A 144,179-nucleotide genomic window follows, 5' to 3' on the forward strand; every position below is an offset into this window, starting at 1 on the left:
AGCTTCGTGGCTTAGAAATTATTTTTATGCGTATATCGTATTCTACACTGAACATTTTCGCACATGAAGCCGTCGCTCAAGTAGTTGCATGGATATTCAGGATACTTGTTGGAGAACGCGAACTGTTTTTAAGGCTGGGTTAACTTGCTTGAGACGAGAAATGTCCGAGGTTGCTTAAAGCCACATTGACCGTCTTAATATCAACTCTTAGTGTGTGAATGCTAAGGCGATTATATTGTTTCATGTATGACTGCAGAGCCAGTGGGCGAGCCAGTAGATCTTGGTGCTTCGTGCAGTCAGCCACCTTATCCGAGCGAAGTTACTCTAGCGCGCAATGGTGGGTATGCCACAATGATTCGGTGGCAACATTATTTCTTTTTTTTCTTTTACAAAATATGTATACTGAAAGAAACCATGATGTAATTTTTGTAATCTGATTTTCGTGGCATCAGTTGGGTATCTATAGTCGGTTGCTGCTGAAAAACGAAGGGCGACGAAAAGGAAGGTGGGAGAGGAAGAAGTCAAGAAGCACACGCAGCACTGACGAGGGGAGGGGTTCTTCCTCCTCGCCAGCGTTGCCTCTGCTTCCTCCTGTCCCACGTTCCTATCCCTCGCCCTTCGTCTTTGAGTTGTCGCCAAATATAGCCATCATACAGATAAATATTTGTTGTCTTTGTCACCACAGAATTAATGAACATCCCAGTAAACCATGAAGTGCAATGCACCACTCAAGGTCCATCAGCTCACGATAGTTAGTATTGTGTGGCATACCGGTCGTAACATTTGTGTCAAGATATAGAAGTGATCACAAATTTTGCTTAAGGCAGGCCAGGTTGCAGCACACAGGAACAGAATGAACTGGCAATGCCAGTAGTTTCTCTACCTGGACGTTCAAGAGGTTAATGGGCACTAACATTTGGGAAAACACTTTTCTGATGATTACTGATTACAATCTTTTTCACTGCAGATAGCCTTTCCTCTATCAATTATGAAGGCTCCCCTGTAACTATGCAGAAGCCTGCGGAGGTGTTGTTTCCGTACCATGGTTGTGCACATCTGAGGATGTGCACAACCATGGTACGGAAACACAAAGTTGAATCCATCTATTTAGGAAGACACTTCTATTTGAATAAAGGGAAAATAAATGTTGAGAGAATCGGCCCCTTCAAATAGCTAACAATTTTTAAAATTGGCCCTTATTTCAAAAGCAGTTAATTCTTAGCATTTTATACATCTTGTCTCTTACACCACTGCATTACTTATTTGGTCTCTGCAGTCATACTTGCCTGACCAAAAAGAACACACTTTTCTTTCGGCACCATTTCCTGTTGCAGCACCGAATTGGGAAAGACTGCATGGTACTGAGTTATGGGCTTGTAAATTGTGTGAAGTGATATATGTGTGTTTTATGAGAACAATTACTATCTGTGTTCACAGGGCCACAACAAGCACGCCCTCCAATCGTTGCTGCTGGTAACAAGAGCCAGCTTCCCAGACATCCAACAAGAAGCAAGGTTGGCAAACACGTCTTTACTGCATGCAGATTCACCACTAGACATTTCTATGCTTTCTCACGCCGCATGAAAGATGTGCACATGAACAAGGTCACATTGGTGTGCACAACATGTTGCAAGCGGTTTCCATGCATAACATACTACAAACGTCATATTGGTAGTGTTTGTTCAACATCTGAAGAAAATGAAATGTGTAGTTTTACAGCCACACCTGAAAAGCAAATCAATTCTGCTGACACTGATGGACGAGTATCCAATGCTACAACTCTGTGTGTTGAGAACAGCTGTTTGAATGAACCTTTCGATTTTGAAACTGTGGATTCGGGCAGCTATATGGAAGCTGTAGAAACCCTGCCAAGTCCAGATTTGCTCACTAAACTGTCATGTTTGGCTAGGCATCTCGAATCGCAGCACCGCTGTTCAAAAACTGCCATTGATGTGCTTGTGAATGGAGTGGCAGACATTTTGGCGACTGCCGGGTGTGCCATTGATGTTTCTACAGTCGAGAATCACAAGGCAAGGAAGGCTCCCTACCGTTATCAAGGGATTTATGTTTCTCCACAAGAAGTAATGCTTCCATCTGAGGGGAAGACCTACTGTGTGCCTTTAAAAAGCCTTCTTGAAAATTTGTTGCAACATCCAAGTTTTGCGATCTGCTTTCAATCTGAGCTTCAAACATCAGTCAGCGACCTGCTGAAGGATTTTAGCGATGGAACCCGATTTCAAAAACACCTCATTGCAAGTTTTCATGACAGAAATCTTATTGTTATGCTGTTGTACTGTGATGACATTGAGTTGGCCAATCCGCTCTGTATGAAGAGAGGGTCAAAAGGCAAGCTTACAATATTTTATGTGTCATTTGTGAACATTGAGCCATCGGAGAGATCTAAGTAAGCAACATTCTTTACTGGCAGTTGGAAAATCAAAAGATCTAAAGTCAGCAGAAGCAAAGAGCATGCTCCTTGAAGATTTTATTTCCACTGTAAATGGTCTAGAAAAGGGGTGTAAGCTAAGAACCATATGTGGTGAAAAAAACATTTTTTGGGCTATTGCTTGCCTACTGTGGCGATTCCTTGGCGTGTAGGAGGATTTAAGGAATCGTTCAGCAAGAATGTTCGCTTAGCATGCAGACCATGCACCGTTCCAACTGCAGAATTTCACAACTTTCATTTTGAGGTAAAGTGTCCACTGCTCACACAGGTCCAATATGAAGGGCAATTGTTGCAACTTGAAAATGCAGAGTCAAAGAAAATGTTGGTGGAGTTGTCAGCACAGTTTGGAATTAATTTGAGGTATTTTCTTGGACAAATGAGTCACTTTTCAGTGTTGACAGACCTTCTGTATGATCCTATGAATATCTTGCTAGAGGGAGTTGTCACCCTTGAGTTGTCACTCTTTAGCAATTTTATGGTCAAGGAAACATCATGGCTTACTTTAAGTCAGCTCAACAGGACCCTCTCTGAGTTCTCTTTTCACAGACATGTAAGCAAGAGTGACTACCCGCGATCTTTTGAGTCAGACTTCAGCTTTCCCTGTTCGGCGAGCTCTAGCTTTGTACTCTTGCTGCATTTTCTTTTTATGATGCATGATTTCATACCGGAGAGTCCCTTGCAAGAGCCTCATTGCGAGTGTATTTTGCTCCTGTGTATCATTAGCCAGCTACTCCTCTCGCCTGTAATATCCCCTGATGCACTTGGGGATGTGGAGCTCTTGATAGCGCGACACAATAAGCTTTTTGTAGAGCTTTAAGGGTCAGAAGCATTTAGACCAAAACTTCACATGTTGTTGCACATGACTGCACAGATACGGCGCTTAGGTCCTTCGCATCATCACTGGACGATGAGATTTGAGAGCAAAAATTCCCTTCCTAAATCAAAGAAATTCTGGAATTTCAAAAACATTCCTTTTTCAGTAGCTGACTACTTTCAGATGAAAATGTCTACCCGAAGGAAAAATCCATCAATGTAACCCTGTTTGGCAGTCAATGTTTTCTAGTGGACCGCTGACTGTGCCTGACTGTGCGTCAAGCATGTCTGATTGGCCAACAAGTTACTCTGACCTACAGTCAAACTCCAGTCAGACTCCGCTTGTCGGCTTTCTGATGGTTTCCTGGTGGCAGTCGGCCGCCGCGAAATGCCATCAGGATGTCTTGGTGGCGATTCTGACTGTACATCGATTGTCTCTGACTGTACGTCAAAAAGCTTTGACGTGCAGACAGACGTACAGTCAAAGGACGTAAAGTTCGTTCGGATACCACTATTTCGTCAAATCTATGAATACAAAAAGTAATCTATGCACGAGAAAACGATCTCGGGGCGTGAGCCCATAAAACCGCTGACGTTAGAGATATGACACGCAACGGACCGACAACCTTGATCAGAAGCCCGCCGAAGCGCCGAACACGACACTTCGCCGACTTCGCTTCGCCCATAGAGACTTCGCTGAGCTTTCATGAACGATCGCTCTCGACTCGTTTTGTTTGCCCGCTTGCTTTAACCTTTCGATTCTGCCCGGGCTCTACAATGTCTTATGTTTTAGTAGAATTTCTACTCGACAAAACCCAGCCTGTTGTGAGTTCCGACGATGTAAGGGACTTTAGCGGTGTAGTTGAAGATGACAAGGTGTATAGGTCTACTGGGCCGGTGACGCGCGAACAAAAGGATCGCTCTACGACGCGAAAGTACTCTACATGGCAGGTGAGTAGAACTGAAGTACGGCGAGTGATGTACGAGTGCTTTGCATAACACGCTGACGACTTAACTGCATTTGTAGCCGAAGTATCTCGTATAAATCGAATAGTCAAAACGAGTTTCCAAAGCGGAGGCATAGCATAGTTGTTAAGAAGCCCGATTTGTATGCATGTTGTCGCGGGTTCGATGCGCGGTGGTCCAGCTTTTTCTTTTTTTCTTCTTCTTTTTTTTTGAACATTTTGTTTTATTGAGGCATTTGGCGATATTTATGAGTGCGTATAGCTTTACTTTTATATAAATGCCGCCCTTGTTGATGAAATTCCCTTGGCAGTGGCGGTCAGACGTCATCTGATGGACCATCAGATGACGTCTGATGGTCCATCACGTTCCACCAAGGCTGCTGACTGGCAGTCAGTGTCCCAAATTACGTACCTTGATGGAATTTTCAATAGGGTAGCGACCTTTGGGAAGGGCCAGGGCGCCCCAAGCTCAGTGGTGCATACCACAAGGGCCCTTCTGAAGTTGGCGAGCCCTTCAACTTGACACCTGCTTTTTTGCCATGTGGGTTAGATCCCAATGATGTTGGCTAAGTTGCTGTCTCTGTACCATTTGCCTATGTTTTTGGCGTAAAGATTTGGATTTCTGATGTGATTGTGTCCTCAAAAAATGATGAATCAATGTTTGGTGAGGTACACAAAATTGTGTTTTGGGGAAGCCAGCTTTGTTTTATTGTACATGTACTTGTTAAAGTGACATACACGATACACATGACCGCCTTTGTTCTCTTGAGGACACCACGGAATGTGTTCAACCCATACTCCAAGAAAAAACTGTTTTTCAGAAGCAACAGAAAAGGCTGTGCCGCCAGCTTCGAGCTGAAGTCACTCTGTTCCTGGAGTAAGTTGCACTATTTTGTTCCTCAGTTGGATATGTAACACCTACATATCCACTTGTCCTTCACCTTGGTGTGCACGCTTAGCGCTTTGGAATCCTCATTCCATTAATGCACCTAAAAAGTGACTACTTATGTGCCAAATATTTCCAGTGAAAATGACATAACCAGCACCAACACGGCTGAGTGCCGTTGGATGTACAATGCACTGGGAGAAGCACTTTCAAAGAAGTACGCACGACTTTTATGGGACAGTCCAAAACCAGGAATTCGTCTTCAGCACAGAAGCCACGTTTACGCAAGTCAGCTTTCTCATAAATATTAAGAGAAATGAAAAAGCGGTTATCATTTAGCTTGCTGTGAAGCCACCCTAGTGAATATTTTTAGTTCAAGTGCATGTTATATGGTGTTCCATTCTATGAAACACCAGATAACGTGGTTGACTGTAGCAACAGGGGCTTAATTTTTATTTTTCAGAGTGTGTTCATGCGAAGATTGTCCGTCCCAAGAAAGGTTCGAAGTCACAGAGCAAAGAAAATGGCAGAGCCTGTTCCAGCCCTTGCATCCATTCTGGTTATTACAAAGGATAATGCTGCCTTGGAGCTTCAGGTTTGTTGCAGCATGTTGCTTTCTTTCCAAATAAGCTGGGGAGAATAGTTTAGAGGCATTTGTGTTTGTAGCGTCTATTTTGGGCTTTGAGTTTTTGAGCTCAATATTCAATGTGTTGCTGTGCTATGATCATATTGCAGGCCTTGGGTTCAGCCAACCTAACTGGTGTGACACACAACATGGAAAGGATCAGGGTCCTTCTCCAATTAACCCTTCCGGACCGCCGCAATATTCACATGGATCCTTTGCCTGAGTATTTCTTGATGGAAGAAATCGTAAGTCAGCAGTTGTTATTCAGTTATGGGGAGCATGACAATATATTTTTAGGCTTTAACAAAAATTGTCCTTAAAGGTCTTTACTCTTTGCTAATGATTAAAATCTTTGCTCTTTACTAATAAGAGAAAGTGTACTCGTGAACAATCCATCCAGCAACTTTTGTTCGTGAATTCTATGTGTATAACGTTGAGGCATTTTTTTTTAATTTATCAGGGATCTGTCAACCATGTCGAAATCTTGTTAATTCCTATTAACAAGATTTTAACATACATCATATCATACAAGCATGTACAAACTTGTATACTTTGTCTAAAGTACAATAATATCCTAGTAATATGCACTGCTTCGATCTGATTTAAATAAATATTTTTTATAGCTGTGCATGGAAGCAGAAGTTCGATTTTAATCGCAAGCTGTGGTCCTGGAGAAAAGGCTGGCCGATGCTGCCAGGGTGTTTTCCGAAAGCCAAGGAAACGAATCCACACTATTGGACATTATGAACTACTTGCAGCGCAACATAGGGCACAAACTAATAAATGAGGTATGTGTGCAAGCACCTTTCAACACTTTATATCAGTTTTCTGTACACGGTGTACATTGACAACTTTGCCTAACAGGGCAGGTTTAATTAGGTAACATTGTCTCTCGCTACTTTCGTTGCAAAGAATGTGGCCCCAGAGATGCGTGCCATGGGCCATAAGTGCCAATTCAATAAGTATGTACTAAGAAAAAACATAACCAAGATCACGCTCGGTGATGGTGTAAATTGTGTCTTGTATATCAATTTGCCTGAGGATCTTTAAACAAAACAATTTGCCCGGAAAAATTATGTTACTTGAAGAATCGATGACACTGCTGCTTTTATAAAGAAGCAAGAATGTGCGAGTGTTCCTATAAGGTTACTGTACTTAATTAAGTCACGCATCCCGTTGCCTGAGCAGGCATTGCAAATCAAATTTAAGGTAGAGTGAAATGAACGACAGTATTTTACTTACTCCCCGAACTGTATACTACAGCTCCTTTATTAGTATGCATATATCAATTACGATTTTGTACTTCTCCGGTCTATATTTCTTTAATTCTTCCGCCATTGTTGTGCGGTTCCTTCAATGTTAGCGCAGGTCTCCCTCGATTACAGGTGTCTTATGACTAATTTTTTTATGACAAAATAGAAAGCGCGCCAAAAACGAGGACGAAAAAGAGGGGACAAATACGACAGAGAAGCGCTTACTCGTAACTGGAAGTTTTATTAGAACTTGAGAAAGCACAAAGATCATTCCCTCCCCCCCCCCCCCCTGCACATGAGCTATTTTTTTTCTCTCAGCAATAATATTCCTTGCACGCTTTTTCTAGGCGCCGCTGCTAGAAGGAGAGCTACAAGTCACTGCACCCCACATTTACACTAACTTTGAAGGGACCTGCATTTTTGCTGGCAGCGAAGCTGAGGTTGTTCGACTTTCAACTGGTAGTCTGGAGCGCGCCCTAATTCTGTGTCTTCTCACGTATTACATCAAGAACCTGGAATACCCGTATGCGTTTTCACAAATGCTCTTGCTCGTTCAAAAGCTGACTGTGCCGGGCGAACCTGTGCCCAAGGGGGTCATGGGAAGGCGTTTGAAGTGCCTATTGGCACTGTTAGAAAAGGATGTTGCTGGAGGAAAGGAAAGCTGAATGATATAGTTTGTTTCCCTCCATAATTAATTGCCAATTATCATATGCGAGAATTTTTTTTAATGCAGCAGTTTTGCTTGCTTTTTCTATTTTTTATGGTAAAGATATAAATTTTCTTTATCCCCATTACAAGTAAGGCATTTATTTGTTGTAAGCTGCTTTTACCAAGAAATATTTTCCCCATTCATCTTTTTGTGCAGTGTGATTCATAATTTTGCCGGAAAGGCCCAGAAAGCTGTAAAGTACGAGTTTGATAGGTAATGTTTGTTGCAGATGCTATCATAGTTTGAATATCTCCTCCATTACCGATTTTCATCAATCAGCTTAGAGAAAAAAATATTACATTTTCTATGACGCTGCAAACTGGTTAAAGCTTGACACACTTCTTAGAGAAATGTGTTTTTTAGACAAAGTTGACTCATATTTTAGAGGCTGTGCAATTATAAGTGTTTTTTAGCGGATGGGCTCTTAAGCATGCTTAAAACAACAGTCAATTTAATTCGAGGAAGCTTTGTCAAGATAGTATATTTCTCAAAAGCACTGTGTCATGAAGGTTTCAGCATATCTTTATTGGTGGGTCTTGGAATATATATTTTTGTAACCTTTCAGTTTGTTGCACCGTTTAAAGGTTACAACTAATGGCAAACAGTAAAATCATACAATGTAACCTCTAAAACATCTGAAGCATGTATACTTATACTAAAGGTTACGGCGCTATAGGTTACAATGTGCCTTATAAAATAAAGGTATACTAAAATTTGAAGACGTGCACCTATAATAAGGGTTACCGAGCTTAGAGTGTATATAATTCCCAAATTATAAATAAAGCTGGTCTCGATCTTCTGCTCGCCAGTGTCAAATGTGCGCCTAGAGTAACAATCCAAAAATAACCTAATGTACGAAAGGTACATAACAGTTGAATAGAACATGCCACTTGAATCAATCGAGAATTTAAAATAAATCACGCACAAAAAGAGCTTGTAAAGGAAAGAGAATTACTGGCAAATACACTCATAGGGCGTTGATATAACTGGCCCTCAACTCCCATCCAGCAAATCAAATCTTTGCAAATGATGACTAATCAACGTCCCCTCGGCATTCGGCTTTGAACATACTGGGAGACTTCACTGCAGTACGCATCTCCCTCTAACAAGGGAGCCATATTTTAACAGAAAAAAATTAAATAGAAAACGATACTTTTACAAATATCTGCTATGTGAAACTAGATCGCAACTCTTAATATGGAGGAGGGGAGGGTGCGGAGAAAAGGGTATGTCCATTCTCATCCTCCGTACCCTCCCTTCCTTTTTCCCCTCCTCCTCCTTCCCTACTCCGTACCTTCCCCTCGTCTCCCTGCCCCCTTCCCATCCTCCTCAACTCCTCCTTATGGTTTACGCCTCCTATCGCCTCCTCCTCCTTCTGCCCGCCACCTCCCCTCCTCCTCCTCTTCACTCCTCCTCCTCCTTCCCTCCTCTTTCTCGCTTCCTCCTACCGCTGAATTTCTTCATGCGTGATATGACACAAAGTCATGTGACATAGTTTTCCCCGCTAAATTTAGAGGGGAAAATGATGTCACATGACTTTTTTGTCACGTCACCCATTAAAAATTTAGTTTGTGCGCTAGATTTAGTGGGATAATTAACGTCACGTTACCTCAACACATATTGAATTTCCCGCTAAATATAGCGAGGCGGTTACGCCGACAGCGACGCGCGAAACACGGAAATGGGCGCCTAAGAGCTGCTGTCTAAAATAATTTCGAACACAAAAATAACCAATGAAAACGTCTCTCACTGTCTATAAGAAAAAAAAGCACTTATGAATAGCGCAGTAGAACGTCTTTCGTGCCGATCGCTGCAGATTGCTCATTGGACTTGTCGGAGATTGAGGAGTTTCAGCGACGGTGTCACCGCCCTGGCGGCCGGTCGCCGAAAGAGAACGAGGGGGATAGGTTCGCTGGGCTCTGGCTTTGTGTAAATGCGTTGGCCGCAAACATGGGCTTATAAACTTCCCCAGCAAGAATATTACGCAGCTCTAGTGTTCCGGTACGAGCAACAGAAATGACACGATCTGCTACGACTAGCTACGACTAGCTACGACCACCCGCCGCAGCGATGCAGGCGTCGAAGGAGCGCAACCTGTGTACTACGCAGTCAGTCGCCGTCGCTCGACGCAGGTCGTTTAGCATTCAGGGCTTTCCGCCCCGGGTTCTTCGCTTGTACTTGGAACCGAGTATTATTTCCTGTACTTGTGTATGTGCTCTGTGGCTGGATATGGACCTCATAGAGCAGTTCTTCAGACTCAACAGCGACTCAAAGTTGACGGCGGAGGGGCTTGCAGCAACGCTTTCGGTTGGTGCACGGGTGCGACGACTACACGGATAAATTTTAAGATTGCTGCTAGCAAGGTGGGCCATAGACGCTTCATGTTGACACGATTTTGAGTGTAAGTACTCCGTGCAAAGGTGAATCTATCGCGTTTCTAATCCACCTTTGCTTTTGTTGTTGTTTTTCGCACGCACGACCGACTGCTAAGCAAATGCTTCTGTACCGATCACGGAGTGAATGTCTGCGGCCTTACATTGCGGAACGCCCAATAAAAAGTCATATTCGTTCAGCGAGAAAACTTCCTTTTCGAGTGACTTTCTTTGAGTGATAATTTCTCGCGTACTTAAGTGCTGTAATCAACACGATCGATTAAGTTTGCTTCCCTAGTTAGGACATTTTTGTGCCACATGCGGCACTAATGCTTCGCACGATGTATGCCACTTGTGGTATTGTGAATTGGTTTACTTCCAAAGCTAACAGTGTGACAGGTGGGACCATCCAATTTGCTAAAAATGTGATACGAAAATTTCGTTGCCTAACTAGCGTTTTACGTTTAAGATTGATAAGAAACATGCTCATGTGATGATGCATGTCTACAGCATAAGCTTTGCAGATCCAGAATGGACGTGCTATAGGCTACAGCCTCAAGATTATTAATGGACCAAATTGGTGATTACACGGCAATAAATATTGTGGTGGAAAAATGATTATTGACTCGGTGAGTTTTCATCGTGACCATTGGTGTGCTGCTGGCAAATTAGGTAATGGCACACCTTTTCTCTGCCCACCTGGCTTCAAGGGACATCGCATCTAGATGTGCTAAAGTATCTTTATTTCAAAGTTCAGTGGACCCCTCTGCATCATTACAGGAAGGCAGTCCTGAGCCACAACAAACAGTAGTGACTATATAATGCATAATAACAGGCACCAGTGTCCAGGCGTATAGTCCGCAAAAGCCAATTTGAGCCTAAAAATGTTTTTGTTTTATTTAGATAGTCAGCATTTGGTGTATAATCCGCAGGGTCCAATTTCCGCGCCCAGTGCACAGTCCGCCAAGCTGGTGCGTTGAGACTTCGTGCTTTTTTTTTACTGGGTGGCATTTTCTTCAGAAGTTCTTCGGCGAACGGCCCATATCCATCCACTGAGTTCACACAAGCACAGAAAATAATACTCGATACCAAGTACAAACGAACCACCTGGGCGGAAAGCCGTGAATGCCAACGAGCAGCGTCGGGTGACGGCCACTGACTGTGTTGCGCCACTTCGACGCCTGCATCGCTGCGGTGGGTGGTCGTAGCTAGTCGTAGCGAGATGATCTTCACTTCACGCAAGAAATCTTCCCATATCATAGTCAAGATATGTGTGCAAGTGTTCGACGACGTGGGTTCTCTCACGTTGGTGCAGTTGTCATCAAGAAAGGTACATATTACCCAAGCAGCACATAAACGCGAAGAAAACGTCGAAAGAACGTCGAAGACGTCTGTAACGTGACGTCGCAAAACGTCGAAGGTCCGGACGTTACCTTCCTTCGACGTCGATGAAACCTTTAATTGTCCGCGAGAAAAGGTGCACAGAAGGTCGAGGGGACGTTCCAAATGACGTCTGTAGCACGTCACATGCACGTCTCAGTGGGCCGTTGCGTCCTCCCTCGACGTTTCTGATACGTGTGTTTACGACATCCGGACTACCAACGACGTTCACAGAACGTCAAGAAACCTTTCCAAATTACGTTCCCTAGCCGTCGTGGGAAAACGTTGTGTCCCCTCCCCTTTAGTATTATTGCGAAGCCAAGTTGCTATCATGCAAGTACGAAGGAATTAACTAAAACACAGGTTTGGTACGAACTGTTTATTTGAGCATGTTCAGACACGAGATGCAATACGCCTCCAAAAGACGCCCCTGGATGTGCCACCCTCAAAGATATAAAAGAACAAACAAATTCACGTAAGTAAATGAACAAGAGACGATGTCACGCAGCGCGGAATGTTCCACCGCTTACCTTGTTCTGCTTCTGATTAATGCGCTGACGCGCGTGCATTAACCGCCCCATTGCGCGTAGCTGGTACTCTCGCTGCGTGCACAGGAATGGTTTCAGAAGGGGGATCCCGTCCGCTGGGCGTTCTTGATTGGGATCGTCGGAGGCGTCTGAAGGGTCTTGATCGGAGACTGGACTTGACGCGCCGTTATGTGCACTGCCACTTGTTTTCTGGGTAGCGTCATTCATATCCTCACAGGCACCTTGATCCGAGCAGTAGTACGATTCAACGTGGGAAGCGTTATGGCCTTGAAAAAGGTCCTTGAGGCGTGACTGAATACGGCGGCGTTTTTGGCGATCACCGACTTCTTCATAGGGGCGTCTTGAACGACTCATCCGATCGCAGCGCCTATACTGTATGCAGACTCGAAAAAGTAAAAAAAAATCACGGCGACATAGCAGCCTGCCTCGTAGACCCGTAGTCGTGACGGCCGGTGCTAGTGACTGGCTTTCGGAAAAAGCTGGACCGGGTCCCAGAGCTGTTCTCTCTGGGCCAATTCGAAGAACAGAACATTCAGTGAAATATTTTGGGAACGACTGAGAAAATACGTGCAGCCGGAACTTAGGCTTGTCAATTGTTCGTCGTCGCTATCTTCCCCCACATTTCTCACTCGCCCTCTTCTTTCCGAGTTTCCCGACGCATCGCATGGGGCTCTATGGAGATGCCACTGCCATCTCCTCTGCCTACCTTTCCCCCTCTCTCTCGCGCCGTGCCGGCTGTTTTTTTTTTTCTTTCATTTTTTTGGCACGTAAGTGCGGACTGGGCTTGAACGCTCTTTGGACTATCATCTGGGCCTTCAAGGGTCGGCATCATGAATGTCAATTTCCACAAACCGTTGACAGTATCTACCGGACTTCGTCATTGTTGAGCATTTTTTTTTTGATTCAACTTTAAAAATTAGCGAGTGTGCAGTGAAGTTGTGCTCTGATATAGTGTGTGCTGGCATGCGATTTTCGTTTGGGTACGTCACCATGTGGTACCGAAAGCCAGATCTGTACTGACAGTCACGTGACAAGACTTTGCGCCCCGATCTACCGAAAGCGCTAAGGCGCTGGAAGTTGGTGTTATGGTGAGATGTTGATGCGAATTTTTTTGGTTGTGCGCAGGTGAGCATGGGTTACAAAATAGGAAGAGAAATTGACAAACCTTAAAACAATCTCGGGTGGTCGCGGAGCAGTATGAATACTCCTAGGAAAGGATGCAGGCCTGAAATCACCTCTGAGAGGGGATAGTGTAGCGGCGCCCCTGAGGCGCGTGTCAGGGCCCAGGACCCATGGATGACGACAACGCGCATGCAAAATGCAAGAATGGTACAATTCGATTCGTTCTAGATGCCATGAGCCTTCGCAAATTAAACTCGTAACAATATTTTAAACAAACCAAAATTATAACAAGCACGTCTAAAAGGAATGATATTCCCAACATGCTTTCATATTATTTTTTTTTCTTTCGTGTACATTGAGTTTTGTAAATGCCCTCTTTAGCGTCATCGATGTGCAATTAATAGCATTTTGAAATACGCAAATTACTGTATAAATAATTAAACTTTTCAAAACACTCAAAAATTAAGTTTTGTTTGCGGCTCTTGAGCTCTGTCACCTTGACCACAGTGAGTCTGCGGCTGGAGATTGAGCTGGAAAATCTAAAAACGTCGAACAAAACGTGAGTGTTCGACGTTGCTAAAACGTCTTGTCTTGACGTCATGGCGACGATGACGACGTTAAAGTTGAAACGTGACGTCGCCAGCACGGCAAGGACAGGACAATAATGGTACGTCATTTATGAACTCCAGTTCAACGCCAAAGAAACGTGAGCGTTGGACGTTGTGAGAACGTCGTGCATCGACGTCGTGGGAACGTTGACGACGTTTGAGTCAAACTACAACGTCGTCAGAACGTCACTGATTGGACTCTAATGGAACGTTATATAAGGACGTCACCAACATCGAAAAAAACGTGATCGAAGTCATTCGGGACGTTACGGACGTCCGGGACTTTTCCTCGACGTTTCCACGATGTTTTGTTCTGCCTGGGTAACAATGTTGCGAGTTTGAGGCTGAAACTATGACGTATACTTATCTAAACGTAAATTTATCGGTCTGCGGCTACAAACATTTTTCTTGACGTTGCTTAGATGATGTGACCGTTCAGGCCTCGCATTAAATGGTGTTGAGAACTCTTCGGTTGTGCATGAAAACCTATTTTTGCCCAAATAAAAGACATTTTCAAAAGAACACGTGTCTTGTGCTGATAAATATCTTTCAATTTACAATGAAGAGGCAAACAGAAAATCAACTGTGTACATCTACCACTTAGCATAAGCACCTTTTGGCATTAATTCTTGAGCACACTCAAATATCAGATTAGGTTACTCTTGTTTTAGAAGTTTTGCCCTGTTCTGTAAAAGGAAACAGTTAAAAAAATTTTACCTTCGTTCTCCTTCTCGCATTTAATACAGACTTGTTTGTCAGCAGATCACACACAGCAGATATCAACGTGGCAAATACAACTCGAATGACCGATAAGACTATTGGTATTACAATAAAGGTTTCCGCAAGAGCCAAAGCGAGGCTTGTAGGAGTGCACAAGCACATCGGAATGAGATTGACGCTTCCAGGGCTTGTTCACATTACACGTAAAAACAGGACGATTGCCGACCAGCTGTTCGCAATATAACACCAAGGACACCGATGTTTTGATACAAAGAACGCAAGTTAAATACCTCAGTCGTCCCTTGCATGCTGTAGTTGTCATACTTTCCATCCAACCGCTTTTTAGCACAATTAACTAGAACAACCGAAGAGTTGGCAACACCTTTTAATGCGAGGCCTGAATGGTTATATCATCTAAGCAACGTCAACGAAAATGTTTGTAGCCGCTGACCGATAAGTTTAGCTTTAGAAGAAGTACGCGTCATAGTTTTAACGCGCGAACATTGTTGATATGTACCTTTCTTTGGACCCGCGTACATTCGGTTCAACTTGATGACAGCTGCACAAGCGTGAGAGCTCACGTCGAACACTTGCACACTTACCTTGACTATGGCAAGATTTCTTGCCTTGGATTGGCTTGAACACTTCATCTGTAGCATCACGGTAGGTCTTGGTTGAAACGATGATCGTCTCGCACACGGCAACAAACAGAGAGCGACACGCTTTGTTTTATTTATATCCTACCGCTCTACGGGCGTCGCAGATCTATCATCTCTTGTCCGCCATGTTGGATCGATCGGAGCGCCGCCTATATTCGCTGAAACTACTCAATTCCTGGTACAGAGGTCGACATGGTTCCAACTCATCGGATAACTAGAAAACGTACATTAACGTAGCAAGGGGCACCTGTCTCCGATGGTCAAGTGGTCCTCTCCTAGTTACTCACATGGACGAGAATTCGGTGCGTCGTATTTTCGATATCAATTTATGCCGCAACACAGAAAGGCCACAGGTGTGAAGGCGCTGCAGCCAGAGTATCCGTGGTACTGGCAACCGGCATGTTGAAGGTCGCACTTGGCATTACCCTAAATGCCCTACTGGCAATCGGAGCTCTTGATCCTGTTCTCTCTGGCTCCAGTAGGATTACGGTAGATTACGGAGATAGTGAGCCGCTCTGCCTGATAAAAGCAATCCGCTAAGCAATGAGATGCACTCAAACAAAAACACTTGCACCATGGTGTCCTAAGATGCTCATCTGGAACTTGCTATTGTTTTCCTTGGAAGAAAGGAGCTCTTTTTGAAAAACTGCATGAATTGCAAAGCACATCTTCGCGGCTGCACGACCGTCCCCACGGTCTCCCTACATTGTCATATGGCCTTTATTCGCGCGACCCCTTTCTTTGTGTGTGTGCGACACTAGGGCTTGACTCCGTCGCCCCGAATCTGAGAGTCTAGTGGAAGCTACGGTGTTCGGTGAACCAACCGTGCGTATATCTTTAACCACCTGATCACGCTCTCTCTTGTAACCGCGCGCAGACAGCGGGACAGGTAATGAAAAGCAGGTAATAAAAAGGAGAGTGGACACGGGAGCAGCGCGACGGCCGCAATGGCTTACAAACCTTGTTTCTTCGTACCTCAGGTCCTACTACCACTCCTGGCTTACTGCGCGTCCCGGTATAATGGTTTCGCCTTCGACTTCATCACCATGGATTCGCTGCCGCAAGTTCCAGTCGGCGATTTCCGCCGACATGATGACGTAAAGCAGGCCACCTGGATCTACGATTCGCCTCGCTTCATCAAAGAAAACCCATCGACATCGACGACGCCCGCAGCGCCAGATGTAAAAGGCTGGCAGTTCAGTGAATTCTCTAGTGAGCACGGGAGCAGCGCGACGGCCGCAATGGCTTACAAACCTTGTTTCTTCGTACCTCAGGTCCTACTACCACTCCTGGCTTACTGCGCGTCCCGGTATAATGGTTTCGCCTTCGACTTCATCACCATGGATTCGCTGCCGCCAGTTCCAGTCGGCGATTTCCGCCGACATGATGACGTAAAGCAGGCCACCTGGATCTACGATTCGCCTCGCGTCATCAAAGAAAACCCATCGACATCGACGACGCCCGCAGCGCCAGATGTAAAAGGCTGGCAGTTCAGTGAATTCTCCAGTCGGCACGGGAGCAGCGCGACGGCCGCAATGGCTTACAAACCTTGTTTCTTCGTACCTCAGGTGGGTATCCACATTCCTTTGAACCTAAAAAACAAAAACAAACGTTTGCTATTGCTGTTCCCTAGCCCACGGGTGTTTCTTAGTGTGATATTGGAGTACTTGACAAATTGTCTTCTTTTATTGATGTCGGGTGACGTAGAGTCCAATCCCGGCCCTTTCACACGAACCACGTCGTCACAGTCCACCAAAGGAAAAACTAGCCAGCCCATGGTTAGTATGACAGAAGATAATACTGAGGGAGCGGTTGCACTGACCCAGGCAGAGCAAAACATAGAAATTTTGCGCATGTTGCGCGATCTTCAAAAGCAATCAGCTGAAATAGCAACAGGTAATCAGGAATTAAAACAAAGCATCACTGAAATTAGAAACGGTCAACAAAACATTGAATCTACGCTTACAAATATAGGCGGTAGATTAACAGCTGTCGAAGAGAAGCTAGAGGTGCTAGATAGTGTTGAAGTTGATTTGCGGAATACTTCCAACACGGTAGAAGGTCTTCAAAGAGAAAACCAATTATTGCAGACTCGTATTAATGAACTAGAGCACAGGTCACGGCGTGACAATTTGATTTTCTACGGAATTTCAGATATTCAGGAAACGTGGCCACAAACAGAAGAAAAGGTATCAAACTTGTTGTCCAACTGGCTTGGTATTCAGCTAGCCTCGATTGATATCGAACGCGCTCACCGTTTAGGAAAATTTTCCGGCTCAAGGTGCCGCCCCGTAATAATAAAATTTTCTAGTTTTAAAACTAAAGAAAAGGTACTTCAGGCCAAAGCTAAACTGAAAGAACACGACGTGAGTGTAACTGAGGATTTTTCACCCGCGACGCGCGAAGTACGGAGGAAACTGACCGAATTTGCCAAAACGATGCCTAACAGTCCCTCCTTCCAGCTGAAATACAACAAACTGTCCGTTAATGGAAAATTATACACGTACGACCCTGTCTCCGATAAAATTTGTGAGTCAAGAATTCCGATTTCACAATCAGCTACTACCGATACACCAACAACTGTGCCCTCGGGACAACACGCTGCGTCATCCAGGCAACGTGATACGTCAGACACGTAGGGGTTACCGAGGGGCTGTGGTTATCGTGCATCTTTATCACAAGTCTCTATTTTATTTACTAATATCAGAAGCGTTGTCAAAAACCGCACCGAAATTTCTTCTGCTATTGATTCTTGCTCTGCCGATATTGTCGTGTTAACAGAGACATGGCTTAACAGTAACTATCGTGAAAATGAAATATTCGATTTGTCCAATCAATTTCATTTCTACAGACGAGATAGGGAAACGAGGCAAGGTGGTGGTGTACTAATAGCGATTAAAAAGAAATTTGAGTCATTCGCACTTCATATTGCGTCATGCTTAGAGATTATATGGGCGTCTGTAAAACTAGCTCATTGTAGAATGGTTGTCGGGGTTTGCTATCGCCCCCCGAATGATTCCTCTACCTTTGTTACTGAGCTCTATGATACCATAAACATCGTTATCACACGGTACCCAACATCCCCTGTATTCTTGCTGGGTGATTTTAATTATCCAGGAATCAAATGGTCAACGTCCCCCCCTTCACTAAATTCGTCCTCGTCTGTTTGCCAGGAGTTTATCGAGTTATGTTCATACTTTCACTTTACACAGATTATTTCCGAACCAACCAGAGTTACACCGACAAGTGCGAACCTGTTAGATATGGTATTAACTACTTGTCCCGAGTTATGCTCAGAAGTAACATACATGCCGAAAATAAGTGATCACTCTCTACTAAATATTTCTGTGACTATTCCTGTAAAAAGTTTTCTAATAGAACTAAAGTGATACGTAATTATCCTAATGCTGACTTTAACCAAATCAATGATGAACTGTTTTTATTTCTACAAGCGTTTATAAACGGGTTCGAAGCACGCTCAGTTGAATATAATTGGAAGCTTCTAAAAACGAAGATGACAGAGCTTGCTAACCGTTTTATTCCAGTTCGTGTAATCTGTTATAATCCGCAAGCACATTGGTATAATTCATTTATCAGGCGCCTTTCCAATCGAAAAAAACGCATGTATAGAAGAGCAAAAACGTCTAGTGACCAACATCGATGGTCTCTATATCGTACCTCGGCTGATGAATATAATTCTGCAGTCAAATCGGCGAAGGAAAATTTTCTAACCAACACATTACCAAATATGTTGCTGAACAATCCAAGAAAATTTTGGAATGTAGTGAACCCGGCTGATAGTTCGCGAATTGTACTAACGAATTTGGACGATGAACCAATTGATGACAAACAGTGTTCAGATACGCTTAACAACGTGTTTTCCAGCGCTTTTTCGTGTGTTTTTTCTGACGTTTTGCCTTCATTTAGTAACCCTGAGTATTTACCCATGTATCCTGTGCATATTGAGACTGATGGTGTTGCCAAAATAATTGACTCTCTCAAACTTTTTTCCTCCTCTGGTGTTGACTGTATTACTCCCATGTTCCTAAAAAACACGAAAGCCTATACCCCTGTCGCCCTCGCAAAAATTTTTCAGCAATCCCTCAATTCTGGCGAGCTCCCGCAGGACTGGAAAATAGGGAGGGTGGTTCCCGTACACAAATCTGGCGACAAGCACTCACCCTACAACTACAGACCCATATCAATCACTAGCGTTCCTTGCAAAATTCTAGAACACATACATTTCTCCCATATCGCGAACTATCTGGAATCGAATTCTTTTTTTCACCGCGCACAGCACGGCTTTCGCAAATCTTTTTCGTGCGAGACACAACTGGCTTTATTCACCCATAAGTTGCAATCTATACTCGACAACCGATCATCCGCCGACTGTATATATCTGGATTTCGCGAAAGCATTTGATAAGGTATCTCACCAGCTCCTGCTACTAAAACTAAAAAAATAGGTGTTGATATTAACATACTAAAATGGCTTGAATGCTTTCTCACACATCGTCAGCAATTTGTAACCGCGAATGAAGTCAGCTCTCTCCTTCACCCTATAATATCTGGCGTACCCCAAGGTACTGTACTTGGGCCATTACCTTTCCTTGTCTATATTAACGATCTACCAAACTGTGTATCATCTTCGATTCATCTATTCGCAGATGATTGTGTTCTTTACCGGGAAATAACCTCTATCAATGACGTGCATGCACTTCAATCTGATATTGACGCTATCACTTCTTGGTGCAAAACGTGGCATATGACACTAAATGTTTACAAGTGCAAATTCATGCGAATCTCTCGTTGTTCCGCTAACTTACCTTCATATCACCTTGATAGTAGTCTACTCGAAATTGTCGAATCATACAAGTATTTAGGCGTCCATATTACTTCTAATCTTAGCTGGCAAATTCACATCGACTCCATTACTAACAAAGCTAACCGTATGCTTGGTTACCTAAAACGCAACTTTTACTCGGCCCCTACTTCTATTAAATTACTGTTCTACTAAACAATTGTGCGCTCACAACTAGAATATGCTTCAGCGATATGGGATCCTGGCATCGAAACTCTCGTTAATCAGTTGGAAATGATTCAAAATAACTCGGTTCGATTTATATATTCTAACTACCAACGAGCTGCTAGCGTATCCTCCATGAAATCTAACCTAGGTCTTTCTTCCCTAGCGTCACGACGCAAAAACGCACGACTTTGTTTGTTCCATAAAATTTTCCACCACACCACTTTACGCGGTGAACTGTTAACATCACCTTCATACATGTCGTCACGGATGGATCACCCACATAAAGTAGGAGTCATTTCATGCAACACTAATTCCTTTTTTTATTCCTTCATCCCACGTACGTCTAGTGACTGGAACCACCTTCCCTCTCTGATAGCCACTATTACTAATTATGATTTGTTTCAATCTGCCTTAAAAAATATATCTGATTGATTATTTAACTGTATTAGTAGAAGACGTTGTGTTTGCCGGTTTCAGGCTAGTGGACTATATAGTATCAAAGTGTATTAATCATTTGTAACCATTGTTTTTTTTATTTTCTTTCGTGTATGCTTTCCCAATTATTATTCCATTTTACTTATTGTATTTGCTGTACCACTCCCCTCTATAATGCTTCATGCCTTGAGGGTGTTTATAAATAAATAAATAAAATAAATAAATAAATAAATAAATGGACTGGTCCGGGGGATGCGTAGCGCCCCCGGCACTGTCAGTTTTGGAATTAACTAAGTGAATTGTTTTCAAGGACGCCGAGTCCTCCTTGCTCACAAAGAAGATATTACCACGCTCGGCCGCTGAACGAGCGTGTACGTAGTTGAATGGTTACCGTGCGGAGGATCTGGATTGGATTCCAGCGATTACTGTCGCACGGAGGATCTGGGTTCGATTCCAGAGAGCGGAATGCTTGTTTATTCATTTTTTCTACTTGGAGTTTTCACCAATTAGAGAACTTTCTTGTCTGTTCGTGTCACGAATGCTCTACGCGGTGAACCTTCTAGACCGAATGTTAAAGAAACCCACGTGGCTACAAAAGGTGCTCCGCGTGGCAAGCCGGAGTCACTCTCGCCCCAGCGTTCGATTCTGCTGTTTCGCCGGCCTTGACGCCCGGAACGCTTCTTTGTTATCTTTGGTCTTTTGTATTCTGTTTTCTTCTATCTTCTGGGCACACCGTTGCTCAATTAATGTTTAGTTTCTTCAGTTATCATTGTCTCATCAATGGTCATTTTTGACAATATTTGGAGATATTGGGCGGGGGGATAACGGATGGGGTAATCTGTCATGACCTTCGCTCGCCCTCTCTGAGGAAAACATAGGGTTCTTGCATCAGGAAACTGCCCGAGGGACATTCGTAAACATTGCCGTTCCAAGGCCGTCGGCGCACCCCTCCCTGTACTCTTCCCTCTCTGAATTTTTTTTTTTTATCGTTTGTCTCTGCGTGTTGTTTATTGAGTGGTGGCACCATCTGGAGGATAGATCGCAAACCTAGAAGGCCATGCCACATCGCGGCAACAATGCGAAGCACGCAGCCAACGCTCAAGACGAGCCTGCGAACATGTCACGTCGTCTTTACGTTGCCTTTTTATCTTTTATTATAAGGTTATAATTTCATCTACCGGCCAGCATCTAACATCTGCCGACGAAGAGCGAATTGCGTAGAGACTGCCGCACCCTACGGCCCTACATCGGAATCTACGGGCAAGGCACAATGCTTGTGAACATCGTCCTTTATTCCGGTACCCTCCTTGTACCCTCCACGAGATATGGAAACCTTGGTACTGAAAGTAATTTGACCCTGTGTATGCGGAGAAGTAAAACGCCTACGTGGCAAGAATGAACTTCTGGCTCCAGACAAACGATATCACCGACCCAACCATGAAACGTCCAGTCTTTCTAAGCGTTTTTGGAGCTGTTATCTTTGACTTAGTGCAGTCACTACTCGCGCCTCCAACTCCTGAAACAAAGACCTTCAGCCAGATACTCGCCACGTTCAAGGAATATTTCGCCCCACAACCGTCGGAGATCGTATGCCGGAATTCCTTCCATCGGCGGAATCAGCGTTCGATAGGTCGGTGGCATTGTTCATTGCGGAATTGTGGAACTATGGCAGTTTTTACAAAACTGCAAAGTTTTAAATATCGAGGAATTACTCCGAGGTTTCAGGAACGAAGACCGTCAAAATCGACTGTTTGCGAAGAAAAACCTCACTTTCAAGATCGCCCAGGAAAAAGCACTGGCAGCTGAGTTGGCTGCTCGAAGCACGAGCGTTGTGAGGGCAGCAGAACGAGATGGGGGCAACCCACGTCAAAGCCGTACGTCAGGGCAAGAGGAAGGAAAAACACGCCCTGGCAACCGAGAAATGAACAGCACAGCGGAAAAAAAAACAAAGCCTTGCAACGGATGCGGTAGAGCTAAAGCAAGGGAGTTTTGTCGATCTAAAGATTCTCAGAGTGACTTCGGCAGAAAAATCGGCCACATCGACAGTGTGTGTCGCATGAAACAACGACTGCAGTCTGGCACAAGTGCAGAACGCACCACGAGTAACAAGAGGATTTAGAACTACTGAGAAAGTTGTGAGTTCGGACACAAAACCTGATGGTGTGTGCCAAACAAACCATCTGGCCCCGCCACAGACATAGGGGATATGTAAGCACAAGAATCTCGGTAATCATTGAGGGCCCGCCATGACATGAATGTTCGCTCGGGGTCAGAGTTCTTGACCTTTTAGGAACAAATATATGAGGAGCTCATGAAGGAATATGATGTACAGGGTAAGCCATTTGAATCGAAACTCAAAGATTTCCATGGCGATACGGTGCATATTGAACTGGGTTTAAGGCCAGGTAGTGTCAATTATCCAGCTTAATCTAGCGGAGAAATTGAATTTGTTTATAGGTAACGCGTCACAAAGTCATGAGACGCCAGTTTCGCCGTCAAAATTAGCGGGACAACTGAATTGGTGTTAAAATCTCGTGCCGTCAATTTTTTAACTATATTTAGCGAAAAAAAAATATAACGTCATGTGATGACAGAGGCCGTGGCTTCACGAGATGCAACTTCACGAAATCCGGAGCAGCTAGCCAAAAACGTATCACGTTGAAACACACACCAAGCGTATGATTACGGGCCTCCCACCGTATTCACCTCGACCTCTCTGGGCTAGCCTCGAAGAAAACCATTAAAAATCGCTTATATATCTATGTATATACAGGGATGGGCAAAATACATGCAAATATGTATCGAAATACAAATACAAAATACTTCGTCAAAAATGTATTTAATTACAAATCTAATTACATTTGAAAAAGAAAGCATTTAGGTACAAGATACAAATACAACCAAATGTATTTGGTCTCCTCCAGATACATTCCTCAAAATTTGCGTCGGCGACTTTAGGGCACCTGCAACGGGTTTCTAGGTATCTCATTTTAATTTTGCATTGCACACTCGGGAGTTAGTGTGCGAGGCTCTAGTAACGTAATAGAGATATAATAAAAAAAAATGTAATCAGCTTGCACGTAATAGGTGAAAAAAGTACAGAGCTTCAAGCAGTCTTTTTTTTTGTCGATTACATTTTGGTATAGACCAACAAAGAACCGAGACGACCAAGACACGCAGCACTAGCTAGAGAGGCTTTTATTGTTGCAGCTTGCACCAGTTACGAAAATCTGGACGACCCGCGCATTGAGAATATTCCAGTTAAAAATATGAATGGAAATCAGGCTGGAAAGCATCACAAGTTGTCACAGGCACTTATTTAGCCAGTCTGGCTGTGAACGTCGATTTTGCACTACTCTTGCCCTGGAATGGCACGGTAATCACAAAGTCATTAAACGCTTGGGCTTGATTGAGAGACACTGCATTCGGTGCAGAACGTAGTTTTCTTCCTGCACTGGGCAGTGACAATAAATTTGAGGTATGTATTTTCGCCCACAAAATTGTCTTTAATTACAAATGTATTTAAAATACTCACGTTTTAGTATTTAAATGCACTCGTCAAATACATTACCCAATTTTTAATTAAATAGAAACGCAAAATACACAAAGTACTTGAAATACGTATTTTAAATACTGCCCCATCCCTGCATAGATATATATATATATATATATATATATATTTTTTTTTTTCTTCTCAGTTTTATACCCACGCCTTCGGCCTCCCGCCACCATGCCCGTTATCTATATATATATATATATATATATATATATATATATATATATTGTAACGGACAAGGAAAAGGAAGAAAAGGAGAAGAAGAAGGAGAGGTCGGGTGGAGGATGGGGGACTGATTTCTGGGTTGCCCGTTTAGCCCATGAGCTGGGACTCCCGCAACATTTGGTGGCAGGGGTGGGATTACGAGATGGCAACCCAATCGGAGGCAAGTGGCGTGATCTCAATTTCCGCGGCGATGCAAATCACGGAGCGGTTAGCTAATCTGCTCGACGAAAGGAGTGCCACGAACATCGTGAACCTTCTTGGAACCCCCGACGATTGCCTTGCAACCCGTCTGTCTCTGCTGGAAACAGCGTTCGAACGTCAGGTTGCCGATGTAGGGCAACGCCTCAATGATGGTGTTTCGTCCATGGAAGCTCGGATTCGACTGCTTCTGTACCACGGACTGCCACTCAAGCTGCCAACATTCGATGGGCAGTCGTCTTGGCAAGCTTTCATCATCCAATTGGAAACTGTGGCAGACTTTTACGGGTTCGACTCAACGTCCAGAGCTTGTGCAATGGTGGCCCAGTTGAGGGGGAACGCTGCTGAATGTTTCGAGAGCATGTCTGCAACAAGTCGTTCCTCATATCAGCTAGTCATAGGAGCCCTAAAGCCCCGCTTTGGTGATGAACATCTCCAGTAATTTCACCCGACTGCTTTGAAGCACCACCGCCAAGGCACGGACACACTCCAGGAGCTAGCTGACGTAATCCAGCGGATGGCGAGAAGAGCGCTCGTCGGATGTACGGAAGTCCACATGGAGCTGTTAGCAACCACTGCTTTCATCGACGCAATCGAAGACACCGACATCCAGCTTCTTGTGCGACTCGCCCATCCAACCACGACTCGTGCAGCGCTGGCTCGCGCACTCGAAGCTCAAGCAGCCAACAAAGCAATGGACATGGTGGCGACATCTGGAATCAAGCTTCCGGGGCTGGCCCAACGATCTTCTCCAGTACGTTCAAGTAAACGTCGTTGCTTGACGTGTGGTGACATTGGGCATTTAGCTCGATCCTGCCCAAATCACTTGGCCCCGTGCAAAGCTAAACCTATACCAACAACAAACGTTTCAAGTGACAGTGACGCTGGTAAGGTTGAGTCTCATGTAGTGCATCATGTTCCTCTGGTGACAACACCACTGTCCACTTCACCAACGCCATGTCTTTCAGTTCATCTTGATGAGTTGGGACAACATGTGAATGCTATTGTGGACATCGGAGCTGCAGTAAGTCTAACTGATAATGCATTACTGCAATCAGCGAAGTGTACCACGCCCAAAACACTTCCTGGTATCATCTGTCTTATATCAGCCGATGGCTCTACAATCGAACAAGAAGGACAGATCTCGTTGACTGTAGAATCCTTAGGAACAACAGTCAACCTCTCCTGTGCAATTGTGCGTATGTTGCAATGGTCAATGATACTCGGCCGTGACTGGTGTTCAAACGTACAGCTCACGATATCGTTTCGGGGAGGTGAACATTGCTTGTCAGCCCTACCAACTTTCAGTATTGGTGATCAGTCCAGTTCGTCTGCGACAGAGATGCCCCAACGAGATAGCGGGGGAAGTAAAAAAGCAACTTCCTGGAATTTTGAGAGCTTATTCAATGGATTTGTCCTAGCGTGGTCCAGCTTGAAAAACCTGATGAAGACCGCTGCAGCCCAAGTATGTTCTACCGTCGCAACTGCTACGACATTTTGTGTCTACACTAATGGCACCGATGGTCAATCGAAAATCGCAGAAGGTGTTCCGAATGGTCGCAGCATCGGACATTGTTTTACCTAAGATACATGCAGTTTGGGCTACAACAATATTTCCAGGTTCAATGACGTCAAAGATGAATCACTGCTACAATGTCGTCCTGGGATGGAGTTTGCTATACCTCGCTGCCTTGTTTCCTGCGAGAAGGGGAGTTTCATGCTTCCAGTTTTAAACCTAACGAATGGTGACCTGATCCTGAAACCGGTTAAGACTTTGAACCTGTGACATTTGCCCTGTCACATGTCACTGTCGCGACCATTATAGGAAAAAAGAGCACAAGCTCGGTGGACGCGAAAGCGTGCCAAATGGGCTTCATGGACAAAGTAAGTTTCATCCTTAAATAGTTTTGTCACGGCTAAAAAAGTATGGGATCGTCTCAAAAAAGTTCGCGTGTAGTACCATGCTTTCAGGATTCCACTTTTTCCTTCAATCTCAGCATGTCCAACAGGGCAAGCAGACTTCCTCGGAGAACATTTTCAGCGTGTTTGTTGTTCTTCAAATTACTGTAGTTTGTAAAATTCCGGTCTACCGCTGAAAAACAGAAAATCAGTATGTCAGGCTTTAATTCTGTTGCATATAGCAGACCATTCAAAATGTGTGAACTCGATGTTGCTCTCAGCTTAAAAAAGCATTCTACACCTGGGCCAGACAGAGTTCACTACGAGATGCTCAAACACCTGTCTCAAGAATCCTTGTACCACCAGCTGTCCTTTTTCAATCACCTTTGGGAAGTTGCTGCTTTTCCACATTCTTAGAGATGTGCCCACGTTAATCCTTTGCTGAAGCCTGGAAAAGATCTCTTCTGGCTACAAGTTACCGCCCCATAGCACTTACAAGCTGCTTGGAAAAAACCTTTGAAAGGCTTATAAATCGCCGCCTTATGTTTTTGCAGGAGGGGAAAGAAGCTTTTTCGACACTAACCAGTGTGGCTTTCGGGCTGAACGGTCGGCCATGGACCATCTGCTCCGACTTGAGACCGTCATACGTGAGGCCTTTGTTCACCGGCAGCATTGTGTGTCGGTGTTTTTTTTTATTTAGAGAAAGCATATGACACTACATGGAGGTATGGTATCCTACGAGATCTCTACAACTGTGGAGTGCGTAGCCGCATGCTCCGTTGCTTGCAGAACTTTTGAAGTGAACGTACATTTCAAGTTCGATTAGGCTCGACTTTATCCAGTGTCTCCTTACTAAAAAATGGTGTCCCCCAAGGTGGAATCTTAAGTGCCACTTTATTTGCAGTTAAGATAAACAGTCTCGCTCAAGTTATACCGTCATCCGTTTCTTACTCTCTTTACGTGGACGACGTGCAAATACCTTTTTCGTCTTGCAGCCTCTCTAGTTGTAAACGCCAATTGCAGCTCACAATAAATAGAATGAGCAAGTGGGCAAATGAAAATGGTTTTAAATTTTCCCCAGAGAAAACTGTCCGTGTGCCCTTCTCCCTGCGACGAGGTCTCTCTTTGTATCCAATCTAATAATTGAATAACAATGAAATATCGATGAAGCACGAACACAAATTTTTAGGCATGATCTTTGATTAAAAGGTTCCATTTAAGTCTCATTTAAAGGAAATAAAGCAGAAGCCCGAAGGAGAAATTCATCAATGTAACCCTGTTTGGCAGTCAATGTTGTCTTGTGGACCGCTGACTGTACCTGACTGTACGTCAAGCATGTCTGATTGGCCAACAAGTTACTCTGACCGACAGTCAAACTCCAGTCAGACTCCGCTTGTCGGCTTTCTGATGGTTTCCCGGTGGCAGTCGGCCGCCGCGAAATGCCATCAAGATGTCTTGGTGTCGATTCTGATTGTACTGTTGCGTTGTCACGCATGAGCGCAGCAGGAACGCGCGATTGCTGATAGCCGCCGCGCCAAAAGCGATATCTTCGGCATCGCACTTTTTCATTTGATTTGTTCTTGGCAGCTGCCGATAAAAGTCGGTCGCGCCGCCGCCGGTATTGTTCTTCGGTTTTCATCTGTTGGCAAGCTTCCCTGGATTAAAAAGTCCATCTGCCCTGCTCCCGGTGTCGTCTTCTCGCCGTGGCCTTGAGTCCTGCTCGGCCAAACGCAACAGTATATCGATTGTCTCTTACTGTACGTCAAAAAGCTTTGACGTGCAGACAGACGTACGGTCAAAGGACGTAAAGTTCGTTCGGATACCACTATTTCGTCAAATCTATGAATACAAAAAAATAATCTATGCTTGAGAATACAATTTCGGGACGTGAGCTCACAAAACCGCTGATGTTAGAGATATGACGCGCAACCGACCGACAACCTTGATCAGAAGCCCGCCGAAACACCGAACACGCCACTTTCGCTTCGCCCACAGAGGCTTCGCCGAGCTTCCATGAACGGTCGCTCTCGACTCGTTTTGTTTGCCCGCTTGCTCCAACCTTTCGATCCTGCCCGAGCTCTACAATGTCTTATGTTCTAGTAGAATTTCTGCTCGACAAGACCCAGCCTGTTGTGGGTTCCGACGATGTAAGGGACTTTAGCGGTGTAGTTGAAGACGACAAGGTGTACCAGGTCTACTGGGCCGGAGACGCGCGAACAAAAGGATCGTTCTACGACGCGAAAGAACTCTACATGGCTGGTGAGTAGAACTGAAGTACGGCGAGTGATGTACGAGTGCTTTGCATAACACGCTGAAGGCTTAACTGCATTTGCAGCCGAAGCATTCTTTAGAGCGATGCGCTCATTGTCGGAATCTCGCGCTGCAATACTAAAATAATGCTGACTCGGTCCGAGAGGTTTGGGTTAGAAATTTTACACCTTTATATCTAGCATTATTATTGTTTCATGAAGAGTACAGAAAAAGCATCCGCGAGCGTTGTTCCGATATGTCTGCTGCTCGCGTTCGTCCGTGGAAGCCAGGGCTGTCTGTCGTAGCATGCATGCTTGCTCACTAGCTTCAACGGAGTTGCATAGGTTTTGTGAATTAAAGTTTATACGGTCATCCCGAAAGGTTGACATCCAGGGCGTTTCTTTGAAACATGCTTACGGTGCACGTGGTCCCGTTTGTAAACGAATGTTCCTTTTGCCCGAAAACCGCAAATTTCAAAAGGGAGAAAATAAAACAAGGGACGGGTACACACTTTCCCTGATTTTTGATGTGATTTGTGAAACATTTCACAGCCATGCAAGATGGCCACCTCGGCTTGTGAACCGTTTCATAGCCATCCAAGATTGTCACCTTGGAATTTGAGCTTCTTATAAAGAGTAAAGCTATACGCACTCCGGAGTGCACTTAGGACGGAAATGGCTATACGCACTCCGCTATACTCGTATAAAACAAATGGTCAAATCGAGTTTCCTAGGCGGTGGCATAGCATAGGGGTTATGGTGTTCGCTTTGTGCGCAAGTGGACGCGGGTTCGATCCGCGGTGGACCTGCCTTTTATTTTTTTTTCTCGAATATTTTGTTTTGTCGAGGCATTTGGCGATATTTATGAGTGCGTATAGCTTTACTCCTATATAAATGCTGCCCTTGTTGATGAAATTCCCTTGGCAGTGGCAGTCAGACGTCATCTGATGGACCATCAGGGCATATTGCACCAAGGCTGCTGACTGGCAGTCAGTGTCCCAAATTACTTATCTTGATGGAATTTTCAATAGGGAGTGCTTGCAATCCTCCAACATCCTTAGGGTACTGTCACATGTATCTTTGAGGTCTGGCGGGCGATGCCTCCTACGGTTGTACAATGCTTTAGTTCGGTCACGCCTGGATTATGGAGCGATCGTTTATGGTTCAGCACGACTTTTCACACTAAGGATGTTGGATCCGGTTCATCACCTCGGACTCCGGCTTGCCACTGGGGCATTTCGCACATCACCCGTATTAAGCTTATACGTGGACACGCATAAAATGTCTCTTCGAAAACGCCGACAGTACTTGAGCGTTTGTTATTATTACAAAGTCCTGTCGGATCCCAAAATTTCTGCTTATAGTATTTTACACACCCCTCAGTTCTGTAAATTGTTTGAAAACAAGGCAACGATTGTGCGCCCCTTAGGTTTTTGAGTTCAAAGTATTTGAAGCCCTCTCAACCTCCCTGTCCCTTCCATAAGTGGTGTTAACCTGCTGAGATCTATTGAGAGAATTGCCCCTTGGAACGAGCTACCTGTATGTTATGACTGGCCTTTCACCAAATGCAGTAGGAAGACCGTCGCTCCACAGTTTCTTCAGAAAGAGTTTCTATCTTTGCTAGAAAGGATATCTAGAGGTTGCACCGAGTACTATACCGACGGGTCGAAATATTTAAGTTCCGTTGGTTGTGCAGTTTATTCTAATAACTTTTGAAGAGCTATGCAGCTTGACTCAGTGACAAGCATCTTCACCGCAGAGCTCTATGGTATTTTATTACCATTGAGCATATTCTGGACAACAGTGTATTGAACGCAGTCATTTTTGTCAATTCGCAAATTGTCTTGTCTGCTATTTCTTCCAGAGTTTCTACAAAGAATATACTTACACAACATGTTCGTTTTAAAGTAAACAGAGCTCTTCGCTTTGGATGCAATATCAAATTTTTTTGGGTACCGAGTCACGTGGGAATCGCAGGAAATGAGAATGCAGATCGTGTGGCTGCATCTGCCACACACTCAATAGTATCTTTTGGCCTGCGCTACCAGGACTTTAAACCACTTCTAAATAAATCTCTTTTAAAGACTTGGCAGCTAGAATGGGACACTGGAACCGATAACAAGCTCCATGTGATTAAACCCATGATAGGCATCGGGAAAGTTAATTCCACAAACACCGCCACCTTGAGGTCCTGCCTTGCCGCTTGAGAGTTGGCCATTGACGTTTGACACATACGAACCTTCTCAGTGGCGAAGATGTTGCAATTTCTGCCCATTGTGGGGAATTACTTACAGTTTGACAGATTCTATGGGAATGTAGGTTTTATCATTAAATGCGCGTATCATGTTTTCATGAACTCTTTAGAAACCACCTTCCCCTTCATCCTATGTTCTTACATGGAGACAACGCTTTAGTACCACTCAGACGAGTTTTTGATCTTCTTAACAAAACTGAATATCTACACCAGTTATAAAAAGTTTCTCTAGCCGAGCATATGTTTCATTCGATATTTAATACACATTTGGTTTGGCGCATTATGGCCACCGTTGCCGCTGCGCCATTAAAATCTTAATCTTACGTAAGAGCCGTAAACATCACACAATGCTCCCGTCGTCTTGCTCCTTCCCGAAACGAGCTTTGTTGGCTTCGTCATTAGGGCACAGTACGTTCAATCTCCCCTCCCGCGGCCCATGGTCACCCAAATTTTGAGAATCCGAATCCGCGAGATTCAGCGAAAGTTTCCATTTTGTGATTGGCCGTCCCTCGATGGGGCGGAGCGTCGGCGTTCTCCGTCTCCCGTCGTCGCCGGGGACGTAGAACATCGTCTTTAGGTACATTTCGGTTCCGGCTGTGCAATTCGGATCAAAAGCCGGTCCGAAAATCTACTCCACCGGCGGAAACGCCACCGAGGTCTCGCCCCGATCCTGCGCAAGCGCCGTCGTCGGGACCACCTGGCCTGGAGCGAGGCACGCTCTGGCCTCCGATTTCGCCGCGCCAAAGTTAACTCCGAAGCAGCGACCCCAAACCAAGCGTCGAAGGCCGGACCGGAGGAAGACGAAGTCTACCTATCCAAACCATTCCACAGTGAACTCCGACAACCATGGAAGGTTTCACAGCTCCTTTCGACTGCGAGCAAACACCATTGAAGACAACTCCCTCACTGATAAGCGGCAAGCCACCCACCTTCTTCTCAGCATCGTAAACAATTACGTAACCAGACACCCACCGTTAAGAGAAAGATACGGTGGGTGTCTGGCGCTTAGAAAGATACGGTGGGTGTCTGTCGACAGCGGCTAGGAGGTATCGCACTTGCTCTTCGTGTGGCTCTCGATCAACTAATGCCCGTGCTCAAATCTGTTACCTTTGTTATCCACTCATGGACATTTGAGCGAGAACAGCGGCATTCAGCACCTAGAACACGGGCTCGGAAATCCGCCTAACCTCCTTTTGTTACAATCAGACAGCATTACACGGCGCCACGGCTACCAGCGGGATTAAATCGGAGCGATCAGCCAGATGAATGAACCAATGAAATCTTCAACGGTAAATTTTCAGCCCTCCCTTAAAACCAGCTTAAGCTGGTCCCAGCTTCAAGCTGGGTTATTGCCCAGCATGCCCAGCTTGGCATGCTGGCCATGTTGGTTGATCTGGTCCCAGCATGCCCAGCTTGGCATGCTGGTCATGCTGGTTGATCTGGCCCCAGCTTCAAGCTGGGTTATTGTCCCAGCATGCCCAGTTTGGCATGCTGGTCATGGTGGTTGATCTGGTCCCAGCTTCAAGCTGGGTTATTGCCCCAGCATGCCCAGTTTGGCATGCTGGTCATGCTGGTGGACTTCCCAACCAGTTTAACCTGTTTAAATTAATACACAGGATAAACAAGCCAAGCTCTTCAGAAAAGCCAACTCGGCATCCAATTTATTATTTTCGAACTTGCGGCCGCCTCACATGAACTGTGATGCTACATATCCTCGGCGCTGACACAGGACTAACCGACGCACAGACAGTGGTTTTCGGATTAAAGCCAACGATGTTAATAAAACCGGATTGCTTATCTCTCAACACGAAAAATACTAGACACACGTTAAAAACAGGCAATATAGCTAAAGAAAAAACTACTCGGATGAGAGAAGCGAACTTGGGGTCCCGCCAGTGATGGGGGCGAAGCGGCAACTTGCGTGGTCGGCAGAGGCGAGGAAATCCGTGTGGCTTGGCTGGCATTGGTCAGTCAGTCGGGACTTCCGACAGCTTCCCGCACTGAACGGACTGCCGCTCGCTGTCTCCTCAAAACCTGCTTCGCTTGCATCGTCGTTCAACTAGTCTCCAAACAACGCGCACACAGCCGTCCCTTCGAAAATCTGCCGAAGATAGCCAAACGCGTCTAAAATTGTCCGTTCCTATTACTCTCTCTCTCTTTTCTCGCACACAAAGGTAGGTTGCAGGGCGCCTGACGCGCCCTGTCGTCTACCAAAAACGAGAGAACAAAGAACAGGACGTGGCCTCGTTCCATCCTAAGCCGACCTTGGCGCGCGCGCTCCCAGCAATGTCAGTTCAGCTATCTCTAGCCGACCTTGGCGGGCGCGCTCCCAGCATGACCAGCTTGACCACCACGATTAGTTCGACCAGATTCACCAGCTTGTCTCCCAGCATGACCAGCTTGTCTTCCAGCTTGACCATATTGGCTCCATGGAAAACCAGTTTGACCAGTTAGGACCAGTCTGGCTCCCAGCTACACCAGATTGAATCGAAAACCATATTCTATTTAGACCATGGTGGTTTTTACTTAAACCAGACTGACCAGCTTAAATTCTAGCTTGCCCAGCTTAAACCAGCTTGATGCCTGTTAAACCAGTTTGACTATACCACATTGACCAGATTGACCAGCGTGTTCGAGGTCCGAATGTTCTACGCGTCGAACATTCTACGCCGATTACTCCAGAAGCTCACGCATGTACAGTCGGAACAAAAGTCCCCAGGACGCGCGAGCTGCGACTGCCATCTGCCGGCGGGTCGTCTGGTTTCGCGACCACACAAAAGCGCATGCGCGTCCCATTGTGCCTGCAAACATGTGTGTGTTCCCGCCCTTCTGCGGCGCGTTGCCAAACTTGAAATCGGGCGCGTGGTACCACCTCGGAGATAGCGCTTGCGGCTGACGAGCGTCTGCTACATGGTCCAAAACTAGGGATACTGCCTGCGGCATTGCTCCGCATTTCGCCGTGTCAGCGCGTCTTGCTTTAAAACCAGTTGAGCTTATCGCTCAGTTGAGCTGCCGTGACTTCTTGTTTTGTAGGTGCCATGTCAGTAAGCGCTATCTATGAGGAGGCACCACGCGCCCGATTTCGAGCTCGGCGCCACTTCGTAGAAGAACGGGAAAACGCACATGTTTGAAGGCAGAGTAGGTCGCACATGCGCTGTTGTGTTATCTCGAAACCGGGCGACCCGCCGGTAGATGGCAGAGCAATGCATTTCAGTCGCAGCGAGGATGTTCTGCGCCGGGTCGCTCGCGCCGAGCCTCAAGCCACCAAAGAAAAAAAGTGAAAGCCGTTTACAACTCCCTGTAACGCCGAATTTGAGCGCAGCTCTTGAGGAGAAGAGAAGGGTACTGGGGGGGGGTGGGTCACGTGACCTTGGGGGTCACGTGACGATGCCGATGACGTCATCAGTGACGTCACTGGTGACGTCATCAGTGACGATAACGATGCGGATACCGATGACATCATCAGTGATGATGACGATGCGGATGCCGGTGACGTCACTGATGACGTCATCGGCGATGATGACGATGCGGATGCCGGTGACGTCATCAGTGACATCACTGATGACGTCGTCAGTGACGATGACGTCATCGCATCGTCATCAGTGATGATGACGATGACGATGCGGATGCCGGTGACGTCATCAGTGATGATGACGATGACGATGCGGATGCCGGTGACGTCATCAGTGACGATGACGATGACGATGTGGATGCCGGTGACGACATCAGTGACGTCACTGATGACGTCATCAGTGATGATGACAATGACGATGCGGATGCCGGTGACGTCATCAGTGATGATGACGATGACGATGTGGATGCCGGTGACGTCATCAGTGATGATGACGATGACGATGTGGATGCCGGTGACGTCATCTGTGATGATGACGTCATCAGTGATGATGACGATGACGATGTGGATGCCGGTGACGTCATCAGTGACGATGACGTCATTGGGGGTCACGCGACATCGGCGGGGGTCACGTGACCTCAGGGGAGTCACGTGACCTCGGGGGGTCACGTGACCTCGGGGGGTCACGTGACCTCGGGGGGTCACGTGCCCCCCACGAGGTCACGTGACCCCGGTGGGGGGCTCGCGCGGTGCATTATGGGACATTTCCCATGATGCACCGCGCGGTTACGCCGACGGCGACGGCGACGGCGACGGCGACGGCGACGCCGACGCCGCTCAAGCTGGAAACGGGCCCCTAAGAGCTGCGCTCTAAAAAGCTGCGGATTTTGATGCGAGGTGTGAAGGATGAAATCTTCGGTGGACTTGTTCGCAACCCCCTATCCACCGTCGAAGATATCGTCACGGAGGCCGCGAAAATGGAACGCGCCCTCCTCGCGAGAGGAAGCCACCACCATTGGCACTCGAGCGTCGCTGCCGCTTCTGCATCGGGCTACGACACAGCCCTAGCTTCCCGGCCTTCGCGACATCATCCGCGACGTCGTAACGGAGGAGCTTAAAAAGCTTTTGCCGACTGCTGAGCGCCCGGCCACTATCTCCATAGCCAAGGACGTCCGGGAAGAAGTTCGGCAGGCGCTGCAGCCACAACTTCTTGTCAGCGCTGCTCCCAAACCACCGACGCTGAGCTACGCCACAGCTACCCGACGACCGCCGCCCCCTGCCCACCCGTATACGGCGCCACCCCGACGTGAACCTCCAGCGCCACAGTTTTTCTCGACGCCAGGAAGATCGGGCGCGCGCACCCTCAAAACAAGGAGCGCCACGAAAGACCGATGTAGGGAGGACGGCCGATCGTCGCCCGTATTTCTATCACTGCGGTGAAGCCGACCATATTTACCGTCGATGCCCCTACAGAAAACAGGGGCTGAGCGGGGGTTCCACCCGAACGACTCGCGCCCAAGGTACGACGAACGCCCTTGCGACATTGAGGAGTACCTCCGACGCTCACCCTCCCCAGTGTCGTCTCTCCGCCGCGAAGCCCGCTCCCCATCGCCTCGACGTTCAGCTCCCGAGCGCCACGACCCCGCCGAGAGAGTCTGTCTTCAATACGTCGCCGGGAAAACTGAGTCTGGCAACGCCTGGAGGTGACGTTGCCGAAAACGACGGAAGCCTACAGCCTCCAAGAACGCCGGAGCGCTCCCACTATCCCGACGGCCCGCATCGCACCGACGTCCCTGCTACGGTGTCCAATAACCTAAACGTTGTTATCGACGGCCACAACGCATCGGCACTCGTTGCCACCAGAGCAGACTACTCAGTATTTAGTGGGACGCTCTCTCGCCACCTTCGAAAAGTCACGACGCCATGGGATGGCCCGCCAAATACGAACCGCCGGAGGACATCTCATTACGCCTGTCGCAAGGTGCACCGCTCGCGTCGGAATTCATGGCGAGACGTGTTTTGTGAAATTCGTCATTCTACAAGACTGTTCCAGAGACGTCGTACTCGGCATGGACTTTCTGTGTGAATACGGCGCCGTCATAGACCTTGGGGAAAACAAATTGACACTGCAGACACCTGTTTCGCCTTCAGAAAAAATCGAAGCTGCGTCTGCCGCTGTCCGAGTCGCTGCCGACCACGTGAATCTGCCGACGCGATCAAGTGTTGTCATACCCGTCGTGACCGATGCAGCTACGCGCGGTGAAGTTCTTCTGGAAGGTAACCTTCAATTGCTCCTGGGAAGAGGAATAGGCGTCGCAAGAGGAGTCGCTCAACTTCATGATTGGCGCACTGCGGTCCTCGTGACGAATTTCCGACGAGAAACGCAACACCTCACTAAAGGTGCAGCTGTGGGCCATGTCGAGGAACTCCGAAACTCCGCCGAAGTCGCCGCGATTGCTGAAAAATCATCGTCACCTCAGCAAGACTTTACGTCACCAGTGCATATCGACATTGACCCCAAGCTTTTGGGCCTAAAACGAGAGCAGCTGAGTGACCTTCTCACCGAATACGGCGACTCAATTGCGACGACGTCCAAGGTGCGCCAAACCACCGTTGCGAAGCATCGCATTGTTACCGAGGACGACGCGCTCCCTGTGCATCGATCGCCATACCGTGCCTCAGTAAAAGAAAGGGAGGTCATACAGGAACAAGTGCAAGAAATGCTGAACGACGACATAATCCAGCCTTCCAGCAATCCATGGGCCTCTCCGGTCGTACTGGTCAAGAAGAAAAACGGAACGCTTAGGTTTTGCGCGGACTACCGACAGCTGAACGCGGTGACGAAGAAAGACGTCTGCATACTCCCCCGTATAGACGACACACTGGACCGGCTGAGCCACTTTCGATATTTTTCATTGATGGACCTGGAGAGCTGGTACTAGCAAATCGAAGTCGATGAACGGGATTGAGAAAAGATGGCTTTTGTCAATGTCGACGTTTAGCGCACTCGAAAAACTGTCACTTAAGCATTCAAACACCCAAAGAACACTCCTGCCCACAGCGCTGTGTGAAAGGAGTGTTCTTTGGGTATGTGAATGCTTGAGTGACAGTTTTTCGAGTGCGCTAAACGTCGACAAACATGAATAACCAACTCGCCCAATCTCAAGTTCTTGCAGGCTTTCGTCACGCCAGACGGACTGTACGAGTTGATGCCTTTTGGACTATGCACGGCGCCAGCAACTTTCCAGCGTGTCATGGACGCCGTACTGACTGGGCTCAAATGGCAGAGCTGTCTCGTCTACCTTGACGACGGCGTAGTGTTTTCAAGCGACTTCGACGAGTACTGGCCGCGACTCCAAGCTGTTCTCCAGGCCATACGGACCGCCGGGCTCACCCTTAAAACATCGAAGTGTCGGTTCGTCTATGTCGAACTGAAGTTCCTAGGACTCGTGGTTCGCAATGATGGCGTTCGCCCAGACCCAGAGGAGACTCGCGAAGTCGCGGCATTTCCAGCGCCGACAGACAAGAAGGCCGTGCAAAGATTCCTGGGACTCTTTGCGTACTATCGGCTCTTCGCAGCAGCAGGCATACGACGAGCTGAAGCGATGACTCCAGACTCCTCCTGTTCTTGGACGTTTCGATCAGCATGCAGAAACCGAGATTCACACGGGCGCAAGTATCGCAGGACTTGGTGCGGTACTGGTTCAACTACAAGAAGGCACCGAGCAAGTCATTGCCTACGCAAGTGGGACACTATCCAATGCAGAGTAAAATTACTTCACGACTGAGAAAGAATGCCTTGCAGTCGTCTGGGCTATCACAAAGGTTCGTCCGTACTTATACGGGAGCCCATTCCGCGTAATCAAGGATGACCATTCGCCCTGCTGGCTCGCCAACCTCTAGGATCCGCCAGGACGCCTCGCTCAATGGAGTCTTTGACTACAGGAGTTCAATATGACTGTGGTCTACAAGTCAGGACGCAAGCACAGTGACGCCGACTGCCTGTCTCGAGCGCCCGTCGAAACACCTTCCAGCAGCAGCGACGACGATGAAACGGATTGCTTCCTAGGGGCGGTGAACACCGACGACATGGTACGACGTCAACGAGACGATCCTGAGCGGCGTGCACTAATAGAGCACCTGGAAGGGAGCGGGAGTACCATGCTACGTGTTTTCTCACGTGCCCTGTCGACTTTCGTCATGCGACAAGGTGTACTCTAATAAGAGAACTTCAGGGACAACAACTTGTCGTGGCTGCTGGTAATCCCGTCTGACCTTCGACGAGAGATCTCCCAAGCCTGCCACGACGAGCTGACGTCCGGACATCTTGGTTACAGCCGAACACTGGCCCGTATTCGTGAAAAGTATTACCGGCCCAAGCTTCCCAAGACCGTCCACCTATACACACGATCATGCCACGAGTGCCAGCGACGCAAGAAACCTCCCACGAGACCGGCCGGACTCCTGCTGCCAATTTCTCCTCCAACTACACCCTTCCAGCAGATCGGAATGAATCTACTTGGTCATTTTCCGCCGTCGACGTCGTGGAATCGCTGGATCATCGTCGCCACGGATTATCTCACGTTGTACGCCGAAACGAAAACCCTTCCTTCAGGGACTGCCGTGGAAGTTGCCAAATTTTTCATTGAGTCCATCGTCCTCCGGCACGGCGCTCCAGAAGTTCTGATTACAGATCGCGGATCATCGTTCATGGCACAGCTGATCCAAGAAATACTCCCACTCAGTCACACCAGCCATCGTCGTACAACTGCGTACCGCCCGCTGACCAACGGGCTGACGGAGCGATTCAACAAGAATATCGCCGACATGATCTCTATGCACGTCGACGTAGAGCACAAGACGTGGGACGAGGTGCTGCCCTACGTCTCGTTCGCCTACAATACGGCGGATCAAGAGACCACTGGATTCACACCCTTCCAGCTGGAACAAGGTCGAAAAGTAACGACCATGCTGGACGCGATGCTGCCCCATGAGCCAGCTGACAGTAAGAGCGACGACGCCCAGGTGGTCGCCTCGGAGACCTAAACTACGAGGTGGTGCCCGACGAACCAAGAACATTATCACGCCGCCCACCACGACCTGAAGTCGTCCACATCGTTCGTCTAAAGCCGTACTATACGCTCGATAGGACTGTGGACCTTATTTGTACCAAAAGACTCCTTAGTTTGCCGTTCCTTTTATGTGCTTTGTTTTCTTTTGCGTTACATCGGAGCGATGCGCTTTTTTAAGAGGTGGGGGGGGGGGGGGAGTAATTCCGCGCGCGCAGGTCGCCAAGCAGGCAGCGCGCGTGGCCTAACGGTTATCGTGCCTGCCTCCCACGCGAAAAGACAGGGCTCGATTCCTGGGAGCAGCGCATCTGTTGTTGTTTCGTGAAATTTAGTTTTCTGGTAGATTCAAGAATCCTGTTGCTGTGTTCGAGGTCCGAATGTCCTACGCGTCGAACATTCTACGCCTATTATTCCAGAAGCTCACTCATGTACAGGTCCCGACAAAGTAAAACGGAGCGCCGGATCGGGCAACCAAACTGCATCGCTGCGCTATCTAGCAGTGCGGGCTGGATCTGATAGGCAACATCTGCGCATGCGAACCTGCCTTTCGCTGGGGCCTCCGTTTTCTTCCATCCACCCACACGTTATCGGTGGTTCGAGCGGCGCAACGCTCTTCCTAAAATCGACGCCTGATAGCACAAGGACCAGTGCTCATCGACCCAACACTCGTCCCTCCCTCCCACTTGCCTTCCGTGTAATCTCCCCGTATGAGCCCGAGCCGAACAACTAGCGGTGTTTATCGGAACAGCGTTTGGCAGCTCGAGACGCCGATAATGCGAGGATCAAACAAGAAAGACGAAGGACACCGCGAACGGCACGCGCGCATGCGCCGACGGCACCTATCAGTTGCAGCCGGCGCTGCTAGATAGCGCGGCGATGCAGTTCGGTCGCCGCTCCGGCGTTCCGTTTTACTTTGACAGGTCCTGCAGATAAGGGGCTCCGCGTGGCGAACCGGGCTCAGTTTCACCCGAGCGTTCGACTAACCGCATCGACGCCGGCATCGACGCCCGCGACGCTCTGCTTTCTTTTGAGCCTTCTTTTTAGTTTTTTTTGGCACATGTTCGCCCTATTGAACGGTTAGTTTCTACAGCTATTATCGACTCATCACTTGTCATTCGTGACGATATCCTCTGACGATATCCTTTTGAATATCGTGACGATATTCAAAAGGGCGAAACAATTACTGCAACTCAACACTTCGTAACTGACAATAGTTAAGTTTGCACTGCTCAATGCCCTTCTGTTTTATCTAAAGCACCGCTACTAAGTACCCCAATTACCGGTCAGAGCACTGCGGAGCAGGTGAAATTTCTACTCAGGAAAGATGGCTGCGCAAATCTTTGCTTTAGTACCACGAGCTGCAACAGGAAGGCCGATGAATAGGCTTTAAGAGCAAGCTCCAAGATTTGAACGTTGCTGAGCACGTGCATTCGTGCAGTGCAATGTTCGTTCAGGACAACCATGCGCGTACTTGGCATTTCGGTTTCACTTGCAGTTAGAGAGAAACGAAGCGTAGCAGTGACGGGATGATTTCTTGTGCCAGCCGGAGTTGCCTACGATTACCACGGTAGGGCAGCGAAGGGTACAGGCACGCGAGAGCGACTTTGCGAAGTGCTTTCGCAGAACAAGAGCTTGCGATAAAGTGTGCACACTAGCTCTCACCTGTCGCCTTCGACCCCGCTGTCACCCTGGCAAGCCTTTGGCTACACCTTCAGAATGCCCGTATTCTTCAAGAAAGCCACATTGCTACGAATATACGACAACAATGCTGGCTTTTATTTTAAAAAGAGATCATTTCTTACATTTCGAAAATGTAATAACTCTAAGGGGAGCCATAGTCCGTTGCTATTGCACAACAACAGCAGTGCAGGCTTATTACCTTCCGTACTGCTGCGTGCTCAAGCACTCTCTCGTCATCCAGGCTGAAAAGCTTGTGCTGGGACGGGGCTAAGAGAGCATACACCTCGATAAAATTAATTAAAATCGGTATCTCATTTTTGTCTTCTGTTGACCCTATCCCTATTAAAAAAACAGCTTAAGCTGGTCCCAGCTTCAAGCTGGGTTATTGCCCCAGCATGCCCAGCTTGGCATCCTGGTCATGGTGGTTGATCTGCTCATACTGGTCATGGTGGTTATACTGGCCATTGTGGTTGATCTGGTCCCAGCTTCAAGCTTGGTTATTGTACCAGCATGCCCAGTTTCGCATGTTGGTTGATCTGGTCCCAGCTTCAAGCTCGCCTATTGGCCCAGCATGCCCCGTTTTGCATGCTGGTCATGCTGGTTAAACTGGTCATGCTGGTAAACTTCCCAACCAGTTTAACCTGTTTAAATTAATACAGAGGATAAACAAGCCAAGTTCTTTAGAAAAGCCAGCTCGGCATCCAATTTATTATTTTCGTACTTACGGCCACCTCACATGAACTCAGATGATACATATCCTCGGTGCTGACACAGTACTAACCGACACACTGTCAGTGGTTCTCGGTGCAAAGACAACAATGTTAATAAACTCAGATTACTTATCTTTCAACACGAAAAATACTTGACGCACGCCAAAAACAGGGAATAAAAAAAGAAAATACTCCCATTTGAAAAATAAATACAATTGGAAAACAGTTTTGATATGAACTGGCCAAACCCGAAATGAACTGTTTGTAGTGGAATTGTACCGGGCAAATTGGAAATCAAACTGTCGAGACTGGCCGAACTTGGAAAGTGAACTGGCCAAGCTGGCAGCTGAATTGGCTGAACTGTCGATTGTACAGTTCAAACTGGTAGTTAACCAGGCATAACTGGTAGCTTGAACTGGCGACACTCGTGCCTTAATGGCTAGCAAACGGTTTGAACAGGCAGCTGAACTGTTCTAACTCGCAGTCAAACAGTCACAACTGGCATTGAAACTGGTCTCACTGCATCGAAACAAGTCATATCTGCGAAACTAAAGAAACTTCCCGCTGAACTGGTCAAGATCAGTTTAAAATAATTAACCATTATAATCGATCCAATTGGTCATTTTCATTTGGATCAAGTTGGTTTCAATGTTTCTAATTTTAACTCCCAATCGGTAAACCGCATTATTACTTTTTTCTACATGCGCGAATTTGGCTTTCACACTCCACACAACTCACAATAAAAAAAAAATTGGCAAAACAAGTTTTTGTTTATTCTATAGGCAAATATGTGTTTCCTAGAATGAACTTTGCCACAGCAGAGAAAATGTCTGGCCTTTACAAAACATTTTCTCTGTGTGGATGTCGAATAAGATACTAGTGGACCAAATAAAAGCTTTATTTCGACGCATGTTCAGTTCTACCTAGCTTGCAACAATTGTTCGTGATAAGTCAAGAATTCAGTGATTAGTCGCCTCATAGATGTTAATTTCCCTCTGCCGGCCAATCGTTCCCACTTGTACTTGATAACTTTCCCGCTTTTTACCGCGACCTTTATCCACCCTGGCTTGCACCGAGAAGCCGCTTCCAGCGCAAGTGCCCGAGGCAGGGAGCCTCCCGCGTGATGTTGGAAAAGCACGGAAAAATGTGGCAGTGCGCCCGGTGACCCGGTGCGCCTATAAGTCAGGCGCCTGGAATGCGCCGGCGCCCTGGGTCCGGAGATCCCGCAGTGTCCCCCCGCGCAGCGCGGATGTCTTGAAAGGGGAGAGAGGCTCACGTGCCAGGACAGAGAGCACGCGGGCCAATCGGCCCGCGCCTGATCGAAAAAACAGTTTTGAGTCGGCGTCGGCGGCTGCTCCGGGAACCACAAAAGACAAAGCGGATTTGGCGCGACGGTTAGGCGGCTGGGCCTCTTGTTGTTCACGTTGTTGTTCTTCTTGTGGAGGTTACAAGTTGTCTTCAAGCTGTGTTTGTATAAGATAGTTTGTCGAAGCCTTGAGCCCTGCCTCTGCCGATGGTTCCTGTGGCTGACGACGTCCTCCACCTGAGTTCCCCTCGCTCCCGGGCGAAATGGCTGCATCCCAGAACGGTGTATTCGGAATTCGCTCCGTCCTCATTGCGGTGCGGGCAATGGTTTCCTGTGTCTCCGCGCCAGTGAGCCAGGTAAGCAGGCTCGACCATTTGGATTCGTCGTCATCATCACGTGCATGTTCATGGCTAAGCCGCATGTAAGCGATTATGCGAACGACGGTAACAGCGACGAGAGTCAGCGACGAACGACGGAGATTTCCCAGCGTCGCTCGTCACGTCACTCGGTTTTTGAATTTCTAGAAGAGTAATCGGCGCTCATCGCCTTCGTCGCTTGCTGTCGTCGCTTTCATGCGGTTTGACTTGTCGCTCGCCAAATCGCTTACATGCGGTTTATACTTGATTGCCGCTAGACTGCCCTAATGAAAAAACCAGCTTAAGCCTGTCCCAGCTTCAAGCTGGGTTATTGCCCCAGCATGCCCAGCTTGGCATGCTGGTCATGCTGGTTGATCTGGTCTTACTGGTCATGATGGTCTATCTGGTTGTACTGGTCATAGTGGTTGATCTGGTTCCAACTTCAAGCAGGGTTATTGCCCCAGCATGCCCAGTTTGGCATGCAGGTCATGCTGGTTGATCTGGTCCCAGCTTCAAACTGGGTTATTGCCCCAGAATGCTCAGTTTTGCATGCTGGTCATGCTGGTGGACTTCCCAACTAGTTTAACCCGTTTAAATTATTACACAGGATAAACAAGCCAAGCTATTCCGAAAAGCCAACTCGGCATCCAATTTATTATTCTCGTACTCGCGGCCGCCTGACATGAACTCAGACTGCTACATATCCTCGGCTCTCTGACACAGTACTAAGCGACATACAGACAGTGGTTCTCGGTGCAAAGCCAACAATGTTATTAAAAGCAGATTGCTTGTCTTTCAATTCTAAAAATACTAGACACACGCCAAAAACAGGCAATAGCAAAACAAAAGCTACACGGATGAGAGAAGCGAACCTGGGTCCAGCCAGTGATAGGGGCGAAGCGGCAACTTGCGTGGTCGGCAGAGGCGAGGAAATCCCTGTGGCTTGGATGGCATTGGCAATACTCCTCGGCACCACCGTCATTCACTAGCACACAAACGTTAGAAGACACGAAGCGCCGCCTCAATCGGGACGTCCGACATCTTCCCGCACTGAACGGACTGCCGCTCGCTGTCTGCTGAAAACCCGCTTCGCTTGCACCGTCGTTCAAGTAGTCTCCCAACAACGCGGACACAGCCGTCCCCTCGAAAATCTGTCCAAGATAGCCAAACGCGTCTCGAATTCTTCGTTCCTGCCACACTATCTCTCTATTTTCTCGCACACAAAGGTAGCTTGCAGCGCGCCTGAAGCGCCCGGTCGTCTACCAAAATTGAGAGGGCAAAGAACAGGACGTGGCCTCGTTCCAGCCTTAGACAACCTTGACGCGCGCGCTCCCCGCATGACCAAGCTTGACCACCACGATTATTAGTTCGACCACATTCACCAGCTTATCTTCCAGCATGACCAGCTTGTCTCCCAGCGTGACCACGTTGGCTCCGTGGAAAACCAGTTTGACCAGTTAGGACCACTGCCTCTCAGCTACACCAGATTGAATCTAAAACCAGATTCTAGTTAGACCATGATGGTTTTTACTTAAACCCGACTGACCAGCTTACATTCTAGCTTGCCCAGCTTAAACCAGCTTAAATTGTCAGTTAACCCAGATTGTTTACCACATTGACCAGATTGACCAGCTTTGTTACCAGCTTGGCCAGTTTGATTTTCATTCTGGTTTTTCCAATAGGGATATATACATTTATTCTGACAAATGTTACCTAAACTTAACTGCCCACTTTTCAAATTTCGAAAGAGCACAAAAAGTTAGTGTAAATTCAAGCATGGGGTGGAGCCATCTCATTTAGAGGCACTAACGAAAACAAGTGTAAAGTAAACACTTGGTTATTTGTACGGTTCCGCGTTTTTGGTTTCGATTTTTTCAAAATTTGGCGTACTTCTTGTGCATAATTTAAAGTTTAGCTTGCGGTTTTTCTCGGCGTATGTTTAAGCCCGAAAAAGTTCATCGGCTGTTCTTGGTGAATATAATATAAACACCAACGGACACCGGAACAGATGATCCTTGTAGCTCTGGTATTTATGACCAACCAAAAAAATAACGGCTCGGATACATTGAAAAAGAAATATCGACACTCTATTTGGCAAATGTGTGCAACTGTAAAACAAAGAAGTGAAACACAGAACTACAAACAAGTCGGATATAAAGCCTCTGCCCCAAAAAAATGGAAATTCACCTTCTGTACGTCAGGATTACGTGATCTTAGTGTAGTACACACTCATGTACTTTCTCAAGTTCTCGTCGGTGATCCACACTCTTCTTTTCCTGTTAATATGACCCTGAGCTTCGAGAATGTTCTCTTAACGCTAACGCTGGACACTGGCAGGCTGGGGAGTTGAAGCGTTTCCTGAGCCCAAATCGGCCAATCAACCAATTGTGACCGCCAACAGAGACATGGTGCGACGTTTTGAAGCATGACACAACTTGCAGAGCTCGCATCAAGTCAGTCTTCCTTACAACGAGTTTGAAAACCCGCTCATACATGGCGAAGTCATGAGGCGTTTCGGACTTCACGTTCCGATTGATGATGTGCTCATTAAACAAGAACGTCTTGATGGGATCTGTGTATTCCATACAGTCGGACACGTTTGAAGAGGGTGCCTCTTCAAACGTGTCCGACTGTATGGTCGGACACGTTTGTGCCGACCATGTTACCTCTCCAAAAACGTGGAACGATGCGTTCCACGTTCTTGCTACGGCTCTGCCGTACTACTGGAAGGTCAATTAGGGACCTTTACCGGCTAAAACAGAATTTTAGAAATTGGATTCGACGTACTTTTGTCGGTTTTCTTCGGTTTAAATTAGGGGTGTGCGAATACCGAATAGTAGCTTTCGAATCGAATACCGAATCGAATAAAAAAAAAAAAAAAACTCGAATACCGATTCGAATATCGAATAGTGATTGAATTCGTAGGAATTTTTCAAAGTGCGCTGCGAATGCAATTATTATATGTGCAGAGTAATCGCCTGGTGCAGAATATACGTCTTGTACAAAACAAAAGCCAAAATGTAAAAAAGTTCCGGTGAAAAAAAAAACAAAAAAAAACAGTTGCTGTTGAGCATTGGGCACTAAAGATCCAATTTTATGGTGCAAACATACTCTATCTACCCTAAACGTCACAAAAAAAGTTACAGCCACGCGTGCATTTTGTTCTCTTTAAAAACACAACCTAACACCGCAACTTTTTTTTTTTATATTTGTATATCTCAGGAAGGGGGCATTTTGCGATAGTTGGTCTCTATTTTAAAGAAAAAAAAAATGGCACCTGGGATTTGATTTCACATCAATAAATAGACAGGTGTTAAATCTAAGTAATCAGCAACGAGGTAAACTGGCTTAAACAATATAATCTAAAGTAAAAAAAAAAACGCGGTTAGGCGGCGCAAGTCACCGACCAACTGCCGCTACGCATCCATTTTTCCGTTTATCTATCCTGTTTTAGAGAGCCTTGATTTGAAAGAGGGAGCAACCGAAACTGAAACCAGAGACGGCTCCATCGCAGATTGATCGTGAATTCGCATGTGTTGTGTTGTCGCGGGGAAAGAAGGCGAACAAACATAAGAGCGACGACGCTTGCCCTGCGTGCCCGAACCCGACCGACGCTTTCGCCTTTTCGGCACCTTCTCGCAGTTCGTAATTCAAACGCGGCTATCGAGCTGTTGGAAACCCTCTCAAATCTAGGCACACTATTTTTCCGTTCCGTTTCTTCCGCGCCAAGCCTAATTCTTTTCACGAGTAAAGCCCCTCGTTTCAAATTGAAGCGCCGATGTAAAACACACTTGGACCGCTTGGACCGCAGTCGCAGAAATCGGCTACTGCACCACTGCACGATCACAGAAAGAAAACCAACGTTACCACGCCGGCGAAACCAACCGAGTTGTCGTTCTGATTCGGAATCCGAATCAGAATTTGCGGTTCCAAAAGAACGACGACGATAACTCGGTTGGTTTCGCCGGCGTGGTAACGTTGGTTTTCTTTGTGAATAAAGTCGCAGAAATCGGCAGTAGCCGATTTCTGCGACTGCGGCAAGTGTGTTTTACATCGGCGCTTCAATTTGAAACGAGGGGTTTTACTCGTGAAAAGAATTAGGCTTGGCGCGGAAAATCTGGAAGCGGCGCAAGCTGGGATGTTTCGGTTGTGATTCAAGGGTAGATTGTGTCATGATCGTGAGTAAATCTTCGTGCTATAAAGTTTGTGGCGTTCGTTACTTTTCTGTTTTCTAACCTGTGCGTTAATTTTTGTGGAATGGTAGGACCAAGAGGTGTTTCTCGCATGGTCTGTCTAACATCACGGCGCTTACATCGGGAGAGAAAACTGCTTTTTTGTTTGCTCCGCGCCCACCGCGCGTCTTTGGCCGAATATATCGAATATTCGAGTAACCGAATACTAAGAATTCGATTCGCGAATCGAATTATTCGGGAACTTTCTATTCGATTCGAATTCGTATATTCGAGTATTCGCACACCCCTAGTTTAAATCGAAAGTGCCGAACTTAAAAACTGACCTTTTTCGGTTAAAACTAAATTTCCAAAAATGAATTCGGCATACTTTTATCGGTTTTTATCGGTTTAAACCGAAAACTCCGAACCCTAGTTATCTGCTATATCTTTATTTTCCAGATGTGTCGCACAATTTTATTTCTGGCTTTTCCGTCTAAAAAATTGAGGCCTTAACTTTAAACAACTAATTTTAAAACAAGTTTTAAATGAATAGCCAAACAGGAAACTTTATATATAGCACTGTTCTGCCCTATGAAATGTGAGCAGGCTATGAACAAAAGCAAACAAAGCATTTAACTTACATGAAAAGATTGACCACTGGCGGTGTCTTTTGACTGAAGTAATATGCAAAGCATGAGCGGGAGCGATAAAAAACACAATATCTAATGGCGGCCATCCCCATTTTTAGGAAAGTACCTCAACATAAGATTAATTTGGCATTTCGTATTAAGGGTGCTGTATTCTAGACAGGGTGACACAAACTGTTTTAATAAAAGCGTAAAAAAATTACCAACGCCATACAGGTGCCTAATAGTTTCATGACTAGGAAACAACTCATAGGACTAAAGAAATGTGATGAATGTGAACAAATAAACCCGGTCATAAATTTAACCGTACTTAGATATGTGAGCCACACAACTTGCAACTGCCGTCTCAAAAAAAAAAAAAAACTTTAATAATTTTGCAAATCGAAACAATCCTGGCAAGAGTTTCACCAGATTTTGGCAATAGCACTATGTTATCAGCCATCAGGCTACAGGTGTTTTCTTGATTGTATTAATCACCTTGACTGCAACTGGCCGTAGCTGTGAGTAGGTTAGAACAAGACAAAGCCTCTCAAGAAGGCAGCTCGTATTGTATGTCTTCTGGCCATGGGCGAAGTCGAAAAGCCAGTATACCAAACTGTATCTATGTGTATGTTCATGCTCTTCGTTGCCTCCACATCGTACCCTGAGAAGGCAACGCAGGTGTCGTCAGGATGGTTCCCTCCTGCATATAAAAGTAGGATTCATTCAGTAACAGAACAATAAAGGCTGCACTGATGAGTATGATTTTAAAGAGGTGCTGAACCAAAAATAGAATTTCCGATAACAACGCAGAATCAATTGGCGGGACGCTACAAATCCCAAAACGTCACTCATAAAGCGGTATCTCAAACGGATCGTCGTATTTTTGTAAAAAAAAGTGTGCGCTCGCGTCAGGCCGAAAAGACGCGTGACCTGGTGATTATCATTTCCTCGTCTTTTTGCATTGACTCCGCGAGGGCGCGGAGTCAAAGCGAAGGACCTTCCTCTCCACGAGGGCACGAAGAGGAAATTCCTTCTCAACTCTTCTGTGATAAGATCACGTCAACATTCTCCCTTATTCGCTCCTATATTTTCCAAAAATATGGCCATCCGCTTAAAGGCCGCTGTACAAACGGGACGTTCTGCAGGGGAAAACCTTTTCTCCCGAAGCTGGGGGACGGGGAGGGAAAGGGCCAGCGTTGGATGAAAAGAGCGTCTAGACTCTAGAGAATGGGATTAGGATTAGCCTCGGGGCGAGCCATCCTCTCGAGAGGGAGTAGGGACGGAACAAAGCTGCCGTGGGGGTTCCGGCTACCAGGTGGAAGAAAGATAAGCTTGTCAAACGGCGACCTCGGATACGAGGACGGGCAGGTCAGAGAATTTGAAAATAGCTGCTTGATTAGGTGGACGACCCAGTGCGGTCTACTGGCTCTAGAAGGTGACTTGGATGAAGAAAACTCGTTTTGCTCCAAAACTCTAAAAGCATTCCGGAACGTGAACTCTTGCCACACATAAAATTAACACATGCATGAAAAACTACGAAGGCACCTAACCTTTCTCCTATGATGTGAGAATGCGTGAGCATTACAGGCAGAGTTATATTGGCGCAACTTGCAATAAAGAACAAAAAAAGTCGCAACGGATAGCGCACTAGTTTCACGATCAAGAGGGCCTAGCTTCGAAACCGGAGAGAGGATGGTTTTTCTCTAGTGTTCTTTTTTATTTCGTTTATTTTTTTTTGTTAGGTCACGTGACAAGAAAAATCACATGTACAGAATTTTTTTTTTGGCCACGTCACCTGAGATGTTTTTTTCTTATTTCTCTTTTCTTTTGTCTTTTTTTTTCCTTTTTTTTCGATTTACGCTCCCTTTCGCAAGACTCTTTGCACCTATTTCGCGTTACCTTGGCGTTAGCCAAATCATTTTACTTATGGCAGGGAATTCTGCCGTACGTATCTTATGTTACTATTACCAACCCTGGCTTTCAATTCACATTGAAAATTTCGTCTGGCAACAAGTTTGGGAATGACGAGGCCAAATTTGTGTTATAATATTTTTTTTTTTAAGTATAAGCATTATTTCAGTCTCGTTATCCGTCGGTCTCTATGATCGGCTCTTCAAGTACCTTTTGGGAAGGTAGACGACAGGCATTTTTAGAGAGCACGTGTGTCGACCAGGGTGAACATTGCTGAAGCGCCTCCAGTGTGATTTTGGCCGTAAATAACTGGAGGCCCCGGGCGAACCCACCCAATATAGAAAAGTATCTACCTTTCTGGTTTCATAGAGAGCTATGAAAGCCAGAAGGGACAAATCCCAGCCGAGTCAAACTACCGGCTTCCAAACGCAACCGTGTTGATAATAGCGCCAAGGAGTTTGTATGACTCTCTTTGGCGGTGTGCAGTGGGTAAAGGCACGGAGGTAATATATGCTTTTGCCTAGTCACCTCGCGAACGGTTGGGTATTGGCTGCAGAGATCCATTTCGCTTAGTTTTATTACCGGGATTATATCTTGATTTCTGTGTTTCTGATTTCACAGACAGAACGAAATTGCTTTCTCCTGTGGCGTCATGGCGGGGAGACAGAAATCTTTCAGTGTACTGAAATTCGACGCTTGTGCTCGTTCTATAGCGCTTCCAAAAACCGTGCGATCACGGCTGTGCAACATCAACATTGCATAATCTGCCGTTACTTGTACTCGTATTGAATCGTGAGGGACCGAGCTATGACTGGGTGAACAGGAATCGGGAAAATGGGTGCGTGTGTTGCAGTTCGAATCAAGAAATCGAGCTTCAACGATAGCGATAGTACTGCATTCACTCAACCAGCTATATGAGTTTTCAGATGGAGTATGCGATTCATGTTCTGCCTGTGGCACCTCAGCTAGATTAAAAAACATAATCATCGTTGAAAAAAAAAAGTTTACGGTGACTCGAGCCGCTCCCGCGCTGAATCATGTTTCACGTAAGCGTAATTTTGGGTTCGATGCACGACGAGGAGTCTTCAATCACAAAAATAGTTTGATTACGATTATTCGCAGCGCTAAAAATTTTAAAGCCAAGCAATGAAGACAACGGTGTTCTTATACATATTACATACATTTTATTTCACACTGTTTTAATACGCTGCCGTCGTTATGTCCTTGAATTATTGGCTAGCTTGTGGCGGACAGGGAGGTCTTGCAGGACCATATGATAGGACCAACACCAAACCTGCCACGCTTCGTAAAAAGTTAGTCCAATATATACCAGCTTGTTCAAGGCGGACCGAGCGTTGCGCATCCGGCAATGCGCATTCGGTCTCTGCCCGCGGCGTTTCTTTTTCTTTTTCTTTTTATCTTTTTTTTTCTTCTTTTTTGAGCAGCGAAATAATTTTTAGTCAAGCAGCAGGCCCCCCTCTTCGGCGGGTTAAGCCGGATTAACGGAGGCGTCTCCTAATCCATTCTCCGTCTTGGGCCCTCGGGGGAGGGCGGTAAACAGGTGGCGGAGGGCGGTTAAGGGAGGAAAGGAGGGCAGGAGGGCAGGAGAGGAGGAAACGCAAAAAAGTGGAAAGCGCGAACTGCACGGCGGCCTTGAAGATATGGCTATATAAGTGATGTTTCGTGATTTATGGCGCCCTGTTGAACACTTGTGGAAGCTTATTTTGTGAAATACGAATTTGGGTTCAGCATCCCTTTAAGCATGAAATGCTTTTAGCTCCCGACCACCAAACAGACGACGTATCCTTTCAGAAACTTACACCAAAAATCACTGCAAAACATCCCTGGCTTTCGAATTTGAATTTGGCGTTGGTTTTCATATTTGAAACCGACTTTGAGACCTACTGTGTCTCGAGGTCAGTTTTGAACCAGAAAGGTGTGCACTAGCAGGGTTCCAAATTTGCTGTTAAAATTTTGTTCCATTGAAACAAGGAAACGAAATTTACATACCCACAACCGTCTCAAACCCAGCACAGCATACAGCTGTTATTTACATCCACAACTCTGCTTTCTCGTTATCCTACACGCTGTACACGCTATGAAGCCTATTCCTATACACGCTATGACACGTACATTATACAGGCTATGAAGCCTATTAATTCTGAACTACACCTTTAAAAAAATATCAAACGTTCAAATTACTTTTTTATGATATCTTACCACTGCACTCGACACCAAGAGCGCGTTATTTGTTTCAACCGTTTGAACCAATCGCATGACGAGGAGCCTGTTGTCGCCACGCTTCGACGGCACACGTTAGTCCACGTTTCTGGCTCGTATTGGGGGCGGGGGGGGGGGGGGGGGGGGGGGTTCGGGCATCGTGCATCGTTCCTGGCGCGAATATCACCACAACTGTTTAATTTATTGGTGCGGCACCCGAAATTTGTTTTGAACTGGAACTTGGTCAACAGTGTCTGAGACGCGCCCGACGCCCAATTCAGTCGTCAAATAATATTTCGAAATTGCCTTCATGGTCTCTTTAAGAGTTTAAAAGCAGGCGTCTGGAATTCGAAAAATATAGTGGCCGCAATTATGTACTCTTTGACCGATTTTTAAAAATAAACGGTTTTACAGTAATGGCTCAGGTTGTGATTTATTGGGAATTAACCAGTGGTGTTAATAATATGCCCAGCTTTGTCCGCTCCACTGGTGCTTTTTCTGCCGTCATTGTATCCACGCAGCTTGAAAGTGCCCTGCTCCATGCGACTTGTTGCGTGCACACACCGTGGCTTCACAGCATGGCGTGAGGTGGCGGCAAAAGCATCTGCCAAAAACATGATAACCTACTCTCTGCACAGCATTTGTGACGGCAGAAAGATACAGGGCTCTCCGCTCACACTCTTTCCACTTTAGCTGAAAGGATGCTATAGAGAAAGAAGGAAACCACCAATCGTGGCAAGCGAACCCTTTTCGGATTGACGGAAGTGATGGGGGACCCCTGGCAGCGTAAGAAAAGAGGAGGGGGGATGAATTGCAAACGTTTTTACCAAGAATATAATGCGGGAAAGAGTTGAAAGAGGAATTTTTCTCTCGATTCCTTGTGCTCCGGGAGCTGTGAATGCATCATGGCCGAACTCGGTTCAACTCAATGTCCCAAATCATAAAAAAGAAATCATTGCCCGGCAGAGTCTTGCGGACTCCTAATATGCTTTCACGGACAGGTTACGCAGGTCCTCATTTCAGAACCGCTGGCCTAGATTGCGGGCATGGGCATCTGCAGTACGTTTTGCAGGAAAAGGGAAAGGGGGGGGGGGGGGGGCAAACGTTATTTGTTTCAGAGTTGCAGGGCTGAAAGCTACACCCCCTAGAATGACTCCCCTCCCCCCCCCCCTCTTGCGCCAATTTGCTGACGCCCGTGACTGTGGGCACCTCATAACTTACAAAATGTTTCCTAGGACCCACGTGTGAAAAGTAGGAGCTACAATTCAAGCACCTGTCATGACTACAGTGCAGACGTATCACAATAGCAGGGAATTGCAATAAATATTAATGAACAGTCTGGCCGAAAACAATGGTACAGTTTCAGAACCACTGCTCAGCTTGTTAGCTGAGCCAGGCTAGTAAAACAAAATTGGCAAAGTGAATGAGTTGCGAGTCTAAAAGTGCAAAAACAAAGCCGTACTGGAGTTCTTAGAAAATGTTGAGGGCTTCTTGTAAACGAAAAAGTCATTCAGCATTTAAATCCAATACTTGGAGCTTATGCTTCATTAACTTGCAGTTGGCACCTTTCACAGAGATTACGGTGATGTGCTCCAGCAGTTCCTTGTTGCATACCAAAACCTTCCTGTTGGTAAGACTGACGATGGATGCCACTCCTTCCGACGTTGCCTTCAACGGCTCGATCTTTGTCTAGCGCTTTTAGTCTTTGCGAAACAAAAAGTAGAGCACGCATATATACTTGCATGAATGTCACAGAAGTGAAACATGACAGAACCAAATTTCCAAGTACATTTTTCCTGATTACAGCCCACAATCAATAATTTCAAAAATTAACTTCATCTTTCTTTTTCAATTTCTAAATATTTACAAATACATAGGCACTTTCAAAGATAAAGAGATTTAGCGCCAAAAGAGAAAGAATAAACTGTTCTTGAGGACTGATTTTGATCTTTGTTGAGATCGAGATCAAGATCTTGCGAGGTCCGCACTGTGATTGGACACGATGCCACAGACGGGCGCTCTCAACCAATAAAATTCTTTTCGCTGTCGACGAGGCACTTTTTTGATGAGAGCCTCTCACCTTTTTTCGGATAGAGAGATCAATATCGCGGCATGGATGGTGCTAGTCCCAAGCTCTGGTTTGCCACCAGGGGGTGTCAGGTTCACACTGCCAGAAAACATATCAGCATAACCAAACAAAGCACAGGACTACAATTCCGTCCGTAAAATAGCCGATGTTTCATATTTAAATTAGTTTTCGATCTCACCATGTACGGCACACAATTCAAAGAAGACAACTGTTCCTTTTTGGCTCTGTTCGCAGATGACCTGTCAGGGTGCTTTTTGTTTTGTTTCTGTCAGAGAATGTTACCTAGTAGCAAACACACTTATTATTATTCCCTCATGTTAGCAGACGACACGTCTGCTAGTGAAAGTTTAGCGTTTTCAGAGGAAGCTGGTTGAAATCTCGATGACCAAAATCGGGCCCTAACTGAGAAAGATTTCATGGCCAGTGGTCAAACAAATACTAGGTGCATTGTATAGAGTGAGTATTAGCCCCGACAAGTTTGGGTGGCGACCACTTACGGCGAGTGGGGGTGACGTCACGATGAGGACAAATTCTTTCCTCTCTCGCCCTGCTCGCCTTGCGGAGGCTGAGACGGCGTTAGCTGTCGGCACACGTTTCTATTTTCTTTTTTATATGCCTTTTTCTTAGGAAATGTGAATTATTATATACGGCCTTATTGAGGTAAGGCCTGTAGCTGCAGGCGAAACTTCAACCAACATTCCTAGCATTGTTTCAAGTGCAGGCAGAATGAATCACAGCTGGTGTATGAAATGGAAGAAATGTTGCCGAAATTGCGGGAGCATCGCAATATATTTTCATCACACACAATAAATGCTGCTGCTGATTTGAGTACATTAACAAGTCTTATTTTTGTATCTAAACAAACACGCCTCAGCAAAAAAGGCTGTACTCTGCTCGAGCAAGGTGTTAAATATATTCTGGGCCATATAGAGACAATCACAAGTGAGACCTCCCAAAGGCCTTCGATATAATTGTCATTTGTATGCGCGCGAAGCGGGGTGTGATGTTCTCCTAACTCATAAACATGCAAAGAACAGAATTTCAGTGAGTGAAACACTTACGCCGCCGATTCGAAAACCCATTTCACAATGGCCTTATATTGTGTGGAGGGGCAGGAAGCTTCATCGACGGAACTTCCTTCAGCGATATCTGTCGATACTTATAACACAATTATACGAGTAAACGGGACACACACTTCTCAAAAAAGGTACGAAAATTCCGACAATATACGTGTTACCCGGGGTCTTGCACAGCGGGTAGACGAAGCCCCGCTTCTCAAAGTGCTTTTGCACACAACGGCCGATGTTGACGGTGCCTTTCCAATCCTTAGTCTGACTGCCCATGCTTTCTTTAATTTCGACGTCTTCGGGTGGTAAAATATGATACCGGCTTCTTTTTGGGAATTGCATTGCAGCACTGAACAATAGGCCAGCATGACCACAAACCCACGATCGTGAGGAAACGGGCGCAGGGAAGCGAGCCCAATGCCAGAGCGCGCAGCGGAGTCGCTCGCAAGACGTCACGGTACACCACACCCAATCAGGACGTGGCGACCGCAGCAACGCTTGTGTTCGTCTCTCAGGGCTGATAGTACGCCATGCAAGATACCATTGATCTCTACGACAATCTGATGGATCGCGCGTCTCCGCTTGGTCGCTGCAGCGCAAGTGCGAACACCGGACGACCACCTTGGGACACCAAAAATCAGTCAACCTTTTGGGGCGTTGCGGAGGCTGGGTGGCAGCGTGCTGAAGACATGTTTTCTGTTCGTTTGTTGTTATTGAACGAAGAAGTTTGTTAAATCCCCGAACGAAGAAAATCGCCTTTGAGAACATGTTGAAATTTGTACGAAGCGCATCCCCGCAAGAAACAGGAGCAACTCTTCGAACGCAAGCCTTGCCGGTCCCGCAGCGTGATCAAAGCTTCCTTGGCACGCCAAAGTGCTGCGTCACTACCTTCGCGCGCTTGCATATTGATCAAGAATTAATGGCGTGTAGGTTTGTTTTGTGAGTGCAACGTGCATGAAGATGTCTGTGCCTATAGAGCGGCATTTTACTTTACTTTTACGACTGTTTTTGTAACTTTCGGCACTTGCTGTCCAGGAGCGAGCATAATCCAGTGACAACAAAGGACGGTAGGTGTCTATGGCGACGGCTACAGATTGCACACTACCATATGAATTGGCCGCGTTTGAAAAAAACTTTCGATCTCGCCGCTTCATACTTTTGCCTTTGAAGACCTACCTTCCTCTCCAGCATTGCGGTAATTGCGCTGTGTTGTGATCCGTATGAGTAGATTTGGGACATAGCCTTGGTTAATCGTGCATATAGCAACGACCGATTTCGTTTCCCATTGAGAGCAACTCGCTGGAAGAGCTGAGTGGTCGAGTAGATGTCTACGTTCGACATACCTTCAAAGTTTTGCCACAGCATCGACTCTTGTTAAGTATTCAAGCGTGAGAAGGCACAGGGACGCAGCAATTGGGCGTGGCAAGGAAGCTTTGATCACGCCGCAAGACCGGCGAGACTGGCGTTCGACGAGTTGTGCCTTTTTCTTGTGGTGCTTCTCTTTCGCAAAAACATGTATGCGTTTTCAAAGGCAATTCTCATCGTTTACATAGGTTCTTTTAAAGAAGCGAATGGGTTCGTTATGTGCGTGCTCCGAAGGGCGCAAGTTTGGCGCACCTTTCACGACACAGACTGGAGCGGTGCCGGAGGCTGACACTCGAGAGCGCTCTTCGTGCACCGAGTATTTCTCGGGAGCACGAGTGACTTCTTCACACTCCGTGATGTCAGGCCCACAAACAAGATGGCTCTCCCTATATATATAATAATGTAAAGTTTCGGAGGTGTTCCGACACCTGAACTGGTTACGCATCAAGTTGACACCGTCGAAACAAAAGGCATAGCAGCACCGTTGCTCCTTTTCAGTTGATTAGTTCTTAATCCAGAAAGTAACAACACTTTCTGCAACATGTTCTTTGCTTGAGCACTTAGCACATGTGTCGGCCCCCCGACAGCTACGTGACCCATGGCCGAACCGCTGGCACCTGAAGCACCGTTGGGGGTTCGGCGCGTAGGGTCGGACTCTGCACTGGAGGTAGCCTGCCTTTACAGTCGTAGGGAGAGTGGTGCTGTCAAAGGTTAGGATGATGTGCTTTGTTCTTCGTTCGTTGCGATCACGACGAATATTGATTCGTCGCGCAGCGACAACTTTTTGGCTAGAGAGGCCCTCCACTGGCTCTGCGTCGGATGAGTCTAGCAGGTCGTCCTCGGAAATAACTCCTTAGACAGTGTTCAGTTTGCGGTGCGGAGAAACAGTGACTTTGTAGTCCGAAACAGAGTTGAGAGCCACGGGGGGCATCACTCTGCTGTTTTGTACTGATATCTACAAGGAGGTTTCCGGATGCCAATTTCTTTGCATGAAAGTTCTTACCAACAACGCCTTCTAGTACCTTGGCTACAAGGAAGGGGGACAGTTTGCCCAGTGGCTTTTCATTTTCAGAATGTAAAACTAGAAATCTCGGAAACCTTTCGGAAACAAGGGACATTTCAAATTGAAACGGTACTTCGGTGCGGACCCTTTTCAGGGCCCGATCAGGAGGTTTTTTAGTTTGCGAACCCACATAGATGGGAAGGAAATTCAGTGCCCGGGTGCACCGCCCACCACGGAGCCCAACAAGGGGGTAGGTAATGTGCCAAAGCAAGAAAGGCTTGGCTGACAGAATTACACTACCAGTGCTGCCCGGGCATATATACCCTAGTATGGTTTCAAGAAGAGGACCTGTTTCCACTCAAGGTTGACCCTTGCCGCCTAAGAAGGTGAAAAGGTAAGGATGAGAGTGTAGAAGAAAGGAGAAAGAAGTGGGAGGAAAAGTGAAAGAAGGAAGAAGAGGGTAGAAAAGTCGACTGGCTGAATCATCCTGGTCGGGCCAAGCCAGGACACCCGTCTACGAGAAGCAGGGGCCGAAGCAGTTTATTGCCTCGCCCGGGGGGCCCCGAAGGGTCCAAACATACCCCGGGCTCAGCTCGACCACCAGGGTCCCCTTTTCCACGGACACCGGTACGCCACGCACAGCCAGACATGGGTGGGCGAACCCACGTGGCTCGGGGTTCATAGTCACGCCACTCACCAACCACCTACTAAAGTAGGTGCCCCCTGCGTGCGGGTATGGTGGCCCACGTGGCTGGGGTCCGTGGTGACGCCACTCATCAAGCACCTAGCACCTAAGGTGCAGGCGCCCCCTGCGGGGCACGGGGTCCTTGGAGACGCCACTCTTCAAACACCTGCTTTCACAGGTGCCCCCTGCAGGGGACAGTGGGAGCGTTGTCCTTTTTGAAATGCTTAGTCCAGCTGCAGCGAATAGAAATACTTTGATTGGAAAGCTGAAGCATCAGTTAGCATTGCAGGAAAATATTGTTCGTGCGTCTCGCCTGAAAACGAATTCATGAATTGAACGGTAGTGTGCCGACAGCACAGCGACAGAAAAGTTGTTGAAATGAGAAGACGGTCCTACCCTTCCCCTTTATAGAATGCTTAGGCCAGCGAATCAAGATTCTTCGATTAGAAAGCCGAAACATCATGATCATGCATTTCGCCTGAAACGAATTGACGTGCTATCTATTGAACGACTGTGTTCTGGTATCGGCGTAGCACATCAACGACTTCCGTCCAATTTCGTCTCGCTTCAGTATGGAATCACGAAGTATCTGACAACTTTGAGGGTTTTGTGCGCCGACAAGTGGGTTCAGGAATGTTGTCTTTAATTTAAATATGAAGAGCATGCATGGTCAAGGAATAAATCGGTCAAGGTAACTTTCCGCTTAACTGTTCGAAGCGAGTATTTAAACATTTTACGAATATTTAAATGTTCGTAGAAACTTCATAACGTCGCCATCTCTTTTACTTTTATACCCTGCTGCTCTACACTGTCCTTAATTAATTTATCTCCGAAATAATTTTGGTTTCTCCCACCCACATTCATAACATGCCAGGTTTGTCGCAACGGTGCGGTCGGAAGGAGCTCGTGCGGCTCGTCGATAGTTTCGATGAATTCCGTGTGTCGCGCTCCTGTACGCCATGCGCCGCTTAAATACTGCGCTCGGAGTTTGAAACTTGGAGTTTGGGAGTAGGAGTAAAGGAGCATGGACTTAACGCGCCCAATTACGACAAACAAGCAGAAAACGTGTTTTTAGCACGCTGCTGCCCGGCCCCTGCAACGCTGCAAACGTGTAATTTTCCGTGTCTGAAGATGGCCGTTCCGTAGCAGCAATCGTAGAGCGGGGAAGCGCGATCCAGCAATTGTCGTAGAAATCAGTGATAAATGCAGAATTCACACCCTCCTATCATCTAGGAATAAGCATTCTGTGCAGCCTCTACGCCCATCAATGTCAACGGATATAGCCGTTTGCAGGCGGTCGCATCCAGTCGAAGGTCAACCTGATCCTCGACAGGCACCAGCTTTCGCTCTCAGCACAGAGCCACTGTTGGTGAACTTTGAGGCTGCTCGCATCTTCACCCTCCCCAGGTCGGACGACCTCGGTCTGCAAACATAGAATATGAATAAGGCAGATATTATTTGATAACACTTTTATTGTGTTGGCCAAGTAAAGAAAATGTGCATTCCATTTTCTAACACATCAGTTATTAAATAACAAGGTCAGGTGGAACGGCCCAAATGTTCACTGATTGAAAGAAAGAGGGGTTAGCCTGAATCAATATCCTAGCAGTCTTCGATATTGGTGTGGAGGGACAGAAGGCTGAATCTGCAAAGATGTCTTCAAATGATTCTCCATTGCTTAACTCCAAGGTCTCGGGCTGCTGCACTTGAACGTTCTTAACTTTTTCTAGCACGTTTTTGTGCTGTAGCTAACCATATTCCACTAGGCAATCTTTTACATGCCCCTTCTCTACCAATCAAAACAGCCCGATAGCCCGCTGTGAACAGACATGGCACCATCATGTGTCATGTATACACCAAAGATTGCCCGGCCTCCCCCCTAACATGCACCAAAGCCAAGACTGGATCATGAGCTGATAGCATCGCTAGATAGTCGCACTGCATAAACCCTCGTTAAGCTTGAGTATCTACTAGTATTGACAAAAGGAAGTAAGTTGAATATGAATACTTGAAATCGAACGAATAAAACGCGAAGGCCAAGCGAAGGATCATCACGTTAGGATACAGGCTCACAGTAAAATTGTGAGCCCGCACCGTGTCGCACGTTCAGACTTTTTGATAGTACATCTCAGGATGGGACGTAAAATATCACCGACGTGGTCTCACCATTTCGAGCAGAAGTGCGTGAGTAACCGATGCTATTTTCGTCGTCGGTTGCATGTAAACCAAGCAGCTCGTACACAACGGACGCATCTGGCTTGGCAACACCTTGAGCTTTGGCTTCGCTTGGTTGTCAGCTGTCCATTGTGCTTACTTGAACTTCATGAAATCTGCCAAATTTGAGCAGAGTGCCTCTTGACTTTTGCTGTCGGAACGTATGTCTGCCATTTGGTGGTTTCCGAGTTTGACTCAAAATATTCTGGCGGGCTAGTTGGCGCCTGGCCTGTCCACTTTTTCGTTTGTTCTTCTCTTAGCGCTATTTGAAAATTAGTCCAAGTTTGACGACTCCGAAATCAAGGGTGTACCACCTCAACACCCTCTTACACGATTTCGGAAGCCGCAGGGTGTCAAAAGGATGTACGAAGGATGGAGGCCTTTTCCTACACCCTTGAATATTAAAAAAAAAGTGAAGATGATGTAGGAAGGGTGTGAGCTCGGAAAAACACCCATTTTACAGGAAGATGGGTGTTGAATTTTTTGGTGTGTAAGACCAACGACACCGATTGCCCAATTAAGAAAGAAAAACATCAAAGACTGACCAAAGAATCCCATTTTCAACGTATCAGACTGCGTAACACCATAATCTCACCACATGAACATCCTGCACGCCCACGACGTGCACCGAACCAGACACCACCGCCACATCAGGCCCCAATTATAAGCACGCATTCTCTGCACCGCCACCGCAAGTACAGCCATCGCAGCCGTCGCAAGGGCAGCCACTATGACAGGATAAGCACAGAAACACCCTGTTGTACCGACCTCCGCAAGCACCGACCACATCGGAAGATGCGACAAACCGAAACCAATGCACGACGCTAGGGAAGAACCAATGATGCTGTTCGGGAACCGGGAAAACCGCCCCACCCAGACAGACAGGTGAGCCAAGCACTCCAGCCCCCCCCCCCCCCCCTTTAACAACCCGAAAACCCTAACTTCGGCACCTCACCCGCACATCCTTCTCCCATTTACGCAGAACTTCCATACCAACGGCACACAAAACAAGCAAATTCTCCCTTGTCAACACACACGACTGTTTCCCGCCTGGACAGACCAGATGCAATAGTAGCATGTTTTGACAAACTGAAACAGAAGCTAGACCGCCTAACCAACAGTGTTGATAAACTCGCCTCGACCTTTGAGTGCCCCGAAGTGCCACTGACCCTTCTAGAACAACGCCTAGACCGCATGCTCAAACGTCTTCTCCCCGACTAAGGTTGGAACTCCGACAGCATGGATTACACGCTCCAATCACAAAAGATACATATTCCCCAAAATCAAGACGACACTGCGGGAACCCACTAAAAGGACGGAAGGGTAGATAGTTTATATCTCAAATAAGCTGTGAGAACCTTCGTGTTTGGCAATGGAAGTGCTGCGGAATCAACAACAAACAATCATTATTCACGCAGCACCTCCTCAAATCAAAAACGCCCTCCACGTCATACTTTTGCAAGAAACGTACAAAGCGCAAAACCTCGTTAAACACAAAAGAACACACTCGGCATGCAACAAGCATGATCAACAATTATTATCAACTTATGCGAAACATAGATTTAAACACTACATGAAAACAGCACAGGACAACATAAAACAAGTCGCCTAATTAATGAAAATATACCCAGACAAATCACAACGCCCCATAAATCTTTACAACATTTACAATCCACTCAAATCTAAACATGACCGGAAACTCATAATTAAGCTCGCCAAAAACTATGAAAGGACACAGGACATTTATATCATAGGACACTTTAATGCACCGAACAGGTCATAGGGATACAAGGCAAACACGAAAACGGGCAGGCTACCGGAAAAAAAAAAATATGGCTTTCAGTACAATGTTCCCTGACGCCAGGGGGAACGACCCGCACAGGGACACACGCACAGGTTTCCACCACCTCGCACTGCACAAAGGGCGGTACGCCATTACGTGGGATAACAGCCACGACAACCTAACTAGCGATCACGACATACTACACATCACGATACAAATCACGCTAAGAGAGCGCCGCAGAAAGGTCGCCTTCACAGACTGGAACAAATTTCGCAAGCTGAGGCAGAACACCGCAGACAGTGAAAGAGATACCTTAACCACGTGGGCCAAAAGCGTAATGGAAACTTAGAAAAGAAGCCTCCCACCCGCAAACAACTTCGGCGCCAAAAAACAAGCCAGACCCACGCCTCAGAACTTTAGCTAAGCAACCACACAATGATCCCTTCCGTAAAAACAATAGAAAACATAAGCATAGAGGTGATTATTCATTCACAGACGCTCGAATTGACAGAGTGAAACAACACTTGTGAAATAATCCAAAATACGCTACACAGCAAACAAAGGTGGCACCTTCTGCGCGCCTTGCTCAGCACAAAGAAAGACGTGATCCCTACTATACACTCTAAAACCGGTCCCTCATAAAAAAACGCTGTCCCTCTGATTTTAGAGGGGACAACAATGCTTTCAGGGGGACAGCCCTTTTTAAGAGGGAAATCGAAAAATAAAATAGCAACATCTAGAGGGACACCAACATATTAAGAGAGCAAGGAAACCGTTTCGTTAGTCCCTCTGAACAGGAAAGACAGACAAAAAGATTCACGCGTGTCCCTTCATATTAAGAGGGGACCGGTCCCTCTTAACTGGACCAATGTGGTTCGGTCAGGAGGAGGGGGGCAGGCGCACTAATCCACGGCAAAGAGTTCAGACGGTGCTAAGGCTTCGCGCCAATTCACGGAGAGCTGGAAACGGTCGTTGCCGGAGAGTCGCAAGCGTCATGCTGCTCGTTTGACTTCCTTCGGGTGAGTAATCCTGTCATATTGGCGCTTTTGTTTTGGGTGCATTGCGGGTGGGAATAACTAGCCATCAATATTTTCACGCTGGCTGTGAGATGCACGAGCTTTGCATGTAGAGTGAGAGTGTTCAGCTGTAGTCCACGGACGCGGTCGCTTCCTGGATCTGCTCGTTCAGCTAGGACAAAGCGTCGCTAATCGTTTGCCCTGCCGTGAGCCGCAGGGCTGTCTTTCGCACAAAACACTTTTAGCGGGTTAGGGTGTCCCAATGTGTACGCGTCTGTCTTAAGCTGGTGATATCAGACCATTTTCTGTCCAACGCTTTTGTCTACTTTTCAATTTTGAACGCGCGATCGTTCTTCTCCCAGCTCGAGCTGCTAACTTTGGCAGTGCTACGCCGGCATTTTATTACCGGCAATTTCCTGGTATTTTATCCGTGAGCGTACACTGTCGGCATCGAGTACTACAAAGGATGGCATCACCCTCCCTAAGGCAAAGCCAACATAAAGGCACCCTAGCTGGGGCAGTCAGTGTTTGTAAGCTTGGCTCGCCGATTTCTTTCTCGGTGTGCACTCTAAATGCTTGAGGTTGACCGCCCGAGAGCGTTGATTGACAGAAACAATGTTGGCGATTTTGCGTTTGTTTGCCTTCACAATTCATTACAGCAATTTACACTGCAACGTTATGTTGTAGACATCGTTAGCGTTGCAGTGATTATGAACATTTTTTTCTCAAGTGGGCGGCGAGTAAAAACCCATAATGTGTGTGTATGTTTGTGCAAAGGGCAGGGGGATTGGACGAGCACAAAACAAAAAGAAGAAGTAAAGGTTTTTTATTTCTTCGCGTGTTCGCGTTGCGTCGGCGTCGCGGCGTCTGGGGGAAGGGTGTGGCGGCGGCCAGGGAGCACATTTTTTTTTTTTTGTATTTCTTTGGCGTACTGTTTTGTTCGTTATATTTTGACGGTCGTGCCGGCACAGCTACCGGCTATTTTTTTTTTTTTTTTTTGGCGCCGACCATGTTTTTGTTTTTGGAGATTTTATTTATGGTGTTTATTATGCTCTTAGTTTTCTGTAGCTGGCTGAATATTTTTTTTTTTGTGTCGTGCATCCGCGAAAAATATATAAACAGAAGTTTGCTTTTTTTTTTCTTTTCTTTCTTATGCGCTTTAGGGCTGGTGCGTCGACTGTGGGCGTTACATGACTGACCGTTATTAACAATCTTGTTTTCAGAGTGAGGCAATGGCAACGAACGTTGACATGAAGGGAATCAGGCGGGGGTTCCGCTCGGATTGCTCGTGTAAAGAGCTCTACCGGGACCCTCTGCACGGTGGAACGCACCACCTTGAGTGGTGAGCCTACTGCGGCCACCCGCGCACGGTTCACAACGAACTCGGTAATTATTAACTTTTTGTATTCCGGTATGTAGGTAGGCTCTATTTACGTTCTGTTGGCATATGCACTGCTTCTGAAAAAAAAAAAAAAAAAAAATCAACGGCTTGCGGCGAAATATTTACAGAAATGTAATTTTTTATTTGATTATGTTGCTTTCTAAACATGCGCTAGATCACTTCTGCAGCTTGGAGCCGCAAATGCAATCCATGCTTTCCAAAGCACATGGGGCTTCTAAAGTTCATCTACTACTAAATGCGTTTTCGTTTTGTCTTGGTAATACAGAAACAATGGATTCTCGTAAATTAATTAAAACTGCAGTCTATTCTCGTACCAAAAATTAATAGTAGCAGAAGTTGCGTCATAAGCTAATGTCACTCGCTATTTCATCGCATACAGATTGGGTTCCGAATCTTTGAACTGTTTGCACTTTATTTTCGCATTTGTTTCCTATCGCCTGCTTGATAACAGGTGAAAGCGCTTCATTACCTTTATTCTAATTGCCACCCTCTGTATCTAAAGGAAAACAATACGGTCTTTCATTCAGCTAAAGGTGGATGCACAACTTCGGTTCCATAACACGATCGTCACCATGCTGGGAAACCTCGAGGAGGTAAAAGGGGCCTTCTGCGGAGACAACCCAACAACATTCTTGAACATTAAGACCATCCTCCGGTCTCGATTGGCCAGAAGTTCTTTCATCACCTATGGTATGTGAAAAAGCGAATGCAAAAATAGAAATCTAAGTTTGACGCTGACGCAATTTTTTTTTTCTTTTAAGAATTGCTGTTTGCAGGACGATTTTACCCCTGACGAAAAAGTTCCAAGACCCAAGACTTTCTTCGGTTCGGAGAAAGGGATCGTTTCTGGGAACTGGTCAGTGAAACTCACCGCTAGCACGACTATGGAGGGGGCACTAGTCATGTGCTTATGGGTGTATTACAGAACGGGACTTTCCTACCCCGTGGCATGTGGACAAACCCTTGGACTCCTCTAGGGTCTGCTCGTTGAAAATAAAGTGTTTCGATTCAGTTTATGTCGGAGAAGCTCATAAAATCGCTTCTGGCCGTTCAAAAACAACAGAAATTTTGAGCTTCTGCTGATGGCAAGAGACGCCGAATAATTAGTTTTTAATGCTATGAAGTGGGTAACTACGCTCTAAAAAAAAGCACAGGAATCTACTTTCCCGAGCCAGCACTTGGAAAGTCAATCACCGTAACTCACGGAAGCAGCTCAGCGAATCACGATGCCGAAACATAAGATTAGACCAAAAAATCCAGTCCAAGTTGTGACATTAACCAATGCAAAACATCACGCTTGTTGTGCTTAATGTCGCAACTCATTTTTTTGGTATAATCATATGTTTCGGCATCTACATTCGCTGAGCTGCCTCCGAGAGTTATGGTGATTGTCTTTCCAAGTGTTGTGCGGGAAAGTAGACGCACGGTTTTTTTTTTTTTAGAATGTACTTTTCTTTTTGTGTTATCCGCTAAAAAAAGTTTTTTTTTTCCAGCACGATTGTATTGTTGTTGTATATGATAGGCAAAATGAGTCACTCTGCAGCACGAAATTCTTTGTGTGATAGCTTCCAAGAAACGCCGATTTCTGGCGTCGTTCTAAGTCTTTTTTTATTCGTAAAAGCTACCAGAACATCGTTATAGAATTATTATTTTGATGAAGACATATCAAAATATTTTCTTGTGTCATGGCAAATAAAACAGTGTTTACTCTTAAAGATTGTTACTGTTTTTTTTAACACATTGATTTCGTTTATCAAACAAGATATACAGATCAAATTTCAATTCTGCTACGCAGCACAGAATAACTTTGGTTAAACCATATCAGCAAAAGTGCGAGAAGTGCAGTGCAGCATGTCACCTGACACTCAAAACACGAAGGAGCAGAAATTGTACGATACAATAACAGAGGTAACTTAAAGCCGGGGTCACGCTGCTTATACATCATACAAAATACATTCTGCAGACATGTTCCAATGCGAGTCACCGCGACATCCGTGCTTTGTATGCCACGTGACAAAGTAACCTCTTGATTGGTTACCTCGTGGCGTACGAAGCGGGGATGTCGAGGCGACTCGTTTCGGAACATGTCTGCAGAATGTATTTTGTATGAAGTATAAGCAGCGTGACCCCGACTTAAGGGGGACTATGCCCCTGCATTTTAAGCGGGCCACCGTCCCTCCGAATTTAAGGAAGAAAATATCTAAAAACTGTCCCTCTTAATTAAGGGACTCTGACCTCAAATTTAAGGGAGACGCCGCCTCGCTTACTTTAAGAGGGGTGGTGTCTCACTTAATTAAGAGGGAGCATCTCCATGCAATATTAAGAGGTCTGTCGCCCCCCTTAAAGTTAAGTGGGAAAAAATCGAAGAAACGTCCCTCTTACTAAGTGGGACCGGGCTTAGAGTGTAGAGAAACACGTCAGTACAAAGGTCATCGACAAAAGGTTCGAGGAACTCCAAAATCTCTACATTCTCACGCCACACCAGTCAATTTGCAAAAACTGCACGAGACCCGCTAATGAATATATCGACAAGGATTTCACCCTGGCCGAGCTCGGCGGTGCATTAATCTAAAACAATGGCAAGATCACGCCGGGCCACGACGGGATCACATACACCCTCCTACGCAACCTTCCTTACAGGGACAAGGCCACACTTCTAGACCACATCAGCCAGCACTTGGAGCGCAGACACACTTCAAGACGAATGGAAAACAACACACATTACCGTGATTCCGAAACCGGGAAAAACAGCCACATTCAGCAATCTCCGAGCGAAGCCCTTAACATCTTGTGTGCAATCTAAGAAAAAAGGGAGCTTGACTTAGTCCCTCCGGGAACCAAATGCGCTGCCACCACCATCAGTCCTCTGGGCGACAAAAGGGGAGAGGAGCAACTTTTGCGCCCCTCCCGTTAGTCCCTCAAAGTTGAACCCCCAGGGCTGACTTTCCCACGCATGCATTTAGGCCACTGGGACGAAATGTGGCGTCCTTACCTTATTTCAACGAGGTACATTGGTTTAGAGCGATAAACCGGGGATCCAGGTCTCCACTCGAAAGTGACTCCCATCCGACCGCTGCCATTGTACGCCAATCTGATCACTCGTCACGTGACCCAAACCGAATGCGTGATTTCACAGGAAAGATGGCAGCGCCCAGGCGGCTGCTGGCGCGCTCTGGGCCGGAGCGTTGGCCGGAGCTTGTCGGATGCTTTGTTCGTTGTCAATCGTCTCAGCGAGTTCATTTAAGACGCGGAAGCCCTCAAGTGAGGCCGGTTGTAAGCGACATCAGAGATCAGCGGGGTGTCTCACGTAGGTATAATGTTAAAATACGGAGGAACGGTGTGCATTTTGCAGGTGGTCGACGGGGATATGGCCCCGAAAGAGACAATCGGCCCTGCGTTGCTTGGACCTCGGGTTGGTTCGGAACTTCGGATATCGCTGAGATAAATTTTAAGGCGACCTTTCTGTGCTCTCGCTGACCATTGAAATCTTCGAGGTCTGCAGTGAAGCGTGTGCAATTTATCTGGATACATAATTTAGCTACGGAAATTGCGTGAGTCGTGCCTGGCAGTGCGCAATCGTGGTGCCGCTTCGTTCAAATAACCGAAGGCTCACTTTGGCTCTGCGGCGCACCAGAGAGTTATCTTGAAGCTGGCGGTTACCGTACCGTGCTAAATCATGCTGTGCTGCTTCCCAAATTGTTCCAGCTGAGGCGTGCACTTTTCGGAGGACACGTGTGCGGTGCACCGAAGAGCTGCCTTTAAGCTGGTAGTTCATGTGCTGTGCTTTAGGTGATGCTGTGCTGCTTCCCAAATTGTTCTGGCGTAGACTTGAGCTTTCACGGAGCACAGCTAATCTCTCTCAGGTTTCGTCGACACAAACGTTTCATCAACGCTCGTTACGCGAATTGCATGCTGTATGGACATTTCATTCAATGTGTTACCTACCCAGCTCACCCGTTTACGCCGCTTTGCGGCGAATGTCTGCAGTAGCTCATGTACGGAAATGTGGTCCCACATCCATTTCAGTGCAGTTCGTCCACGGCAGTCACTAATCCTTGAAGGAGAATATTTATTTATACAGGATACCGATAAAGGAATGCAGCTTCTTAGTGGTCAGGATAGACTGTCTTCTGTCAGTGTCGCATTGTCACGGATGCTTGTTGCAGTCCCATCTTCTATCAATATTTACTCTTCTGCAAAGTTCCAGGCCATGCTCGGCAGTCATCGTATTTTCTGGTGGAGCTGCTGGCTACTTTACCCATAGCCCTTACTCTGTGTGCATCCGGGCGGCTCCTCAGATAATTTGCCCGATAACGGGACACAAGGGGTGGACTATCCCGTACGAAAATGTCAGAAATTTCCCTGATATATTTTATATACGTCCAGATATGACAATATAAGCAGTGACATGGCGCTGTATTTCGCCAGATATGGGAGCTAATACGGCCGTATTTCGCCATATAGGTGGGCAAATACTGCCAGATCTGGCCGTATAAGTGCGTAAATACGTCCATATATCACCATATACGCGTGCAAATATAGCGCCCCTGATAAAGATATATGGGCCCGTTTCAGTCGTGCAAGCAACAAGTTATATGTACTCGCTAAGACACTAGTTGATTGATCTAGATTGCATGAGTTTCATGTAATTGGTTAACTATTGTCAACATCCTTAAAGTGAACTTATTCCAGGTATTTGGACCAATAATTCAATTGCGCAATTTGAAGATTAAAAGACAAATGAAATTTGGTTGTATGTTCGATGTGTGACAATATGGCGAAGTGCGATCGAAACGCGAGTTAATCAAAAAATGGATTTTAGTCGCAGCTTTTAGGCACCCGTTTCCGAGTTAACCGGTGTTGGCGTCGCCATCGGTGTAACCGCCCCGCTAAATTTAGCGAGAAATTGAATCGGTACGTATGTCACGTGACGTCAATTTTCACGCGAAATCTGGCAGTGAAACTAATTTTTTTTCATGTTTCCCGGCTAAATTGAGCGGGCAAACACGAAGCGTTAGCTTACTCAAGATGCAAGACGCTACTTCGCCGTCCCTAATCCTTTTCCCTTCGAACGGAAGCCGTTGCGCTCGGAGTACAATACGCAGCTCTTTCAAAACCGTTCGCGCAGCATCGCATCCGTTCGTTTGCGAGCGACGGCGATTCATCGTGTGTTAAAAGTCGGAAGATGTGCTGCCCGTGGTGTCTTTTATGTATAACTCGTCCGTAAAAAAATTTAAAACAGTGTACACGTAATTTTAAAATTATTGGTGAATATACAAACATATATATATATATATATCTATACATATTTATTTATCTATTTATTTGTTGACATCATGCACAAAAAAATAGTCGCGTTAATTTTTTAATTTAAAATTATAATGTAGTTTATACAGCGTAAAACATGGTATCTTGAAACTCGCATCGTTTTGAGTTCAAAAGCTAGACTTCATAGAGCTGTATGTTCACTCGGTATTGACAGCAGGGTAGACGCTACGCGTATTTTAGGCCAATCGTATCTCCGGTTAGGGTCACGTGACTACAGTCTAGAATCTGGTGACAAAGCAGGACATCGCACCTGCCTGGTGCCCAAGGCCACACATAGCATTCACAGCACTGTCAACCTTCGTTACAAGTGACACATCTCCTGGTTGTGGCCCCAAAAGATAAGCCTTTTGTTCGTGAAACCCCGTTTTGGCCTCTCCTTCGATCCTTCTCTCTCTCCCTAAGCTGAAAGCGTTGTAAATGGTGAGTGGTCACGTGGTTTGACGGATGACGCATTAGCCGTTGCCGATCTCGGAATGCGTTTAGCCGGACCTAGTTTGGCGTGTGAATTCTCCCTCTGTGGCAGATGCGTATGTCTGCTTCTGCAATCGATTTCTTCAAAGAAGCCCAAGAATTTTTTGTGATGCGTTTAGTTTTCGGTTCTACAAACGACAGCTTGTGCTACATCGTGTTGAATCTTCACAGGCACTTTCTCGTTTCTGTGATCGAGTGGTGATTTTGCCGTGGCCGTGTCGACATATCACTCGTACAACACCTTTCAAGTCGCGTCTCGACAACATAAGTGCGCTGCAACCCACTTAGTGACAATTAATCGTTAATCCTAAATGTATTCTTCCAGGTTACCTCTAGATTTAGGTTGTGTCTATCTGCTGGCAGCCTATAGAATCATTGTGCAGAATGTTTCGGCATTGGTGCGATTGCGCTACAAGCAGAAAGTTTCGACATGCCGCCGACAAAGTTTTGACGTGTCGCCGAAAACACCAGCAGCACAGACTCTTAATTACGCGTTCCTAAATTTGACGAGCGGCTTTACGAGTCGCTTTTAGAAAGATTGTTACGATTTTGCGAAATACTGGTAAACAATGCTAGGTCATCCGCGGGCGTATCCCTCTCCGCCCACTTGTACTTTCTCTAACTTGACGGACAGTCTGTCTCGCGGTTCATGCTGACGAAACGATCGTCGGGATACCGGGTAATTGCTACAGGCGAGCGCGGCACAGTTTACCATTGCTCCCGCTGTGGAGGGTCGAAGAGTCAACTACCAGCACCGTGGATACCGTTTTTTTTTTGTTTTTTTTTTAATTCTTGCAGATTTGTTTTAAAAGAAGCCGTGAACGCTACGCTTATGCGGTTTGTGCGAGAGTGATACGCCCAGGGGGACGTTATGTAGTTTGCTAATCTTTAAGATAAGTCGGCTAATTAAATAAAATTTATTAATTAACTTTTAATTAGTGAAAATAGACATATGGTTTCAATTAGAAACTTGCTGAGCGTCGTCCAAAACCCCTAAACCAGTAATTTTTAGAAAGACTGAACGCGTGTGAAGCGCAGTAGTGCGCTGAAGTTACCACTCGTGGACCAGGTACAAGGCTGGTCCTTGATAAGGGATAAAAATTGCGTGGACCCCTTACCGAAACCGCTAGCCTTGTACCTGCTCCACGAGTGGTGGCTTTAGTGCGCTTCTCACGCGCTGAAAGACTTCCTGAAAATGACCTATTTAGGGATTTTGGACGACGCCCCGCTAGCTGCTTATTGGAACCGTATGTCTATTTTCACTAATTGAAAAGTTCATTAGTGAGTTTTAATTAATTAGCCGAGTAATCGCAAAGCTTAGCGCACACGTAATGTCCCCCTGGACGTATAACTCACTCCCAGAAACCGCATAAGTGTGGCTTTCATGACTTTTTTTAAGAAGAAATCTGCAAGTATAAGAAAATAAAAGCACCCCGCTATGGGAGGCTGATATACCCCTATTTGTCAGACCCAGACATAGATATATAAACAATTTGGCAGATCTGGTTATATAAGACTTATATAAACTGATGTGCTTGATATGGCCAGATCTGCCCAATTTTTTATATATCCATATTTTTTTTTTTTTATATAAGTCCAGATCTGCCATTTTCGTAAGGGTATATCCCACGTCTTAAACCACCGGCGAGCAGTGAACCAAGTCCTCTCCCGAACCCTACAGAAAACCTGCAAGACGAGCGAGTACCACAAAATTGTACCTCGCAAATACACTACGAAAAACCTGAAATCTGAGCCTGTCGCTGCTACTGGAAAAAAACCACCGGTATTCGGTCTCCTGCCAGTAAAACCGATGCTGACTGAGCCAACAGCTACAAACCTGTAGCACCAAACCGCGTCCGTTCCCACCATTGTTTACATTCCCGTCGCACCTCACACTCCGATGCCCTTTCATGCAAGGTGTATGGAGACGTTGAGGAGTGGATTGAACAATATGTCCGTGTCGCCCGCCACAATTGGTGGACAGACAACCAGCTCCTACGAAACCTATACTTCTCGTGGAAGGAACTACCAGGGACTGGTCTGAGAGCCATGCATCCTCCTTATCGTCGCGGGAAGTTTGCAAGATCGGGCTGAAGCGCACGTTCGTCAGCCAACATCGACTAGAGAGAGCCGCATTCGTGATTCTATCCAGGACACGGCCCCAACGAGAGCTTCACCTGCTTTCTGGAGAATGTTTTTCGCTTGATTGAGCACCCTTGACGACTCTGATACTACAGAAGAGGAGAAGCTTAGAATCTCATGTCCCCCACGTGAGAGACAACACCTTCGGCAGCCTTGTTCACAACCCCCCGACAACAGTCGAAGGGTTCATATTGCCGCGACCGCAGCTGACCAAGCCGGCACCGCACTCGTGGCCTAACGGTTATCGCGATATTCTTCCACGCAGAAGCCAGGGTTGGGTTCTTGGCCGCGGGTACGCATTTTTGTTGTCTCTAATGTGATGTTCACGTAAATTCGAGAATCGTGTTGCTAATTAAAGGTTAGAATGTTCTACGCGTCAAACCCTCGCCGACCGTTCCAGAATCCCACGCGTGTACACAAGGGGCTTCCCGTGGCGAGCCAAAGTCAGTCCCGCCCCAACGCTCGATCCTGCGGTTTCGCCGACATCGACACCCGCGACCCTGAGCTGTTTTCTTCTGTTCTCTTTTTTTGTTTTAGGCACAAGTTCGCCTCCTTAAACGTTTAGTTTCTTCAGTTTTCATTGCCTCATCAATTGTCATTCGTGACACTTTGGTAGAGGTGTGGGGTACGCATGTCCGTCCAGCGTACCCCTAGAGGGCCCCAGTGCAAGTCCGACCCCAAGCCCCCGAGGACCCAACGAAAAGAGGACCGAGACCCGATCGAGTCATCGCAACCTCGGCCTACCCCCGGAACTTCGACCAATGCCGGACAGGACAAGGAAGCTATCGAAGCCGACGGTTAACACCACGTCGCAGCCAGACAGAACGCCACCGACGTCCATTGTCTACGAGCAGGCCCCAGAAAGGACGCCACCGAATTTCAGTGGCAATCTTCATGAAGATGTGGACGACTAATTGGGCCAGTGCGAACGCGTAGCACGGTTCAACGAATGGGGTCATCAGCAAAGCCTGCGAAATGTTTACTTTCCTTTGGAAGGCACTGCACGCATCTGGTTAGAGAACCACGAAGCGTCAATTTCGTCGTGGCAAGACTTCCAGGCGGAACCTAGACGCAAGTTTGCCAGCCGGCAGCGACGTCAGCGGGCTGAAGACCTTCTTCAAGCAAGAAGCCAAGGGCCAAACGAGAGCGTCACAAGTTTCGTGGAGGACGTTCTCCGCCTCATGCACCGCGCCGACCCAAACGCTCCTGACGAGAAGAAGCTGCGGTTCCTGATGCGAGGAGTGAAAGCAACCATCTTCGGAGGCCTTGTGCGGAACCCGCCTATCACCGTCCAAGATTTCATCACCGAGGCAACAAACATCGAACGTGCCCTTCAAGCACGCGCCTCCCACTATCAGAGACTTCCTGGCTTCCCTGCCCTCTCGCCATACAGCAGCAGCAACCCGGACATACGCGAGATCATCCGGGACGTCGTCCGGGAGGAAATCAAGAAGCTCCTGCCTGATACCCACCAGCCGGCTTCGGTGTCGATAGCCGAAGTTGTCCGCGAGGAAGTTCAGCGGGCATTCCAACCTGAGGCTCCTGCCAGCGTGGCAGCACCCGAGGAGCCCTCTTGGACCTACGCCGCGGTAGCTCGGAGACTGGAGCCAGCTGTCCAGCAGTATTCGACGCCATCTCGACGTGTCCTAGCAGAGCCGCAGACTTTCAGACGTCGGGAAGGGCAACCCCAGTTTGTCCGCACTGAACAACCGGCGCCAAGAAAGACGGATGTGTGGCGCACGGCCGATCGCCGTCCGCTGTGTTATAACTCCGGCGAGGCCTATCACGTCTACCGGTGGTGCCCGTACCGACAAATGGCCCTGCGAGGCTTTGCACCGAGCGACCCTCGACCCCGCCTTGGGGAGCGACCAAGGGACATCGAGGAGTACCTCCGACGACCCTTCTCCGAGGTGCCGACTCCACCCCGAGGTTTCCGTTCGTATCGCCTCGACGTGCGCTATCGCATTTCCGCCGCTCTCGTCGGGACAGCCTGTCGCCCCTATCTCGTCGGGAAAACTAAGTGCGGAAACGCCTGAAGGTGGCGCTGCCGAAGACGACCGAAGCAAAGAGCCTCCAAGAATGATGGAGCGCTCCAACTCTCCCGACACCCCGCATCACAACGACGCGCGTGTATCGGTGTCCAATAACCAGAACGTTATTATCAATGGCCACGACGCATCGGCACCCACTCGCTGTACGCGAGTGGGTGTCGTCGTCGTGGCCATTGATAATAACGTTCTGGTTATTGGACACCGATACACGCGCGTCGTTGTGATGCGGGGTGTCGGGAGAGTTGGAGCGCTCCATCATTCTCGGAGGCTCTTTGCTTCGGTCATCTTTGGCAACGCCACCTTCAGGCGTTTCCGCACTTAGTTTTCCCGACGAGATAGGGGCGACAGGCTGTCCCTACGAGAGCGGCGGAAATGCGATAGCGCACGTCGAGGCGAGGCGAACGGAAACCTCGGGGTGGAGTCGACACCTCGGAGAAGGGTCGTCGGAGGTACTCCTCGATGTCCCTTGGTCGCTCCCCAAGGCGGGGTCGAGGGTCGCTCGGTGCAAAGCCTCGCAGGGCCATTTGTCGGTACGGGCACCACCGGTAGACGTGATAGGCATCGGCACCCGTGGACCCCGGAGCAGACTACTCAGTCTTGAGTGGAAGGCTCTCTCACCGCCTTCGAAAAGTGACGACGCCGTGGGAGGGGCCGCAGGTACGAACTGCTGGAGGACACCTCATTACGCCTTTTGGGAGGTGCACTGCTCGAGTCGAAATCCACAATGAGACGTGACCTGCCAGTTTCAAGTTCGTCGTTCTGCAAGACTATTCGAGGGACGTCATCCTCGGAATGATCTTTCCCTGCGAGTATGGCGCCGTCATCAACCTCGTAGCAAACCGGCTGACGCTTGGAAAACCTGCTCCACCACCGGAGGAACACAAAGCGACGTCATCCGGGGTACGAGTCATCGCACACCACGTGAACTTACCGCCGCGGTCGAGTGTTTTCGTACCCGTCGTGATCGATGAAACTTTCTTCGGCGACGTTCTGCTCTAAAAAACCTCCAGTTGCTTCTAGGAAGAGGGATCGGCATTGCAAGAGGCGTCACAACCTCCAAGATGGACACACTGTCGCATTCGTAACAAACTTCCGACAGGGGGCCCAGCACCTTACGAAAGGCACCGCCCTGGGTCATGCCGACGAACTCCAGGACTCAGTCTCAATCGCCGGAATATCAGGAGACCTCTTTTCGTGGCCACCCAAAAGAACGCCGACTTCGCATTTCGACATCGACCCAACACTGCCTACCCCATAACGGCGACAACTTAGTGACCTTCTCGCCGAGTTCAATGCGTGCTTCTCAACGTCGTCAAAGGTGCGCCAAACGACCGTTGCGAAACACTGAATTGTCGCTGAAGACAACGCGCTTCCTGTTCATCGGTCGCCGTACCGTGTCTCTGTGAAAGAGAGAGAAGTCATACAGAAGTAGGTCCAAGAAATACTCGAGGACGACACTGTCCAGCCCTTAAGCAGTCCGTGGGCTTCACCGGTAGTTCCGGTGAAACAGAAAGACAGGACCCTTCGGTTCTGCGTGGACTATCGCCGACTGAACGCCGTAACAAAAAAGGACGCGTACCCGCTGCCACGCATCGACGACACTCTGGACCGGCTGTGCCACGCCCGATACGTCGATGGATCTGAAGAGTGGGTACTGGCAGATTGATGTAGACGAAGGGAGTTCGTGAAAGACTGCCTTTGACACGCCGGACGGGCTGTACGAATTTAAAGTGATGCCGTTCGGACTGTGCACAACACCGGCAGCGTTCCAGCGCGTAATGGACACCGCTCTTTCCGGCTTGAAATGGCAAAGTTGTCGTCCATCTCGACGGCGTCGTGGTATTCGCAAGCGACTTCGACGAGCACCTGAGACGTTTGCGAGCCGTGCTACACGCTATCCAGAATGCCGGACTGACACTGAAGCCGTTAAAATGTCGGTTCGTTTACGGCGAGCTCAAATTCCTGGGCCGTGTCGGGAGTGCTCAAGGTGTAAGTCCTGACCGTGCAAGGACATCCGCTGTCGCCGAATTTCCTACGCCATAGGACAAGAAAACCGTACAAAGATTTCTTGGGGTGTGCGCTTACTACAGACGTTTCATTCCCGATTTTGCTCTAGCCCCAGTGCTCGGTTCCGCGGTTTCGCCGACATCGACGCCCGCGACGCTCTGCTGTTTTCTTCTGTTCCTTTTTTTGTTTTGGGCACAAGTTCGCCCCATTAAACGTTTAGTTTCTCCAGTTATCATCGCCTCATTAATTGTAACTCGTGACAATATCACCGAGGCTTCCAACATTGAACGTCCACTGCATGCCCGAGCCTCTCACAATCAACAACGTTCCGGCGTCTCGACTCTCGAGTCGTCCAGCAACAAACTTCGACACCAGCACTCCAGGCGTCCGCGACATCATCCAAGACGTCGTCCGGGAGGAGATCAGGGAGCTACTTTGTGCCAGCAGTTGCCCGGCTGTTATTTTTATTGCAGAGATTGTTTCGAAAAACTTTTGACAGGCATTTCAACTGGAGATTTCTGCGAGCGAAGTGGCATCTGACGAACCGAGGACGACCGACGCCACAATGGCAGGACGACCGTTACCAGCTGGCCCTTAGTATTAAATGCCAATTCAATGAGACACCCCAACACCGAAGCATTCTCGTAATCGGGTGTAGGTCTACGCTGAAGAAAGTACACCGAAGAAAATGCAGGTGTTGCGAATGGCCAATAAAAAAACACTCAGCTACCACTGCATGCGGCCGATCATGTCTACTGGAGCTGCCCGTACCAATGAAGTGGCCTGCGAGGGTTCGTGCCAAACGACCCTCGACCATCTGTAGAGGAGCGACCCCGGGACATTGAGGATTATCTTCGACGAACTTTGTCCTTAGTGCCGACACTCCCCCGAAGCACCTGACCCATCACCTCGACGGGAGGTAACAACGACAAAGCAGGTGAGCGGCAATGCAATGACAGTTGATTTGCTGTCGGTTGTCGTCCAAGGACAATACCTAATAATTTGCTAAGACCAATTATCTGTGTCGACTCCACGAAGCACACAATTTGTAACTTTGAGGGAGAATGGCGCTGCGTGACTTGAAGAAATATAATGGTTGGTTTTTCTAAAAAATGGACACCAAGCAATGCCCGACTTCGGTTCCCCACACGAGCTTACACAAGTTGCAGTGGCCGCAGAATGAAAAAGAAATTCCTATTACGAAATGGAAGTGAAATGGCTTAGATAGCAAACAAACATTGTTGCCAGCCATCAAGCCAACGGTACGGAAAAAAGACACAGCCACGTAAGCAATACATGCCTGAGCTTGCTGCACTGACGCAGAAAACTACCAGGGGCGTTTCCCCAATAGGAGCCAATCTGTAGCTTCAGTGCATCCGATGTCAGTGGCCGCACATGACGTATGATTACCAGACGGCATCAGTCAGTCAAAGTTGCCACTCATCCAAACTGAACACCCACGTGTCAGGAGCGTCATTCGACAACAAGGAGCACAGGTACTACGACTAACGCCTGACACGAGACTGTCTCAGAAAAAAACTCGTTATGGAACCACTTGCTAAGAATCAATATTTATGTAATCAAGTGGAAATAAACATATTTTTACACTAACCATATAAACAAACTTCCGCTTGCCTTTTTGTCTTCAGTCTATACACCAAGCATTGTGTTCCCTGCACGCACTGGACCTTTTGAGGACACTTTCAGCACTGAGCTTTCGATATTAGTTAATGGGACATACCAAACTGGGAGACGTGTTCCATGGGGCTACACTCGTTCCACCTCTCCTGAACATGTGGTGCGTCCGAAAACAAACTCTAGTGCTGTGAAAAATGTTTTTGGTTCATTTATTCTCTACAGGGCACTTTGCTGGCATTGCAGAGAGGATACATAAAACTACACATATGATAATAACATCAAAGCACACTGACGTTGATGAGCACAAAACGGGCCTAACTACCGAAAGTAAGCGCTACCCTCGTAAGAAATAATTATTGCTGCAACTTGTTAATTAAAAAAAAACACCTCCGAGCGTCTAGTTTAATAGTATGTGGACGATTCATATACGTATGACACAATAAACACTTTGCAAAATCTCAGCAAGCAATACAACTGTCGCAATTTTTTTTTTCGGGGTAAAGCACAGAAATGGGCCCCCTTTCACGTCAATTGCTAATGCAGCATTCGAGTCCGGTAGGTGCTGAGCCGAGTTCAAAGTGATGGCTCACATAACATTATTATCGAACAAATGCCCAAAGTATGAAGGCCTTGGGTAATTATGGTAGTAACTAATGTAAATCGTCTCATAATAACAATGCAAACGGTGAAGGCTTCAGTCTTGGTGAGTCAATATGCAGGTTGGAGAGAGACACATGACAACATATCATTAGAGTGCTCGTCTGCACAGATTTGTCAGCCCCCTTCACACCGTCTCTCTGATTAGCTCAAAGGAGCTGTGGCATTTGCCCCTTTTCAAGTTACGCTGAAACGAAGTATAGACACCGCACACTTTTGAAAAAAAGTCTATTGGAGAGACTGAAAAAAAAATTAGTGAACATTTTTAAACAAGACTGCTCTTCTTGCTAGGGATGAACGAAAATGTAAATCATCTTGTCCAGGTAATTAGAACAAGTAAATAATTGACCGACTATTACAATGCACTCTTAATAAAAAAAGTATTGCTGCAATAAATTTTACGAAAGAGAAAATGTGCAGTTAGTCTTCTATTTCTGGCTTGCATTACATTTAAAGAATTGCTGATATGTGTGGTCCCATCTCTGGACCTCTAAAGAGTGGGGCTGAATTTTTTTTAATATTCTAGATGTTAGAATGATGAATTAGACAATCATCTAAAAGGACTATGATCATACACATAAAGTTTACTTTGAGCTATTGATACCGATCGGCAAGGTAAAGAACCTACTAATATTAGTTTCTAAAGGTTTCTACCATTTTGTGCACTGATCAATCAAGAATCTGAAGACGTTCTGTGTTCTGAGTTCCAAGGAGACAAATAAACTGCTTTCGAACATAAGTAATGCACTTTTTTCCGAATGATTGGTTCGAATACTTCGTAAGCGTTCGCGTCCACGTCAATTAAGGAAACGCCAGCTGTTCACTTCAAAAACGTATTGCGATAGAATGTAAAATCGTCGATTAGCACAAAAGGCTAAAGATCACAGGAGCTTCCTCGCTAAAAGTTGCTATGGCTATTCGGTGACGTAGGGCTGAAACAACTTCCCATAGGCCCTAACGTGACGTATACTTTTCGCCTCTATTCTCAGACATTCCGACGTTCAAACGAACCTAAAAAAGTGCGAATATTTTATGCTAGTATTTGAAGGTAGATGGCTCACTCTTCCACGACGGAACGTTTTCTGCAACGTCAGTCCACCAGCCATTGCCGCCCCCTCCACGAGTCACCAGCGAAATTGTAATCACCGACCAGGGCGTCGCCAACCGGCCAACAGCAGCAACGTCCCTCGAGAAGCCTATATCAACGGCGCCGAAACCGGAGCAGTTCAGTGGGTGTAGCAGCGTGCGCGAAAACATGCTCATACGACTCTTCATCGTACAGGTTAGTGGCAAACGCCATTATGGATTGAGCTTGGCAGCGGCGGCAGCACTGGGTGTACACCGCACCTAACCGTTCTTCGTACTGCACAGATTTTCAACGGTCTGGCCCCAAGGGTCTCGCTGCTAACATCGTTGCTGGGTCATCCCAGTAGCCGACTGTTTGGTACTACTATCAAGTTCAATATCCTCTGCATCCTGATGAGGTACACGCCTACGACGTCACCCCAAGCATCGAAGAAAAGGACATCCGGAAGACGGCTGTGTTTCTTGGCAGCTGCGGCAGCACGGGGTGTACACCGCACCTAACCGTTCTTCGTACTACACAGGTTGGTTTCTGTTTATTTTGGTGCGTTCCGTGCACTTTACCGATGCTGCTGCTGCTGCCATATGGTATCATATTGTGTCAGAGTTCGCGTATGTTGCAATATCTGATTTCGTATTCATCCGATGAACGAGGACGCGAATATCTGCCTAGTGTGCAACGAAGCACTTGATGATGATGACTGTTTTGTTTCATGTATAGACTGCAATTACCATCAACATCTAAGGGAATGTTAGGGCGTTTCGAAGAATGAATACAGAGCAAAAGGGTATCTCCGCCAAACTTGGCGGTGTCAAACCTGCATCACAGTGATGGCGTCTGGCAATCAAAAGGGAAGGGAAACAAAAGAACAGGAACGCAATGTGCCATTAATGCTAGCAGCAATAAATCAGAAACTTGACAGCCTTCTGGTCCTCAGAGAAACAGTAGTTGGCATTGAAAGCTCTATTCAAATGATGTCTGCACAGTACAAAGAGCTGCTCGCACGCGTGACGAGTCAGGACAGTGACATGAAGGAACTAAAAATGAGCATGCAGAAGATCGAGGAAACGGAGGTCGGCTCTATTGAGGAAATAAAAACGCTGAGGAATGAAGTAAACGAACTGGAATGGCATAGCAGACGTTTGAATCTTGAGATCCATGGCGTTCCATTTGCAGAGAATGAGAACTTACTTGCCAAAGTCAACAGCGTAGCCAAGATGCTAGATGTACGCCCACTGGAGACAGATGATATTGTGGCTATCCACATATTGCCCTAGAAACCAGACAAAGTACCTGGAATAATCTTAAGGTTCTCCCAGCAAGCTACTCGTGATCAATGGCTGAGCAATAAGAAAAAGTTAAAACGAGATAATGACGGCGTCTACTTGCTAGAAAACATGACTAAGCAAAACAAGGAGCTACTCTGGACGACAAAGGAGTGGGCAAAGGAAAAGTCGTATCAGTTCGTATGGCATGTGAATGGAAAAATTCTTTTGAGGCGGAAGGTCGGGGATCGAGCGGTGTTGATTAGATCAGTAGATGAATTGCAGAAACTGGAGTAAGCCTTTTCATCATGACGATAGCGTGTCGCTAATTCCTAACGATGGCTTATCATGATTGTTTGCTTCCGAATGATCTAGAAACGTATTTAAATTGTAAAGGTAAAGGATTGCTAAAATGTTTTCACGTTAACGCACAGTCTGCTAGAAATAAAACTTTGAGTCTGGAAATATTTTTTTCCACAGTTCAAATTTTCCTTTGGTGTAATCATGATCACTGAAACATGGTATACAAGTGATGTTGACGTGTTGAAGCTGTCGTCGTACTCCAGTTGTTTCATGAACCGCACAACTCGTCGGGGGGTGGTGTGTGTTTACTCGTAAAAGAGGCAATGAAATCTGAACTTTTAAAGGACTACTGCTGTGTCACTGCAGACTATGAGGTGCTTTTTTTGAGAGCAGGAAATACGGTCATAAGTGTGTTATATCGCCTGCCGGATGACAGAACTGGTGACTTTTTTAAATTTTTGAGAGATTCCTGCTTTTCATTAATGAGAATAAATATGATCTCGTTCTGGGAGGAGATTTTAATATTGATATGTTGAAAGATAACGGTCCTAGGCAACAAATGGATATACTGATGAACACAAATGTATGCCTCAATGCCATAAATTCGCCAACAAGGGTTACGGTGCGCTCTGAAACACTAATTGACTTGTTTATTACAAATTTTGAAATAGATAAAATTAAAGCTGGAACGCTAACATGCAATATAAGCGATCACCTTCCAATATTTATGTGCATAATCACGCGCTTATACAATGAAGCTAATATCAGTGAATTATTTTTGGTTCAGAGCATAACACCAGACAGTCTAGATGCTTTCAGAAGGAACATTTATGAAACAAATTGGGATTCAATTTTTATTGCCGATGATGCCAACATTGCCTATGATAGCTTTCTAAATACAGTTAAAACTATTTATGAACGACACTTTCCTTACAAATCAATAAAAACGTCGAAAAAAAAATCAGGAAGCCATGGATAACGCCGGACTTGCTTGATAAAATACGCGTAAAAAACTTGCTATATCAGAAATTTATCAAAACGAGAGATCCATTACCCAAGTAGCACGCCAGAGGAATGCCCAACTTGGGCAAAGGTCTAGCAAACATAAGGGCCCAACTTTGGCGCAGTTAGGTTTTTGCACCATGGCACTCATCAGTGCCAAAGTACGGTGCCTAACTATAGCCTTAGTTGGGCGATCCTAGGGCATGCCAAAGTTTGGCTGTTCTCTGGTACGCCAGAGGAGTGCCAAAGTTGGTGCCATACTTGTGCCATAACTGCCATAGTAAATCCTAATCTGGGAATGCGGGGCAGGCCAAGGTTTGGCGTTTCTCTGGTCCGCCAGAGGAGCGCCAAAGTTGGTGCCATACTTCAGCCATAACTGCCAGAGCAACGCCTAATTTCGGTATTTGGGACGTGCCAAGGTTTGGCGTTTCTCTGGTCCGCCAGAGGAGCGCCAAAGTTGGTGCCATACTTCAGCCATAGCTGCCAGAGTAACGCCTAATTTCGGTATTTGGGACGTGCCAAAGTTTGGCTTTTCTCGGGTCCGCCAGAGGAGCGCCAAAGTTGGTGCCAGACTTGAGCCATAACTGCCAGAGAAACGCCTAATTTCGGTATTTGGGACGTGCCAAGGTTTGGCATTTCTCTGGTCCGCCAGAGGAGCGCCAAAGTTGGTGCCATACTTCAGCCATAGCTGCCAGAGTAACGCTTAATTTCGGTATTTGGGACGTGCCAAAGTTTGGCTTTTCTCGGGTCCGCCAGAGGAGCGCCAAATTAGGTGCCAGACTTGAGCCATAACTGCCGCAGTAAATCTTAATTTGTCGATTTGGGGCATGCCGAAGTTTGGCTTTTCTCTGGCTACCCACTGAAGTGCCAAATAAGTGCCAAAAGTGGCAAAGAAAGCCGAGAGGCCAGCCCAAGTTTCGAATATCTCTGGTGTGTCACAGAAGTGCTCTTTCACGCGTCCCAGAAGAGAAATAAATTAAACAAGCGTTGGAAACACGATGGTAAGATGTCATCACCTCCGTTTCCAAGCAGCACGGCAATACTTTGCAGTATCGTGCCAGTGCCGGCCGAAAGTCGGTTCCAATATCGCTCAACTGTCCAGTTTTGTACCCCCGTTTTATACCCGACAGGTATTGCCGTACAGCTGTTTCGCCCCGGCCTAGCGTTCGCGCAATATTGTGCGAAAACTCTATGATGCGTCTGCTTCGTATTGGCCGAACGTCGTGCAAGTATGTGTACGTTGCATGTCATTTGTTGCATATCCAATCAGTTATACGGACAAACAAATTTTTTTCGATCGCTCCCAGAAGTTTATTAAACAACTATCATTGCACACAGTGTATTCTCAACATATTTACAAAGGTCACACTTCTCTGTAAAACGAAAAGCAAATTATAAAATACAATTAACACTGTCCTCATGCCAAGCAAAACTCATCACACAAAAACCGCGGAGATTGAGAGGAAAGCAGGACAACTATCAGAATCATGCTTGCAGTGCACTTACTAATAAAAGAGCGATATCATGTAATCCTTGATAGATGCATAATCCAACTCAGGCACCCCACAAACACATTCGAGGATTCGAGGACTGACGTCTCGTCGTCGGCGAAGAGCAGTTTTTGTCGAAGCGTGTCCAACAAACACATCACAAGTATTCCACGAACTCCGGTGCAAAAAATGGCGGTTACCGAAAAATCGGCATGGACGTATTCCGACCGTTTACGACGAAAAAACACAGCCGCGTCTGCAGCGCACGAAAGCAACAGAACACTGAAGAGCAGTTCGAAAACCGGACCTACGTGGCCCGCTTATTTCTATAACTAGGCAAACGGCGAAAACGACAGCCCCAGAGATCCCATCAGCGTGACAGAGAAAGTCACGTGAAAAGATTCGTCCAAACGTTTCTGTCCTACGCGTCCTACGTAGAGAGGTCACGCTGGGTCACGCGTTTCGCTTCACCCTCTTGATTTGCTTAAAGCGGCTGTCGCGCTCGCTGGCAGCCACACGGGAGGATTTGCAAAAGGCGAGGTCGAAGGGGAATCAACAACGCATAAAAGGAAAGGCCGCTTCTGCTGGTGACCTTGTCGCCTTGCCTTGTCTGTCAGCGTTCGGCTTCCATTGAGGGCCTCAGAAAGATAATCTCCTTTCTTGAGAGCGAAATGGACGGGGTGGTTATGTTTTTCGGGCTTGTCGCCATCCGATAAGCCTCAATTATTTCTGTCCCCACTTGCTCGCAGTGGCCTCCCATGGCTGTCGTACCGGTGAAATTAGAAGCGCAAAAATACTCCAGAAGCCGGGCGAAGACATGATAAATGTAATAACAAAAACGGCTTGACATCACAAAAATAACAATTTAATTAAACGTTTCGCCGCCCATGCGGGAGGCATCTTCAGTAGAGCGCAGAGCGAGTGAGAGTCGCACAAAAAAGTTCGGCTATTTAGGCATAAAGTTTGTGTACACGTCCGGCAGGGGGCCACGGTTCTTGTTTACCAGCGATGAATCACTTCCGCGTTTGTCGTTCTGGATGAATTAAGATTCCAGCAGCTTCCTCGGTCCCCACCTTTTATCCCTCGCCTTGTCAAAGTCAAATTGGTGTCCTGACGTCCATGCATGGTCCACGAGTTCGGACTTGAAGCGGGTGGCGTTCGTGGAATTGGCGACATCCCGTGCGTGTTTTTTTAGTCTTGTTTTTCTTTTTCGTTCCGTCTCTCCAATGTAGGAAGCGTCACATTCCTTGCACTGCACCTGGTAGATCACGACCCTTTCTGCCTCTGGCGGGGTCGGGTCTTCTGGCTTGAAGATAACATTGGCAATTGTTCTGTAGGGTTTGTATACAGTTCGTACCCTCAACGGCCTAAGGGCGCGTCCCAATGCCTCTGAAACCCCCTTAAAGGGGCCCTGCAATGACTTTTTGACTGGTTTTTAATTTGCACTGAACATGAGCGTACTGAACGTAGTAACTTAATCCAACTTTTCTTTTCTCAAATTTCGCTTTATTTTAAAAGTTATAGGCAAATTAGAATTAAAAAGCAAGCAAAAAATAAGCTCCTTCATGACGTCGTAGGTCCTGCCTTGAGTAGCCTTGAACTAGAGGAGGAGTAGTGAGCTCATCGAGCGCACACGGCTGCCGCACTCCGTGTCGACGGCTCGAGAGGGCGCCACTAAAGCACGTGTTGGATAGGTTGTATGATAGCGAGTTCGTTTCACGGCACTCGTGCCCACGCGTGCCCACTCGCAGCGTGGAACGGGTTCGTTTCAGCCGGCACTCCACGAGTGGTTGCACTCTCCGAGTTCGTTTCAGCGCTGATACCCCACGCGTGCATGCACTCGCTGCACCGAGAAAATCGGGAGTGCGCCAAAATGCAATCCCGTCATGCCTCGCTCCGGCGGGGCCGGCGAGGAGCGGGAGCAGACGACGAGGGTTCGTCTTCTACGATGTGTCGCGGAACCGAACGGAACAAAAAGTAGATTTTCTGATAGCGTCCCGCGGGCCACGAAATCAAACGCGAGCTTGAATTGTGAGCGTCTGCTATTTCCCGAAGGAAGCAATTGACAACCCATGATTTATTTGCAGGTTTTAAATCGCTCTGTTGCCGTACAAACGCTGAAATGTACCAGTGTGTAAAGAAATGCTCAGAACAAACGTAACAGCGGCCCCCGAGATGTCTATCCTCATCCGTGTGCGAGTGAAAAATTTAACATTTGTCGGCAAAACTCCCCCGGCAGAAACTTCTGACTGCCCAGTAAGCATCAGAGAAAGCTAAAGATGGTAACTTTACCCGAGGATTGGGCAACATCATCATGTTTAACATTTGCCTACGTCAGCTAACTTGCCCCGTCGTATTTTGTTCGAGAAAGCTCTCGTTCTTGACGCCCTCACCAAGGCTAATATCTGATCCACCTATAATGACGATCCAAATCGAAAGTCCCAGTTTTGCTGGATATTCCAACAGGCTAGTTTTAAGCCGTACCCTTTCAGTGGTTCACGCATAATACCATGCTCAAACGGATCAAGCTTCTGCTCGGACAGCATCATCAGTTTTCTTCAGTGTAAACGGTTATAAGAATTGAAAGATCGCAACCAGCTGCTTCGTACACAACTGGGTGCGGAAATTTACGCCGTCTGTAACTATCTCTACGGCAGCCGAGCTGCTTGAAGTCATCGCAACTATAAACTACAGGTTGCAGCGACCAACGTTTGTAGATAAACGTTGGTAGCCGACTGCATTCTCGCATTCCCACGCATCACTCCGAACAGAAAGGCGCTAGTTTCGGTTTGAAGTCGGTACCTTTTCTACAACATAGATGGCGGCAACATCAGTCTTCTGCACTCGGTGCATTTGGCGAGTTCGTTTTAGTCCAGTTTTCCGTGCAACACTCTGTGAGTGCGATGCATTCTGGGAGAGAACTCGAACGGTGCCAGTGCGTGTGAAAGGAACTCGCTATGAAGCGGACGGCCAGGGCAGCTCGTATTGCATTTGCAGCGCGACTAAACACTAGTTCGGCCTAACATTTCATTGGCCACAAACGACAGCAAACACGGGGTAAAGATCAGTTCAGAACAAGAGCCACTTCGCGCTGACGCACCGCCAAATGGCCGAATCGCCAGCAGGGCCCGCGCCGAAGGCCTTCGAAACGCTCGGAACCGGTCAGATTCTTGAGCCGGTATACGACCACAGCGCCGCCGCGTACATCCGGGACCTTTCTACGTTCCTCGTTTGTCGTAGCCTCATCTCACTAGCCTTTTCTAGTATGCGCCGTTTTTTTCCGCTGCTTGGTGGCGGGTATGTCGACGGGTCATTTCTCGTTTTCGTACTTTCTAAACTGGATTTGTTTCTTTTCTGACCTAAAATAGTGAACAAAAACTACTTTCATACATAATTGAAATGGTTCACGACACTTATATTTTGTATCTCGACTAAAAAAAAGCTCTTAGCGGCTTTGACCAGTGGCATGCCCAGGACCAAAGACGTCACATTTTGCGCGCTTTCGGTACCGCGGGTCGCCCTCGTCGGTGGAGGAGGTTTCCGCGTCGTCCGGTTAAGATATGACGCACTGATATTTAGTTACTCTCTCCGTGCCCGCTGGCTTGCCCCAACCCCAAGAGACGTTTAAACCGCAAAAAAGGTAGACGCTTAAATATGATTGCAGGGCCCCTTTAACGTACAGGATGCACACGACGTCACGTGTTCGTTCGGCTCGATCCGGGCGCCGACGGGACATTTGTTGCTTAACGCGATTGATAAACCGGTCGGGGTAGTTACGTTTCTTCAAAGGCTCCCGCACATGGCTAAGTTCTTGATCGCTAAGTGTTGAGTTAGATGGGACTGTTTCTGAACGATGAAGGCAACGATCTTACAACTGAGCTTTTGTGTTGAGTAGGGTGATGAGAGTGGTAGTCAAGAAAGTTTTGTCTGTCACATGGTTTACCATATACGGATGTCTCCATCTTAAAGAAAAATTCACTAGTTCTGTGGACACGTACATATAAAAACGGCAAGGTAATATCAGTTTCATGTTCGCAGGTGAACTGAATTGAGGGGTGGACACTATTCAAATTGCGGTGAAAATCGGTTTCGTTCTCTCTGTTAACTATTACAAAAGTATCATAGCGACGGTAGAACTTCACGGGGAAATCAATGCCAGACATTACCTTTTCCTCAACATATTCCATGACGAGTTTCGAGACGGTTACAAAAACTGGGCTCCCCATAGGGCATCCGCTGACCTGATGATATATGTCCCCATTAAAACTAAAATTACACTGGTTGAGACAAAAACGCAAAAGGAGTATAACGTCATCAACAAGGAGGGTTGTGCGAGTGGACAACGACTGGTCTGCCAGCAACCGGTCACGGGCGACGTCAACCGCCACGGCGTTGAGGACATTCGTAAATAATCAAATCACATCAAAGGATACCATAGCCTCGTGCGGTAGCAGGGTCTGAGCGCGTATAAGTTCAACAAAGTCACGGGAATTCCGGACGCTAAACTCATTGTTTCCCGTAAGAGGGCTTAGAATCATAACCAGATATTTGGAAAGGCTGTCTGTGGATGAACCAATAACATATACAATCGGGCGTAGGGGGCAACCCAGTTTGTGAATTTTGGGGAGTCCATACATCTTGGGTGTCGCGGCGTCAAAGGAGAAGAGATGACCGTATAGGTCATCACTGATGCGTCCTTTCTTTTTCAGCTCTCGAAGGTGGTCAGCTAACTCTCTTTCGGACTTAGCAGCGGGATCTCTTGATAGCCTCACGAAATAGCGACTGTCATTTATAACTTCATACATCTTCTTCATGTAGTCATCCCTATCAAGCACAACGGTTCCTTTTCCTTTGTCGGCCTTTAAAGTCATGATGGAGCCGTCTGACTTCAACTCATTAGGAGCAATGCGTTCTTGTTGATCTAAATTTGACCCGGCCGGTTTCACATTGTGCGAAACACTGACAACGCGGCTTCTCGCGAAATTTACCCCTGTGACATCGTGCACATGTCTGAGTTTCTTTTCAATTTCAATTATGAAGTCACGTTTTGGAACGTACCGTGGAGCAAGGCCATAGTCCAGTCCTTTGGATAGCAGAAATTGCAAGCCAGGGTTGGTAATAGTAACATAGGGTACGTACGGCAGAATTCCCTGCCATAAAAAAAAATGATTTGGCTAACGCCAATTTAACGCGAAATAGGTGCAAAGAGTTTTGCGATAAGAAGCGTAAACCGAGAAAAAGGAAAAAAAAAGAAAGACTGAAGGAAAGGAGAAATAAGAAAAAAATCTGGTGACGTGGCCAAAAAAAAAAATTCTGTTCATGTGATTTTTCTTGTTACGTGTCCAAACAAAAAAAAAAAATAAACGAAATAAAAAAAGGAACACGAGAAAAAAAACCAGCCCGGTTTCGAAGCTAGGCCCGCTTGATCGTGAAACTAGCGCGCTGTCCGTTTTGCCAACATAACTTTTTTGTCTTTCTTGCAAGTTGCGCCAACATAACTCTGCCTGTAATGCTCACGCATTCTCGCATCATAGGAGAAAGCTTAGTTGCCTTCGTAGTTTTTCATGCATGTGTTATTTTTATTTGTGGCAAGAGTTCACGTCCAGAATGCTTTTAGAGTTTTCGAGCAAAACGAGTTTTTTTCATCCGAGTCACCTTCTAGAACCAGCAGACCGCACTGGGTCGTCCGGCTAACCAAGCAGCTTTTTTCAAATTCTCTAACGTGCCAGTCCTCGGATCCGAGGTCGCCGTTTGACAAGCTTAACTTTCTTCCACCTTTTAGCCGGAACCCCTACGGCAGCTTTGTTCCGTCCCCACTCCCTCTCGAGAGGATGGCTCGCCCCGAGGCTAATCCCCATTCTCTAGACTCTCTTTCCACCCAACGATGGCCCTTTCCCTCCCCGTCCCCTAGCTTCGGGGGAGAAGGTTCTTCTCTGTAGAACGTCCCGTTTGTACAGCGGCCTTTAAAGTTCAGATTGTCCTGTCTGTATCGTCCCTTTTGTGTCTCCACTTTTAATGTTTAAAAAGTATCAACAAGCTAAAATAGTACAATTTCCAGGATTTTATTTTCATTCCCCAAGTGTGATGCGGGAGGCGCGCCACGGAGCCCAGGTCGTTTCCGCTCTTTGTTATCGCTAGGATTTGACAGTGCTCAATCACAATGCAAGACACGCACAGAGCCACGCTCGCTTTTGCAATGCGGCGCCTAATAATGATATCGCTTGTGGTAACGTGCGTACATCAGTCTTGCGCAGTGTTATCTCAATTGACAGCACTTTCTGTAAAGGCGGATTCACACCGGGGATGTAAGCAGTCGCGCGATCCAACTAAATTGCATCGCAAAAAAAACAAAAAATTAAAGTAATTAGTTGGTCAATTTGGCGTGCGCGATGAGCGAGTCCAACGCCTTCGTTGGCGAGTCGCTTCTCAAAAACTCTCGCTCCGAACACCGTTGGTTGGCTGGGCCTCTCCACGACGGGAGTGCATCGTAAAAAGTCGGGTCAGCAAGCGACTGCTCAAAACCCGTCACTTTTTGCCCGCGATGGTCGCTTTTGCGATGAAAGTTATGGCGCGACTAGATCGGATCGCCGGTGTGAACGCGCCATAATGTCGAACCAGTCTCACGGCGCGCCCCGATATTGGCTTGTGTACCTACGCGCGAGTGCAAACTCTGGCACAATTTATTTGCGTTTGCAAAGCCTGCTCCAGCCGCGTCAAAACATTCAGCCAACCTTTGGACTGCAGAAATCAAGAGACACCCAAAATAAGATAAAGCTGCCAGCCGAATAAAACTTGATTTCTATTTAATTAAGATGAAGACCACCCGCGTACATCAAATATTTCATCAGCCGAACTCCAAGGCAGTAAGCCTAGTTCTGGCACTTGTTTGGCAACTTTGGCCCGCAGCTGCCAGATCACAGCCAAACTATCGGGAAGCGAAGCCTAACTTGGGCGCTCGTTTGGCGACTTGGGCCCAAAGATGCCAGATCTCAACCGAACTACAAGGTAGTAAGCCTAACTCTGGCACAATTGTGGCGATTTTGGCCCGAATGTGCCAGGTGAAAGCCAAACTGTGAAAAAGTGAAGCCTAACTTTGGCATAAGTTTGGCGATTTTGGCCCGAAAATGACAAAGCTCTGCCGAACTACAAGGTAGTAAGCCTAACTCTGGCACATCTCTGGCGATTTTGGCACGAATGTGCCAGGTGACAGCCGAACTGTCAAAAAGTGAAGCCTAACTTTGGCATTAGTTCGGCGATTTTGGCCCAAAGATGCCAAACCTCTGCCGAACTACAAGGTAGTAAGCCTAACTCTGGCACATCTGTGGCGATTTTGGCCCGAATGTGCCAGGTGATAGCCGAACTATCAAAAAGTGAAGCCTAACTTTGGCATTAGTGTGGCGATTTTGGCCCAAAAATGCCAAAGATCTGCCGAACTACCGGGCAGTAAGCCTAAATCTGGCATTTTTTAGGCGATTTAGGCCCGAAGATGCCAGACGACAGCCGAACTACCCGGCAGCGAAGCCTAAATTTGGCACTTGTTTGGCGAATTAGGGCCAAGATACCCAGACTGTTGCCAAGGGAGGTCAGGTTGGGCACTACTTTGGCTTCTTCGGGCTTTTTAATGCCTAAATTGCCAGACGCAAGCCAAGTTTTGGCCCAGAACTCGGTGCTGCCTGGGTACAGCTTTCAAGGTTTAAATCATACCGGAACCAATTAAAAAACCTACTAAGAAATGCTAAGGCTCTTTATTACAGTAACGTTTTCCAGAAACAGTCTGCTCATGTGGATCAAGTCTGGCGGACGTTAAACTCTCTAACGGCTAGCGGTTCAACATAACAGCATGTTGAAAAGATCGTTCACGAAAGAGTGTCCTTGACTGGATGCTCCCTAGCCAATACTTTCAGCAACTACTTTGGAAACTTGGTTAGTGACAGCAGCAATGCCAATGAGTCTTGTAAATACATAGACTTTCAAAATAACCATTCAATTTTTTTTGGAACCGGTCACAAATTCTGAGGTGTATTTCGTTTTTATGCAGTTAAAAAATAGCAGTTGTTGTGACTGCGATGATTTACAAATTCGACCGATAAACTATGCTGCCGACATATTAACACCATGTCTGTGCTACATTTTTAATTTATCTCTAACTACTGCAGTTTGTCCTGCCGGAATGCACAGAGCGAAAGTATCTCTTTTGCATAAGAAGGGAGATAAGAACATACTCAGTAACTATCGACCTATTTCTATTCTTCCCGTATTTTCGAAATCGCTAGAAAAAAATTATACAGGCTGGTTTAGTACAGTTTTTCCGATAAACACAATTTGCTAACCTCCGCGCAGTTTGGGTTTAAAAAAAATCTATCAACTGAGTTTTGCACTGCTGGAGCAAGACGAATTCATTCTGAAAAACTTCGATAAAAGAAAGCTGGTTCTGGGTGTATTTATCGACTTTACAAAAGCATTTGACTACATAATTCACAATATATTACTTCGTAAACTTGATTTATATGGTATTCGAGTTTTGCCTTTCTCGCTTTTGACGTCCTATTTACACCATTCTAAACAGTATGTTTCCATTGGTAAATATTCATCTGATATCAAACCAGTTAAGTGTGCCGTCCCACAGGGGAGTATACTTGGACCATTTCTTTTTAACATCTATATAAATGATATTGTCAATATAAATCCATCGGCAAAATTTGTAATATATGCTGGCGACAGCAGCATATTTGTTTTCGGCACAAGCAGCGATGAACTTATCGATGTCGCCAATTTAACATTGTCTAAATTGTACGCCTGGTCACGAGATAGTGGTCTGAACATTAATACCGAGAAAACAAAAGCCATAAGTTTTCGGCCAAAAAAACAAGAGTGTAAAAATAATGCCAGACATCGTATTGAACTTCGTTTCCATAGAAATCGTCAGCACTTCTAAAACTCTCGGAGTATTCTTTTCAGAACGAATGTCATGGCATAACCACATTGAACACTTGGCCACAAAACTGTCACGTGTTATAGGACTAATATACCGTCACGGTTCTTCCCTACCCGTTAACGTGAAACTATTAATATACAATGCCCTGTTTCTGTCCCATTTAAATTACTGTAGCCTCGTTTGGAGTAAAACGACGTTCACAAACTTGCAGAAACTATATTTACTGCAAAAACAAATATTGAGAATTATTAGTAATGTGACTTATGACTACCATAGTCAGGGTTTGTTTCAAAAGTTCAGGATGCTAAAAATATTTAACCTTTATGACTATAGATTATGCAGCAGCTTAAAACTCGAGAACAAAAAAAAAATACGTGTTTCTTGTCAGACTTGTCCAAGTTAGTGCCGAACGATCACGTCTATTTAACCCGACACATGGAATATTGGAAGGTTACCGGCTGTAGGACAAACTATGGTACACAAACTCTACGTTGCAGTATACCTAAATTGCTCAACTACCTCGGCAGCAACGAAATTTGTTTAGATTCCATATCAATTAAAGATTTGCGTTTATTCTATTTGCGCTTGTGATTCTTCATCGATGCCTACTATGTTACCTATTATCTACTGGTTTGTTTGAACTGTATAATATTATTTTAGGGCTACAACAGTGTCTGCTCTGTAGTGTTTATAATATTTCTGATGAAGTTTTTTTGTTTTTTTTTGTCTTTCTTATGTATATGGTGTGTGCGCTTCTTTTTTTTTGTCTTCTTCTTGTGCTGCTGCGCCTGTCACCGTATGGTGCTTCGGGCTCGTCAAGCCTCCATTGGAGGCTTTTTCCCTTCTGCCCCTCCAATTCATTTGGAAAATAAAGTTATAAATATATAAGCAACAATTTGTTTCTCATTGTGCTGCCTCACACACAACGGCTACTGTAGATTTTCGCTGAGTGCTTTGAATTCTGTCATCTCATCTTACTCTCTGGAGATATTGAAAGTAATCTAGGCCCATATACGGAAGAAACGCTACAAAACTTTTTGGTATGTCAAAATAGGATATTCGATGAGATTAAGGAAATAAAATCCGCTCAAAGGAAGGCCGAAGAAAGAATAAGTGCTAGTGAAGAAACCGTTGAATCATTCAAGAGCGTCACAAAACATTTTGAATTTTTTTTCGAGTACAGTGCTTACATTAAAATAAACAGTTTCTTCGCCCGAGAACAAAGTTTACGACCTAGAAAACCGAACGCGCAGAAACAATTTAAAATTTGTTTTTTTTTCGGATTTCCTGAAAACCTCAACGAAACTAAGCGGGACCTAGAAACATTTATCATCTCAGAGATTCTTGAAGACACACTAAGCATTGAAGATGTTGTAGTGGAGATGATTCATAGCATCGGAAGACCGACTGAGGGGGAATCAAGGCCTGTAGTATTGGAACTCTTTGACTTTAAAAAAAACATCCTCAGAAATGCGCCGAAAGTCAAGGGAAAGAAACTATCAATATCTGAAGACTTTTCGATTCATATCAGACACAAAAATAAGCATCTCTGGAATAGTGCCAAAGAAGACCGCGACAAAGGCGAGAAAGTCGTGCTAAGCTTCGATAAATTTATAGTTGGCAATTCTTGATATCAGTGGGATCCCGTGAAAAACGTCCGTATTCTGATTAACACGAGGCAACTAGGCGAGAGACACGCGCAATGCTACAACGATTGACAACAGTGTTGGAGATCCCATTTGTTCACTCTTATCAATGTAAACGCCAGAAGTGTAGTAAATAAAACTGCTGAACTAGAACACGTATTATTGTCTGACGATCCTGATATAGTTGTCATGACAGAAACACGGCTGCATGCTAATATTACCAATAGCGAAATCATTCCACCAACACATCAAATTTTCCGAAAAGACCGGGACACGACAGGGGCAGGAGTGGAAATAATTCTTAAAAAGAGTATCGATGCAACATTTATTCACGATACCTTAAACATCAAATCGATCTGGGTCAAGCTGCGTATTCACAATAGTCCGAATCTCCTAAGGGCGATCTACCGACCGCCAAATACTTCTGAAAGTGTATTAGAAAAACTATACGACTTCATAAATCTGCAAAAACAACGTGTATTAAACAGTGTAAAAGCAGGTGATTTTAACCTACCCAACATCAACAGGGAAAATTTAACACCTTTATACTTTAATTGCAAGCACTCAGAAATTTTGATTATTATGGCATTTGATAATGATTTGACGCAAAATCTTGCATGTCCCACGAGAACTTCAAGTACATTCAACATTATACTTGATTTCGTATTTACATCTCAGAAGTCAATGGGAAAAGCGTTCACTTTCCAAGTTAAAGACGGAATATCTGAGCACCATTTGGCTTGGTGTTAATGTGTCGGAGAACTTCATAATAAAAAAACAGAACGATTAGACACAGTGCGTGATTACACTAGAGCGCCAGATGAAAGTATTTTCGATCACCTCGAATTATCATTACACAGTTTTTTGTGAACTAAGTGAACGTGCATTAGAAATTAACGATATGTGGCTCTTATTTAAGTATTTGGTTCTCTACTGTAAAGAAAAACTTATACCGACACGTTGCAAAGGAATACAAAAAAAATATTCCTTGAATTACTCGGGAAGTTTTGAATCTCAAACGTAAAATAAACAGAATTAGCTTTCAAGACCAAAGAACAGACAAACCTCGTAGAACACAACTTCGAAAGCAATTAAGGTCAATGATTCAGGGGTCAAAATAATACTTCCATAATGTGACATTAGATAAATCTTTGGTGTATGATCCTATTAAATTTTTGCGATATATGATCAAAACAGCCAATTAATACCATAACACAGGACAGAACAGAAGTTGATGATCCATTTGAAATTGCCAACTCATTAACCAAATACTTCTCGTGTGTGTTTACCACGGATAATAACCGAAATCTAGCAATAGAATTCTCATCGGAAAGCATTACCAGTGTTACAATATCTAAAGAAGGAATTTTTGGAGCATTGCTTAACCTCGACACAAAACAAATCTGTAGGACTAGACATGATTCCACACGTTTTCTTGAGAGGGTACATGGAATCCGGCTCAAATTACTTGCTTGTAATTTTAATAAGTCGATTCAATTAGGGTAAATCCTATACAATTGGAAAAATGCTAAAATGGTCCTAATATGCAAAGCAGGAAATTCCCATTAGGTTAATAGCTACCGCCCAGTATCAATTTTGAGCAGCAGTGCAAAATTGTTTGAGCATCGTTTGTATACGCATATTTTCTCTTCTCTCGAAAAGGATAACTTTTTTAATAAAGGTCAACACGGTTTTAGACGTAATCTCTCTGCAGTTACTCAACTGGTGCTCACTGTGAATGATTTGACAAAATCAATGGATTCTGGATATCAGACGGACTTGATTTTAAAGAATTTGCAAAAGCGTTTGACCGCATGCCTTACGGAAAACTACTTTTCAAACTGAGATTCTTATTAAAAAATGAACTTATTTTAAAATGGTTAGAAGCATATTTAGATAACAAAAAACATTTTGGACAAATACAAGATTTCCGCTCATCCACAACAAAAGCAGAATCTGGAGTTCCTCAGGGAGCAGATCTTGCACCCGTACTTTTTTCTAATTTTTATAAATTACATTACACTAGACAGATCCGTTTAAATTCGCTCATTCGCCGACGATTGTATAATTTATAAGCAAGTCAAATGCTCAAATGACCAAGTAGTCTTAAACGAAAGTTTAGAAATGATCTCAGAATGGTGTGATAATTGGGAAATGTCTCTAAATAACCAAAAATGTGCGCTTATGACGATGACTAGGAAAAAAACACTAAATTTTAATTATACTCTTCAAGAAACAACTTTAAATACTGTATGTGAGTACAAATACTGAGGATTAATCATAACTTCAGATCTGCGTTGGAACTTACATATTGATTTTACCTCCCGAAAAGCAATGAATAAATTGTGGGCATTAAAAAGGAAACTGAAGGGCTACTCGAGCAAACCAAAACTAACGTGTACAAATCGTTTGTTAAATCTATACTCGAGTATGCCGACGCTGTGTGGGATCCTTACACAATATGTAATATTATCAAATTAGAAAGAATTCAGATGAAGGCATTACGATTTATGTTTAATAAGTATGGTAGAAACACGTTGATTTCGGAGCTTTATGTACAGGCCGGCCTTCCGCTTTTAGAAAAACGTAGAAAGATCAATTTACGGAAATTTATTTTTAATCTAATAAATGGGCACTACAGCTTAGGTTATCGTGATTACTTTCACTTCTACACATCTAGGGTCTCAAGAAATAAACACAGTAAATCAATCGCTGAAATAAGTGCAGGACTGACCGTTACAAATACTCTTATTTTCCTCGTACTATCCATGCCTGGAATGCGTTACCCAAACAAATTGTCTCTTCAAATTGTTTGACATTGTTCCTAGTATTGATAAACGAATTACAAGAGGTTTGAGGCTTCCGGACTTGATACTCCTAAAAAAAATATTTTTCTGCTCTTCGTGTGTTCGTAATTATACATGTAAAGTTTTTTTTTTGTTCTTTTTTTTGTTTTGTTTTTTTGCTGCGGTGCAACACTCTGTGCTTGCTTTTTCGTAATACTTCATCCATGTATCCCTCCTACCTTGGCTGCCCTAAGGCGGCCGGTAGTATCAATATATAATATTAAATATTATGGCAAAATTGTTGATAAGAAGAAAAAGGAAAATCACAGAGGCTTCCTTGTTAAAGTTACTGTGATTATGCAGTTCCTTAGGGCTGAAAGACATTCGCCTAGACCCTGCGTCCGACAAATACATTTCGCGTGCTTTCTCAGACATTCCAACGTCCAAACAAAGGTAAGATGATGCAAAAAGTTTGTGCAAAAAGCACTCAAAGTTCAATCGATCCGCTAATATATCCGGGAATTCGAGCACCGGGATGGCTATATGTCTCATGCTATCTCACAGGCGTTAATATCCAGATGATCCAGATAGACCTTGTGCAAAAAAGTATAAAGTCTCTTTCCTTTATATTTTCACGTTATACCTGCGTCAGCAAGCACGAATAAGCCCGAAGCCGTAGCAAAGCAGCTGCACATTACGGCTAGCGCGCACCGAACAAACTCGTATCCAAACCCCCCCCCCCCCCCCCCCTCTGGGCGCTGCCATCTTACCGATGACGTCACTGTGGAGGTCGTGGAGCATGAACATATAGTATGGACTCCCCCCTCGTTTACCAGGGGCAAAATAGGGTGCCGTGCTCAGTAAAGGTAGATACTTCTTCAGCGTGCGCTGAAAAATGTCCCAATGAAATACGGGATCCCAATGCTCAATAAATACGTGCTCTATCGTCTCGGGATTCTTGCAGAGGGTAAAATTCACTGACCACGGTAAAAATATACGCTTTTGTTCTAGCCACGCTTTTAAGGGGGTACGCCGGAGCGCAATTTAAAAAAAAAATATTTCACCGAAAATTTCATTCGAATTTTCTCTCTCTTTTATTCACATCTAGCACTGGAAGTTCACAGTACAATGACCTATAGAAAGATATTGACAAGAGTACATCTAATAAAACTTTATGCAATCGTTTTTGGGAAACTGAACTGAGGTACTCTAAGGAAACTCGCACATTGATTATTTTGAGAGGAAGCACAACGTCACACAAATAACCTTGTCCAGTGGAAGGAATTTGATTACTAGATGACACCACAAACTCTGAGTGCTACTGCAGTCGCACTTGCATAACAGAACGCAAAAATAAATCTTTCTGATCGCGTAAAAATATGAACCTAGACACAATTTTTCGTGGAAACAAACGATACAATCCTAGATCACCCTTATCAACAGATCTGAAAAAATTGCCACGAGCAGCGCGCTCTCAGCTGGAGTTCTAGATGAAAAAATTAAAGCTGTGTACAGTCTCTGCAAGTTGAGGTGCGACATGCACAGCTCTTGAGAAATCTACCAAATGTTCGCAGTTAAAAATAAATTACAAAGGGTAGCCCGTGCAAATATTGAGAAGTCGCCAGCCCTCCAGCTTTGCGCTTTGGCCTTAACTCTTTCCGTCTCTTCACTCCATAGTTGCTTGCTGTCCCGGTAGTGCTCAGGTTGCACCTCGAGGTGCAGGTAAATCTGTCCACTGAACATTCACAAACTTATCGGGTGCGGTGGCATGATTGCCGTGCCAGAGACCTACGCGTTTGCCCCAGTTGCTGGCACTACCCGTTTTCTTACAAAAGAAGGAAGCAGTGCTGATCACCTCACAAATGCTGTCCTGGTCGACACAAGCAACAGAAACGTCATCTGCATAAGAAAGGACATTTACTTCACAAGTGTGTAACATAAAAAACACGCATACTTTTCCTGTTAATCAGTTTTAAACAAAATGGTTCCAAGTAAATCGCAAACAACAAAAGAGGCAGTGGACTTTCTTGCCTTACAGAAGATCGGTCCTGTACACTTTCACTGACGTTCTTATTTAGAATGATTGACGTCGAACAGTGTACGTAGACCATTTTTAACCAGTCAAATATCACAGACCCTAAATTAGCATGTTCCAAAATAGGAAAGAGAAGCTCATGCGAACATGATCGAATGCTTTCTCCAGGCCTAGCTGCAACATAGCGCCTCTCCTGTCAAATGTATCGCGATATTCTAGAATGCTCCTTACTATATGTATGTTGGTTAAAATGGTGCTGCCTTTTGTACCCCAGGTGTGATGCGGTCCCACAATGTCTTTTATAACGTTTTGAAAACGTCTAGCCAGGACTTGTGTGTACATTTTGTAGTCGACATTTGTAAGACTTATTGACATGTAAAAGGAAATAGACAATAGCTTTACAGGGTCATTGACCTCTGGAATGGGGAAAACATGGCTATTCAAAAAGGATGGCGGTAACTTATTTAAGAAATACGCTTCTGTGAGCATCTGGTACAAAGCGTCAGCTGCCTCCCACTTAAATGTTTTATAAAATTCGGCCCTGAGACCATCCGGCCCAAGCGTTTTGCACCAGAAAATTCGTCTATGGCATCTTCAAGCTCGCAGACGCTGACCAGCAATTCACGCAGTGCTCTCTTCGTATGTCTCTCACCCATCCATAGCCTCTGGGACAACGTACGCACAATAGCCGGTCTATATCTTTCACAGTCTATCACTTCAAGTTAGTTCATAATATCCCTTGTTTCTTGTACAAACTCACCCAGTTTCGCGCTTTCCTCCATTAAAAAATAATTCAATCGACCGGCGTAGCTCTTTTTTTTTCCTCCGATTTTTATAGCAGGGTGCTGCTCCTATCAATTGCGTCAATTTTTTTTTTTTGAAAAGTTCCCGCCTAGCTTACCACATTCTCTTCTCGTCTTCGAAAAAATTCCTAAATAAATAATCTAGGTGAGATTTAAAAACTTCATCCTTCATGAGGCTACTGTTCATTTCCCACAGCGACCATTCTCATTTCGAATTTTTAGAGCGCAGCTCCTAGGCGCCCGTTTCCGGCTTGAGCGGCGTCGCCGTCGACGTCGGCGTAACCGCGGGGGGTGGGGGGGGGGGGGGGGGGGGTCACGTGACCTCCCCCTTTTCCTCGAGATCACGTAACCCTCCCCTCCCCGAGGTCATGTGAGCCACCCCCCCCCCCACCCGAGGTCACGTGACCCCCCTGAGTACCCTTCCCTACGCCTCCTCAAGAGCTGCGCTCTAATTCGGCGTTACAGGGATTTGTAAACGGCTTTCCTTTTTTTTTAATTTTTTTTTACCGAGAGTCAGCATAACTAACGGATGGTCCCTAAATGAAAGAGCTTGAACGGAGTAATTGTCGCAGAGCGGGACAAGACTAAGCGAAACGTAAGCCCTGTCAGGTCGAGCATGACTAAGGCCCTGGAAATGTGTGAAATGAACACTACTTTTCGCGGTGACGTTTCCGACGTCCTCTAACGCATTTTCAGCGACAATGTCAATAAAAAAGAGCACTTGAGTCGCGAGCCCAGGTTTCATCTGCACGATCCTCTGGTGTGCACACGCAATTAAAATCTCCAAGAAAAATAACAACTGTTCCACATTTAAGGAACTTACTGAGACCCTCAAAGTTTCTGTATGTTCACACTCGTTATCCGGAGCATAGACATAAATAACGTGGCAATCTAGACCTCAAAAACAAAAAAATCGAAGAATACAAAACGACCAGACAACACAAAACCATGGCCGTCTCAACGACGGCTAGAGAGCAACGGAAAAACAAACAGCAACTCGCTGAAGTTCCAACAGCGTGTGAGGCACAAACATGGAAAAGAATCCGAAACGGTTGCACCATGCGGTCCGTCTGCTCTAGGCTTGCGACCTTTGTTTCCTGCAATGCCATGATGTTGATCTCGTTCTGGACTAATGGTCGACCAAGTTGATATTGCCACCGCCTCGCCGCAAGACAACCCTCCAGGAAAACGTATAAAACATACCCGCCGCTTCTACATTTCTGGTATGACACCAACATAATTTCTTGTTATTATACACGCAGCTTGTTTGGCTTGACGTTCTGCATAACTAGAGATACCGGCACTGCTATGCTCCACGTCTGTCTATACTGGCAGCCAGTTTGCTTGCCGATGTGATTTGGTGTGGCTGGTATGATATTGCGTCCGATGACGTAGACGACCATCATCTTTCCAACGCAACGTTTATAACTCAGAACCACCGGTATCACAAACTCATACATGCAGAAAGGCGACCGCCATCTTCCAACAGAAACGCCCAACGTCTACCACCGGTATCGTTACATATGCCATACATGTCGAAACGGAACATAGACCGACGTTGAGCTCCACACGAATTCCTCGGTCAACTCTTCACGGCGGCGTCTTGGGGCGACTGTCTCGAATAATGAGCACCGCAAGTATTCGACAGCCGCACCAGCCGTACTGCATAGAAAAGCCAATGTGCATGGCAACAAACTGATCGTCACACCAAGCCAAGGATACCGCGTCACCGGTCAACAGCAGCAAACGGCGCGTTGCTCGTACCGTGACTCGTACATGGCCAACTCGGCGTTTTTTCGTGGTTCCTCTCGTCGCAACCAGCTGCAGACGCACGATTCCTCAACCGATACCGGCGTCGGCTACAAGCGAAACGTAAAGCGGCCGCCCAGTGACTTCCGCTTCCGCTGCTCGGCTTTCCGTCCCAGCTCCCGTCGTCCGTCGTCACGGAGCAGATGGCGGAGAGTGCAGGACGTCGGCTCGTTCGTTCTACGGGACAGACGTTTGGCGGTCCGTATCTACTGCGACTCTGGTTCTCTACTCGACGGCGCCTCTCATAGTTCACCCACGTGTGGTCAGCCTGGGTTTGCGCAGCACGGCCGGCTCGCCTCGTCCGATCGCCGGACCGTCGACGACTTCTAAGTTCGGCCGGTAGGCCTAGGATCCGAAGGCGTCTGTCTTTCCGTGAAGCGCTAAGCGAATCTCGTACGCTTTTCTTTCTACATTTATAATAATTTAGGTGCGCTTCAGTGTAAGCATGCCTGCCAAGTGTTTTTGAAAATTTTCAGCTAGAATAAATGTACTTCATCACGGTTTGTCATTTACCGAAATTGTAAATCGAGTCAATGAACGAGGAGCCATGCTTGAAAACAATGTATGCACGATGTGGCTGCTTAAAAAAAAAAGACAAGACCGGTTACGGTTGGATGCGAGGCTGGTCCCAATGCAATGTTAAGCACATAGAGCGCCTTTCTGAACGGCATGTAAGCAATATAGCGATTAAAAAGACTAGCGACAACGAGAAGCTACGAGTGCCGGCGCCGCGCGACGAGGATTTCTCACTCTCGCTACTTGCGCCGCTCGGTTCTTCGGCTTCTAGAAAGCGTCGCTCATCGCCTTGGTCTCTCGCACTAATCGCTTTCATAATGTGTGTCTCGTCGCGCGGCTCAATAGCGTGTTTATTCAAATATAAGTTGACCTTTTTTTTTTGAATTCATGACCAAAGAATTTCGACCTACATTTGCGACCAAATTTTGCGACCCTACCGGAGGCTATCGATCACCGAGCCGGCGTTGCCGTAGAGCCGCGCCGCTTATTGTTTCAAAAAGCTTTTGTTGCACGAAAATCACCGAAATGGCCCGCCTGCGGTGGCCGGTTCCTCTATCGCGCGCATCACTCGGGCCTCGCATTTCGCCATCGAGCCTCTAGCCACTAGCGTTGCCCTTGCTGGGCAACGGCGAAGGAGAGGAACGCGATGCGCAATGCAGTTTGCCCTCCATCCTCGCAAACAGGCACAAAAAAAAAAACTGAAGTTACTTTTGTTTGTTGCTTAAGGCGGCTCGGCCAACGCTCGTCTCGCGCGTTGCTCATGGCGACACGGCGGCTTTGCTTGCGTCTTTGTACTTTGTCTTTCGTCGCTTCGCACCTTCTTTCGTTTCTTCTTGTCGTCATTTTACAAAGGGTGTCAATGAAGTACTTTTGCGAATTTGCGAGGATGTCTACCAAGCCGACGAAGCTTCGTGCGACGATGACATGTCCAGAAGTTCTGACGGTGATTAAGTTTTTGTCATCGCCCCGTGATTTAGCTGAGGGTGATGTAAATAACGGTTTCTTTCCTTTTGCCCAAAATTTCCCCTGTTCTTAAAAATAAAAAAGGTAGACCTATATTTGAATTTTTTTTAATCTCGGTGGGTCCTATAAATAGGGTTCAATCTATTTTCGAGTAAATACGGTAACTTTAATTTTTATTTTTGGGTTAAGTCGGACGTAACTCAAATGACTGACAGTTACGTTGGGCACAACTTTAACCTTTATTTCGGGTTCCGTCGGACGTAACTTCAGACACTGCGTTACACTTAAGCAAAATAGGGGCTGATGGTTCATCATATAAACCAACCATTTGTGTTTAATTAAAACGCATCACTGGCCTAAAAATACTGCTGTCCAAGAGTCTATGCTATAGGAATGTAGTGCTTCAGATAAATTTGTTTATTTTTACTTTTAGTACCTGCCCCACCAGATACAACATATGGTGTTCCGGATCTCCTTCCAAGACCTCAGGCGGGTCGTCATCCAATCAAGGAGTCGGCGGCGTCTCATGGGCGTGTTACTGGTGCTTCTTACTGGGTGGTGCTACCGAGGGACAAGTGATCATGCTTGAGAAAGGCAAGTATGGCCGCCTTAAGTATACATATTGTTTTTACCTTTGCTCGAATCCACTTTTAAGAAATGCACAGTTCGCATGTGTGCACCTCTCAATGCTTCTACAGTCGCCTGTTATTATTTGAAGTGCTCCAACTCCGTCAGCGCTAGTTTCTCTAGATCATGCAAATGGGATGCAACGCTAAACCACATACGCTCTCGCAACAAATAGTGTTGTGCTGAAGCACTGTGAAATCTACTGTAGCTTTATAATGCAGCACAAAATAGTTGATGGCAAGTATAGCTAATTTTGTGACTCCGTTTTACCAAAAGCTCTGCCGAAACAAACTTGCCTCCTTGTACGTAGTGCAAAAGAACCTCGCGTGCCTAACCTGGAGAAGAGCATTTTTTTCATAGGACATTTTTTTCTCAAACCAATACCTTCAGCTTTCTTGAAATGTTAACATCATGTGACATACGGAAGAACAGTAAACACCTTAATGTTGGCGAACCTTTAATTTTCGCGGCCTTTAATATTGAGGAATTCAGTGGCTGCGATTATGTCCTCTGTGACCGATCCGAGAAGAAATAGGGGCCACAAAGATAAGGGGGTTTTACTGTACATCGGAGGGAAAGAGGAAGTCACTTTTGTTTGTATGCAAGAGTAAAACCAACAACAACAATCATGGTGTCGACACTTTGTGAGCCTGTGTCTATTGAATGATATCAATTTTGTTTTAGTTCCTTAAACATTGTTGCCTGTACATTGTGGGATGTCGTACTCAACACGAGCAGTGGTGTTCCCCTGAAGCATGCAGCATGGACGCGTGCCGCAGCACAACGTAGTTTATTTGCAGGTGGTACCGCAGTTTACGGATGGTTCGCACAATATGGGGGAATCACAATTCAATGTTCTACCTTGGTCGTAGACAAGATTCGCTCATTCTAAATCATTTTGTCTAGAAATCGGGGATTTGCGACGATTGTACCCGGATGTTTGGAAAGGCCAGGCAGGCCTTGTGAGCGGTTAGTTTTCTAGCCTCTCAGTCCTGAACCCACTCACGCACCACAAGTGTAGATGTTCCGATAGGTGGGAGCACTTATTTGGAAAATGGTGAATGGAAACTGTTATCTTTATTAGAATTCTGTATTATAGTCAAAGGTGGACCGCGTATTTGCAATACTTTTTCTCACTTAAAAAGTATGTCGTGCTAAAATTATGTAGTATAGCCGATGACAAAAAGAGAATGGCTGGGAGTGCTCCAGCACGTGCTTGTGCTTTTCACCCCGCTTTGGACAGACGTGCTCGCTCCAAGCTCATGAGGCGCTGAAACGTCATCGAAGGTAGCAGACGGCCTGGTGGTGGAGCAACGGAGACTTCTCCCTGCCTTTCTCATGCTGTCACTGAGCGTGTACTTCTATACTCTTACTTAGCTTAACCTGCACAGAGCTGAGTAGAATAGGCTTGGCGAGTGCGCTTACTGCATATGCATTTGTACAGCTGAGGCACTTTCTGAATCAAGAACATTGTGTATCTTACCTTCAGAAACACATACATTTTGGGGGTGCAAAAGAAATTCTAAGGCACATTTGTGTTTGTATTCTCCTATCATGCATGGACTCCTTCAACTTAATGCGGAGTCGACCCAGACTCTTGAAAAATTTAATGCCTGCCAGGTAATTGTTTTGCATTTAGTAATGTGGTCACTATTCAGTTAGGTATCCCAAGTGATTAGTCATTAGGTGCAGTCTCTCTGTAAGTCAGTCATGTTTAACATTCATAAAAATGCTTGTCAAATAACGGCACTGTCCGAGGACATGTACTTATCTCAAACAATCGCTGGGCACAAGATGGTCGTGTGGTTACAGGCAGCAAACATCCCGTTTGGAACGTTCTATTTTGCAATGTAGCTGCAGACTAGGTGACGGCCCCACTCACAAACGTCTATACTTTGCGCCTCTCTAAACCGGACCACTTTTGACACTACAAACCATTCCAGCAAAAACAGCATGAAACATGATCATAAGCTCGACGTACCAAGACGTCCAACTAGAAGGTCACATGGCTTGCTTTGTGCACTGAATTTGCAAGGATGTCTTGAAGCTTCTGTCATGGTTAACTTTAAGCTGAGATAGCTTGGAATAACGCTCTCGGTTTTTAGTATTGCCCGGCATGCTTAACAATTTGTTGATATAGTGCTGCATTGAAAAGTCTATGGATGCATGACTGTATCACCTTACGAATGCCTACTACCAATTAAACTCTTCGTTCTGCAGAGAAATGAAATACACTTTGCTTCCAATTGCACCTACTTCTGTAACTTCGTGATATGAAGCACCTTATGGCTGCAAGCTCTGACCGATCTTGTTCTGTGGTCTGCGCAGGCCCATTGCAAGGAGTCGCTCCGAGGGCCTCACCAGAGTTTCCTGCCCGTGGTCGTTCTGTCGTTCTAAATTTTTTGTTGTAGGTATGCATCCTTTCTGTCTTTTCCTTAATTGTACTCGAACGTCTTTTTTTCATTGCCGCCGATTTTCCTCAAATTCGGTTAAGCACACAAATGGACGCTGTACAACTGTATCTCACGTATTTCCTTCAAGGTAACTTTTCTTTGCCAAAGCTGCAGATTTTTTTTTAATGTAGGTTAGACTTTTTTTATTTACAAATTTATGTGAGTTTCCATGGGCAACACTAAAACGTTATGACAGGGGTGAGGACAAGTTCACTGCACTAACTTGTTCTCCACTGATTGCAAGAAATTTCGTTAATGTCGTGAAACCTCCTTCCATCGCTTGCTTTGCAGCATGAAAAAAAATTATACATAGGACATACACTGTTTTTTAGAGTGCTTGCTCATTCTGCAGGTCTGCCTGCCATAGATGTCGTGCAACTGGAGAGTAGGCAAATGCGATTGTTGGTTTTGCCATTTCTTTTTTCTTAGCCGTTGTTTTAATAGTTCTTGTAAATTTAGAGATTTTCCTAAAAAGCAAGCCGGGAAGAATATTTAGTTTGATTACGCAGCTGAAAATAATGATTTAGTACCCTTTTGTCAGAAAAATAGATACTGTGTGCCGCTGTTTGTGTCAAGCCAAGATCCACGCTTTTTTGGCCTTTTGCTCAGAGTAGTACCCATTTTTATTCGTTAGCCTCTTGATGCGCCAACTAAACTCTTTCAATGCAGACACCTGCCTTCTGCTGGTACACTTTACCTTCATGTTCAGCGAGTGTATGAACTGGAGTTGTATCGCCAGTCGACACTCGCTGAGCACGAGGGTAGGAAAATATTTCCTTGCAGCAGAGCCATATATGGGGAGAGTCTGGCAGTCTATGATTTCGCTGCCGTATCGTCTCCCTTCCGAGTGAGCTAATCAGCCTGCGGCACAGAGCGAGAGGCGTGAGCGCATGCGCGTGAACTCTAGGCTGCTCCTAGCTGAGCAGGGAGGGCCGCCATTTCCATTCATTCGCCCGGCATGGAATCGATATCCAAATTTCGGTTCTTTCCTTTTATTTGGCAGGCTCTGGCAATAAAATGATATAGTGTTATTCCTCGGTGGCTTAAAAAACCTAAAGAAAGAAGTTTCTTCATGTTTGAACGCAAAACTTTATTCAGCAAAAAAAAAAAAAGAAATAAGCCCATAGCAGACGACGCGTAGCCTCAACAGTGCTCCGTGCCGACAGCTTTGCGTCAAAATGGCGGTCGTCTCCTCTTTGCTTCTTTGCTCCCTTCTCTCTTTCTTTTCGGCGTTCTCTTCCTTCTCCTCCCCGGCGCCTTCGTCGCCACACCCACTGGCTAAACTCTCCCACTATACGGCTCTAAATAGCAGTAGTAGTTTTTTATAGTCTTTACAGTTGAATGTGAATATTTGACAGAAATCCCTTTAGGTTGGAGCGAAAGAGGGTTAAATGAATGCATTTGATCATTCGCCTTAATTCGGTACGCATCATTTTAAGGCCTACGTGGCCTTGTCCTGGGGGGTGACAATGACTAAAATAAAAGGATCTATGTGATGATCACGAAAGAATATTCTAGCCACTCTAATGTAGCCCTGCCAAGTACTCGATTCTGATTTCTTTTTATTTTCACCTACTCGGGTGCCTCAAGCTCTGGAGACCTTAGTGGCCACAAGCTTGGACTCAATCTTCTTCTGTGGTCTGGCCAGGACCATGGGGGAGGTAATCCCAGCAACAAGAGCATCGCATTATCTCCCTGCCTGTGACTTTCGATCAGCGTCACGACAGGGGAGTCCTCGTTCCACCAGGTGTTAGGTATGCCACTTGAAATAAACATTCTTCTTACCTATTAACAGAACAGCAAAAGCACTACTAAGCCTAAAATGAAAAGAAAAAAAAACATTCAAATCTTGGGTTGGATGGAGTTCCGATTACCAAAAGGAGTCTGCAGACTTGGTTAACATGTGAACTTAAAGCCCGCGGATGTAGGTTCGACGGTGTCACAGAAATAACTTCCCGCAGATCGCTTTGCTCGTGCTATACCCAAACACATTCTTAAAATAATCATTGTGTTACGTTTGTGTCACCAATCTTATGTACCTACCACATCCAGCAGTCGGGAGATGTGAAATATAAAAAAACAGGAACTTGCACATTGTCAGCTCTGCAAAGATTTATATAGTAAACAGAGCATAGCACGTTCAACTTAAGAAAACAATTCAGTGCAGTCCTATATTCATGGTTCACATATGTGTAATTGCTCTTCATAATGAAGTGAAAACTGCTTAAGTTGTGGCCTGCTACAGGCTTTCTATTAGTGTTAAAAAGTGCTATTGTGTTTTAAGCAGCTCGCACCAAATATTTTCTTGAAATACTTATGTTCATAGAAACTATTTTGTAGATGTTTGCAGACAGTCATGGTAAGACCAATCTTTAATGCCAAGTGGTCCACTTATTCAGAGTTGGTTGCGTCTGTAAATATTGTAGGTCGCAAATTAAATTTTTATGGAATGGAATGGGCACAATCTTCCGTAATGACTAGCTCTACATGGGGAACTCTATACGTTTACTACGGCAATATGGTTTCGCAAAACGAAGTATTTAGTTTATTCAACTCCTGCACTAACCTTGTCTCTAGAAACATTTTATATTCTTTACGATGCTGAGATAAGATTCTGGAAATAGTTTTTCTAGAATTACGCTAGATATCTCGAGTTCATCATTTTTTTTTCGCAAAGCATTCGAGAGAGCCAAACCCTGTAATGTACGGAGGGAACGCACAGAATGACGCGACTGACAGTTCAAAACCTTCGGCACTGTAACAGTATTAATGACATGTCACTTTTGGAATGCTCATTGTCGCAGATCAAACTGCTCTTTCCGTCTACACTCATTTTCGGTAGACTCATTCAGCGAACTCCCACCTGAGACTGCAGCGCTGGGTTCTGCGAAGTAATTTGAATGAATATAGACGCAACAGCTTTCTTTCAGCCTGCGTCTACCACTTATTTTTCGTACTGAATCTGCTAACTGTATTCATGACCATATCCATAATTGCATCCACATTCTACCTAATTTTTATTTTGTCATTTGAGTTTTCGACACTACTTTTTTCAGACATTTGTGCTTGTTCAGCCGTACTGAAGCTCATACATCTTGTCTTTCGCTATTACATCAATATATAAAACTGTTGATGCCGAGTGAGAATTCAAGGTACCGAATCTGTCGTGCGAGTTTAGTAAGAACCAGTGAAAAGCTTTACAAAGAAAATTTTGTTAAAGGGGGCTGTATGGGCATTACAATAGCACATGCCATGCTAAAAAAAATACAAATTCTTGTTAGATATGCAAGGATGACAGTGCTGTGCCGTTTCTGGTGTGTCACAAAAAAAATCGGTGCCATACAGTGTTGTTTATGGAAGATCAGACTGTCGAATTTGGAGCCTAGAATTGTTATTCAAGAATGTTCCTCACTACAAAATGTATTGAAAGATCTGAGCCACTGACTCATACATGACTATGTGGCGAACATTCATTTTCATGTGCGTTATAGTTAACAAGGTGTAGTCTGCATTGATTTATTGCAGTCATGCTGAAACTGGGGGGGGGGGGGGGGGGGTAGGCCGGTTTTCTTGAAATCCAAACATTTGAGAACGGACAAAAGGAAGGATCTGAGAACGGTATCTTAGATTCTCTTTTCTTTTTCTTATCTCTAATTTTCACTTTATTTCGCCTGGTGCATTTAGTTTTTTTTAGTGCAGCTCTTAGCACCCGTTTCCGCGTTCGCGGCGCCGCTGTCGGCGTAACCGCCCAACTAAACTTGGCAGGAAATTGAATTAATGTTGCGGTCATGTGACGTTAATATTTCCGCTAAGTCTAGCTGAGAAACGGAACTTTGTTGATGTATGATGTGACAGGATCATGTGACGTCATTTTCCCCGCTACTTTTAACAGGAAAACTGCATTTATGTTGAGGTCACGTGACATCAATTTCCGCGCTAAATTTAGTGGGAAAGTTAACCCGCTAAAGTTAGTGGGGAAATTGTCCCTCTAAAGTCAGGGAAATTTCCCGCTAAATGGGACGGAGCAGAAGAGGAGGAGGGGAGGGGGAGAAGAGCATACCCTCCCATCCTCCTCTTCGAGATCTGCGCTCTAATTTCGCATTACAGAGAATTGTAAACGTCTCATTTTTCATCTCATGTTTATTCAACCTTTATATTGCAGGTGCGCTCGCAGGGCAAAACTGGGTTGTGCTGATCCTCTACGCACAAGTTAGGAACTCCTGAGTGGCAAGAGTGGGAGTTTGGTCTGACAGCTCAAGGGACACCATTGTTCAGTATTGAATTTATAATTATCTTATTATGAGCAAAGTTAAGCTTTGCTGCATGCAATTCTTCTACAAATAAATACCTGCAACCAAATTTACCAGGTAACTACATTTTGCCTCTGCTCTTAGTGCTCTTGGAGGGCCTCGGATAAGAGCTGACTGGTGTTGGAACATCGTGCTTTTTTGAAACCACTCACTGATGTCGAGACTCGCTGATATCCAGCATTCCAATGAAAGGCTGGAGGTCCGCAAGTCCTCTTGAACGATACAAGTGGGAAAGGAACCATACAATCGTAACGTATTGGGGGACATTCTACAGGGTGTTTTTTTGTATGCTTTCCAGATTCTTTTTAAAAAGCCGTAAAAGCTACATTTACGCTGTCTGTGCACGTGAGTTATATGGCCAGGGCGGTATAGTATAAAAAGGCTAATTTGTAGTGATCAGTTCGCTTATTACAGAGAAGTGCCAGACTTTCAGAAACCTAGATGGAGGTTGATTCTAGCGTAGTTTTCTCCCACAAACCTGAATATATTGTTAGTTTTCCACAAAGATAAGTAAACGTGAGAAAACACACTAAAAAAATCCTAGCAGTAGTGACATCGTAAGAAGATCTTTCTGCCGCCAGGCGTGTGTCGCTTAAGGGCCTCGCGTCCAATCGCAAGTTTTCTAGGTATATTCTCCCGCACGGGCACCGGTCGTGGCATATTTTTCTGCCCTTTTAAAAATAGCATGTGTGTGCATAGCTTTGATAGGCGCTGAAGATGCGTGAGCAAAAATTTCGAAAGCTGCTTTTGTGACGTCACTATCCTGGGAAGTGCCTTCACAGCGCTTTAAAAATGATTCGATGCAGCCTCCATTCACCAAATTACCAAATAATTTTGATATTTGAGATTCTGAAGGTCAAATGAAGAAAATTTAAAAGTGTTTTCTCAAATACAAAAAAAACGGCTTCAGCTTTTCTTTAATTATAGTATGTTCCTGAAATTTTTAATCATTGAAAATACACCCGCGGTTCCAATTAGAAACTTGCTAAGCATCATCAAAACACACTAAATCAACTTTCTTTTTGAAGATATAAGACAAGAGCAGCATTTAACGGCGTTATAAAAAAATGGTCAATCTGAACGCTTTTTCAGACTTCGGTTTCTTACCAGAGCGCATATTTGCGCCTGCGGTCCTGCTGCCCAGTGGCCGCAGTGCGAAGCCGCCCCCTCGCCTCCCTCGTAGGATGGAGGGAAGCAAGGCGCACGTGTGTTGCGCGTCTAAGTCCCTGGGGAACAGGACCGTGGATGCAGAGATGCGCTCCAATAAGAAGCTGAAACCTAGCAACTAGTCCAAATAAAGCGTTTTTACAGAATGCCTAAAATGCTACCCCTGCATTATATCCTTCTAAAAAGAGTTGATTTTGTGGCTTCCATGACTCAGCAAGTTTCTAATTGAAACCATATGTTCATTTTCACTAATTAAAAGTTAATTAACAAATTGCATTTAATTATCTGACTGATCGTTACGACTTGGTCCCTATACTACGTACGCCTAGTCGTATAACTCGCCTGCACAAACCGCATTATTTAGCTTACACGACCTTACTAAACAAATTTGTAAAGCTTAAAAAAAATTGCCCTGTACAACAGTGAAAAGGCAATACCAACATGTTGGAGCCATATGGCTCCACCATGCTGTTATAGCCTTTTCGCTGGTATAGGATGTCCCATATTACGTTGTGCACGTATGCTTCTGCCCGCCTTCATTCTTCCGCAATAAGCCGCTACGCTGGTAGAGGATGTCCCATAATACGACACGCTTGTTTGGTTCCACCCGCCCGTATCGTTCCGCCTTAATCCACTATACTGTAGCCGCCTCTTCGCTGGTATAGGATGTCCCATATTACGGTGTCGCTTTTATGAGGTTTTTCCATCTTCTTTCCATCATCGAGATTTTCCAAGAGGGAACGGACGTTGATTGTGGCGACACGTTAAGGAACTTCTAGCATCGCCACCATTCAGAGAGAGAGGGACCTCCTTTGTTTCTCTAACCATTTGTTTGGCGTGGCCATTCAATGCAGGTGGTAAGGTGCCACTGCCACGTGTCAAATTTGGTTGCGGCTTGTGAATTCCTTGAGTTCGGCCGAAATCGAAGGCTGTGCCGTTATCACTTAAAATGACGTCTGGCAGTCCGTGTGTGGCAAACAACATGCTCAGTTTCGAAGCGACGACTGGGGAAGACAGAGTTCAGAATAAGTTCCTAGAGCCATTTCGAGAATGAATCGACCACGACAAAAAAGATCTTTCCTTTGAAAGGTACAACGAATTCAATGTGTTAACGAGACCAGGGGTGCTGAGTTGTCTCCCGGAGGCGTACTGGTGCCCGCGGCATTGACGATGTGTTCCTGGCGTGCAGAGCAACTTGCAGCCCTTTCTTGGACGTCATGGTCGATGCCAGGCCACCAGATTGCAATTTGTGCTACTGACTTCATCCTAAAATGTCTGGGTGGGCTGTGTGCAGAATGTCAAATACGGTGAATGTGCCACTTTGGGTATCACCAGTCTACTTCCCCACGTGATGCATCCCTTGGAAGTGTATAGTTACATTTTTCTTCTCACGAAGGGTTTAAACTCGTCAGGTTGTTTGTCATCTGGCCACCCGTGCATGATCCAACGCTGGACGTGTGCACGCACGGAATCTTTTTTCGTGAATGCCGCAATTGTATCAGAGTTCCAAAGCTGTTCAGGGGTGGTCCCTAGCATTCATACGCCTGCGACCGGAAAGCCCTCGAACTCAGTCTCAGGTATAGGCAGTCGGCTGAGTGCATCAGCGTTTCCTATCTCGCTTCCCGGACGGTACTGCAGATTGTAGTGGTGTGCGGCTAGGATTAGGCTCCATCTGAGAACTCTGGGTGACACCGTGGCTGAGATTTCCTTGCGCGGACGCAGCAATCCAAGCAGGGGCTTATGATCTTTGATGACGGTCACTGCTAGGTCATAAATGTAATGCTGAAACTTTTTTACACCATATATATTCACCAGGGCCTCATTATTTGTCTGCGAGTAATTTCGCTCAGCCTTGTTTAGGGTTCTGGACGCGTAAGGTATTGGTGACTCTGACCAGTGCCAATCACTTCACTCAGGACGGCTCCCAGATCATAAGGTGACGCATCGCAGGTCAAGAGCAAAGGCTCATTGACATCAAAGTGTGCCAGAACCGCCGTTGACTTCAGCACTTCTTGGCCCCACGATAAGCTTTTACTTCGTTGACGATCCATGTCCAGCTCGCTCCCTTGTCAAGCAGTCGGTGTAAAGGCTACAAGGCGTGGGCACCTCCCTTGAAGGAACGATTGTAGAAGATAAGCAAGCCCAGAAATTAGTGTCGTTCCTGCTTGTTCTTTGGCTCGGAAGCTTCATGTATAGCCTTGAATTTGTCTTCAGTTGGTCGCACTCCGTCTTTGTCAATCTTGAACCCCAATAACGCGACCTGTGTAACGTTGAACGCGCATTTTATCTCGTTAAGGCGTAATCCGTCTTCTTTAAATCACTGTAGGACAGTTCGTACAGTTCGTAGTCGTCTGTCATGCTGTTGCTTCGACTCTCTGACGATTAGGATGTTATCTAAAAAGGTGAGTACAACTTCAATTCCGGCAAGTAGCTCTTCCGTGTAGCACTGGAAGATCGCTACGACGACGGATACGGGAAATAGAAGACCGTTAACCTTGAAAAGTCCCGTGTGCATCAAGATGGTGAAAAGCATTGCTCACTCGTCATTGAAGGTTAATTGTTCGTAGGCCTGTGCGAGGTCAAGTTCTGTAAAGTGACAAGAAGCAGCTAAGTTGCTCAGGAGTAGCTCTGGCGTGGGCATTGGGTAAAAAACCCGCTTGACTGCCTCATTAACGTTACTTTTATAGTCACCGCAAATGCGCGATTCCCCAATTTTGTTGAGGACTGGTACTATCGGTGTAGCCCAATTGGAGTTTTTACACGTTCATGGATTCGCTGCTGGACCAACTTTTCTATTTTTTGCTCTACCTTGGGGCGCATGGCGTAGGGAACATGCCTTGCTTTGCAAAACTTTGGTGACACAGTTGTGTCGACCTCCACACTAATGGATGGTCCCCGGCTCTTTCCCAGGCCAGCGTCGAAGACTTCCTTGAACTCATCCAGGAATCGGCTTACCTGCTGGGGGTTCCTGAGCCAATGGACACAGGTGAGATCAATTCCTAAAGGCTTAAAGCTGTTTCATTCAAGAAGGCTTCCAATCTGTCCCTTGACCACTAGGAGTGGTAGAGTCGCACACTTTTCTTGACGTGTACTTTGCCAAGGACGGTGACAGGTTCTTTTGGGTAGGTTTTCAGCGCAACAGACGATGGTTGTAGCCTTTGCTTCGGAATGCAAAGTCATGTCTTTGTTCGTTTTCTGATAAGAAAGAATATTCACGCAGAGTCAACTTCCATCGGCGTTAACATTTAATTTATTATGGTGTCTACTAGATGGAAGGTTCATTAGACGAGAGATTATGCAGCTCCTACGTGTTGGTGGTCTCGACGCCTTGGAGATCAGCTTGAGCCTTCCCTCGTCTTGCTCTTAAGGGACTTTTCTTGGCCTTTTTATGGAGACAGGCTCTAACCCTATGCCCCTTACCGCCACAAAACAGGCATGTGGCGTTTTTGAAGTGGCAGTCTTGTGGAGGATGTGCCCTGTTTCATCGGTAACACGAGGAAGTCACTTGCGTGGTTTTAGGCTTCGCCTAATGTTGTTTAGGCGTTGAAGGTCTAGGTCCACCTTTAGCCACACTGCGTACTTCGCTGACATCCTTGGGCGTAGTCCGAATCTCCACAGCATTGTCATTCACACATTCCGCAGCGACAGCATAATATTCCGCCTGAGTCAAGGTAAGCTCGGCTTCGCTCAGCAGACGTCGTTGCTAGGCCTCATCTTGGAGTTCACAGACAATCTGGTCACGCAAACTGCTGTACAGGGCGTCTCCGAAATTACAGGTAACTGCTATACGGCTAAGGTCCGCGATGAATACAGCCATGACCTCGTCGCTATGCTGTGCTCGCTTGTGGAATTTGATGCGTGTCACGATATCCGAAGGTTTTGGTGAAAAGTTGTTTCCCGGCTTCTTAACGATGTCAGCGTAGTCAGTCTCGGAGGGTGTCTTTAGTTCACAGAGTGAATTCAGTATTGCATACACCTCGGCACCGCAGACGCTGGAGAACACAGCTCGCTTCATCTTGGACGTAGCGATTCCATGCTCTTCGAAGTGAAATTCCAGCCGTTTAAGGTACGGCGGCCATGTTTCCGGCTTACCTGCCTGGAAAGCATAAAAGGTCAGTGATGTGCTTTCAACCATGAAGACATGCCGGAGTCTCGCAAGCCTTTTCCGATTTCCTCGTCGCCAAGTTTGTTATGTGCATTTAATTATGTTGGAGGATATCTACATATTTACAGGTCACGTTCGTCGGGACAATCATTATAGACCAGCAGTTCAATCAGGGTTGAGCTGCGCGAGCAATTTCTAAGGTTCGACGCTCGTCGTGCTCTTCCATATGACGGGACAAAACGGTCGCAGTGGGGACGAGCAGGCACACATACTACTGTGCTTTCTTCGGTCGTGCGTCCATTTGCTCCAACTCAGCACGATGTTGGCTTCTGCACTTTGGTTGTACAGACTCCGAGGCCCCCGTCAAGGCGGGATGACTTATCTCCCGCCTTGTCGCCCACAGTTGCATTCGCATTGGCTGTGGTACCTCGCATATAGATAGCCTTTGACGGCGGCTCTCCTTGACCCGAATGCGTGAGGCCTGCGACGTGTTCCTCCTGCGTCCTTTTCGAAGTTTTTTCTGCATCGTTTATGGGGACGTCGACTGCCGGCTACCTGTTGACTGCATCAGAGATGATGCCCTCCACACCGGACGGTGTAGGCGGCTCTGTCGCCACCATCTCGTGCTACCCAGCGTGCACCGTCTCGTCAGCATTTGGCGACGCATCGCTCGTGCTCGCCCCCGCCACGTCCTTGGCCACAGGGAGAGCGTTCGCTACATAGCTTCTTTTGACTAGAGAGCCGTGGCAGCCTCCTCGGCGTCGTCTTCGTCCATAAGTATCTCGGATTTCTCCAGTCCCCCCAGAGGCGCAGCAGTCGCCGCGCACGTTTGGACGCAGTGAGCGAACTCGTGGTCGAAACGACAGCAGACTCCTTGCGGATGTGCCCCGTCTGCAGGAACCGGAGACAAAGTGGAGCTCTTCCAGGTACGATGGCATCGGCTAGCTCTCCGCCCGCCTGCTACATGTGCGGAATGTCATCGCAGGTGATGCCCGCCTTGAGTCAAAGTACCGCCGTGCGTGTCATGGTGCCGACGCTCTTGTCAACCCTCGACACACTACATTTCTCGGGCCACTTCGATGACGTTGCCGTACGGCGCCAGGGCCTCTCACATCACCGTCGATGACGCTAAAGAGCAGCCAATGAAGCTTGACTCGAGCGTCCTTAAGGCTGGTGTTGAGAACGATGCATCGGCAGCCTTTGACCGTCAGCTTCGGCGTTGCCAGCATTTGTTTTCCCTTCGTCCTTGTTAAACGTTACCCTTCTGAAAAAAACCATTTGGCGGCTATATGAAAACAAACGGGTCCATACCGGTAACAGTTTAACCATACCGGTCACCAGTTTGTCAAACGGGTCGCCCGTATAGGTCAAAGGGGTCCCCCGTATGAGCCATAACGGTCACCTATTTGGACAAACAGGTCACTCCTTTGGCAAACGGGTCGCTCGTCTGGGCAAATGGGTCGCTCGTCTGGGCAAATGGGCAACTCGTTTGGGCAAAGTTGTCGCACGTTTGCTGAAACCGGTGACCATGTAGCAAACTGCACCGGAATAATCAAACGGCTCTCCGGAGCCCGTTTGATACTGAACGTACAGATCGGCGGCGTACGCACGGCTTGCGTTTCAGCAATGGCAGCCAATGTTTCCGGAAGGCTGGGAGCGCCGGCTCATCGGTTTCAGATAGTCCGCGTAATGCAAGTAATTATATCTATATTTCAATTGCGCTGATGTTCGCTTCTACTGCAACTAAACTAACACTTTTTTTTTACGTGAATGGGCGACGTTGGTGAGCCGATATTTTTGACAGAACTTTAAAGCTTTGTCGATCTTTGTTGCCTCAATTTACTTATTCAGCTCGAATCTCTCTCGCAGAAGACGCGACCGCGTGAAAGAATATACGTATAGACTCCGTTTCAGTTTAATTCAAGACGCAGCGAAGGTAGCATGCGTACACGCGGCTGCAAGAACATCGAGCATTGCGAGAGCACGCCCGCCGTTGCAGCAGTAAAACTACGGGTTCGTGCTGAGTACTTTCTTCGCTCGGGCGCAAGCCGAGCTTCTGGCCGCCCCGCCGCCATTTCCAAAATTCAAACGCGCTAAAACGCGCGCGCGCGCGCGCATGTTTTTTTTTTTTTTTCGAGGTTACAAAAACACATCTCTCTGGAATGCCTGGGGAGAGGGAGAGGGGCTCTCCCTGTGGTGCTCGCCCCCTCCCTCCTCTCTTGTCACCCGAAAAGCCGCGCGCGAGCTACACGCTGATAAGCATCGAGATCAGGAAGGGTGCGCCTAGCAGCCGCTTTTTTCTTTTTCTGCTTGTTGTCAGTTCCAGCTCGAACTTCGCGCGTCCACCTGCTTCGATCTGTCGCCTAACCCTGCGGTCTTATTAGGATGTCTCTCGACAACGTATTGGATGTGCACCAAAGCTATCAGTGTTCGAAAAGTCCTACGTCTATATCGGCAACAAGCAATTCTTCAAAGAAGTCAGGAATTCTTGCGGTTTGGTTCGGTTCGGCAACTGACAGCTTGTGCGCCATATCGTGTTGAAACTTCCAAGAAGCCGTTCCCTCTCATTTGTGTTTGTGTGGTTGTCCTGCTTTCACCGTGTCGACAAATATCACGGATTACATCTTTAAAGTCCGCTATTTTTATAGTAAGTGCACTGCAACCTACTTCTTTGCAGCGATTGACCGTTCTTCTACTCGTACTCTTCCAGATTATCTATAAAATTATGCAGCCACTATTCTCGCGGCAGCCGGGCGAATAATTTCGCAAAAGTCTACCTTCATATTCTAGAATTACCTCGGTTCTTGTTTGGTTTGCTATCTTCTCAGTTGTATAAAAGCTTAGAGTGCCTCTCACAATTCACAGATCACTTGCACGTTTGTACTTGTCTACAGAAGACGTAATAAACTTTGAGGAGAATTGAAAACAATCTTTTGTGTCTGTTTTCCTGTCCATTTGCAAGCACCTACGTGAGTACATTTGTTCTACGTGTTTCCTCCATGTTATAAATAGTTTTATGAGTTTCGGAACGTCTTAAATAAGTTTAAGATAACCAACCTACCAGACGATCCCCGTTTAGGGCTAGCGCATAATTTCCCGATTCGAATGACACGTTCAAACGTGTGGTCACGTGCAAGGTCGAACGGGCACCTGTATCAAACGGGCACCGGTATCAAACGGGCACCTGTATCAAATGAGTACCGTTTGGAGCGGGTACCGTTTCAAACGGCTACTCGTATCCCATAATCACGTTTGATCCAAACGGGTCGACAAGTTTGCACCCGTTTGATTTACCAGTCTGCCACCCGTTTGAATTTAAAATGGTTTTTTTCAGTAGGGTACTGCCCACACACGTAATTCATCTGGTAGGCCCCGAGGGCCAAGCCTTGGGGAAGCAAAGCCAGACGAATCAAAACGTCGCGAAGGTCCTCGATACGGTACGGCCGTCGATTCACGTCCGCAAGAAGAAAGACAGGGTTTAAAACCACTGACCCTGTTGAAAAAAAGACATTGCAGTCCTGGGTCTTATGTTCAGCCCTGTTACTGCGGCCGGCGAGGGCCGCTGAAACCGCTCTGAGGGAGCTCGAGATGCCACGTTCGCTTGCTTCGGCGTTCTAAAATGGAATCACACTAACTTGATTGCCACCCCAAATGCTACCCCAGTAATTAAAAACATTTGGCACCTATGTGAAAGTAAACGGGTTAATACCGGTAAAGGTTTAGTTATACCGGTCACCCGTTTCTCAAAGGGGCCGCCCATATGGCTCAAAGGGGTCCCCCCCCAGGCAGCACACTTGCTTGGCTAGCTGGAGCCAGGATTGGTCCTTGGCCGTAGTAGACTGAACCGGGACCGCCCAGGGAATTCGGTGAACTGCCAGCCTGCGTCTCACCGTATTTCCCGGGCACCGGTATGCCACGGAACCGCCAGGGAAGTGATTTCCTTCGCGTTCCTTTTCTTTTCTTGGTCCGAGCAGACCAGTGTAGACAGGCGGTCGCCAACATTGGCCCCAGGATTCTACGGAACTGCCAGGGAAGTGATTTTCTTGGCGTTCCTTGTATTTTGTTCGTCAGAGCCGACCACGGTAGACAGGCGGCCACCAACATTGAAGTATTATTGGCGCTTCAATGTGTTGATTGGCCCCGGGATTTCATGTAACTGCCAGGGAAGTGATTTCCTTGGCGTTCCTTGTATTGTCTTGGTCCAAGCCGACCAAAATAGACAGGTGGCTACCAACATTTAAGGATTTTGTGGCGCTTCATCGTATTCACTGGCCCCAGGATTCTACGGAACCGCCCGGGAGTGGTTTCGGGTGTCGTTTATTTTTGCAAGATTCAGCGCGCCAAGGAATGACGGACAATTACCGTCGTTCTTTATTTTTTGGTGGAGCTTTCTTTTCATCGGACCCTGAAGTACTCGATACGGCCACTTTTAGTTACATAAATTTAAAATGTGCTTTTAGCTTGCGTTTAAATTCATTTAATTTAATTTCATTCATTATCACATAGCCCGCGAGATAGCTTCGTCTACGAGTTCTGCGCTTAGACCTTTGGCCAGGACCTGTTTCCTTCTTGTCAAGAATATCGCGCTTGTCGGCGTGACGCGATCTTCGGGCTTTATTGACACGGCCGTGCCGACAGTACATCGCAACCGCAAGCAGGGTCCGCAAAACAGCACCACGTCTGATATCACAAAAAACGCCAAAAAGAAGACACCGTTGCAATGCATGTGTAAATTAGAAGAGACAATACAACACATTTAATCAGATTCCAGGGGCCGGTGTTTATTCCAGAACGAAGTAACTAATCGCAAGTCAGTCGGCGCTTCAATAAAACTAACGTAAAAAATGTTGCTCAATAATTCTGCATACCTTGCAGCGGTGTTCAATTATGCGTTCGCTCAAACACTGCGTTTTCTTTTTTTTTCAGACAAAAAAAATGACCCGGAGCTTGAGTCACACTCACCGTTCCAACTTTTCTCCCGCTCTACCCGTATCTCCCACTTCAACTCCTGAACCGTATCCGCCCATTCCCTTCCTATTCTCCCAAAACAGAGTTCTACCTTCTTGCAACTCCGACAGGTAAAGTTGCTCTCTTCGGCTGCTGCTACAGTTTTGAGCTCCAACTCCATCATGCAGCATCAACTGCCACACTCCTCAGATTCTACATCGGGTCCCCTTTTACATTAGCCTGCGCATTTTTCTTCCTTCGCATATTCACCATTGCCTACGGACACACAGCGCGACCCCACAAAATTTATCGCACCAAAACCAAAAAAGCCTGGGTAACGTCTCTGTCCACAAAACCAACTAGCCCGCCAAAAGTTTCAAACGTGCAGGTGGTTTGGTCTTGTGACCCTACCTAAAAAGCCTGCTGTAGCCCAACTATCCTATCGCTACTTTAAAAACTGCTTTCTGCTACCTCATAAAACCACCAGAGTTAGAGCAAAAATGCTTTACAGCAGGGTGGTAAACCTGGAGTATCAACCCCAATGGGGTGTGCCCGTGCAGCACCACCAATGAAGCAGATCCAACAAGCAAGCCTATCCTATTGCTACTTTAAAAAGTGCTTTCTAGTACCCATAAACACACTCGCAACTAAACTAAATACACCAAATATTGCCTAGCTTCGCAGGAGCTCTGGAAAACACGTCCTCTTTGTCAGCTGATAAGCAGCTGACTGGTGAGACATATTGATGCCTATTTCGGAACACAGAAAGGGAAGGTAGTGAGCTTTGGTAATAGCACACTCATTCGTGTTTTCTTTTTCATGTCTTGTCATAAAGTGGAGCCAAAGGTTTTTTGTTTGTTTTTTTCACATTGCTCGGATGCCTGGGGTTGCAAATATTTGTACAAAACATGGGAGTGCACAGCAGTATACTTCCTTCATACTTGGCGGTGTCGAATTTAAAAATTGTCAAATGGTTCATTAAAGTCAAGCTTTCATGAAACAATTTTTTTATATCATTTTTAGTATTTGATGTGTACAGCAATAATGGACCTCCTTTCTTAATGCATATTCCAAAGCTGAAATTACTTCTCTTAAAGGGACGCTCGGGAGCTTTCTAAGACGGCCTATTTATGGCCGTAACACATTCTATGTGCTCTAAGATCCCAAATATTTAAGTTTAAATCATGTGCAGCTTAGCTCACTAATAAAAATGTGATAAAATATAGTGAATCTCAGACATACAAATGGCGGCACTGAACCCGTCCGAATGTAGGTGAGGAACGAACGGGGCTCATCAGACAATCACAAGCGATAGCTTCACGTCTGGACAAGCAGCCAACCAGCCCTGCTGGTCTGCACAAGAAGCCCTCGCTTGCAATTGACTGACAAGTGTCTTTCGCCGTTCCACCCTATTCGCCTTGATTCGGTTCAACCGCATTCGCTATCTTTGATCACATTTTTTAATAGTGAAATAGGCCACACATGATTGTAAGCTTTGGACTTGTGGGATGTTAGAGCACATAGGTTGAGTTAGGAACAAAAATAGGCCATCCTGGAATACTAGAGAGTGCCCCTTTAATTTATTTAATTTTTTATATATATCTACAGTTCAGCATTTCAGTGAAACAAAGCAGGAACATGATTGCAGACGAAAGTGGAGAGTCCATTTGTGTTGCCTGTATTTCTCCACTTTTTGTGCATTTTCTTGACAGTGTTACTCACTGCAGACTCATCTTGGACCTGGCATCAAAATGCGAGAGGCAGCATTTACACACGCCGTGGAAAAGGCTGCCACTCCTGGCCGGTCTCTCAGAATGGTCAGCCGATCACTGTGGGAGCCTGCGGAGCTCTTCGACAAGGGTGTGTCAGGGCAAGCCTGCAGGCGTCTCCTCTTGGAGGGTGTGGTGGGAAAACAGCCCCTACCACACCAGGTGGGTATTTCTGATCAACCTGGAAGGGCACAGCATCTGTTGTGGCTGCTGTGCTTAGCTCTGAACAAAAACAAAAAAAAATTTGGTTATGGGGATATTTATACAGCGTGTAGTTGGTCCGCCATTAAAGTTGCGACGAGTCACACACTGTAGATGAGCAGCGTGTGACTCGTTGCAACTTTAATGGCAGACATAATGTTTGTATAGTGTGAGTTGTGATTTACTATGATTTGAGATTTTTATGAACCTATTGTTGATTTTGCCTTGTGCAGCACACATGTACAGTGAGAGGCACTAAGAGGTCAGACAAGGTGAATGTGGACAGATCAGGAGAAATGCCACTTGGGGTGCAGCGCTTTATTTGCTCACTGGGAGCGAGGCCACCATGTTCTATCTACAGTCAAACCTGATATTATCGAACCTGGTTAATTTAAGGGCACGTGGTAAGGTAAAATTGAAAAAAAAATCGATTTTAGTTTTTTTCGCAATTTGAAAAGTTAAGTTCTTTCTGCACATTTTCCATTGTCCCAGTGTTTTTGGAAAGCTATATTTCGGGCTGAAAATCACTTCTTCCGAAAGCAAGTAGCAGGTGACTACACCTCCTTTTGGGATACACTCCCTGTTTATCGATGAATTCTCCAATAAAACAAAATCAACACAAGACCTAAAAGCTTGTCCAGTAACAGATAATCTAAAAAAATTATTTCGCAACTATTGCATAGATTTTTTTCAACCAAGACAATCACGAGACGCTGTGCACGTTTTTCCCAGGTGTGTAACGGGTGTATATTCAAGTGTTTGTGTTTTCATAACGACAAAATGGCGCCATTGAATGCTGTTCCTTTATTCAATGGTGACAGCATTGCACAAGCCAATGTTTTGAAGTTTTGTGGATGGAACCCTGTTTGGAAAGCCATCAAGTGGCTGAGGGAAGTTTACATCACTCTAATATACTTTACGGACCAAGCGACATGGCAGGTCACAAAAGAGGCCCGGCGAGCAAGGCGATAAGTCTAAAAACGAAGATATGACTTTAGCAATGCCGTTCAAGCTGGCGGCTTTTGAAAAAATGACTGTAAGGCTGTTGGTGCCAATAGAAATTCGTTATTCACCAGTTTTTTTACTTTAAACTCAATTATCTCAAAACAGTGTTTTTTAGTACATAGGTACCATTTTTTCCTTAACCTGACATTATAGAGGGTTGATTTTCTATTCCTACCACATACATGGGTGTTCAAAAATACTGAACTAAAATTAAAAATGGGTACCTAGCAGTTTTTGAGTTACTAAGTTTTTAATAGATAAAAAAAACTAAAATTGCAGTACTAGAATAAATAAATATGAAAAAAACCTTATTTTAGATAGGTTCAAATAATTCTAGTTCAGTGGATAAAACACAATATTTCGAACAAAATGACATATGCATGACAGAAATACTCCTAATAGTCACCGAGAAAACTGTTCCTCAACATGGCCTCAAATGCATGGGGAGTATAGGACTTACCTTGTGCCCTTAAACTATTTGTAAATGGACTGGTAGCTGCAATAAAAATGCATAGTGAAAAATGCAATTACATCGAACGAACATTGCAGCGTCTTCCCATGGACCGATCTGCCAAGAGTGCTGTTTAGCTCTGCAAGCTGGCTTTCCCCCCGCATGAGTTTTTCCTTGGGGGAGAGCCAGCTTGCAGAGAAAGCTGGCTTTTTTTCTTTTGAGCAGCCGCGTCGGCCACCCAGGAGTAAAAAAATGTCTTGTGGGGGGGAGAGGGTGAGCCGGCAAACGAAGAAGCGGCCACTATAAAACTGCAGTCGGCGGCCTCATGATGTACAGATGCCCCTTCGAGCGTGAACAACTTTTCTAAATGTGGCGTGCTTGTTCGTAGTCAAATTCATTAAAACTTCCATAGAGAATTGCCCGCTTTATCAAAGTGGTAGACGGTTTTTTGAGAGTTTGATATAGTCAGGATTGACTGTATTATGTTGCCCGCAGGTAGGCGAAATCAGATAGAACGTGGGAGGGTGGGCCGAGTGATAAATTGACTGATTATCAGGCTCGAACGACATAACCTCTTGTTTACTGTTGTAGTTGTGATTTCATTATTTTAAGGTTTTTTTTATGAATAACTGCTCGTGTATTTCTTTTTATGCACTGCAGGTTTTATCACGCAATACCGACTTGCCGAAGCCATCTGCTTAGCCATCCAGATGTGCTGGCAAAAGTGGCATGGAAGATAATAGCCATGGACAGCCCAGTCTGCATGAGAATGTTTGCGAGTGGTGCATGTTGGGAAAAAAAATAGTAAGTTCCATTCTCTTTGTCTTTGTAGTTTTGTTTCATGGCAGAATGAACACCTAAACCTGCAAAAAATTAGCAGTCTTTTTGCACAATTTGCTAGCTGTTGTCATCAGCAGTCCTTTCTGCATCTAAATTATATTGTGCATGCATGACCAGGTCACCCCAGAAGAACTAGGTCGGCCGGATCACATCAGAACACGCCAAGACACTAGAACACGTCAAGACACTAGAACACGTCAGGATACTAGAACACGTCAGGATACTAGAACACGTCAGGACACTAGAACACACCAGGACACTAGAACACACCAGGACACCAGAACACGCCAAGACCCGTGTCTGAATTTCCGCTCTGATGTAAACGTCAGAAACACACCAGACCCGGGCTGGTGGATTTTTCAATAGGGAACATGCCCTTGATAGTACCTCTGGCAGGCGTTCATTCGTTTGGTGCTCATGAAATAAGCACGAGTGATTTTAAGCGTTCCAAAGATACCCTCGCGTGCATGATGCTTGTGTTTAAGCATAGTCCGTTTATTCTACAAAGCCTGTCGAATCGCAAAAGACTAAAGCGCCGTTCACACATATGCAACCGAGTAAGACCGAGAGAGACCAGACCGGGTTTTGAGCTTCTTCCGACGTCTTAGGATCAGCTCCGCTGCAGCGCATCCGGTCCTAAGACGTCGCAAGAGGCGTAAAAACCGGTCTGGTCCCTCTCGGTCTTAGTCGGCTGCATATGTGTGAACGGCAGTTCAGGTTTGAGGCTTGTTGCTGTCGTTTGTTTCTGTTCGTTGCTGTAATGGGACTTGGGGCATAAGCCAGCACCATGTACTGAACATTAAATAAAAAACGACTGTATCGAACTTGATTCAATTTAGCAGCTTCATTTGCATGCCGACCACACAATAAATACAACAGCTCGCACAAAAATTACTGAGCAGCTTTATTATTCGTGAGGCACTAAATCCCAAAGTAGCAACGAGTTTTTTCCGCACACAGCACCGAAAATTGGAGATGTTGCTGGGCTATATGCCACAAAAACAACCTTTGAATGACAACATAGGCTTCCTTGGGAGTAGTCTGTAAATTCCCCGTATAGCCAAGATTGAATGACCAGACAACTCCCATCCTGGCTCACACTGCATTTACACCGTTTTGCCAAGGTTGACTGGCCAGTGAACAGCCAGCATGGCCCAGGCTGCATTTAGACCGTTTTGCCAAGCTTGGCTGACCATGGAACTGCCAGCCTGGCCCTGGCCGTAATTCCAGCGGTGAGCCAGTCCATGGCTATACAGGGAACTGACGGTGGTCGCCAGACTGGTATACCAGGATAATGCTGCCTAGCGCCATGGGGCAAAACAATCTAGGCGCAGTGAAACTTCCCCGGCTGCCCAGTCTGGCTCATCCGTGAGCCGGTCATAATGTGCTGCTTGGGCCGTTGAGTTATAACGGTCACCTATTTGGCCAAACAGGTCACTCCTTTGGCAAATGGGTCACTCGTCTGAGTAAATGGGCCACTCGTCTGAGCAAAGTTGTCGCACGTTTGCTCAAAGCGGCGACCTTGTTGCACAGACGGGTGACCGATGACCGGCAAACTGTACCGGCTTAATCAAACGGCTCTCCGGAGCCCAGTTGATACTAAACTTACCGATCGGCGGCATGGACACGCCTATTTCAGCCCTGGCAGCCTGTCTGCAGAAAGCCGCGGGAGCGCCGGTTTATTGGTTTACAGTCGTCCGCGTAATGCTAATGATGATATTTATATCTTGATTCGCTGATGTTCGCTTATACTGCAACTGCAATAAGCGAATTCAAGTCAATATTTTTGACAGAACTCAAAACATTTCGCGTTCTTTTTGCCTCAATTCACTTATTCAGCTCGAATCTCTCGCGCAGAGGACGTGACCGCGTGAAAGAATATATTTCAGGACTCCATTTCACCTCAATTCAAGACTCAAAGAAGGTAACGCGCGAACACGTGGCTGCAAGAACATCGAGCATTGCGAGGAGGCCCGCCGTTGTAGCAGTCAAATTACGAGCTCGCGCTGGGTGCTTTTTTGGCTCGGGTGCAAGCCGAGCCTTTGGCCGATGCCATATGCAGCGTTAAAGCGTGCTGAAATGCGCGCGTTTCGCCTGCTTTCCGAGGCTGAAAACACGGCGTGCAGTGGCAATTTGAAGAAAGGAGGAAAGTGCGTGTACAGCGGTCGGGGCACCATCTCCCCTAGCATTGACTGCATTGCCTCAAAAATAGGGTGCACGAGGAGACTGTTGGGATGGGGGATGTCCCGGTGTCCTGCGCCTTGACCTCGCCGTCGCACCTGCCCTCCTCTCTGGTCAGCTCTGTCACGTGACCAGAGAGAGGGGAGGGAACGCTACACGCTGATAAGCATATCGAGATCCGGCAGCGCGCGCGTTGGCAGTCGCTTTTTTCTTTGTCTGCTTGTTCGTTGCAACTTGGCGTGTCCTACCTGCTTGGATCTGCCGCCTTTTCCTGCGGTCTTATTAGGATGTCGCTCGAGGACGTATGGGATGTGCAGCAAACATTCAAAAACTCCTACGCGTATATCGGCAACATAGGATTCTTCAAAGAAGTCGGGAATACTTGCGGTTTGGTTCGGTTCGGCAAATGACAGCTTGTGCGCCACATCGTGTTGAAACTTCAAGGAGCCTCCGTTCTAATTTTAGTGTTTGTGCGGTTGTCCTGCTTTGACCGTGTCGACATTTATCTCGTATTACATCTTTCAAGTCCGTTTTTATTATAGTAAGTGCATTCCTACCTTACTTGTGGGCAACGATTGACCGTTCTTGTACGGGTACACGTCAAGATTATCTATAGAATTATGAGGCTTCTGTTCTCGCAGCAGCCGCGACAATAATTTTTCCGAAAGTCTGCCATTATAGTCCAGAGTAACTTCGGTTCTTGTTTACTTTGCTATCTTCTCAGTTTTATAAAAGCTTTGAGTGCCTTTTCACATTTCACATATCGCTTGCACGTTTGTACTTGTCTACGGAATAGGCTTTAATATTCTTTTATGAGACTTGAAAAAAAAATTCTCTCCGTTTTCCTCACCATTTACAAGCACCTGCGCGAGCAAACTTATTCTACGCGTTTCCTCCCTGTCATAAATAGGCTTATGAGATTCGGGATGTTTTAAAGATGTTTAAGATAACAAAGCTTCCGGACGATAACCCTTTAGGGCTAGCAAAAAATTTCCCCATCCGAATGGCGCGTTCAAATGTGTGGTTTCATGGCTGGTCGAACAGGCACCCTTATCAAACGGGCGCCGTTTCAAATGGGTACGCGTATCCTATAATCACGTTTAATCCAAACAAATCGACAAAACGGGTCGACTGGTCGACCCGTTTAATTCAGACGGGTCGACCAGTTTGCCACCCGCTTGAATTTTAAATATTTTTTTTCTTTTTTTTATCAGTAGGGTACCCATGCACCTTTTATACTGATCATATGAAAGGAGTATTTTGGTCATTGACCATCTCAACCTCTAATGATGTTACAAATATGGTGCTGCTTTCGCTCCAATATTGTTGCTAAACTTTCTAAGGGGTGTATTTCTTACGAATAATTAACGGCACACACAATAATTATTTGTGACAGTCCAGAGAACAGCGTCCCCATAGGCTCGCAGCACCGTTGTTCTCGCTTCCCCGCGCAGAGTGCCCCACCTTTGAGCCACAGTTTAATTCAGACGGGTCGACCAGTTTGCCACCCGCTTGAATTTTAAATGTTTTTTTTTTCTTTTTTTTTCAGTAGGGTACCCATGCACCTTTTATACTGATCATATGAAAGGAGTATTTTGGTCATTGACCATCTCAACCTCTAATGATGTTACAAATATGGTGCTGCTTTCGCTCCAATATTGTTGCTAAACTTTCTAAGGGGTGTATTTCTTACGAATAATTAACGGCACACACAATAATTATTTGTGACAGTCCAGAGAACAGCGTCCCCATAGGCTCCCAGCACCGTTGTTCTCGCTTCCCCGCGCAGAGTGCCCCACCTTTGAGCCACAGTTTAATTCAGACGGGTCGACCAGTTTGCCACCCGCTTGAATTTTAAATGTTTTTTTTTCTTTTTTTTCAGTAGGGTACCCATGCACCTTTTATACTGATCATATGAAAGGAGTATTTTGGTCATTGACCATCCCAACCTCTAATGATGTTACAAATATGGTGCTGCTTTCTCTCCAGTATTGTTGCTAAACTTTCTAAGGGGTGTATTTCTTACGAAGAATCAACGGCACACACAATAATTATTTGTGACAGTCCAGAGAACAGCGTCCCCATAGGCTCCCAGCACCGTTGTTCTCGCTTCCCCGCGCAGAGTGCCCCACCTTTGAGCCGCAGGCGCACTCTCCTCGACTGTCTACACAAACCGAGGCACACCCCAGGGATCAATTATATCCCCCGAACTTTAATCACTGCATGACGGCACTATTCAGGCAGCTATCCACTATCCCTAACCTTCACCATACATCATAAGCCGACGATATTACCCTTTGGTTCGAAACATGATCTCCGGGGGAAGTAGAAGCTACCCCCCAAGAAGGCGTAGATACCATAGTAGCATACCCACATGAAGCTGGACTTCAACTATCGGCCGAAAAATCGAAATTACTCCTCATGACTCATACATAGTACAAAAAGAACGCTAGCAAATTAGTACAGCTGAGCATATCAGGCAAACTAATACTGAAGGTGACCGCCTGCACAATACTCCGATTCCAACACACGCAACAACAACAATGATAAACCAAAAACTCTACCCTTTCAAAAAGACTGCCGAAATCTAACGCACCTAATAACGCGCATCGTTAAAAAAAAACAAAAAAACACGGACTCAGAGACGAACAGGCGAAGCAACTCGTCACCGCGCTCGTACACAGCAAGCTCCTCTACACCGCGCCATAGCTCAACCTCACACAAACACAAATCCGAAACCTTGAATCCGCGCTGATTACCCTCTACAAAGCGGCCCGAGGACACCCTACACAGTAAACTTCAACACACCAATAAGTGTGTTGGAATGAAAGGGTGTTTGATACCAAATAGACCTCTCGAACACCCTCCATTTGTTTTAGGATAGGTGTAAATGTTTTCTTATATCTTCTGAGTTGTTATAGAGGTGTTGTTACACTTCTTGTTGAGTTTCTAACAGTTTTTCAATGAATATTACACCTTTTGAGTGGTAAACGGCGGTCTCTATTGAAAACGTCTTTTCATTCTGGAACCAAGGCGGTCATTTTACACTTGAGAAACATTTTCTCATTTATTAGAATAGATGTAAAATACATTCAAAGTAGCTTTGCTGACATATTTTCTATAATCTTGTTGATTCTAGAGCAAAGCAATAATAAATTTATTAAATAATCATTCAGTGACTGCTGCCACGCTCGTCATTTTTTCCTCTGGTAATAGTGTGAAAGTGATAATTTTACAAAGCGTACTCAGTGCGTTCTGTTCAAAAGTGTTTCTGAAAGAAAAAAGATTTGTGGTACAAATTACTTTTTCTTAAACACACTTTGAACCAGATTTTTCATAAACGTTCATTTCAGCTTCATTATAGCATTCAGATCGAAAGTAAAGTTATCAAAATCTCAACTCGATTACAGGAAGAGAAAAATTAGAAGTGAGTGGCAAAATTTACTTGTTAATTATCTAATTAAGCAATCTTCGACCACATTCGCTTGCCGTATAGTCGCCAAGAATACAGGAAATCAACAGCAAAGCTACCATAGAGTATGAATTTTAATGTCTCTTATAATAAATAGAAAACTGTCTAGCCATTAAAAATGATCGTCTTGGGCCAGAGGTCTCGAATCACGAGATGGTCATCTGAAAGGCTTCAAAACATTTTTATATACAACTCAAAATCGCACAGCATACTACCCAGAATCACATAGGGTTGTGCGAAACACAATAAAAATGAAAGCCGTTTACAATGTGCAACGCCAGTTAGAGCGCAGCTGTTGAGGATGAAAATAGAAGCGTACTGAGGTACAGGTAACTCCCTGAGGTCACTTGACGTCAGGGGGGTCGTGTGACGTCATCGGGGTCACTCGACCTCGGGGGAGGGGGTCACGTGACCTCGGGGGTCGCCTGACCTCAGAGGGCTCACGTGAGCTCAAGGGGTCACGTGACCTCAGGGCGTTACACGACCTTAGGTGGTCACGTGACCTCAGGTGTTCACGTGACCTGAGGGGGGGGTCACGTGACCTCGCCGTTACGCCGACGGCGACGCCACTCAAGCCGAAAACGGGCTCCTAAAAGCTGCGCTTTAAAATACGTGTTCAGGATTTGGCATTTTGGTGTGTGTATTGGGGGGGGGGGGTGCTGGGTGAGTTGACAGTGTTTGTCTCTACTTATAAAAACACCACAAAATAAAGACATTACACTAAATTAAAGTATCGCACAAATGAAAAGGGCCACTATATCAAACAGTACAATCAGTGTCCGCTGAAAGCATCACCCTTTGCACACACAACACCACAGCATGGCATTAAACAATTGTACCATGAGGGAAATTCGGACATAGGAACGGACACAGAGCATATTCTTATTAAGTCAGGAAAGAAAAACGTTCAAAATTGAAAAGTAAACGTTAATAGCAGCCTTCGCTAAAAAGTATACCGATATATACACAAGTGTTTTCAGTGTATATATTCGGCCAAGCAAGCCTGTGGAGCATTTGAACACACGTTATGCACCACTTGATAAATACAAATATAAATGCGCCAGAACCACTGTAGTACGAAAAGCGCACAAACTGTTTAGACTTCATTTCTTTTTACTGCAGATACTATCCACTTACGGGTTGACATATATGTACGGTTATAATTATAATGCAATTAAATGCAAAGGTGCAAGCGAGCTGGACAAGAATGACAAAAGTAATCCCTGGAGAAGGGGAACAAGAGGGACAAAGGACAAACATAAATCTCCAAACACAGCTAGGTGACTGGTGAGCGTCTGAAAAAATCCGCCTGGTCCGAGTATCGAACCCGGGACCTCTCCATTACAAGTGGAGCGCTCTACCAACTGAGCTAACCAGGGAGCGCTCTACCAACTGAGCTAACCCCTGGTTACCTCAGTTGGTAGAGCGCTCCACTTGTAATGGAGAGGTCCCGGGTTCGATACCCGGACCAGGCGGATTTTTTCAGACGCTCACCAGTCACCTAGCTGTGTTTGGAGATTTATGTTTGTCCTTTGTCCCTCTTGTTCCCCTTCTCCAGGGATTACTTTCGTCATATATGTACGGCTTTTCGAAATATAATCCTCCTGCAAAAGGAATGACTGCACTTGTGCTACTGGTGTAGAAGTGTTTTCATACACTGTGGAACGATATAGTGAAAGCGTGTTGCCGCTGGGCAGCTACTCAGCTGCCCAGCGCTTCGGAAGCTGCTTCCATCTTATCAATGATTGGAAAATGGCATCCTTGGAGGGGTTCTTTGTTGCCCCAGACAGGTAATAATCCCAAAGGTCTAAATAGGTTGTACATCATGCGACCAAACATTAGTCGGGTCGTACGAAGCATTAGAAAGGCTATCAAATTCTACCAGGCGTCCGCAACCTATGTCGTCGCATGCAATCACATAAGGCCATGACAGATCAGCGACTCACTGGGTTGAGCCATCTTTTCGACGCGTCTTGCAACATGTCGGACATTTGGGCGTGCATGCGTACTACCCGGTCTGGACTCAGTGGTTATTACCAGTTCGGGGCCATTCTGCAAGGATGCCATTCGGATTACATTATGAGCTGGAAGGAGCTGTCCAGGTATGAGTGCAACACACTTAAAAACACAGTTCGAGCACGGTACGAAACCGGTGGCACATGTCAAGTTGGATCCAGGGGAAGTGTGATGAGAAGGTGCACATAGCTACTATCCTCGAAGCGGCCAGTATCTACAGCAAAAACCAAAGCATAAGTCAATAAGGTATGCTCTTGTTGAAAAGTCGAAGCAACTTACAATTTTAGTGAACCATGCCTGGGGTTAATTACGTGTCTGACTCCGTTCTTCTCTGCGGTAAGCAGGTCTGGACTGATTGAAGACAACTCAGTCATAGTGGAAAATTATGAAGTGTACTTACCATATACACATGAAAGTGACAACAAAAGTGTACAGGTTTATGTCCTTAGTTAAGCAGGACAATATTTCTGTTGACAGAACAAATTTAAAAAATTTCAATGAACATGTCCATCCCGTGGAACAGAACTTATCAGGACAAAAAATTTTCATAAACAGCTTTGTTCAGAGTAACTGTTTTCAGTGTAAACAGTTCCTGTCTGCATTGGTTGTGAGTGGTGACGTGGTCCTGAACGTGAACTGACAAATGTTCATACAGGACACATTTAGAGCCTGTGGTATCCAGCTGCAGGCCAGCATTTTCATGTGCGAAACCATACATCTGGAGTAGCTGGTGGCGTCTAGACAAACTGCCATTGGTGTTCTTGAAGTTGCGAATGTTCCTTGTTATGTTTTTTTTTTAATACTGATGCTTTAACTCGTACCGCATGGCCCATATGTTAACAGGGGGACCATACTTCAATATATAATATGCATAATGAACGAAATAGTTCATCTTGCACGGCACTGCTGTTGCGGAAAAATTGTTTGAAACTCTCGACAGAGAAACTGACTTTTTTGACGAAGAATGCGCACATAGTCTAATGGTTGTTGTTGTTGGATACGTTTTATTCATATTTAGAAGGGGTACGACACGACCGGTTTCATGCCTTGTCGTGAAGGGGAAGGGAATAAGGATGCAGGAAACGGAGAGGGGGTGCGAGGGGGGGGGGAGAGGGAGAGGGCTTAGAGAAGGCCGGCCAGACCGACCGTCCTCACGTAAGACAAGAGTGAGTTGAAGACCCGCCTCTTGACGTCTGTGGGGCCTGTCAGTGCCGTCCAGGCCTCGAACGTCATTTGTGGTGGTGGACCGAGCTGCGCGAGTGCTATGTCCCTCTCCTTTCGCTTTGCCGGGCACTCCCAGAGCAGGTGGCGCAGGGTGGCGAGATGCGCTGAGGACTGGGTGTTAATGGAAGTATCGGGGATTAGCCCGGTGGTTTGATTGGCTTGAGGTGGCAATGTAAGGGTGAACTACACCGGTCGCATATTGCAGACTCTGGTGAACGTAGCCCGATGCGGGCTAGGCGATAGGGTGTCCATGCACAGCCGGTTGTGATTCGGCGTAGCCGGACCTCGGCCGCCCGCGGGTATCCCCTAGGGATGGAGGTCGGGCACTCAGGCAGCCGGGTGGACAGGCGCCGCTTGGTTTCGGTGCGCGGGTGCTGTGGTGGCGAAGGGCCTGTGCTAGCGTCGGAGCCAGACGGTGCGTCCAAGGGTCGCAGAAGCGGCTGACCGGCCGAGGGGAGAGACAAGAACGACCTTGACAGCCGGTGCGCCGTTTCATTGCCCTCTATGCCCGCGTGGCCCGAAAGCCAAACTACCCTGAGGTGTGCGGCCGATCCCAGGACCAACTCGAATCCCGCTACAGCCGCCCCGATGGAGCAGACCGTTGGAGAGCGAGGGAGGTCCGAAGAAAGGCATGCCTTTACCGCTTCCGCAGAGTCTGTGTGCAGGAGGATATCGGTGGGAGATAGCCCTCCGGTGGCGATGTCACGGAGCGCCAGTTCCGCTCCCAGCAGGATCGCCCGCAGCTCAGCCTCCAGCGAGTCAAGCCCCGGTGGAATCCGGACACCAGTGGTCGATCCCAAGGACAGGCAACAGGCAGCTGCGGCAGTAGATCCGGATTCGGGATCCGCGGCCGCGTCACAGTAGTACCTGCGCACTTCGGGGCCGTCGGCATTGACGTCACGTTCGTGCGGCGCAGCTTGGGATCGTCGGCGGCCCGGATGGCCGCCTCCAGCATGGGATGGCGTCGGCTTGCCGGAGGTCAGGCATGGCAGACTTCAAGGTGGAGGGGGTGTGGCTGGTGGCGGAACTCCCTCAACGGGTCGCAAGCCCAGCGATCGAGAATGGATAGTCCCGGTCTGGACCGTGAAAGGCGGATGTGCTGCCCGAGGCATGCCTCGTGTAACAGGTCTCCAATGGTGTTGAGTCCAGCATGGGCCTGCAGCGTGTCAACCATCGTGAAGTTCGGCAGGCCCGTGACGATACGCATGGCACGCCGATTAAGGACCTCTAGGTGATCACACTGTTTCCTGGTGGTGCCTGCGTGCTGTGCCCCGTAAAGCATCTTGGCTTGGATGAGGCTCCTGACAAGCATGCGTAATGTGTGGGTGTCGGCGCCCCAGTCCTTAGCTGTGGTGCGACGGATAAGGTGCAGCATATGTATTAGGGAGTCTTTGGTTTTGCTCAGCCACGTCACAGGTGGGCTGTGCGCGGAAAAGTCGACACCAAGAACACGCAGCACGTTTGTGGCGGTGATGACTGTGCCCCCGAGCTTGAGTTCGATGCACGGGGTCGCCTCTCGGCTGGCGTTGGTGTTTCCGAACACGGCGTACTGTGTCTTATCAGGGGACGGAGTTAGACCGCGTTCTATCAAAAATACGGCGGCGATGTCCAGTGCTTTTTCGGCGGAATCATTTTGAGGGCCAACTGGGCCACCCGTCGTCCAGATTTTGATGTCGTCTGCATAAATGGTGTGGCGGATGCCTGAGATCTTGTCGAAGCGGTGGTTCAAATCCGCCATCACTAGGTTGTAGAGTAGCGGAGAAAGCACCGCGCCTTGTGGGACTCCTAGCTCGAGTGTAGCCGCAGGAGCTGGTGCATTTCCTACTGAGACTAATGGCAATTTTTTGCTCATGACAACATCAAAAATTTCTTGTAATGAAAGATACCGTTTTCACACGTCTTGTCGGCATGGAACATATCCTCCCACATATATGGCAAAATGCATGAAGAACGAAAACATCTGAGATGCATTGCCTTTCATGTTTGCTTTTCTCCTGATGTGATTCATCGAAACGATCTCGGTTTTTTTTCTGTCACAAGGAACATAGGAATGCTGTAAAGCAGCAGCATTCAGATCACTTAAAGAAACCATGCTGGATGTGATTAAAGAACAAAGCACATATCTTAAAACAAAAAAGAACACCCTCATGAATGTCATGCATGACATCAGGTGGTAGGTGCTCAGTTGGCTGAAATCGAGTAAATGTCCTTTCACCCCATACCCCATACCATACAATAAAAGTGCGGACAGAACATTAATCTTCATTCTGAGGTGGTACATGTGGCCTTCGGGAGTGCGTCTAATAAAATCTGTAGCCGAGTGTTTAACGGAGATTTCATGACGCAAAGCATGACAATACCTACTGATGAGGCCAAGACTAAAACTGTATTTAAAGCCCCCAATGCGATGACAAGACAGGTTATCTTCTCTTAGATAGAACAAAAATTCCTCGAGTGTTTCTCCGTGCACCACAATTCCTGAACTCTCCACGTACAAAATATCCTGAATCAACGGCCCGAACACCTTGTCTAGACCATGCTTAAGTGAAAGTTTTTTATTGAGAAGCAAAGTGAGACTAAGTTGCGAAAAACGAGACTTTAATGCTGTGGGATCATTCAGCACGGAATAATACACCGCAATTTTTTTATGCCTTCCATTTTTACTTGCGAGTGGGTCACACACTTGTAACTTATCTGTATACAGTAAAATATAAGTTTTCGCTTTGCACCCCTGAAAAAATGCATGGTCTTTAAATGCAGTCCCCTCAAAAACATCCACGAGATAGCAAGTATCTGCATCAGAAAAATAAAAGTGGCTCCGTTACGTCAGGTCTGGCCAAAAATTCTGCAGGACATCGCATACAGGAATCTAATGAAAAACTAAATTTTTCCTTGTCGTGTTCCTCCAAGGACAATGTTTCTAGGCTCTATTAAAGGCAAGAAACGCTTCCAGTAGTTCTGTCGACCGCACTTTCTCTCAAGCTTTGGAAACTCATCTACAAGAAGAGACATAAGGGTGTCTGCATCCCCAGTTGGCAGAACAGGCAAAAGAAAATGCTCGGAAAGTGCTCGCATGCACATAATATCATCACTTGTAATCTCTTGAATCGTGGCTACCGGCTACTTTCTTGTTTCTTTCCACTTTTGCAACAACAGTGAGAACTGTCTTTTAAAATCTGGCTTATCTCATGTTAGCTCTTCTCTACCACCTCAACTTTAAATTTGACTAACAAGAACCTCTTCTGCAAGCATATCTTACATGGAAGGCTCCACCAGTGCAGCAGGATCTACACTCTTGAGGTCAGGGGTTAGTGCAACTGGTTTTGAGGAGCTCGAGGAAGGAGAGTCTCTGGTGGCTGAGTTTTCGTCAAGCAAGTCTGGATGATTGCGTGATGCATGCTTCCGATATGCATTGTACACTGTATGGGTTTTGATACGTCCTTGCAGTCAAGAGCCCCAATTCCGCTCACGGCCATGTGCATGGTAAAAGTGCTGAAACAAGGTTTTCAGAGCTGCTGTTCTTCACTTTCATCGGTTACACTGAAAGTACCGGATAGCTTTTATCTGAAATGTAGAAGAAAAAGCAACACATACAAGTGGCTGCAATAAGATTAAGGGAAAGAGATTTTTTTTAATTTGCTTGTTTATTGAAGCAGGCACATTGAATAAAAATCTACAGCATAGGCAGAAGGGACCTTACATCTTTAACCGGACCGCGAAAATAGGTTTGTCGATGTATCGTACTGGAGTTTAATAGAAAGATGCGGGTAGGTGACGGATTTTTTGGTGAAAGGTCAACAAAATAACTTACCTCATTCAAAAACACACAACAAAAAAAGAAGATAAAAACTTATTATCACCAATATATGCCCGTCGTTACCAGACGGTTTTCGCCTATTTGACGAGCTGCCGACAGAGTTCCCAACTTGAGACATGCAAAACGGTGCGAGACAGACAGGCGTTTCGGTCTTGTACAAAATAGCTTAAATATTTGTTTTCAGATTTATTTTTATTCTCAAACACAACAAAAAACTGCATCTTAAAAATCGTGCATTGCAAAGACCAGCGCCGGTCTAAAGGAAACCTAATAAAACAAGTTTCGGGAGATTGCCCGCTAAAGACTTCTGTTTCCTGTGAAAACGGCGCTTCGTTCGCTCTCGACGCTTCTGCCCTCTGTGGGCTGCACATCCAAGTAGGCGAGTGCCATCTGCTAATGGCTGCCGTAGATTGGCAATAACAAGTTTTTATTTTTTAGAGCGCAGCACTTATGGCCTTGCCACACTGCGGAAACAGTCAGAGAACTTTGTCCTTCAGCACGAGGAAAACATGTTTTCGGAGACCCTGTCACATTGCGGAAACAGCAACAGTCCGGAAACATGTTGCTGTTGTCCGAAAACCATGTTTCCCAACTTGCTCTTCGACACTCGGGGAACATCCTGTCACACCAGGAAAGCGTGTCGGAAGAACTCAAATTGTCTCCTTTCCTGCGCGCTGCCTCTCTCTCGCCCTCGTCTGCCCGGCCGGCTGGTCTCGGCTATACTTCGTTTCAGCTTCGGTCCAGACGCAGCCAAACCTACAAGCGCGAGCTCCGGGCATTCAGCATCCCTGCCAAGCACGCGCGCTCGTGCAGTGCAAGCACTGTTCTGGGCCACATGCTCGCGCCTGTAGCATCGGCTGCGTCTGGACCGAAGCTGAAACGAAGTATAGGCTGCTAGGCTCAGATCCGCTGGCTCCGCTCGCCCCTTGAATCGTCGCCCTTTTTGGATCGCCGTCTCATCGCCGTCGCTCTACCGTAGTCGATTCATCAGCCTCGCGAACCATCTCGTGTTCTCTGGATTTGGCGGTTGCGTTCTGCTACAGGGCTAGACCCTTGCAGGATGGCATACGCGCCGGCCACAGCAGCAGCTTCTGCTTTGGTGCTTCTTTCTGCCATCGATTCAGATGATTCTGACGATCAGCTGCCGCCGCGCAAGATGCCGCTTTCAACATAGACCAGCGAGTGGCTCGCAAGAGTGCATCAACAAGGTGCCTATGAAAATTTGATGCGGGAGCTGGCTCTGGAAGATTCCGAGACCTATCGGCGTTGGATTCGGATGGACACCGGCTCCTTTGAGGATATCCCAGCAAGGGTGAAATCGCGCATCGAAAAAAGGGACACAAATTTCCGGCTATGTGTCCCGGCTGGAGAGCGACTGGCCATCACGTTGCGTACCTTCCCACGGGTAAGTGTCAGCTCTGCATCTGTGAGCACGTTGCTGCATCATTACGAGATAAGTGTATGTGTTCATAACCTAGCTGAGCGACGTCTTGCAACCTTACAGGGAAAAATCACCCAATGAAAATCTTTGTTACTCGCAGGCACCAATTTTTCCTGCTGGTTTGAGCTAAGCGACCCATATTTGCAACGCATACATCGAAAATAATTCTCTATCTCACCATCTCTGTGGCGTAAATGTTCGGTTTTGGCCTTAGGAGCGCAAAGGGTGGGATCAAAGTTCAAACCCTAGGCACTCCCTTCCCCAACGAGTCATTGGGGCGTCGCAGATAGCCTCAGTTGCGTTTTGAGGTAAAACCCCAATATTTTCCTTTTTTCCCCTTTCTACCTTGCTATCTTGCAGTTATGCGCTGATTACAAAAACGAGGGAACACATATTTAGCCAAGCTGGTCCTTCCACTGTGTCTTCAACTTTTTTCAGGGTACAGCCAGATGTCACTCCTGTTTCATTTCCGGAGAGGGCACAACACCATTTCCACCATCGTGCACGAGGTCTGCCTAGCCATCTACAGTGCTCTGAAGGATGGCTTCCTGAAGGAAATAACAATACGGCATAATCAAACTTCAAGGTAATATGAGTGGAGCTTACACACTGGTTACAGCGTGCAAACAAACGCGGACGGAGGGAAGAACTGGACAAAACAAGCGCTGGACTTCAACTGAGCGCTTAATGATGGAAAACCAGCAAGAAAAAATGCCTAATCACCAGACCGTCACTAAGCAACACGTGCTTAAAAAAGCTATTTCTTTTTTATGTAAATAGATCGAGGTTTGACTGATGCATTGGGAACCCGCTTTTCCAATCTTATAGGCTTGCAGCAGTTCGCGTGCAGTCCCATCGGCTGCCCTCCCCAAAACCGTGATGCTTTCATATTTCGGCACACACAAGCAGGTGACACAGTGAACAGGAAGGTGGCCTCCCGAGGTTGAGGGCAGCAAAAGTGCGCGCTCATCTGCCCATTCATTGATACATCTGCCAATATGGCCGATGTATGCACGTCCGCAACTTAGTGGGATACGATAAACACCCCCAAATGCGCACTCGACGTACCTGTCCAGTTCTTCCCTCAGTCCGCGTTTGTCTGAGCAGAAAGGTGCGAGTCACACTGGTAATTGTGAGAAATCAGTTACTAGTGAGGCTCGAAGCTTTCACGGGTCTGCTTAAAAAGGCCGACTTACGAAATCATTTTCTGCAGGGTTTGAAAGTGCTCCCCAACGACCTTCGCTCCCCCCCCCCCCCCCCCCCCACTCGCACTCCTTCCTCCTCCTCCCCTGAAAAGGGCGGGTCCGGAAGCTAGTTTCCGTGGATCGGAGAAGGGGCTTCTTCCTTTCTGGGGTGGCAAGGAGGAAACCTCTTCTCCCGCGCAAAATGGTTTTGAAGGTCGGCCTTTTAATGGAAACAATAAAGGTTGGTAGTAATAAAGAGGGACCAGGCTCATGAACGCATCGAATGGAAATGTGCGTGCTTCAAGAATATTTTTTGATGACCTACAGGGAATGTGCGCAAAGGCTCATGGAGACAGGGTGTGAGCCCAGCTGGAGCATGCGAAAGTTCCGGAGAGGTGGGAGCAACAGGAGTGACCATGCCAAGGCAGTGCGGAACCTCTACACGAACTACTTCGTCAACTAGGGACAAGTGAGCTGGCAGTGGCGAATGATCCCTTAAACAGGTCCTACACGAAATCAATGTGCTGTGTTTGGAAGTAACTGCATTTATTATACTAGCTCGTAAGTATCACTTGGATTATATATCTGGTTGTACTGGAAGCAGGAAAATTTACACGGACAATTAACAGCTGAAGACACCTTAAAAATTGTTCACAAGACTTGCTAACTATAAAAACGTTTGTTAGCTGTGCTCTGGGTGTGGTTTCAAGATGTAATTTTTCTGTGCTAGCCTGTGTGAATCTCTTTCTGCCTTTGGTTGCTAAACAAAACACCAGCTCACCTGTTCTGCCATTTGATAATAGACCTCTTGCTCAACCCGGCACCACTTAATATTGGTTTGTCGGAGTTGTCAGTAAGCCCCACGCTTGATTGACGTTATGTGGGCACTCGGTGCCTAGAGTGAATCACTAAAGTATGGCGGAATCAAATATTTGGTATAGCAGCTTGAAGTGCATGATACACTTTATAGAAGTAATTTGACCGTCTTTTTTTAATAACTCTATTTCCACAAGGTGAGCTAAACCCTGAGACACTGCGGGAAAAAGAAGTATGACTAAGGAGTGGAAGAACAGAAGTCTGTAGCGACTCTTCTCCCTCTCTTTCGACGCCCTTCTTTTTCCCGTGCCTCGGGGTTCAGTTCACCATGTTCAGTCATCACCAGCTCGTTTGCGCCCTAGCATTCTGGTTATACTTTCATTTTATTTATTCTCCAAAACTGTTATCCTGTGGGTCATTACAAGAAAAGTTGGAACGAAAATAAATTATTTGAATACAATACTGCATATAACCACACACAAAAAAGGAAATGTAAAGGCATTAAAGTGAACTATGATAAACACTAAGAGTAGCAGTATCACCTCTTGGAACAGTAGTTGCAACTTTACAACAAAATGACATTCAGGTAGGCATTTGACAAGTTCACTGTTACATATGGTTTGATTTGCAGCAATGATTGTAATACACAAATGCAACTTCTAACTTGAGCTGCAAACATGCGATCAAGGAATCTACGTCCGTTCCCAATGATCAAGAAAGGAAAACCGAAAATATAAAGTGAGCAATGTCTGAATAGAGGAGAAATAACTGCTGGTCAGTGTTTTAATTGATTAGGTGCTGCCTGTACAATCTTGACCTGATCGTTTAGATTAGGAGAGCACTTCACAACTGCCTGATATGCCAACATGCTGGCCAGTTGTCTCTGTGGGCCTTCTGGCACTCGCCGGAGTGCGTGTGCAATTGTAACGCCAAAATCATCGCATTCATCACTCGACTTAGTCGCCTTAACTGAATTTGTAAGAGCGTTCACAGCAGTCTCCAAAAGCTGCCGCTTCTGGTCAGCACAGTTCTCTTCTTGTCTTCTTTTTTCAGGCCTGTTGGATTGCGCAGTACTGCCCCCCCCCACTACTGGAGCTCGCACCGTCGTTGTACATTCCACGGGGACTATGAGTCACACCACTGTTGGCCCCTAGACTTAGGCTGCAGGCCTCATCTTCCAACCCAAAGCTTGTGGGGTCCACTACGTCCCTGCCGTCCAAGTGTCCCCAAGGATTATCACCAGCCCCTGTATCTGGTTCAGCCTGTGATTCAGCTTGTGATTGAGTCTGCGACTGTGAAAGGGAAAGAAACATTATGGTGCATGACGAAATCATTTTTATTTCATTTGCTGGACATCTGTCTTTGCTGTTTGTCAATCCTGTTAATTTTGTTCTCTTGGGTAGAGCACTTTTTGTTGTTCAAGGATTTATGATAACGAGAAACCACATTGTGAGAGAGGGAATTCAACCAATAAATTATGTTTCGGCTTAGGGTGAAGACATTGGCCCCAATGCCATGTTTTATTTTTGGCATCCACCGATTAACACTAACAACACGGAGGATCGGGTACTGTTAACATTGGGATTGTTTACGTTACATACTTGTGAAGAAAATGATGGAGCCGCGAAATGATATGCGGTGTGGCACACTCGGAATGAATGTGGCGTCAAAAGTTCATCGCATTCTACTCATTGAGACGCCATGCATGTTTAAGAAAGTGTTGCCATATGTGGAAATAAATCAGCACCTGTATTCGCTACTCTTGTTTGTCACTTACGTCGGAGCCAGCCGTATTCGATTGGCTTTCGTGTTGGAGGCATGAACTCAACAGGAACAGCAGTTCCCTGTAGTGCCCCCACCAGGGTACGGAAACGTCATCGGGGCTTGTCCCCGATTTGTTGCTTGCCTTAACCTTTCGGTTTTCTCGTTGGAACTGCGACCGTAGATTGGAAAACTTGGATTTGACATCTGCCGCTGCATGAAACAAAAACCATTGTATGTTATGTACGGGCATGATCGTAAAATAAGTCATTCAATCGCTCAAACTGACTATGTGTCCCTCCCTTTACATTTAAATTAGAGTGTGGAATAAAAATGCTGGCTCATTTCAGGTGTTAGAGTAATTGGAGAAGCAAAGCAAGGTAGGTATACCGTATAGTTTACGAAATTACTTTGAAAAAAGGCGACAATAGACCTTTTCCGAAATTACCCAGCCATCAAGGAGCATAAGAGAACGCAGTTAT

The 144,179-nt window shown here is 46.2% G+C and overlaps 2 pseudogenes; both read left to right on the forward strand.

The window, feature by feature from the left end:
- Nucleotides 1-5,277: 5,277 nt before the first annotated feature.
- On the forward strand, nt 5,278-7,653 carry LOC115324400 (annotated as a pseudogene).
- A 686-nt stretch (nt 7,654-8,339) lies between these two features.
- On the forward strand, nt 8,340-94,989 carry LOC120836989 (annotated as a pseudogene).
- The last annotated feature ends 49,190 nt before the right edge of the window (nt 94,990-144,179 follow it).

This window comes from Ixodes scapularis, unplaced genomic scaffold (genome assembly GCF_016920785.2).
Source record: "Ixodes scapularis isolate PalLabHiFi unplaced genomic scaffold, ASM1692078v2 PGA_scaffold12__126_contigs__length_90152505, whole genome shotgun sequence".
In the NCBI taxonomy this organism is placed as follows: Eukaryota; Metazoa; Arthropoda; class Arachnida; order Ixodida; family Ixodidae; genus Ixodes; species Ixodes scapularis.